The following is a 144179-nucleotide window of genomic DNA, read 5'->3' as shown; positions in this document are numbered from 1 at the left end:
GCGTACTATTATACCTGATATCATTTTAACGATACATTGGATGCTGACTTTCATCAACTGATCCATTCGGGAGCTTGGAAGCGACTGTCGTGTAATAGGTCATCTTTGATTCGTTTTGTAGACGGAAGGTAATCGCCAAGTATATATTTAAATGATGACAATTCAAGAGAGCAATTTGTTAACAAAAAGTTTTTTTTTTGGTTTTTTCTTTTTAACTTTTCAAGTTTTTTTTTTCAAAATTTGCTGGCCCTTTGCGGTAACGCAATTTGTCCAATTAAAATATTTACAGAAAAGTAACATGTACAGAAATTATTAAACTTTTAATTATTTATTACGTCACACTAAAATAAAGAAAGCCTTCTGTGTGTACACTCAGCCAAATAAAAATTCCATTACTGTCATTTAATATTATAATGCATCGTGTAATGAGCGCCCTTATCACACTTACGTCAGTGAGTGATAAGAAAAGCCTTTTCTTAATATTAGATTTAACCAAGTTGGTGCGTGTTTAAATTTAAATAAAAAATTTACTACATTTAACATTAAAATTTTATTAATATTTGTATGTTCACTTTCTGAAAATTTATCATTGTTCCAAATTATAGTTTCATATAATCAATAAAATAATTTTACTACTAAGCATACTTTTGTATAAGAGACTATTGGTATCTTATCTTTAAACATTATTTATGAAAGGATATTTTTTACGTCTCTTAGAGATTCACGCCTGATAATTAAAAAATGACAGCTTTTTAATCATGTGCCCTGAGTGCAATCGCTGTAGATTAATAATTATTTCATAAAAATATTCTATAAAGATTTATGTAAAAAAATACTATTGCACCTGTTACATTTTATTTTACACATCTTCATATAGGTTTATATGGTGTATGTATAGGATATATGGTCCCTGGATGATAGATGGAAATTTTTAAGAAACTTCTGCTACTCAGAGATAATGTAGCATTCTAATGGAGAAGTTTTTAATTTAGTCCATTAGTTGAAGTTATCCCTTACAGTCATACAAACCTTCCTGTTTATAATATAGATTAAATACACAGGTATAAAAAGGTCTACCCATATCAAACTATCAAAAATATTATTAAATCATATTGGTAACTATGTACAATTATGAACATCAATATATATTGATGATTCATTCCTATTTTCCTTGGTCTCGGCATCACGTATGAACGGCTGGACTGATTTCGACAAATCTTTTTTTGTTGTGGTTGCTATTGTCAGGAGAAGGTTCTTAAAAAAACATTAAGAATGCTTAACCACCATATTAAGTAATTCTGGCTTTTGTTAAGAAAGAAAATGTATGCTGTCTTTTATTACTTTATTGCATCACATCTTTATTTATATAATTCTACTATTCGTGTGTCACTGAACTCGTCTTAAACGTCTGGACCGATTTTAATGATTTTTATATGCGATTGGGTACCCTGGATGGTTAAGATTCCTGCGTGGTTTAGTTTATTTATTTATACTGTTCAATACCCTAATTGCTTGAAATATCATCCATGACAACGTATATCGGGTCCGCTAATTATAAAAAAAAAACATCTATATTGACATTTACTACCGGTTACCAAATCAAGGGCGTAGAGCTCTTCGCTTTTTTAACTCTTTAATCACAACAGGTAATTAAGAAACTGCAACTATTATATCATTGTCACATTAACATATTGTCAGTATATAAACTGTAATAAATAAAATTAAGCATTTAATCAAAAAGTTGTTATATTATAATTCATATGTATACTTTATTAATTCGTTCCTAACGTACAACACGTATGTATTTCATACAGATATTATCAGTGCATATGCCCAAAAACGAATTGACTCATTACCAAGGATAAAACTATATTTAAAATAATATTAACAGTACAAACAAATAAATAATACGTGACTTCAAGCATACATTATGTTGGTTTTATTATTATCCTTTTTCCTATATGCGTAAGGAAAGTTTGTGTGTCAGAAATGTATGGAATTTGAGAACAAATTATTTTTTTTTTAAATTTTTTATTTCCATGTTTCTAAATTAGATCTTAATTTTTACAATATCCGTATTTCATTAACAGCATAGTTCACAAATCGTAACAAAATACGTAACGTACTTAATTTAGCTTTTGTTAATAAATTCGGATTTTAGTTCTAAACGAGAGTATTTCTACTATTTTATATGTTTTTTAACTTCTCAGTACTTATAGATAAGATAATAAATCCTCTCTTCTTCTATGTATATTATATAAATAATGATTTAATATATTTAAAATAATCTATAAATTATTCAAAGGTCAAAACGGATAAAATAAATAAATTTACTTAATCTTAATATAAAACACATTAAATATTATCACTACACAGAAACGTGTACCTAAAAATAAAAAAGTCGTAAAAAAATGTGAATAAGCATTCAAAATTATTGTGTTTTTATAGAACAGGGGGCAAACGCACAGGAGGCTCACCTGTTGTTACCGCCGCCCATGGACACTCAATGCCAGAGGGCTCGAGTGCGTTGTCAGCCTTTTCAGAGTAATACTTTGGTTGCTGTTTAGACCAATACCAACCTGGGAATAATCTAGCTGTAGTCTTATTATCAAATATATATTGGATACAAATAGCCCGCTGCCTAACCAACCTGTTAATGTATAAAGAACTTTATTTCTCATAAAAAAATATTTTCATAAGAAACCTAATATACCCGAACGTCGTGTAATAATCTATAATCATTGTGACGTTCTTGGCTGCCTTTCTTATATCAGAGTGCATTTTTAAAGGAACGTGGGCTCGTTGTGACATCCATAACAATAATCTATTGTTGTATGTGAGTCTAGGTATCTTTGACGCTAATAGCTGTTTACAGAGTTCATAGAAAATTCTAGCTAATGTAATTTGTAGTAACGAAATTAGATTTTAATAAAATACACATTTTTGAATCTCAAGGCCATTACAATGTTATTGTTATATGACGATAGTGAAAATAAAGAAACATCCGCCTTACGGCAATTGGAGGGAACTTTAATTTCCAGTTGAAATTTGGGTTTTATCGGTTTTGTGAATCAGGTTCCTATATTTCCGCGTTCCATTTTTAAACCCAAATGATGTGGATATCTCGTCTCTACGAGAACTCGTAGCACTATTTCGTAGCAATTTCTCCTGTCGTCTATCGTTTAACTGTGTTACGTACTTTGACCTTTTGCACCAATTGATGTTTCAATTTATGAATTAACTTAATACGTGTGGAAAAGAATTTTCTACATTTTCAATATGATCGATGGCGATTGTCAGCACACAGACTGCCTATTTATCTATTAAATAATTTTGAAAGTATCTGACCAGTTTTTTTATTATTATCTAATTAAACAAATATGTGTAACGTTATCGTCTTTATGCAATTTTTATTCTATGTTTGAGATAACTTTCTCCATTGAATCCTAATTAAATGAAATGAAAATACGGGTCTGTCTTTCATGTCACAAAAAATACAAACGAAACGAAATAAACAAATGATGGGGTTTTGTGACTTTTGTAAGGAAACCCATGCATCATATGTATGTATGACTCCGTATTTCACATGTTATTAAGATCCAGTAGTGTAAATAGTACACTGATGTAAGTCATGATGATACGAACGAATGATTTGTACGAACAAACAATATACATGTTTACAAATTTTGTACCAAGTTCACGTTTGTCACTTCATAAGCTAACAACAGTCGCGTCTCACCAAATTTCAGTGATATTAAAAATTTAACTTAAAAAAGGGTCAGGTTATGATTTAATTACGGTTGAGATACTTCATCTCCCTCGTAAAGCCGTAGTAAACCGCAAACTTAATGAATGCCTCATTTCGTCTTTTACATGTTCCCAATATCTGGAAAGTTTCGGAAGTTATAATCATTCTCGAAGTACCGTCTTTTAGGACAATCTCGCTGTTAGCTATTATGGCAAAACTATTTCAAAGTAAACAAATAACTCTTTCTCAAACGGGTACTTACGTATATACGCCACCGCGGCAAAAATGTAATGTTTAGCGTGGAGAACCTAATCCTATTGTTGATGAATAAATACAAAATGAGTTACTTTCTATAAAATCAAAACACTTTTGAAGCCAAAAAGGTTTAGGTTAGGTTAGGTGTAGGTTGTCCACAATTGCTAAGCGTTACACACACTTCAAACGTTACACTTTTATCGAAAAAAAGCAGCTGAGACTTCAATGATATAGAAAAATTAAATTTATATAAAAATGGTTGTCGGTTGTCGCTACGGAAGCACCCAGATCATATTTCCAAGAACAACTAAGGAAGGAAGCTCAACTGAATTCAATCAATGTGCTAAAGAGTAGATCGAAAAGGCTGGATTACTATTTTGGATGCAATCTGCCTTATCTAGTAGCCTTATAACGCTTTTCAAGAAGATGCAAGTACTACTTCTTAGTGTAGTAGTATATTCTTCTTCAATATAGTGCTAGATGGTGTAGGTACGACTATGTTATGTTATCAAAAATCTATCAATGACAATTTGGTGTTAATGAATCCGTTTATGCATCTTTAGACGATCTGCTTGTGTGACTAATAATCTAAAGATAAATTAACATATAAGTGTAATATTTTCCATCGTTATTAAATAAAATGATTATGAATGGAAAATTTACAAACCTTTATGGAACAGATATTTTAATTTCATCCTAGCTTAGAATATGTCTAAAGAAAGATACAGTTTAGATTTTTCATGTTATTTTTTGAGTGATATATTAAAATTAGTTATTTTTATTAATACTGTGTTTTTTGTGTATTTGTGCGACGTATACAAGCTTTGAGACAAACAGAATAGACAACAGAGTATTTCTAAGACTTTTAATTATAATATTAAATATAAATTCTATGATATAAATGTTTAGGTTTAAATAATTTATTATAAGAGACAATACAAACTATACGAGGGCACAAAAAATATTAACATTAAAACTCTATTTTAAAAATCATCGAAGCAAAAATAACTACAAATTATCTAGTTACGCCTAGATACAAACGTCTATTGACCGAGTCGCAAATCTATTTTTTATTTCAGTTAACGTCATTCACCGTGAGAAGCGCTTGAAAAAAGGATTGATTTAAACCGTACTTTAATAATTAATAACATACTAACACTTTTGACATGGGTTCAAATGACGAGCAAAAAATTGTGACGTACGCAGGCGACTTGTTGACCTGCGCACGCGTCACAACATCAATATATAACGAGCGGCAACTGTCGCAACCATTCAGATTGAACTCAACCTTCAAGTGAAACAGGCGTATGTTATAGTCGTAACAATGTACACGAATCCCTTTGAAAGAAAACACTCTGCGTTGAGGCAGACCCTTGACCGATTGTTCAGGGGCGAGGCTAGGCTGAGCTTCAAGAAGAAATCTTCCCTTTCCAAAAGCACCAGCAATGCTTCATCAGTGTCATCATCTTCCAATGTGATCCCAAAGTACAACGAGAAACGCTGAAGGAATGTTTAGTGTTGTGACAGTGCAAACATGTGAAATGCTTCCTGATACCGCAGGTTGGTATTTTTATTTTCATAAACACACACACACAAAGTATTTTTGGATAATAACTGGTTTAAAACTGTTAGGTTATAATATAGAGAGTTTGTGAAATATGTGCGCTTTCAAACCTTAAAATTCATTTTTGTATATGATTTAAAATAAAAAGTTAATAATGGATTAATAATCACACTAAATAGATTTATAATCACAAATATCTTATTTACGTAAACGGTCCTCCAAGCAACTAGTTTTAAGATTGTTTAAAAATGCAGTATTAGTATTCAAATCATATAATGAAAACGAAAAAGGAGATTTCCCTAATAATATTAACCAAAAGCAATATATCACAATAATATAGAGAGCCGACTGACGTCAATTGAAATAATAACCTGAATCAAATCATGTAGAAAGTTTCCATCAAATTTTGCAACTTGACAGCCAAACAGATTTGACACTAATAAGCAACTGAAAAATTCTGTTATTAAGTCTAGATGCGTAAAAAGTTTTGTCTATTTCTTTTAAAACATGTAGTAACCAAGATAACTTTATCCGAACTCTTGTCCTAATACATTGACTTCCATACCTTACTTTTTTATTACTTATAATAGCCCAGAAGATCTATTACAATTGTAATATTCTATGACCCGGCCGGCTTTAATCAAAACTTATAGTAAACACATATTTAGGGGGCATTTGCTGAGTTTAACTAATACATTATTAATTTCATTGTAACATCTTAATACAAGTAAATGAAGCACCTGTTTTAACACACGCGTATTCCTGACAATATTAATAATAATAATTGCGTAGGTTATGTCAGCAGAAGATTCAGACTCCCGTATGTTAAAATCCGACAGACCAGTTCGAGATTTTTAATCTCATTTTGAAGAGTTTTAACAGTATAGTCTTATCTTAATAGATCTTAATTCAAAGTAGATCATTTAATATAAAACAATACATGTTAACACAATCATAGGGTCAAGCAACTGATATACGCATCCTTCCTATGATAATTTTATCGGAATATATCCGGCTCTTTAGGAGTTCAATGCTATCATCGTTGTCCTTCTAATTATCAATTTACGATATTATTAAATTAATTTATATCTATCTAACTTATCTAAACAGAACATAGATATTTTTTCTTAAATGTCAATTTATTTCAAAACACAGAGTATTAAAAAGCATAAAAAGGATGACATTATTGCGTGAAGAATCTGCACAGATTTTTTTAGATGGCATAAAAAAACGAGTTGAGCATGACGTACAGAATAAAGACCCGAGCGTCTGAACATAGAGAGCTAACAACGTATATGGCTAGAGAACGTAGTGGTATTTGCTACCGCGAATAAATGGTCTACCCAGTTTGTTATTAGATAGCCTAACGTTAACCAACATAAAAAACAAATTGAAAAACTAAATTTACATGCAAATACGCGTTCTTAAACATAACTTATATTGTTCTGTGAAATAAATAAATTAAAAAAAAGATGTTTAGTTATTAATTAATCGAAATAAGAAACATAAGTGTTGTATAAATGATACGATTTATTATTTAGAAAACATTAAAATAAATTCACCATATATCCAATGAGAAGCAGGGATAACTCATTTATTTCTCTTACGTCGGTTTATCTATATAATTACTAATTACCGTCAAAGATACCAGTCTTATTACATCTAACAGCCTTCTACACATATTTTACTATTATTTACGTTTATTTCTTATCTTTATTTATATATAATTGTGACGTTCACAAAGATTGTTTGAATTAATTTATGTTATATATTGCTAACCATTAATGTTTATACTATTACGGAATTATTTATGTCCTTTGTTTGGCTGAAAGAGTTTGCGATATAAGTTCTGTTCTATTTAAGTGTTGTATTGTGTGATCAAAATAAATAAATAGTTGGACAGATAAACCTTCACAACATCCGCATTCCTACAGTAATTATAACACACCTGTTTTACTGTAATAGCAACGTAATCTATGGTTTTACGTCAAGTATAGAGGTTGTATGGAAACTTTTTTAATTATTACACAAAATTTAGGTTAGATGTGGTTTAGATTTGCTGCACTGCCCTAATTAGATTCACGGATTGTTTTTGATAATTTTCAAGGCCCAATTAGTTTTAAAATAATCTTAATAATATTAAAAATGACATTTTCGAATTTCTAATTGTAAAATCAATATAAATGTAAAATCAAAGAGAACATGTTTTATTAAATGAAAAATCCTGTTAATTGCAAATAAGGTTTCATATGATTAAGTCTATTAGATAACCATAAATAAATCAACGCGAACATAACCTGCATTATTTAGAAAATCCCAAGCAATTAAATGTCAATGAAAACGTCCTTGCTACCTTGAAATAGCTCAGTGAATCGAATGCAATGTAAATACAGTAATGAAAAACCCACTTCCACGAAGTAATGTGTTATGAATGACGTCAATTGTCAAATGTGACAATTAAAAGCTGTATTCAAATTGTGAATACACAGATTTTGTGTAAACAATAATTAAATTTGATCGATAAAAACGTGCTGGTTTAGACGGTAAATAATAAAGCATGTTTTGCTTGTCTGTGATTCGTCTGAATTCGTTGACGACTAACAATATACCTAAAAAGCGACCCATTTCTATTTTCAAAACATGTGGTTAGACTTTAATAGTTATCAGCTTCAATTAAATTGACACAGTTAAACTGCTACTAAATTAATGTTTGTAAACACATTAAGCGATGTTATAACGACGAAAATGATTATAAACTATAGACAATATTATACACTCTAGAACGCCAATCAAAGTACTTATTACTAGTTTTACCAGTTGTCAAATGATGTTTTCTATTTGAAGTTTGACATTTTTCACAGCGCTCAAGATTGTGATTTGGACCTTTAGGTCCATACTCTATTGATTTATGGATTGTTTTTTTATTAATGAAAATTAGGTAATTTCGTGGTGATTTCTTCAAAATTTTGTTTGCGACATGGTCGTTATAATTCTAATTAAATAATGGAACATAAAGTAATGTTAAAAACACATAATGCCTGAAGCTTTTAAAAAGTATAATAAATTGTATTTGAATAATGTTTTCATGTATTTATTCTTTGTTCACAGAACTTCAAACGGTAAACGTCGGACGTCATAACATGAAACCGGGCCATCGTTAGCTGCGGATAGCATTCGTTGTGATTTATGAAGCAATTATAATATATATTTGAGATTTAATATTGTGTTTTAATTTCCCACCACGTCACGTGTTTTAGCACGTTTCTGTATTAATGACTTGTGTATAAAAAACAAGTTTCAAATTCTTTCGATAACGATCATACATATGGAATTTATTTCTTTATAGATTATAAGTCCTTAGTAATAGCAGAATTGTCTATACAAATATAAAAACGCTTACAATTGTTATTGTTTCTTGTTTAGTTTTAACATTTTCATGATTCCAGTTAAATTTGAGTATATTTGAGATCATACTTTTTATGTCAAAGCAGCAGTCGTAGTCGTTGATTCAAATTCTAGAACGTCAAACTCAAATCTAATTTCAAGAGCTGTCAGACGATTTTTTCTGTATGAAGTTTGACAGCGCTCAAGACGAGATTGTTGCTTAAGACGCGAATGTCGTAAATCATCATCACTCTTTTAATAACACCATATCAATATAGCCGTTCCTATTATTATTAATGATATATTCTGGAAATACAAAAAACATTTCAAAACAATACATGGCTAAAAATGCATACCTCGGTAATATATCTGCAACAGTACACGACTCATTAATCTGTCATTACGCGGTCTATACATGGCTTGGCTAGTCCATATAACCAATATAAACAGAAACAAACACAAACGAACATAGCGCTACTCGAACGAATCATGGCAAACTTCACGTAGCATAAAAAAGGGACACACTGAGGCCGTAAAGTGAGACAGCAATAATATAGCTGAGAAATATTGCAGTATTTTCGATTGCAAGCCGTTTCGGCCGTACGGCTGAGCACTAAACATTCATGGGACATATAAAAACTATTTAGCAATATATCCCGGCCATACTAAAACAATTATCGACTAAGTATTACATAGTCTAGCCGTAGATACTGGCTCATACTATCAATCACAGCCTTACATACATTTTCTGGAAAAACTGGCCTTTAGTTTTAGTCGGAATTAATATTATTATTGAGTTTTCACCTTGTTACTCTAATATATCTTCTAAGGCGTATACATAAGTACACACACGCAAGATATTGGCGATTAGATTCACCGTATAGGCGAGTAATAAATGTGCACATACAAAGTTAGTTAACTCTATTGGTGCAAAGCCCGGGTTCAAATACATGTCCTTAGTAATGTTGGTATTATGCTCATGCAACTAGACTAACACTTATCAGATAAACAGATAATAAAAAATCGATATACATACTTTTATTTTCTTGATCAGAAGATTCGTTAACATTTCGGCACAGAATTACTCTACTAATAAAAAATAACTTCTTCAAAAGAAAAGACACTACAGCAAATACTCAAATGTTTAAAATTAATAATATTGTATTAATATTTAGCGAACTACTAAAAAAATGGTACAAAAACTACTTAATAGCTCAGAGCAATAACAATGCTGAAAAAACCGCACTTAGCAAAACTTTAACAGAATCCAACAAAATTATTCATCGACATAGCTAGTTATTTGAATACGAAATTTCATTTGAATCTTTCGTTTTTTTACTTGTTTTTATACGTATATATTTTATTTTCACTCTGTTGCTATGTATAATGTCCATTTAAATCTCGTAAACATAATGGGTCTATCATGACTAAACGTTTTGTATCTACAATAAAAAATTTCCGGCTTCTGCATTCTGAGCTAAGGAGATCGATAGGCTTTTGCTAATGCTCAATTGGTTTCCGGAGCTTAATTCCTGAATAACGTCTTATTGCTTTTATTATAATTTGTACTTCAATGGAGCAATGAGTATTTGTGAATACAATAAAATAAAGACGAAATTCCACAAGTGTCTAATATTGCACGTGAATTGAACAAGGAAAATAGGCTTAAATAGCCAAATCGTGTTGGGAATTAACAAGTGGAATGAAGAGATCATGTAATTGAATTTTTCTCGTTTTATTATATTTGGATTAGGCTTGATTCAGAAAAAATGTTTCAATTATTATCTTGGGATATTTTTATCTTTAAAGTATGGATTATAAAAATGTTTGATTTCCTGGAATAAAATTCAACTAACTTTTGTCTTTTTACGTTTACCACACGTATTTCGTTTTTCTTTTTACGTTTTTCACTTAACATCAGGTAAGCTCCCTACCCGTTTGCTCATTAAAAAAAAGGAATCAAAGTAAGGACTCAAATGCGTTTTATACTTAGTTATTTTATATGTATAAAATGACAATAAAATTAGTATAATTGATAGTCATTATGGTTTATTAATTTGATAAAATTAAATGTCAATAAATTTTATATCTATTATGACTTGAACCTTATACTCTTTAATTGACAGAATTTCGTATACATTAAGCTTTTATTATTATTTATTAATTATGTTTGTTATGTTAATATTGAATTTTCATAAAAAAATATTATTTACATTACACAAAATGGAAATTGTTTTGTCTCAATAAGCGAATATTCTACGGCCCGGATAAAACAATTTTATATAAATATTTTCGTTGTAATTAAAAAGCAATAAAGTGTTTTAATATCGATGTTTGGCTTGTTATGACTTGTTGACGTTCCATTTAATTAATTTAACAATTTGTGTTTGGAAAATTTGTTTAACGTAGTTTATAAATTAAGATCATTGACATAGATTCCTATTATTTCTAGTAGAAAATTTCCAGCATTGTGCTGATTTCATAATAACATTCTTCTACCTAAAAACACCTCTTAACTTTTTAAACAGCGTTTAAATGTTTGATTCACTGATGAACCGAATTTAGCGATAAAATAATTCTCACAATTGAAACAATTGACAGACCAGATGGCCGATCATCAGGCAAATTAACGTGATTTAAATTGTTGTTATTGAGAATGGATATTTAACAAAAATATTGTATGTAATGTGAATGTCATCCTTAAATGCTTTGATAATTGAAAACTTCATTGTAAGAATAATCTTAGACCAATATAGGTGAGTAAGTCTTAGAGCGAGTACTACACATTTAAATACAACAGCGAATGAAGCGAATGAATGTTTTGTTAATGTATCAGGCTTTCGTTCACAATTAAAAAGATATATTTTTATTATATATCTGTAGAACACATAGAATGTCACCTGTGCGCTGAAGCATTCTCGTGGTGAAGTTGGATCCTGCTTCAAGCAATCAGCGATTAACATAACAGTCTGTAGTTACTGTACTTCCATCTTCTAGCACATCATCATCAATGGTTATACAGCCCTTTGTGGGCCTTAGCCTCCTCAATTACACTTCACCATCGCAATCTATCTAGTGCTTCTCTAGTCCAATTGCGAACGCCTATTGTTTCGAGGTCCTTGACAACTCCATCCCATCAACGCAGCCTCGGTCTACCGGGCTTTCTTTTGCCACCGGGTTGTGAGTTTAGTAAGAATCTTGGGATTCTGTCGTTCGCCATTCGGTGCACATGTCCATGCCACTTGAGCCTGTTGCACTTTATGAATTGGACGATGTTGACGTCGTCTAGGATGTTATAAGTCCCTCATTTTAGCTTCATCTTCTAGCACAACTTCTTTACCTAAGACGGCCGATCCTGGAAAGAAAACACCCACTTGTCTTTTTATTTTGCGTTTGTAGCAATATTCCCAGCTTTCATCACCTGTGACTGTGACTATGTCAAATACAACGTTTGAGTCACCGCCGTTGAAATTATCTTAACTAACATTTGGCGACACCATTCCATGAAAAGGTGTTTCTGGTCATCGATTAAAATATGGGGAATCTATCTGGTACAAAGCTCACGTGTCAAGCTCACTTCGTACAATATTTTTTGAACTGGACTTATACCAATGGCTTGCATGTTTCTGCTGATAAGTCTTATCTTTCTCTATCATGCATCGCACAGCACTGATGTCATCTTCAGTAGTCGCTGTTAGGAGTTTTGAATTTGCCGCCCATTCACAAAAACAAATGACAAATGAATGCAATTTCCACTGGATCAATTGGATCTAACTAATCGCATAAAAATACAAACCGAAACAGTAAACGACATGTAGTATGAAATTTAAAAAGTCTAATATATTTGCCACTTGAAAACATCAGGCATTAAAATTTCTGTAGAAAATATTATGATATTCGAATTTATAAGTAAATGTCACCGCATTTTTAGACTTTGAACACAACATTCAAAGAATTATAAACAAATACATCTCCCTTGATCTTAAATATAACTGGCAAATATAACGCAATTTATTTGTTTGAAGACGGGCGCCAGACATAAGTTTAATCAGTTTACCATTAGATTATTGTAAGATACACAATTTAAACCTTTAAATCTTAATGGAAAATAACAAAACATTTATATAAAAAAGCATAATACAATACTAAGTAAATAAGGCAATTTAGGCTTAAATTGTGATTGGAGGGATATAATGTGCACAAATAATGTGTAAAACTTATGCAGAACACTAAGCAGCAGAAAGTTGCGTAGCTGAACCTGTTGCGCCTTGACGGCTACCACCCGCTTCAACTAATTATAATGGATAAAATCCAGGGTAAACGGCGTGTTGGTCGGAGGAATTCATAGCTTCGCAATGTTAGGTATAGCAATTGCGGAAGAGTTGTTACATCTGACGCAGGACGAGACGCGTTTCAGGAAACTGACGGCCAACCTCCAGTAATGGAGAGGCACTTGAAGATTGTTTTTTACTGTCCGAGATATGGTGCAGTAAGCTGACTCTTAACAAGATGTCCCGTTGGTATCTGCTGAAGTTTCCATGCTGCAAGCCGAAATGGTGACAAACGCCTCTGTCTGCTTAAAAAACATCTCTTTGATCTTGACGCAAGAGACTGTTCCATGTGTTTCCAGGTTGTTTTATCGCACAGGAATCAGACACCCACGCATTGCATGGCTGTTTCTCTCCGTGAAGCTTGCGAAATGCCCAGGAAATTTCTGAGCATCTAGAAGAAGGTAGGCTGGCCTAATTAGTCAGTACTTTACTTACAACGGACCAAATGGGCGACTAAGTGCGGAAACTGAGTCTACAATACATACATAATGTACGTACGTTACGTTACGTTACGTAACGTCTCCGACATTTTGAAATCTAGCGGTACTAGGGTACAAATTAAAATCCTCATTTATTACACAACAGGTACGACGGGTTCTATAAAGGAAGAACGGTTCTTAAAGGAGAAAAGAAGAATTTGAATATAACATTGTATGTAATATATAAATATAAATATATATATGTGTGACTCTATTGCAATAGCCAATAGGTCAATGTAAATAATTCTTTTATGGTTAATCAGAACGAGATCATCTTGTTAACGTATTATAAAAAGTGTTTCAATTGAACAATTAGCCTTGTGCTCATGGGTAATTATAGATGTTATCTGCGTATTTCAATGTGTAATGAAATATTAATTATTGACATATGAACAATGAGACATTATTACAAGAAAACTATGTTTCTTGTAATACACCTTTATTTCATTTAGCAAAAATATTGCAAATATTTCTGCTAAATCTTGACACAATAATTGTTTGTTGGGAATCAAAGACCGGCAACGCACTTGCGAGCCCTCTGGTAATCTATAGGCGGTATAACTTAACGTAAAAATATGTCTGTCTTTAAAATATTTTAAAACAAGCCAATTTCATGGTATCAAAAATGTCATACAATCTACAAGTATACAAAAACGATTTAACGGTTGAATTTAATATAAAAGATTACAAGTAGTACGATATTGAACTTGACCCGTGTTTGCTCAATCGAAAGCCTTCGCTTGCAAATCGTACGCATTCTCGCCAAGTCCGCTCAATCGTGCACACCTATGCAAGAATCTTACGATGTTTCCCAATCCGTTCGATAGAAAACATTCGACGATACGACAAGTAATCGATCGACTTTTCGATTCGAGAAACGCGCGCAATGGATTGTCGCGCAAAGCGAGCAAGCGTAGCAACTCATCCACGCTCTCGAATACATCAACCTCCAGTCGAAAAATCTTCGTTTTCTCGACTCGTTCGTGAATCGGACCCGTGTTAAGTGCTGATTGCATCTTGTGTTTCGCTACTCTACTATTTGGTAAGTATTTACGTAAATTTGAATTCCAATAATTTGCGAAATTTACTTCGTTAAAACTTAGCCGTGCTTTGTCAGTCGTAATTTAATATCAGTACAATTTGCTAACAGTAAAACAATAAGCACAAGAGTTTCGACATCTTCTGTTTATTTGACATTGTTTTGTCAAATAGTTGTTTTGTTTAATATTCTTCTTAATCTATTAAGATCTCTTCGTGTATGTGATGTTTGCCTATAAGTGCTTGTCACATTAAAAATAGAATTAATGATTTTTTTAGCGATGTAACAGTGTGCCAAGCGTTGGCAAGCTTTTTATCAATAAATAAATAAATAAAACTCAGATATGTTAAATTCGATGCTAAAATAAAAAAAAACACTGGTGTGACAACGTTTTTAAGTCTGGGCCTCAGATTTCTTTATCCGTTTCGTTATTATTTATCAATCTAATAGGCAAGTAGATAACTTCCCGTGCACACGCCGTCGACGTTTTTGGTCTAAGGTTGTTGGTTAAGTCAGTTTCCTCGCTATGTTTTCTTTCACCGTTCGAGCGAAGTTTAAATGCGTACATAGACAGAAAGTCCATTAGTGCACAGCCGGGGATCGAACCTACGACCTCAGGGATGAGAGTCGCACGCTAAAGCCACGAGGCCAACACTGCTAAATTCGATGCTGCCTCATCGATTAGAAATAATTACACGAAAATCCGCCACTTACATGAATGAGGGCATGACTGTTATAATAATATACAGAATAAGATCATGTATTTCAATAGCAAATGAATGGATTTTACTCCCAAATAAAAGCCAAGAACAACAAAATAGTTTTTCAAGTGTTAGTATGAGAAACGAGTACTTAACAATAAGGAATGTCGCAGTTTATGCTGTAATTTATATCTCTTTAAGTGCTCCTCTCAATTCTCAATATGTACGTAATAGATTTTTATGTGCGTATAGTAAGGAAACCATAAGAATACCAATATGCCTTGGACCAAAAAATCGGCATAGAAACAAGGCTTATACTTGCTTTTAGGTAAAACAATAACGATATATATGTAGAAACTTGAAGCCGGGGATAGAGGTTGATTTTAGATGTTTATAACTTCGGTGTCTCTCTATTTGTCCGGAAATGATTGACCTTTTTTAGCTTGGATTGTTGCATGTTTACTAAACCAAGTATTTTGCAGTGTGGTAGCTGTTTAATTTAATCTACTAATTAGTGTTGACATGTGACACATTTGCTCTTTAATCAAATATTTTTTATCCGTCCTATTTACTTTCACTATTAGAAAACTTTATTACATACTTACTGATGTTTTTAAAGCTAAGTTGAGTTTATTAAAATAAAAGAAAATTGTGATTAGTTGGGATGATTTGAGCATTTTCTGAAGCATGTATAGTGCATCGTTCTCCTTTTTAATATATTAATTTCTAAATTTTAGTACTACACATTTACGACTTTTGTATAATCATAGTATTTTCGGATCCTATTTAAATTTCAAAACGCAAATGTCGTGAAAACGTCGTGTAACAGAACAAACGCCCTAGCTCTGGGCGATATATCTGGCTATCCCAATAATGAGATTTTGTCCACCCGATCCCAATTATTAGTTATTGACAGAACTACATCGAAATGGTATTAAAATATGTCGGGCTCGATATAGCTGTTGGCATTAGAGGTGCGCGTGGCGGAATATCGTATACTAAGGTGCTCCAATTAAATATTATATATTATATTATATAGTATATTCTAGAACATTCTTCATTCTTATGACGCCATCATTATGTGAGATATGTAGTCATTGAATGACATAATTGCATATAAAAGTTAAATCATTATTTAATATATGTTTAGCCCACATATTAGTAATAATTAAAAACAAATTTGATGTTTGAAGTCCTCGCTGTATTGCGATACTTATTTATACATTATTTTTGCGTAATGTGTAACTTGTAAAGTTTAGATATTTTAGTTTCTTTTAATATCCTTAATGGAAGTTATAATAAATTTATACGGTATTTTTAACAAATAGATATAAAAATATTTTTCTCGTCAACGTGGTCAATTCAAGACATATTTTAATAAACAAAAGTCATTACATTATTATTACAGTATACAGTACAGTATTTACATTTGTTTAAAATATCAATATTGTGATATTAAATGTATAATACGTATTAACATACAAATCTATAAAAAAGATAATCGTCACGTATATTTTATCGATATTCGCCTCATAATATCACGACGCGAAATTAAACCTACATTTTTTACAGTTTGTACACTGGCTGAGTTCACAAGAGTTGCTTGCTAGTTTTATATTGTTGTTAGTTGTAAGATTTAGGCATATAAGTTTATTTTTTTAATGTTTTATGTAGGATAATTGGTATTTTGGAGTTCTATCGAATTAGTAGTAACTGTTAAGGTAGAATAATGTAGTGGAAAATAAATAAAAAAAATTATTCGTCCATAGCAAAAAAATATGTTAAAAATATTCATAAATGATGTTCACTGTAAACACCAATAAAAAGTATTCTGAATTGATATCTACAATCGTGAAATAGACGAGTCGAGAAGAATCTTACTTGCCTTAATTAAAAAATAAGACATTCCTATCTGAAGGCATGATAAGTATAAAGGTTTTTTTAAATTTTTAAGGCAACAAACAACGTTGAAGTAATCACATTAGCATAATACTTGTGTAAAAACAAATGCCAAATCGTGACTCGCATTTCGGAAAAATATTCATTTTAATATTGCAAACGCCTAACGAATCATTTTATGTTATTGATAAAAATCAAATAGTTCTCTGATTTTGGTTAAATGCAGTGCAGTATTCAGTATGCAGTATTCACTGAAAACAAAATGTGTGAAGACGTAATAAAAATTTATAGTTTTTTAAACTTTTCTCATCAACGTGTCAACTGCATTGTCCTTATCTCTCTCATGTCACTATAAATGTAGAAACGTGACAAATTACAAACATTAAATTACTGAAGCTTATCATAACATCAAACTTATCGAACATCGATACGGGTTATATGTTCCTTTTTATATAATAATTTTTTCATTCAACCAATCAGAAGCCCAATTTTAATAATGGGCAATATTAATATTGATTTGGCTTAGTTGCTTCAACGTGCGACTCGCTTCCCTGAGGCCGTAGGTTCGATACCCGGCTGTGCATCGGCGTAAGGCTAGTAGATAAGCGTTTACGTTCCGCTGTTAAGGATCAGTTTCAAAGTGATATTGTGAGTAATTTTTTAAATGTACGAACGAATACATATGTGTGCAAATTTCAATAATAATTTAATATAAACTATACAAACATCAACCATTACCTGGAACGACTTCCGGATATAACGACGAAATTAGACTGAGACTTCATCGCCGTTATACGCGAAATCTACTATTATTAACACACATTATCGCAAGAATTATAGATCTACCGTGTACGCACACACAGTTCTCTGCAATGATCCATATTAGGACAAGCCTCATAGCTACCTGAATAGATAATTCCTCCGAGCAACACTGCGTCATAGTCTTTGTTTATAATATGAAATCTTACGTAAGTAATAAATTCCGAAATATCGTTTTCATGTTGTTCAGGTCCAAATGTAAAACGCGTATTCTACAACTGATTAAGTATTTGCAAAAGTATAGCAAAAAAAAATGGCCGTGGTTCATTGACCTACATACTCACCTCTATAACATAATCGAATAAATTTTCAATTAAATCTAAGAAACTATTGTATGAAGGTTGTTGGTACGATATTTGTTATTCATTTTGGGGGTTAATGAATCAAGTAGTTTCAGTAACTTTACGGTGAAGTTTTAAATAGTTTGGTCCCTATGGTAATGCTGCCAGCATTTCCTCGCTCTATGGGTACTTATCCATGAAGCTTTTGTTGTTGTTGCTACTACTACAACAAGACAGCTACTGTCAAGATTGATATTTATTTTGCATTATATGATACATCTGAGATAGACATCTAAATCCAAATATTGATAAATGTTTAACCAATCGACGGATTGCAATAGCCATCTGTCGATACAAGCTATCCATGGTAGGTGTAAACGGTGCATGTGGATAGACCTTTGTATTAAAATGATAGTTCAAATGTGCCAATATCCTATCTTAAGATTTAAGTAACACCAGTTTTTAAAATAATGAAAAAGCTATTTCATATGTTTTAAACATAGACATGTATATTTTAATATTATTAGTTATTTTCTTTTTTGCTTTATATGGATATCGACCACATACCATATACCAAAACTGGTGTTTCCAAATCTCGATCAGTGATTCGCAACTGCGCAATTTGGTACATAATAATACCTTCATCATATATTGTTATTAAACCAGCCCCTAGTGTGGGCTTTCGTCGCATTATTCATTCAAAGAATACAGATTATAATTATATTGTTTAAATCTAGAAACTTGCCATCAGTAGCTATTTCCTAGTAGGAAGCTCATTACTTCATGTAAATGAAGTGTGACAACGGGTGAAATCATTGTTTGCGTTTGGTATCATCAGGTGATTTTACCTGCTTGCCCAATTTGGGGGCTATGGCTGTTCATCCCATATAGAAAACTCGCGAGTCATGTTCTGATGACGATGCAAATACGCACTGTGTTTAGCTAAATAGATGATGAAATAAAAGTTAAAGTAAAATCATCTAGAAATTTTAATTTATTACATTATCTAGGCTACAGGAAAACGGAGACAACAAAACCTGTAATTTACATTTATTTACAAATTATTATAATCGCTCAATTGCAACAGAAATATGTACGAAAAGCGTCAAATTAACATTTTAAAGGAATTGATAGGTTTGTAGGAAACACATTTCGCGCGTTAGGCAAAAATGTTGAGAATTAATTTTAACCCTGCGCTCGCACACCGTTCTAAAAACCGACACCCTGAAATCAGCTATCGTCAACATTTTAGTTTTTTGTAATATTGAAATAAACTTTTAAACTTCTAAAACTTCGACTACAAGACTACTCGTATCTTCGTACAAGGCCAACAGTTATTCAATACTTTTCGGTGCATTTTGAAGTCGATTACATATTTTTTAATTAAATAAAAATAAACCTGTTTAGAACGCATATACTTATTTGAAATTCATATGAAGTGCAACTATGAACCAAAAAACAAAAATTAAATCACATGATACAAATCACGAATGAATAATTTTAGAATCAAGTTCTCTGAAATTTAAATATGTCGACATTAATTAAGATAACATTACCTTGATTAAATTTTGGGAATATTTTTGTAAAAAAAAACAAAATAATTTTGTTTTATATTTTAAACTTAACGCGGTGAAATTAATTTTAATAACGTAAAAAAAGGTAATTATGAAGACAAGATCACAAGACCTTATGTATGACCTTAATAAAGGCCGACAACACATATGTAATATGTTGCAAATATAACGTGTCCTTTCCTCTTTTACTCAATACAATCAAAGTTATAATTATTACACAAATAATAGTTCGATACTACTAACAGTCAATTATATTTCATTTTCAAGTTACTACATTAGTTTGACAAAGAATTAAACGAATTGCTTTACTTCTTTTCTTAAGTCTGCTTCCATCGGTTTCTGTCCAGCGCTTCCCTTATTACACTGTATAGCTTTGAAGACGATAAGTCTTTCACGTGATCGGTACATTTGGTTGGTGAACGGCCATGTGACCTCAAAACTATTTTACGGTGGGTTCCTGCAACCCTAAAATGTAGTCAAGTTTAAATTGGCAACTGTCAGAAAATCAAACAAGTTATTACTACTCACAGTTTGATGGTCAGTTCAATAAAACTATTTCAAAACTTACTTATTAGTGTGGTGTGAAGTGAACATTGTCAAAATAATGAAATATAGCACATAAGGTAAAAGAGACACTGCCACCTCGATCTCTAGGTTTTACTTGACAGCATTTAATGCCGTATAAAGCTATATACTATATCAAACTCATGTACAGGTCATTGACCTCTTACGCCGATCTGGAAAATTCACCGCAATACTGCATGTCGAAAGGTAACTTTCAAGCAAACGTGTGCCGGAAGATACGCCCTTGGCCAGTCAGAAGAACTGGTTATACGCGTTATAACTAAAGGTGGTTTTAATAGCTCTAAAAATAATTTATAATGAATGAGTCGCACCATAATAATATGGAGAACTGTTATTTTTACTTATGCTTAAAAAAAATACGTAAATTTAGGGGGTCCTCTATTCCCTACACTGTACATAAACATACCTAAATAAACAATTTAAATAAAACCAGGCAAAAATGTCAAGCGAGAAACTCTATGAAAAGGACAAAAGGCAGAAATAAGTAGAGATACTATTTGACAGATGTTTCCTGTGGCAGTGTACAATTTCAAAAAGTTACACTGCCACAAAACAAACTTACTTAAATTTGTTTTAGTTATCTATTTATCCGTTTTTAATAATTATTATTATTACTATTAAGAATATTGTAAATACTGTATATTTCTTATGTATATAAAAACGTGGTATTGTTTTATATACCGAAAGATTCTGCTCGCAACTATAAACTTATTTATTTAGAATAAACTTATTCATCTGTTTGTTTTTGATCTTAAAGTTCACGTGTTTGGACACATGGTATTTATGTGTTGAATTTATGCTTATGTAATTAGATGACCCTGCTTTTGCTTACAAGTTGCGAATTAAACGCTTAATTTCCTGTTGACTAAAATAAATTCGGAAATAAATACGTGGGCAAATTTAACCTTGGCATTTGACTTCTTTTAAATAATATTAATATTTCTTTTATGGTTTATTGGCTTTATTGCTTCAATATCTTCCGTAATGCGAAAGTTCTAAACTTCAATAAATGACTCCATAACGCACTAAACGTCTGTTTTTAATATAACTAAATATAAATATTAATTATTATTATAGCAAAATGGTATAATACAAATGGGCATCCAAATCCTTAATAAATACCTAGCGTATTCATGATTTATTTTTGATAAACCTAAGTGATGCCCTAATACATATTTATTATATCATTATATAGGAAGTGACAATTTTTTTAAGTAAAATTTATAATCGCGTCTTAATAAGACTAATAAATTAATAGTTGATAACAAAAATGAAGCTAGTATAGCTTCTTCTAAATACTATTATGTAGATTTAAAACCCAGTTTCCCTTGGCATTTATAGCCTTTATCTATTATTATACATACTCACATACACACACACACCCTAACTTTTACACTCTGACACAATTATACCAGTATACCTAAGTAGCAGCAATACCTAATTATTACTTAGTTAAATGTAATATTTTTTACTGTGTTTCTTCCATCCGTAATTGTTTGAACCTTTTTGTATATGTTATGTATTCGATCTTTGGCTTAATCTTTAATATAATATTTTTTTGTTATGTATAATTCATTTTAGCTGTAGGATTACGAAATAAATATACCAATTATATTTATTAATTATCAAAATGTAGTGTACAATTAGCATACAGTCAAATCTGTAAATTTGTCCGCATATTGCAAGAGCGTGTTGTCAAAAAATATTAATTATTATTAAACATTTTATTTTTTTCCTAATTAATGTCAAATATATGTGATGTTGAGAGACATTTTTTTATATTGTTTATTCAGATCTTGTTGTTGTTAAGATCCCTTTAACAACAAACTTGGAAATGTGTAAAGTTTTAAGTTGAATAAACCAGTCATTTACATCGACACACTTTAACTCAATCAATAAAATTTAAATCGAGCAATTTACCAACACTTTATTTTAAAAAGGAAGTACTAAAAAATAATTTATATTTATTTCCAGGTACGCGGAATATTACTAACTGATCCTTGAAACGGCATCAATTATGAAGAATGACCGAGCACAACTGGCCCTTGATTATAGTGCAATGTGCATAAGAAGCAACGCGAGATATACTTAAACATATGCATAATTGTCGTACTTATACTATATTTAAACGAAAATGGTGTACAAAAATTAAGATCTGCCTTGCCTTTAGAAAGATTCATATTCGGTAGGACCATTTTTGGCTTTATTTAAAAATTAGATTAACAGTATTGATGTTCAATTGTTTGTCTACACAAGAAAAATTAAAGGCTATCATAAAACATGTCTTAGTGGTTGACGATTTATTTTAAAATAATAGGCAAATCCTTGTTTATGCCTTTATAAGTTTATTATAAATAATTGTACGGTTATTAAAAGTCTAATTTCTGTACAGGAAACAAAAGCGTACCTAATAATTATTGTTTAGTTTCTCTATACCTACTGAAGACATTAACATTATTTAAAACTTGTGAAATGATTGTGTACTATAGATTTTATATAAAAGTTAAAAAATTACTTTTAATATTGCCATCCAAAGCTTTAATATTTTTAATTTTAGTTAACGTATGTAATATAGTTAAAACATTTGTACCAATATACGAATATTTTAATTTCAACATTTTTATTAACTTTTTCTTAAATCTTTTATCCATAAAATTCTATCGTATTCGGACTCGATTATAGAATCTTTAAAATAAAACATCGACGCGAAATTTATTGGTTAACGGTCATTAAAATGGTAGTGTAATAGTGAGCAGGTTCTAGCCAGGAGTGGGTTGCGCATTCGTGAAGAAACTGCTAACTCGGTCGCGTGTAATCACGGCCTTCATTAATTATACATACCTACGTTTCTCTAATTCACACTATACATTATTATATTGTTCTTTAGACCAAAGACTAACCGACCATAAATTATTTCACTTTTAAATTTAGTATTCCTTTTCAGGCTCAGATAAGAATAGGATATAAAAACTATTTTTGTTTTGGTTTTTGAATGTGATCTGTGAAAGACATGATACAAAATCACATGTGTCAAATTTCACGTTCATCCGTTCGCGCTATTTCTTAAACTGAAAGCTTACGCCTCGTACAATTTTTTTATATATAGATTACTTTTATTGTAATAGGTATCGTAATATTTAGAGAGAGATTACATTTTTATTGTGGCAAAGAATAAATCACGTTCTACTTAGGAAATGAAGAAAGAAGAGTGTCTAATCTTCGAAGCTAGAACATACTACGCATCTAATGACGAATATTTGATGATAATGTTCTCCATATCAACTCGGCCACGGATGCTTAGTATCTAAATTGAAATTGATTCTACTATTCAATAACTAACACAGCCTTGACGGGTTAGATGTCTGATGCGACCGTACTTCAAGAGCGACAAAACAATCACGTGACTGTTTATAGACCTACTTAAGGGCTACCTTTAAATTTTTTTGTGCAAGTGCTAGAAACTATACAAAACAAAGCCTACATCTAAATAGAGTTTTTAAATACATTCAACAAAATAAACACTTATTATACTCTTGTTATGTTAGTTCATACAAATTTATAGAAAAAACGGATCCTCTAAAGATAACACTAACAATAGGTATTAATGATTTCTTGTCTAAATATAAATTGCGCAGTATTTTTTTCCGCTAAATATGAAACAGTGCCTAGAAGTGTATAAACAAAATGAAATCTTAAAACTATATCTAAATCTTTGATCATTTTTGTTGTAAGATTAACCTTCATTCAGACAGCCTAAAATTCAGATATCCATGTGAGTAGGTATATCCTATGTCAAATCTGTAAAAAAACAGTCTTTAAAATAATATGGTTTTACAATATAATACACAAATACTAAAACTGCCATGAAATGTAATCTAAAAATGAACAACGCCTAGCAATGGATAAAATATATTCATATGTATTTATGCCGGATGGGCATCTGATGTTAAATGATACCGCCGTCCATGACTTACAGTGCCAGAAGGCACGCTGTTTTACTGAAGGACCCAAGTCGAATTGGTTCGGAAATACTTCAGTGGGCAACTGGTTCCACATAGCGGTGAAGCGAGGCCAAAACTGCCATCAAGACGACGGACGTACGGTGGTGGTACGGATGGTAATTCTGTGTATGTATTATGTGTAGCAGAAAATCTTAATAAAATTCAGTAACTTATAGGAAAATAAACGCAATGCCTATCAATTGATAAACTATTTTATATGATTTTATAATGAAATATTGACTATAAAAATATATCAATAATGGCGTCCGGATTTCAATTTAGAAATTCGCCAAATTAATTTTTATATTCTGCTTTAATAAAAAACTCAATTCGATTGAAAAGACGCTGCCTTAATTAAAATGTAGATTAGTACCGTGTTTGTTAATATGCTAACATTACTTTAAAATTAAAATAATGCTAACTATGGTTATGATACGGCCGACGATATTTGTAAATTTTCCACGCAATAATTACAACGTTTATACTTGAGAAGTCAATTTAATAAGGTACGTAATAATAAACCTCCTGTTAGCCTGTCGCATTATAGAGCACTAAAACCAGTGTCGAAAGAGGGTTACGTCAATAATAAGACTCCTTAATGTTTAAAACAGTTAACAGTTTGTTTTTTACATCAATCGTTTATTGTGTTGTTTATGCAAAACTTCGAACTTCCGTCTTAGAATTCCACGTATTATGATTTGCTAGATTAATTATATTATTTATGCATAGCAGAGAGGAAACCCATAAAAATTATAAAACAAATAATGTTGTTTCATATAACACAATTACCATATTTAGAAATATTAAATTTAAACAATTGATTCCATATAACTATATATAAGATCCCAAATTGTGTTATAATTAATATTGAGAAAAAATTAAAACCGCACGAGTATTACATTTTTAAAAATATTGAAGTTTGAACTCACAGGTAGAACATTTGAACAACAACAACTCTTGCTTAGGCTAGGGTAAGTAGAAACAGTGCGAGTACATAATTTACTTGTTAAAATATAGAATATATTATGAATGGAATACGCGGCGCAATTTTTTGCGCTAACTCCACTATTATAACCACACTGTATTTTGCAGCTATCGTTCGAGTTCTGATTTAACGATTTAGCTCAAGTGGCCAATTTCAAACAAAGTCAAATGCTTTCTGGGGGCGATACGCGTTACCAATTTACTATATTTAGAGTACTTATAATTTATAAATGAATATCCCATATTTTGTAACAGAAGATAAATCTGATTTATGAGTTATGACAGCGACGTAAACAATGTCCTTTTTCACTGAACTCTCCACAGCTGTCATTCTAGACAGATAACTGACAGTCAACTATCAGTTGTCACATACATGCTCGCGACGTTCGCGCACGTGTTCTATTTATTAAAATATATTATTTTTAAGATTAATACGTAAAATGTTCTTTATGTGCCTTAAATAGCTGCAAAATGTCACTTCCTAAAGAAGTAGGAGATGAGCTCCCAGGGTTTGAAGTTCCCACACAGGAGATAGAAAAGAAAGATGGTCAAAGTAGTAAAAAGAAAAGTTCAGGAGGCTTTCAGTCTATGGGATTTAGTTTTCCTATCCTTAGAGGTATTGCAAAAAGAGGCTACAAACAACCTACCCCAATTCAAAGGAAGGTAAGTGGACTTAATATACATAAATATTTTACAACATTCATAATATCCTTTCTTTCAGATTTCCTGATTATATCCTATCTGTCTGATATTTGTTCTTTTTAGCTTGCTGTATACATAAATATTTTTTACTGCAGAAACGTTGCAAATTGCTTCTGCCCAGTTAATGATAGTTTTGTGACTGTTATTTTCATGAAAATTCTTATATTTACAGTAATTATTGTGTTGAATCTGTTTTCAGACAATACCATTAGCATTGGAAAATAAAGATGTTGTGGCTATGGCTCGAACAGGTTCAGGCAAGACGGCATGTTTTGTTCTGCCTATACTGGAAAAGCTTATATCACCTAACCATAAAACATTACCTGGTAAAAATTTAAGAGCACTTATTTTCTCTCCTACCAGAGAACTGGCTCTACAGGTAAATATATTTTTTTGTTGGTTGCACAGTGTGAAAGGTTTTATTTATTACCTTCTGTTGTAAAATTCTAACCATTAATTTAAGTTACTTTGTAGTCAAAAGCTCGATTATAGTATGATGATTACTTTTATACAATTTCAGACAATCAAATTTGTACGAGAACTGGGAAAGTTCACAGGGCTAACATCCGTGGCTATACTTGGTGGAGAATCCATAGATCAACAGTTTGGTTTAATGTCAGGAGATATACCAGATATTGTAGTTGCAACCCCAGGTCGATTCTTACACATTTGTATTGAAATGAACTTAAAATTGGACAATATAAGTGAGTATAAAAATATAAGCTTTTTATTTTTAATAATAAGTTTGAGGTTGAAATTATTTTTTATTTATATCATATACTAAAATCTAGTTATAAATTTTGTCAATGGTAAATAACTTGTTTGGTTTGCTTATATGACGAAGGTGTTGTATTATAATATATACAAATGTACTCACTTATAAGGTGAGAGGTTTCCATGCCTTTAGTTCCTAGGGAATGTTAGCATATGCTCCTATTTCACCACACCTACTGATAGAGGAGGTTGCAGCTCCGTCGAAACTGGTGTAGAGTTTATTGCCATATCTTCTCTTCTGTTCTTAGCCCTTGATTTGAGAACTAGAAGTAAATGTAAAATAAGAAGCATTTAATATCTATTTTTTTATTGATGTTCATAAGTGTACATTGTCTTACCTATATGAATGAATGAATTTAATTTAATAACCTAATTGGTACAACATACAATTGCAGAGCATTAAATTGGATAGATGTAAAAGAAAATACCTCCTATCTAAATTTTAATTGTAAAGCATAGCTTTTATAAAGCAAAATAAAAAAATATATAATACTGCACTTACTTTGATAAAAATTATATATAAAAATCTGCCAAAATGAACCTTTTTAAATTTATTTTGGGATTCCCTTAAACATATATCTTCCTATATTTCAGAAACTGTAGTATTTGATGAAGCCGACAGACTATTTGAACTGGGTTTTGGTGAGCAACTAAGAGAACTTGTTGCTCGTTTACCATCAACTCGGCAGACATTGTTGTTCTCTGCAACTTTACCCAAAATGCTGGTAGAGTTTGCTCGAGCAGGTCTAAGTGATCCTGTACTTTTAAGATTGGATGTGGATTGGAAGTTACCATCTACTTTATGGCTGGGTTGGATTGTGGTCAGAGCTGAATTGAAAACGGCAGCATTGTTATTACTTTTGGAGAAAGTGTTGACGTCCAATACACCTCAAGCTGTTGTGTTTGCTGCTACTAAACATCATGTGGAATATTTGCATTTGGTGAGTCAGCAAGTAAATACTGCTGAATGTTAGTTCTAAGTAACTTAATTTTTTAAGTTGGGATGATACTGTCTCAAGCAATGTTTCCCAACATAGGGCTAACTTTGATTGATAAAGGGGTAGGCCCCTTAACTATAAATGTATATATAAAATAAAAATAAATATTTACAAAACTATGTCACCTATTGTGGCTGAGTTTAAAATAATTTTGTGTAGATTGCAATAGATTGTGATTACTCATTTGTTTGTAACAGATATACAATATCTATAAGATATTTATGTAGTTATTTAAGTATTTAATGAACACATAAAAAGCAATGTCCATAAAGCAGTATATTATTTCAGATACTCCAAAAAGTAGGTATATCTTCCACCTATGCATACTCTGGTCTGGACTCATCAGCTCGTAAAATAGCACTTGGCAAATTTACAAATAAGAGATGCTCAGTTCTCATTGTGACCGATGTGGCCGCTAGAGGATTGGACTTGCCATCTTTGGATACGGTCATAAACTACAACTTTCCAGCTAAGCCAAAGTTGTTTGTGCATAGAGTTGGTAAGTCATTTTTGATTTATTTATATTATATTTATTATATACATTGAAAGTGGTACAGTTTTTTTATACTAACTGGGGAAGTTTAAGGTTGCATATTTAGTGTTTGAAACAGACTATTATTAATTTCGTATAATTGTTTATTTATTTTATTAAATATCTAGACAGTTAATTAAAGATCGATATTCAATCAAGTCGCTAAAGTTCCGTCAGACAAGCTACTGAACGAAACGTTTAACGAGTTTCCTAAACGTAATAACTGTCTAGAGATTCACTTAACTCTCTGATTAAATACTTTATTGCGAAATATATAAATCCCTAGGATAAGGATCATTTTAATAATTATCAAATTTATATAAAGCTTTATTAATTGATTTAGGTTTAACGGAGAGTTTTGAATTTATTCAGTGATAATTCTCTAATTTTTGCTTTTTATAAAAACGAGGTTAAATATAGAGTAGTATCATAAGTTACTACTTCTAGGTAGAAGTGCGCGTGCTGGTAGATCAGGTCGCGCCTTCTCTTTAGTCGCCGCTGAAGACGTTGCGCATTTGTTAGACTTGCAACTCTTCCTTGGAGCTGAACTAATTAATCCCTCACAGGTATTTTGACCCGTTTTTAATTATGTTTTTAGGGAAATTTATATTTTATTAAAATTTGATGATTTGAATATTATGTATAATGCGAAACTGGGTTTCTTTATAAATCTCCGACACTATCGACATATTTGTGTATTCGTAGATTGAATTCACAGTAGCGATATTGTGTTATATTAAGTGTTTAAGATTATATATGTACTTTATATTTTTACTAGCTGCCCCCGCGAACTTTGTTTCTCCTTCGTTTCACAAAATAAATTTAATTTATACTTTAGCCGTGGTAATCATGATATTGAATTGTAGCTTATATGACTCGTTTGTCGGTTTATCATTGCAGTGCCATCTATTAATTACTTACTCAATCCAGTGGAAAAGTATCGACATCTGTTAGAATCTTTTGAGTTAACAGATAATTGGGACTGTCAATTAATCATAGACAAATAATTTGCAATCAAATAAAATTAAGTTGGACCAGACTGCTCACGGTGTGCCAATTTAATTTAAAATCGGTTAAGTAGTTTAGGAGTCCATCGCGGACAAACATCGTGACAGCAGATTTATATACAGTAAGATTAAATGCTTCTCGACATTATCATATTGGCAGTCTGTAAGGATGATGTATGTATTTCTGTAATAAATAAATAAAAATAAATATTTTGTTAGGTAAACGAAAATGGATTAGCTTGTCCAAGCGGTGTTTGGGGTTCGATGTCGACCACTGCCTTGGAATTGCGACACCAGGACGTCATGGCCTGGGAGAAGAATCACTCGGAAATAGTATGTTATTAATATCAATATTTACAGATTTTTTTTTTAAATAAAATTATATCTCTTGTAAATAGATCCGTGTTGGTATATGACCCTCTTGAGGTTGTGGGTTCAATTTCCAATTGTGTATATATTTGTGTTTTTAATAAGAAAATTATATGGAGATGAAATTATTATAGGGATGTATCGATACGCCTTTTTGCCGATATGATACCGATACCGATTGTATACAAATATTGCTGATACCGATACCGGTTAATATATCAAGTTTGGTTTAAAATTTTAAATGTTTGTTGGAATTAGAAACACTATAAAATTATGTCTGGTATATAGGAGATGTAACGGATTTTCAAACATAGTGTAATTTTGGCGTCCCAAACCAAATTTATGTATTCTTCTTTTTGTGCCTCTCCATTACTGGAGGTTGGTCATCAGTCTCTTGAAGCGCGTCTTGTCTTGTGCCTGATGCACCAACTCTTTGCATTTGCAATATTCGTCCACTCCCTAACATTGCCATTTATTTCTTCCTTCTACCAACACGCCGTTTACCCGGGATTTTGATTTTACCCATAATTCATTGAAGGAGGTGGTAGAGGTAATTTTAAGTATAGAGTCTCAATGTTACACGAAAAATTGTGATTTTGCTTCTGAAGGTCTTTTGGGTCATGTATTTTAAAAGTATTTAGATACCATTTCATTTTGAATAAATGAGGTTTTTATTAGGGGGGTTTTTAAAGGGGGTTTTATAATTCCCCTTTTTATTATAGGAAGATGCAGCCCGCGTCTGTGGCCGCGGTTGGCAGCAATACATAAAATGGCGTGAACCGGCTTCAGCTGACGCCAACAAACGAGCGAAACTCGTCAACTTACCCTCTTTGGTTCATCCGTTTCTGTTGGATGAGGGACAGGATGCCGTGGTAGAGCTGGTTGATAAGATCAAGAATTTCAGGCCAAAAGGGGTAATTATTAAGGGACAATCTAGTGTTTATATCATTAGTGACCGCGTTGGTCCTGAAATCATCCCTGAGGTCGTAGGTTTGAACTCCGGCTATGATATTCCCTCGTACGATGATAGAAAACTTCGTGAGGAAACCGGATTTTAACCCACGTGTCAGGCACAAAAGACTGCTCGCCTAGGTGCCCATTATGAAAAAATGTTTTTCATATTATCAAGTCACATATGTTTTAAAAAAAGGTTTTAATAAATTATGTTTTTTTTTAGACAATTCTAGAACTGACAGGCAGAAACGACTCTCCAATGTACCTCGCTATGAAGGCCAAGCGGCGAGTGCATGGGAAGACTGTCCAAAAGACGAGGGAAAATAAGGATGGAATGGTAATTATGAATATTGATACTACGTACTTGGTTAGGCCGGCAACGCACTTGCGAGCCCTTTGCAATGTAAGTGTCACTTAACAGGTGAACCTCATGCCTGTTTTGCCCCTGTTATATTAATCAAAGCATCAAAGTATCTACTGCACCATCTGCCGGGTTGATTTGTGAATATAAACCATTCATTGCGCCACTCAAACGCACACAAAAAAGTGCATGAGTGCGAAGTACACATGTCAGAAGTGAAACTTCTTTGTAAATTAATTATAACTAAGGTAAAAGCCCCAATCGATGATCACTTCTATCACTATATATACGAGATAATGATAATATAAATAACTAAATCTACGATCTAACAATCTACGTTTACTGCACAAGACGATATGCGACAGAATTGGCATCTAAAGTTCTAATATATAACTACTAAACGAAGACATTAACCAATAGCGTGTATTTTTCTCGATCTCCCTTTCTCATTCTCTCTCAAGCCCTCATGCGCCTAAAGAATTTTCACTATAAAAATCTTTCAATCTGTCCAGCCATTTAAGAGGACATACACACGTACAATAGAATTATAATATATATAAAAAATAATTATAACTTCGAAGTTCCAAGCAGGTCAAAAAAGGAGCAAACAGGTTTGTTTGACCCCATACAGCCATTGACATTCCAATTGATCCAGGCTTATTTAAATATATAGTACCTGGATGGCCGAGCTTTGCTTGGTATTTTTATTTTTTTATAAATTGTGTCTTTGGAAATTATATATAAGTACGAATTACATACTAATAAAATGATGAAATATGAACAATATATATTATATATGCTGGAATTGCTTTAGTGTTGTCGTGTCGTTAAAGCAATAAAAAAAAATAGTATTATTATTCGCCGATAGATGTCAGGAAGATTCATTTTTCAGTTTAAATTGGGACTACTCAAACACCACCTTTTTGTTATTTTCTATCATTTATTCCTAACTAAATCGATTTATCGCCCCCGAAACCCCCCGTATACTAAATTTCATGAAAACGAAATTTCACGATCCCGAGATTCCAATTATATATATAAAAGAATTGCTCGTTTAAAGATATAAGATACGCTTCCAACTCATATAATACTATAGGCTTTAATTCAGATAATTTTTTTAGGTACACATATAAACATAGATTACATTAAACTAAGTATTAGAAGATTAAGATTTTTTTTTTCTAATATTTGTATCTTGCTGTTTTTTTTGGAGATCCGTTTGCCAGTGGGCATAAGCCTCCTCCAACATTTTCCATTCATTCCTTTCTTGGGCCACTCTGTTCCACATCACTCATGCCAATGTTCTCGTGGTAATGGTTTTTGTTGTCATTTACATTTTTGATATTATTGCCTTCCATTGTTGGAGTGTTGTGGTCTATGTTTTTCTTGGGTTTTTGTTTTCCAACTCACATACAAAAAATAATAATAAATTCCAGCAACCATTTGAAAAGACTACTTTTACCGGATGTAGGTCACATAATTTTGATTTGAAATCCATGGGGTTTATATAACAAGTCAGATCAGTTTTATGTATTTCCTAATCCTACAGCTAACATATAACATATTATATAACAAAAATAACGATACTAAATATAAATCCAAAGATACACATAACATCTACAAAAATGTTCAAATATTAACGAAAATAAAAAAATCAATAAATCTTATTAAATTATTTTAAGTAAGTAATAACTAATTTGGCTGTATGTGTGTTGGCTGGGTTAAGTTTATTTTTAAACACAATAAATATGAAATTACAGGGTGACAATGTTCTCCAAGATAACTCGCTGACAACTGTAAATAAACCAGAGAAAGGAAAAGGCAAGAGGAAGAAAGAAGCTGTTCGAGATGAGAATTATATTCCACACTTTGCAAGCGATCAACACACAGAGACCGGGTAAGATCTAGTTCTTTTTAACTTAATTTCTTTTAATTAAGAGTTATGTCAATTTATTATTTATATATAAATAACAAATATTATCTTTATTTTTTTTTGCACAGACTAAAGTCAAAAGCTTTTGATCGTGAGGAAACTGGTTTTCCTTTAGACCCAAAAAATCCTACTTGCCTATTGATTAAATGATAATGAAACAGGTAACGTAGTCTGAGGCCCAGACCTAAAAAGGTTGTAGCGCCACTGATTTATTTTATTTTTTAATATAAGACAAAACTTAGATTTTCTAGAATAAAATTTGCAAAAAAATCCTTGTTAAAGTTAATGGTTAAAATCAAGCCACAAAACGATTGGAGATTAGTGAACTTAGTGAACTCTCAGAGTATTATTTCAATTTAATTATAGGTTTATTTACCGTCTTCCATAGTTTTGTGCTGAGGACGAGAATCTCTTTTTTGCTTTTGTTAATATATATATAAACTATTAACATATAAAAGACAAATACGTGGAGTGACCATAAACTGGTACATGAATGATCATGTACCAGTATATTCAACAGATGACCTTAAAATAATTAATTTACAAAGAAGTTTCACTTATGACATGTGTACTTTGTACGCACTCACTTTTTTCTATTTCTAATTGACAAACAAACAGAAACAAAACAACAAACAGATCATTGGCGCTTGATTGAGGCTGTATACAAAAATGTCTTATGCCCCACTTGAATATGGGACCTCCATATCCTCAATGAGCCTATTCGAGTAACCCATGAACCTTGCTGAACTCATTTTTTAATCTGTAGAAGATCAATATTATGAAAGTAATATTTGCTTTCAGTATGTCGGTGAACTTCTCTGCCGGTGCTTCGCAAGCTGAACTAGATATGGGCGTGGACTGTGGCGAGGGAGAAAGAGTGAGAAAGTCGCAGATGCGTTGGGACAGAAAGAGAAAGAAGATGGTGCACGTTGATCCCGTACGTATACGTGTTTTTATAGAGAAAAAATATTCTTTGAACAGATCTCTTCTGATAAAGGTTTTTACTGTGCGAAAACTTGGAAAAGTTGCATAGAAAAACCTAAACACCAGATTTCTTTTTTTATAATTACAAACGCAGTTTAGGTGTTCTCGGGTTTCCCGTGCAAAGTCGGGGCAGGTCGCTTGTGTAATTTGAAGTTTAGTTTGTAAATGACTTTGTATTTAAAGGACGGTGGCCGCAAAATGATTCGCACGGAGAGCGGTGGTCGCGTGCCCGCGTCTTATCGAAGCGGGAGATACGACGAGTGGAAAAGACGGAACCACACCAGCGAACACGACGATGATGACACGCGTGCGAAGAGCAAACAACGTGAGTGGACAAATTTGTTATTAGATTTTTGAAGTGAAACTTTAAGCGCATGAGGGTAAAATTTTTACGGAACGTCACGAAGATGTGCAGCGTTTTTGTCGAAGAAAAGGGAAAGCGCGATTGAGACCGATTGAGAGGGAGTGAGAAAGGAAGATTGAGAAAATATACACGCTATTGGTTGATGTATTCGTTTAGAAGTTAAATATAAAATCTTTAGATGGCTGTTCTGTCGCATATCGTCTTGTGCAGTAAACGCAATTTTTTTAGTTATTTATTTATTTATTTATTGGAAAACCAAACAGAGACATCCTTATAATAAAAACAAAGTCAAAAATAAAACACAATACAAACACACTGGATGCATCCACAACAGGTTACACTTATACAATATATTACCATTAGCACGTATACAATGTGTGAACAGTGTGAATATAGATATACAAATACATGGAGTGATCATATACTGATACATGATCATAGATTGAGGCTTTTAACTCAGTAATAATTAAATTACAAAAAACTTTCACTTCTGACATGTGTTTGTACTCACGCACTTTTATATTATTTTTGATTCAAGTAATCGAAAGTCGACTATATATAAAAAAATTCAAATGCATTTCTTCGCTGTTTTTAAGATATTTATTGTTATTTATTTCAGCATCTGAATTCCGTCCCCGCTGGGTGAAGCACAACGAACGCATCGCCAAGAAGAAAGTTGACGCCTCGTCTCGAGAGATGAGGGACAAACAGCAGATCGTCAAGGAACGTCTGCGAAGGGACAAGGTGAAACAGAAGCTCAAGTTCAAAGCGAAAGGCAAAAAGAAAAAGAAGTGATATTGAAATAAATATATAAATATTATATTTCTGTTTTATTTGTCCTAGTAAATATAGTTGTGGGATCTTTTCGATACGATTTCTGTTTCTGTCACCTCGAAAGGTGTGAATATATTTTGTTAGCATTTAATGTCTTTAACTAAATTCTATAACTTTTATTCTATAAAGTATATAACAAATAATTACATTGTAAGAGTAAAGAGTTGGAAAGAAGAAAAATCTGTAATTCTTAAACGAACTTCGCCTTAGGCCCCAAAATAGGCATATTATTTTGGGACTGTCGGTGTAACCATAACAGTGTAACTTCATCAAATTCGTGTTTATGTTTCTTAAATTTTTTGGAAGGTTTTCCATCCATTTGCTTGTAGGTTTTTTCTTTATTGTTCTCATTGTGGATCACGACTAAACCCAAAGCGTCCACCGACATCACATATGTTCTCTCCCACCTCTATTGCGTGTATCAGTAAAACTTTTTCGTCAATACACAGTGATTTCTATTGCCCTGTTTAAAGTTTGAAAGTTCATGAGCAAGTAGGCTTACGATAACGTAAAGATATCAATGATTCCTACTAACAAGAGTACCTATCTACCTACACCTGCAAGCAATTCGCTCATCCAATCCAATTTGTTAACTAAATAACAGATTTCTTAGAAAGTTCGGTACGAATGCTGCCGGCAGTCGAGTTTATTTTATTTAACTAATTTTGGCATCTCGAAAAGTACTCTTTATTATTTAGGGTCACCCACACGGGCCACCGGCCACAACCACAAAACGCCGCCACTGGCATATTTCCTGTAATTTTCATACATATTATATGGACTCGCCACACACGGTTGGCGCCGGTGGCGGCCACACGCTACAAATTGTCGCAGCTTGCTTCTTGTGGCTCGCACCGGCCACTAATCGCCGACACAAAAAGCCGCCACACGCCACTCGCGCGATTTCACGCCCCTCTCTTCGTTCGAAGACGGTTTCGTCTTCTACGACAACGTCTTTTTATCAAAAGTAGCGCATTAATAATAATAAGTAAACCTTCTTCGTCAGAGTTCATTATGATACTGCACGCAAGGGTTAAAAAAGTAGCAGACACCGACCGCAAGTGTCGACCGCCGGCCACAAATGACTGTCGCGCGTATCAGTTACCTTAGTAGCCGCTTCTAGCTTCTCGTGACGGCGTTTTTGGCTGTCGCGTGTGGCCCGTGTGCGGCGACCCTTACGTCGTTACTGAGGGTGGGTAATGCTTTAGTTGTGGTTGGCGGACCCAGTTTCACTTAGATTTATAGTCGATCCGTGCGTAAAGTCCTGGCTAATTAAGCCAGACTAGCCCCTAGAAGCACAGAATCAGAGTCTCCTCGGCACTTCACAGGCTTCACGGATCGACCTTACTCCTCCGAGGATTTCTACACGTTGTTTAGCCACAGCTATCCTATCCTAGGACTAGGTGGGCGACAGATTACTCTGCGCTGAAACTACTTCTGCATATGAGGGGTGTAATGTTATGTAGAGTGTATCATTGCAAGACAAGCTAAGCCAACCAAGGACAATTGATTTCGAGGATTTATGGAGCATCGACGTAAAATCCAGAGACATTAATTACATGGAGTTTATCTGTATATATTTTAAGTCCTTCAAAATATTAACATAGGCGCGCATGAGTGTTCTTAGTATGGTTTACGAATTTTCCATTCGACCGAAGAGGCATGGTCGAGTCTTCATCTACCTCGGGAATGATATCGTTTATGTTAAAGTGGATTTGTATACCAAGTTTTTGAAAGCAACTTATTTGATCTACTGAATTCCTTCAGAGTGAATGAGAGAAGGTGTACTGTGCACTAACTATATGACATTCCAGAAAATATAAACTGATATTGTTAACCAACCAAAGAGACCCTGGGCAAACTGATCAAAAGATCGGCTTCTATCAATCCGAGAATATAAGTGCGTGCTCATATTTCACCAGGCCTCCTGCTCATAGAGGACAAACCTTTGTTTGTGTATTTAATTTATTCTTTATTACTGATGTCATAATATGGAACATGATGTAATGGTTGCAGCTCCTTACCAACTTTGTGAAAAAGAAAAAACTTTGCGATTATAGAGTGGCGGAGAGTTTATTCCCAGTTCTTCTCTTCCGTTCTACGCCCTTGATTTGCGCCACTTTATTCTATAATTCATAATGTTATGTCCACAACTCTTATCACGTGCCATATATATGACTAGCAGCCAGTCCCGGCTTTGCATGGGTGGACGTTTGTTTTTTAAACATTTTTTGCACATATATAAATGTTATATGCACGTTCCTACTGTCGGTAACATTGATTTCCCGACGACTCGGTTTAAAATATAGACTCTCCGTCAGTCTTTACAAGTGACTGCTTTAAGTTAATTCAAATGTTTTATATACCACTGTGAGTTTGTGTCCGCCGCTGTCTAGGGCAACATTATTAATACTGTTTAAATAAATAAGTTAATACTTAAATCGACGAAGCCATATTTTAGTACATTACTTCGCTCCTTCAAACGAAATTCAGGAGGAATTATCCAAGGACCATTATTCTTTCAAATGAATAAGGAAGTCATGTATATAATGTTTTGGTAAAAAAATATTTTGATTAGCTGTGTCATCTAATTATGTATTTAATATTTTTAGTTATCAAGATCCGTTTGAAAAAAAGCATTCGTATAAGTATCTCGAACCTAACCCGCTGTTTTGCTGGTATCTTTATTCTCTTTTCTGCTTTTCAAACATTTCTGGTACCTAATTTTATTGTTTTTTTATAATTTTTTTTTAAATTTTAATTGTGATATATTTTAGATAAAAGAGTTTGTAGTACACCATAGATTGAGTACTTATATATGAAGTGGTAATCTTTAATAAATAAACCCAAGTCCATAGATACAAAACTAAACCAAGTAAAAATAAAAATCCCAATTGGATAATTGACGTTTTAATAAAGGCGAACAATAAAAGATCTCCAAATTCGTAGTATAATCATTATATTAAAAAAAGATAAACATATTTAGTTATTTACCTACAATTATCTGTACACAGAGATAAATAACATGCAATAATCAAATTTCAGGAGAAACATTAAATTTGGACTGAATTCATTATTGAGAAAACCTATTTACAATTTTAAGACAAACATACAAGATTATATAGGGTCGATTTTTCAATCATGCCAATTTGAACATTGTATAGAAGAAATTTTTAAACTACCCACATTATTCATCTACCCGCATAATTGGAAAATCGGCTGTTAAGATAAAATATCGAAGTTACATACTTAAGCTATCTACTTGTCAGTCGACACATACATAACGATACATTTCGAGCACGCACTAAAAAATATTGTTCCAAAATTATTCTCATTTATAAGCGTACATTGACCACGTGACAACAATTTCATATTCTCTCAACAAGATTTCACCTAATCCAGTCGGTCTGTTTAGCCGTCATTATCCAAAATATTTACATTTAGAGGGTATTTCAGACAGAACCGTATAAGTAGAATCGAAAGTAGAAATACCACTGACAGAAACGTTACTAGCCGATTTTATGGGACCAAAGATTCTGTATGAATTTATCTAAACCCCGAACTAATATCTCCACAGAAAAATTGTTAAAGCGGCTAACTATAACCCTTATAAGACCTAAACTCTAACAAACATTAGGAACACGGCATCGGCAATTTTCTAGCGGCTTCAAAATTAAGTTTTCCGTGGCCTAGTATTTATTCCCAGTCAACCATCGTTTAAATGCTGAATATTAGAATAACTATCCAAAATCAGCCGTGTCAATATAATAATGGAATGATTGTATGAACTTACACATGTCGAAATAAATCTAGAATTGGAAAATCGGAAATTTAAATAGCGTTTTTAAAGAATTAAAATCGAAACGTTAATTGGTGTCTTGGACATATCCTATCTATATAAATATTTAAACTAATCCTCGCACATACAATTTACAATAAAAAACTTAAATATGAAACTAATCTAAACCATTCCACGCCTGAAACAATCAGTCTTCTCATTGCGAAATATATTTACACTAACATTTTCAGAGGGCTTTAATACAGAAAAACATTATTTTGTTCTTTCTTTCGAGACTTTGTGGAAAGTCATTTCACTAGAAAACGCCTATAGTCTTAAAATTGGCTAATATTAATATAAAATATTTTCGCAAACAATTCAATCAAAGTAGGAAAATCGACGAACAATGTCTAATGTAAAACTCAGAAACGAATCTTTCTAATACTCTCGTATTAATAATTAATTTTTATTAACTACAAAGAATTAAAAGTAAGCATTCCCAAATTTGTATGACTTTTGGGTAAAACAACAATATTCCGTGATTTTTTACCAAACATAATCTGTCATTACGATCAAACTCTGTCGACGCAATCTCTATCTCTTTCCCTCGTATATCGGTTGATAGAGAGAACAATTACGCTCATCTAACGGAACTACGACAATGGACGGGTCAAACGATTAAAAAATCCAGGTCCCAGGATCCAAAACATTAAAAATTAATATTTACGCGCCACTAAAGCCTTTTAAACAGCCATATGTGAAAACGCGTGATGACGTCATTAAAATACGTTGGAAATATGAAATGCCATTAATTTCTGACCTAAGTTTCTGAAGACTTTAATGACGTCATTGTAATTGATTTAGGAATAAACGCCAATCGAATGGATATTGCAATAGGCCGATATTATGGCACAAAATTAATGCAATCATGAATCTACGATCATATGGTTAAGTATTTTGTGATCAAAATTATTATAACTGTTAACATAATAAAATGTTCGTTTTATTCTACCATTTTTAAAAGATTATGGAATTATCTTGAACAACTACGCATTTTATGATGCATTTGCTCAATACGTTGTGTATTATGTTATTTCACACTAGTATTAACTTTGATTTCTAAACAAATTATGACATCCAAACAATTTAAACATTCAAATTACCTATCATACGTCATTAGCCATGACGTTCACATAACCACCGCGATTCAAAATTGCTATTCATACTAAATACGTACGTATACGTCAACATGACGCACTTATACGTATACGTTGGTATGACGTATACGTTGGTATGACGTATACGTACACCACGATCGCTATTCATATCTGTGAATCGTATTAAATACGTACGTATACGTGGACATAAAGTCCTCGTACGTATACGTCTATAAAACGTATACGCACGTACACAACGTTTGCTTCATTATTTATCGAATCAATACTAAAGTATCCCATTGGTGTAGTATTGGTAATTGTCGTAAAGACGAGTCGATAGCGAGTTGAGTGCGTCATTCACGAGTCGATCGACGAGTTGTCGAAGTTGAGGCTCCGTACGACCCACGTGGAAACGAGAACGAAAGTTCGACACGGAGCTACTGCTGCGCAGACAGGCCAACTGACCACCTGGAATGGACAGAGGCAACTGATATAGTGCTAAATTTAGTTATGAATTTAAAACACTTATAAAAAATATATAAAACTAGCGGATCCGACAGACGTTGTCCTGTCTACACGTCTTTAATTTGAAAATTTAAATTTTTAATAAGCCATTTTGATGAAAATTATTATTCAAATGTTATGACAATATCTAACGATCCAGCACATGGTCACACATGATATTACACAATGATAACAAAACTTTTTTTAAATTTCGGGACAGACTAAAATTAAAATTCGAATATTATTTAAAATTTGACACTGCGATGGTAGCGCCGTCTGTCGGATCCAATGTAAAACATTCCAAAATCAACAACAACTAATAAATTGAAAATTAATTAAAAAAACATTGTCCAGCGGACAAAATTGTGAATCTAAACCATTCCCAGATCCCCTTGAACACACACAAAACATTTCGTCTAAATCGGTCCAGTCGTTTAGGAGGAGTTCAGTCACATACACACGCACACAAGAAATATATATATTAAGATTATATATTTTTATAAACACTTATAACGTTTCTTGGTAGAGATGCCAACCGTTGTATCACCGAGTCGGGACTTACAAACTATGACATTGCAATAACGTTATTGTGAACTGAAAATGTAACTTTTTTCTAAAAACATTTTTTTGTTATTTTTTTATTATTATTATTATTTTGTACTTTTTTGCGTTAATAATAAATATTTTGTCTATGTCTAAGAATAGACTTCCCTCGCGATGTTTGCCTTCATTACCGTATGAGCTTGTGTTATCTATTGCTATAGCTATTTGAACTACCAGGGTTGAGACTAAGCCTAAACTAAGTCTATGGCTAGAACAGTGTTGTGTAAATAAAATACAGATAAAAATAATATTTTAAATTAGAATTTCTACAGGTTAAAGTGAGATTTAAATATAAACTCTTACTCATTCTCATGGTGTCGACAAGATGCAATATCTGATCGCAATGCTTTCTCGCCGCGATTAATCCACGCAGAATAAGAATCTTGAAATACGCGAACATGTCTGAATTCTCGCCGTCCATTACTTCGACGAATTCCGGTGTCAGCTGAAAATTAAAAAAAAAATTAACTAAAATTATAATTGTTTTTATAACCAATGGAAATAGAACCGTCCCCAAAAAATATACCTACATTCGAGCCTCTTATTAATATTAGGAATAATCAATAACTACTATCGCTAGTGTTGAGGGGCCTTAAAGATTACTTGAATTTTTTATGAAGTTTATGACTAAAACGTCATTACAGCGAGGTGCCTAGTTAACTTATGCGTATATATTTTAATACCAATCACAGCGTTCCTTTGAGTCGACGTACGAAGCTCTGATTGGCTGATGATGACGATAGATGTTAAGGGGGAAATATTTTATCTCCGAGTCTATGTATCGTAGCACACCTTATAAGTAATCTATAGTCCTCAACAATATTTTATGGTTTAGAAATTATCTATGGGAATGACAGTATTTTTTTTTCTTTTTACACATTTACCAGCTAAATTCACAAATTATATTGTATTACTAGATTGAAACATTTAACCAACATTTGTTATTTTTTCACTTTCTACAAAAATAAGGATAGAAAACCATCCCATACACGTAGCTTAATCCAGATTTTATAAAAATGATAACATCTCGTAAATACCTTAAATGGCGAACTCTCGAAACCCAAGTTTTTCGGTGAGATGGAGAATATAAAGCCAAAATCAATGTGGATTATGTGTCCGGCGCTGTCCAGTAAAATGTTGCCATTATGTCTGGAATAAAGATATATAATTTATAACTTATAAATTATAACATTAAGCTATTAAATAATATATAGCAATAATATACGACCATTTGAAATTGAACTTAACGATGTGAAATCAAAAAGGCTTTATATCATTATTTAAAAAAAAATCGACTTTTGAATTTCTGGATTTCTCCCAATTCAAAAGTCCGAAGTCACATATGCACAACAAAAAAGTATAATTGTTGCTTTTACCTTTTTTTATACATTGGTCTTCACTATGATCATGGAGCATTATGATCTAGCCTAACTTAAGACTAATAAGTAGTTTAAGTGTAACTTAGTTTACTAAAAAGAATTGTATCACAAGAAGGCACTGGAGGCTGATCATCAACTTGCCTATTAGATTTAAAAATAATCATGAAACAGATTCAGAAATCTGAGGCCCATACCTAAAAAGGTTATAGCACCGATGATTTAACTTTAAATTATTATTTTAATGAATGATTAATTAATTAGAACGAGAACATAATAAAAGTATATATAAATAATGGTTGATAATAAATTATATCGTTAATTTAAAAAAAAACGCGTTTGCTTACGTGACTTGATATATAGATAGTGCAATCCCAATGAAGACGCGCCCCACTACTCCTCCTAACCGTTTATAGTACATATATGTGTCCGTCAATGTTTGAGTATTATCGGTACACACGCACACTACAACAAACCGCTGACCGTTCGTAACTCCCCGCACCCCGCGATCCCCTCAACTAAAAAGTGGTAGGGCGCGTCTTCCTGAATTGCACTATCTATACAAATCAGTGTTTTAATGATTTGATGACCTCACCTGTCCTTAAGTTGCAGAAGGTAGCTGGTGAGGGCGTAGGCAGCAGCCGAGTGCACGAAGTTCCTTTGCGCTCGGAGGAAACCTTCGCTGGTCCCGGGACCGTGCTCCAGTTCTAACCAAGCCCGGAGCGACTTCCCCGATTGCTTTTTTATCTGATGCAGCGACACTGAGTTCAGTACCTGTGGAAAAAAAATGTGGTTTCATTCACCCTCCTCAGAAACATGACGGTATAAGAATATAACTATCCTATATAGGTTTTCTTAGAGCACTTTAAAATCCTATAAATTTATGTGTCTGTCTCATTTTCGTTTCATCGGTGCTAAAGGCTAGACCGCAGGGTTGTAGCGCCACATTCCTAAAAGCAACTCACCGGCTGTATGAGGCCAGACTCCTTGTCGAGGCAAATGATTTCATAGGGCCGTAACGTCAACGGGACTCGCTCGAGGTCCCACACGGCTTGCAGTCGGCGTAGGAGCTGCGCCGCTAACATCTCTTGACGCAAGTCATCGCCCACCTGCGAAAAATAATTTTACATGTAATGGTGGCTGTACACACTCGGCGAGAGCCTCTCGCCGAGAGTCTCGACCGAGAGGACCGAGAAAAGAGCGCAGCCTGTACACACTAGTTACGTTATTTGTATTTAAAACACCGTTAATAATGGACGTGGAAACCGCTGCTGTAACACATAATAACCACAATAACCACAGTCATCGAGCAAGTGATTGAACGAGTGTGTACAGGTCGCTCTCATTTTACTCGCGAGACCCTTTGACTCGTGCGCAAAAAACCGACAGGCGACCGAGAGAGGCGAGACCGACTGCGAGGAAGCGAGGCGAGACGAGAGCTCTACTGTACACTCTCGCCCTCGGCCTGTCTCGGGGTGTCTCGCCGAGTGTGTACAGCTACCATTATGATCGACTACGCAAGTATTGGGAAGAAAATAGTTTAAAGTTTTCTGTGGGTAGTTTAAAAAAACAACTACCCGCAGAAATCAACTTGGCACCTGCGTGGAATGTGCTTCCCCTCCCACCACACCCCATCGCCTACCGCTCTCGCCCTTCACGCGACAGTACGATCAGTAAATTAAATACTACCGTTACGTTTACGTTACGTTTTTATTAACCTATGGATATGGAACTGTTATGAAAAAATATACATACATACAATCCCCTTATTGATAAACGGTTATATTATAATATATAATCAATAACTACTATCGCGAGGGCCGGTCACAGTCAGGTGCCTAGTTAACTTCTGTGAAGAGTACAATAGTAGGGAGTCTTGTTTATGGTTCGCGTACTTTATGTACGTAAATCGCATATCAGAAACGCTGTCAATATATCTCTATGCAATCGAGTAGAATTAATTTTGTTTTTAAAGATTTGTATAGGCCAATTTAAAACTTTGATAATAATACTTTGTTCTACGGGCCACGCTCACTAGATGGTGCTGAATACAAAATTAAAAAAACATTCAGTTAAAAATTATTCACCTTAACAATGCACCCAAGAAGCCTCCATCCAGCCAAGTAGCCGTAAGGAGACGAAGATCGCATCCTAGCTAATTTGCTCTCCCAAGACTCCTGCAAATATAAACACATTATTAACACACGAATATTTTAAAAATTTATCAAAAAATCTAATTAACAGTAGATTTAAATAATTACACGTAGAATTAATAACCTAATTAGTTTTTGAAGTTAGTAAAAAGGAGATATTTATAATGTATGTTTGTAACGAAATAGCTCAAAGCGTACTTGACCGATAGTATTTTCTTTTTTTAACATAACTTTTACACATTTAAAGAAAACACTTTTTTAACAGATTGGAGCTATGTATTATTATAAACTTAAATTATTTTACTTAATTTTAAATTTTAAACGTCGGGAAAAAATTTAAAATTATGTAAAATAATTCATTAGTGTCTATAGAAAGATAGATACATCAAGTCAATTCGTAAGAAGGGAGGAGTTCTCCGTAAGGCACAGATTACAATAATTAATAAGTTCTATTCAGAATTACAGGTAATTTTACTTATACTAAAACGTGACGTATGCAAAGCTGTGGTATGACAGAGTGAGAGAGAGAAAGAAAAGAGGCTTCCTTTATGAGAAGAATTTTCACCAACCTTAAGGGCCACAGCTGATGGATCAGCAGGGTCATGTTTGAAGGTATTCGGCGGTGCAGCGGCAGTCGCGTCAGCCAAACGACGCCTCACCTCACCAGCACCCACGGCCATTGATTCACGGGACCCGCAAGAGGAGGTGGACTGTATGGACGTCACTGATAACACGGACAACTGGAACAATTTAGGGCTTTAGAGTTAGACTTTTGAGCAGGTTTGATGATTTAATGTTTAGTACAAAGGTTACTTTTTAAGTGTAATAGGGTCATATCCGGCGCGAAGGACCAAATATTAAATTTCACTTTCTGACGAAACTCTTCAAACAGTCAATATGGCGTGGACAGGCCACAACTTTGATGGTGTTTTCCAAAGTTGCATAAAAAACAAAAAGTAAAATGGAAAAATGTGATTTGGTCTACTATAACTGTACTAAAATATTTGTATGTCATATGTTTCATCTTTTTTATTTCTGCCAAATAATGACTCTATCGTACGAACGGCCCAAGCATTAACCAGTCAGTTTATTATATGTTGTAACAAACGCTACGGCTGAATACTCTAGTCATTCAAACACTATTTTGTAATAGAGTTTAATTATTGTGACGAAATAAATAGGAATATAATTTTATAGTATATAATAAATCTTTGTTATTAGATGGCGTACGAGTAAATCTTTATGCATTAGGTTTTTCATTAAATATTTTTGTATAATTTGTGTTGAGGGAAGTGTGGTCCAAGATTTTGATATAGTGTGGAACTAATATGGAACAATAAAAACAGAAACACCTACAGAGGGTAAAGTACAAGAAGTGCACAATTAATTAACAAAAAGAAACTCAAAATAACATCCAAAAAAATCTAAAATAATTTATTCATGTAGGTACACGTATGAACGTCAAAAAAGAAATATACATTGAATGCTTCTAATTTTACATTTACTGCCAGTTTTCAAATCAAGGGCGTGTCAATGATCGGAAGAGAAGAACTGTCAATTAACTCTCCGCCACCTTTTTTAATCGCCAAGTTTTTTTTACACAACGTTTGTTAGGAGCTGCAACCATTAACTATAGCTAAAAGTCCAGTATTAAGGAAATTAATTTTTGTTTTAAACTGTTATACCTGGGAAACACAATCAGGCGCCGGTGCTCTTGTATGATACTGCGTGCTTAGTTCGTCATCATCATGGCTCCAACAATCGCTATTATCGACGTCATCCATCGCCGAGTACATGGAAAGCGCTGGCCACTCTGGCACTAAATTCTCTTCGCTTTTCGTGTGACGTATGGGCGGCGAGTGGGGGGCAGGTGGCGCGGGTGGTAAAAGGCGAGGGGGCAATGGCTCGTGCCCCTCCGTCTCGAGGACTTCTACGTACATTATGTAGGGTGCCTGAAAATTAAAGTGAACAAACTTTAATTCACTGCTTCTATGGAACTAGTTTCGTCTAGATAATAGATACGTGCCCATAACCGTCGAGCATGCATGGTGAATGTCATGAAAGTGAATGAAACGAGAGAGGTATGTAGGGACCATATCAAGTTGTCTCTGCCTAGCCCTTCGCGAAAAAGGCGGGAATATAAAAATAAAACAAGTAGTTTTCTAGTAGTTCTCTAGACATCGTTAAAGGCAGAATTTGAAGAAAACATCAACACATAATATCCATAGAAGTGCAAAAGTACATTGTAAAATTGACTGTAATTTAGAAATCCTATTAATATTGGGAAATTAATATTGTATTTGCCACCCCAGAATTATCAGTTACAGTATTACTCGATGGTTTTAGCTCGTCCCTTGAGAACTAAAACTATTATAATTATCTACATTGTATAACAATGTAGAACAAATCAGTACCTTGTCCTTTTAAAGAAAAACACTTTTTAACGGATTATAGTTATGTATTGTTGTATTTAAACTTATAATTATTTGTACATAATTTTAAATTTAAACCGACGTTTCGCGTGCTTTACAGCGTGCGTGGTCACGGTGACTGAAGACAAAGGTGTTAAATGTCAAAAAGTATTACAGCTGCAGAAAATGTTGTGTTATCTGTATTTATTTCCCCGGAGTTGGTATCGACTAAAAGATGTAGGGTTTTTGCAGAAATTGCTCACGGTGTCCTCCATTTTACAACAATACATAACTATAATCCGTTAAAAAGTGTTTTTCTTTAAATGTGTAAAAGTTATGTTAATAAAAGACAATACCTTGTCCTTGCTGTTAAGCACTGCTGCGGCATGAGGCGGTATCCTAAGCACGCAGTGTGGCTTCTTATGCAGTGGCAGCCAAACCCGAGCCGGTAGGTTCAGATCAAGAGTGGCCAGTTCAGCGCGAAGTCGGCCATTTCTTCTCTCTTTGTCTGCTACGCTTGCGAGACGACGACCGATGTTTGTAAGGGCCGTGAGGAACTGAAAAATAAATTATAACTAATGTCAGGATTATTTTATATTTTCAATCTGTGACAGCGTTAGACTTATAAACCTGTATTTTTCCTTGGATTATTAGCAATTTTTCTTTAGATTTATGCCTTACTTAGGTAGATGTGAAGAAACGGCATAAATAATAACTTGTTGTTATAATTAAATTATTTCATCATTTCCCAGTACAATATATTGTGTGCAATTTCAGCGTATTTCGCGCCATTTGTTTGCCAAATCTTTTGTCACATTAAAACGAATTGACGCACACGGAGAAAACTTATCAATGCTATATTCGAATTTGAATCATCAGAGAACGTTGAAAGATTACAAAAACCAAATCTATTTTTAATTAACCCTGAACATAAACTTTACGCGAATTGAGAGGGAATCATTGAGGCTTACAAATAATTCGTGACGTTTCACTGTACCGTCTCCATGGTCGGGGTTGGTTGAATTGTTATGTATTTAATACCTAATATATATGTGGGACTCATAACTACAAATAACATTCAATGAATATTCGCAGAGACCAAAATCTTAGATGACGCAATGTTTAAATTAGCTGACCTCAACAATCAACAACTGTTTCGTGGGAAAAGTGGAAAGCGTGGGTTTGCTACTGAGAACATCTTCAAATATATTTTATATAACTCGTTTGGTTTTTAAGTAAAATTGAATACTCCAAAAAATTGCAGTAGCCCTTATTTCTAGCCTCTAAATCTCATTCAATTTCGTCCGAACTCTCCATTATTATTTATGTATATAAAAACCGCTTTTATTATTTATAAAATGTATATTACTCTGTATATATGTATATTTAATTCTCATAAAGTTTTCGGTGGCCTGAGTTTCCGCACTAAGACTCTCATTAGGTCCGATGTGCGTAAAGTCCTGGCCAACTAAGGCTTCCTTTTTCGTGGGGAAATGCGTTACGCATACCCTCCGGCGTCACGGTTGCCTGGTGGTGAAGGGTTATGTGGGACTCGCTACTTTGCATACCCACTAAAACCCCACGGCCACCTACAATCGCCCGAGGCAGGACACGGTATCCAGCCACGCGATCAGCCGTTAAAATCTCACGGTCCTCTGCGGCCATGAATGATGTCGAATGGACCTTGGCTCAGCAAGGGCCATTCACATCGGCCAAATCGCCCTGTTTTATAAAGTTGGGGGAGGCCGGGTTCAATGCTTGATGTGTCAGCATCCCTTCTTTTAGGCGCTTGAACCCTGGCAACTAAGCCAGCCAACTCCTTCCAAAACCACAGAACCCTTCTGGACACTGCTGCTCCGAATATTTGTACAATTAAATTTCTTATAATTGTATATATGTATATTAACTAGTTGTTTGAAATGATTTAGTTTTGCAAGGTTGTATTACTTCAATATAAAAATCTATTACATTTTTAACGTACGAGAGTTCCATGTTTTTGAAGCCACCTTTAAGCTGTTAAGGTTAAAGGCACCTTAATTAATGTCACAACGATATTTTCAAGATTAAATAACTGTTCTTCCGCATCCGATTTCGATAACGTATGTATATTTTTTAAAAAGATAGTTACGGGATCTAAAATATTCAAGCCATACTACGAATCGTAATCGAATTTTAAATCTTTGACTCGTTACAATAACCATTGGTATTTAATAGCGCGCGGGCGTTAGTCGTGTAATACTTGTTATTAAAAGCTCAGTACGTATAACTAAGGTTAAACCTTCATTGCTAAGTTGCATTATTTGATAACACCAAGGTGAACACGGTAATAGACTAAATTTGTTTGTGATCTCATAGTGTGAGATTAACCGGAACAATCGTTTCGTAAAATTGTTTGGGCATTGTTCTATATTTTAAACATAATATAAGTTGATATAATCAATATAAACCTATATTACTTAATAATATAATATTTAGTATTATTAAATAACTCGGCCGTTCCCTCGGTACTATATGAGCAGTGGCTTCAACTTGCGACTGTCATCTCTGAGGTCGTAAGTTCGATCCCCGTCTGTACCCCAAGCTGTATTCGCTTGAATGGTGATGGAAAACATCGTGAATCGGTTTGCCTTAGATCCATAAAGTCGACACCATGTGTGCTTACAGTAGGCGATGAAACAGATACAGAAATCTGAGGCCTACACTTAAAAAAAGGACCCGCGCCACTGATTATTTTTATTCAATATTCCCAATAGTTTAACTGTGTGCCAACCTGAAAGGCTGTTAAATATTCTAATTATCTATGATTCCCTTTGATAACATTATTTTCAGAAGTTGAATTACTAGGTATAGAATTATTACTATCAAAGTAATTAATAAACAATGTGTTCATATGCCACGGTTTTTTAGTCTATTGACGTCAATAATCAATAATTACAGTATTTCCTCATACAGAACAACAAGAACAAGTGAAGGATTTACATTTATTTCTATTCTAACTTTAATATCCTTTTTATTGCATCTAGTATTTCTCAGCAATGTTCATTTATTTCTACATACCCATTACCTACTGCTATTTTTGTACTCTTCCGATTAAATAATCCTCAACAATTTGAGCAAAAACTCTGTATGAAAATGAAAAACGTTGTGCCCATATAAACCATACAAACGTTATCCGCCATACATGTTCGAGTAATGCCGAGTGTCCTAATTAAGACTATAAACGGTATGATGTATCATTTCAACGGAAGTGGATTAATAACAATGATTAGAGGAATGTGCTGTGATTAACACTCTGCATAATGCTGGTATCATTTAAAGCGAGAGATAGAGTAAGCATCTATACATAATATTGTAACAACTATTTTAAAAGTCGCAACTAAAAGATATTTTTAAATATTTTCAACGTGTAATTTTGACTTTCAAAAGTGCCTAATTGAAATAAACGATTTGACTTTGACTTTAATATGTCAAGATTTATATAAAAGATTTTACATCATGGACATTTAATAAAAAACATGGTAGCGCGCTACAACGGACAAAATTATGCATTTGTTTCGTGATAATTAGTTTTTTCCTAATATTCGACACCCGCAGCCTTCTGTGCTCCACTTTTAAGGTCTAAGGTATTCCGCACGATGTTTTCCATAACAGTACTAGCGAGCAACTAAAAGTGATCCCGATACCAAGTTATATGAAGGTTACAGCCTTGCGTATTTTTCTGCGCGTATACGAACGTTTAACCATACACGCTTAAACGCGCACCTTCCAGATTTTAATTGTTTTTTTTGTGTACTTTTTTGAATAGATATATGATAGTCATAGTCCGGCGAAATCTGTTCTTACATTTTCGTGCACCCTACCTGGCGAATCACACATTGGAGAGCACCGAATTGTTAGCGAATATAACCTAAATCATTGTGATAAATTTGATATTAAATTATGAATAATAATGTTATTAAAAGAAGTTAATGAAACACCCAAAATAATGTACCATTTTAAAGTCCATGTTTAAATTTCGTATTCTATTAAATCACCACAATACTTAAATGCATCTATTGATTTGCTTAGTAAGGGTAAAATCCCGGGGAATCCCCACAAGCGAGGCTTTGTTATTGAACGATAGCCCTTACCACAAAAGCTCGAATATATATAATCCAGCGAGTGCTGGTTCAGCGTTCGGTGGCGGTTTAAAGAAAGAGAAACGGACGTTTTGTATATACGGATATGATTATGACCTCGATAAATGGGTATGTATATGTAATCGAATAAAAACCGCCATAGAAATAGTATTATTTTACTAACGCCAAGAAGGCTTTATTGAAACCAGCTAGAATTTCATGAATATTAATACGTATTGTGGTGTAGTATATAAAGTTAGCAATTTCTATTCTAAAGTGAAGCCATAATTTTGCAACAGATAAAGATTTCCGAGTAAAGCACGTCTAACGAATAAGAATTAGATAAGGTATTACGTAAAGAGTGTAAAAGTACATATATATTTCATGTACAAAAAATTGTTTGTTATTTTATCATATTGTTTTTATTGATCAGCCAGTTTCTGATATTTTACTGATTCTGACATGCCGGTCTCCTAACCATGATTTTCTTACAAAACTAGAATAACTACGCAGTTAAAAAAGTGGCTATAACTCAAACGAGTAAGAATGTTTCTTGAATTGAGTAGGTATGACCATAAAAATATCTATCTATCTATAGTCGATACGTTTGAAAGTAAATTAGCATGACATTGCTTCACATTAATTTATTAGTACTACTACAGTCTAATCTATACAGGAAATATTTTATTTCCTTCCAACTATATTAGATAGAAAAGTTTTTTTTCAAAACGCAAGCTATTAAACCAAATATCGTTTCATTTGCCATCATTTCGGTTTGCATCTTTTGAGATCCTAGTAAGAAACTCCAGGGATTGTCTGCTAAAAGTGAGCTGAAATATCAGTTATACTGTTGTTTACTTTCAGTTTCAGATCTGTCTACTGCCCACGTATCTCGGACCCTGAATTACCAAGTGGAGTGTAGATTCCGCTCATCCATATCACTCGCAATTTGATTTGGTCAAATATTCATAAAATGCCTCTGTTTGTCTTGTATTAATGCCAAATAATATCAGAAAATATACTTTTTTACCAAAAACTTTTTACAGTGTAGGCGATGGCCCCAAAGGTCAACGACTATGATAACTATGTCTAGTGAAATCGAATGCCTCACCCAGTTTTGGTGTGACTGAGTTTATGACCTAATTTTTGGTAGGGTATTATATTTCGTAATTGTGTCATTTTTATAAACGCCTTCATTCGCTATGAATTGTTATGTCCTTATTACTATTGACTTACAAACGAAACTGCAAGTATTTATTATATTTTAATAAATACTTTGCATTAAAATAACGATTACTTTATCAATCAAAAGATATCTTTATCACTCACGTCTATTAAGGGATGTCGATGAGATAATGATAATTAACTAATCCATATATTTAAATGAATTTGTAAACAAATATTTGAAAATGTTCCGGTTCTAAATATAGGGAAGGAATGTACAATGTAAATTTAAATAAATAGTTTACTTCTCTGAACAGGGAAATAACAATTAATTATTTGTACAGCAGTTATTTGCCGTTATAATAAATGATTTGTATTCATGAAAATAATATCTTCAACGTAAAAAGACAAATAGTTTTCGTTAGGGCATTATTATATTTTCAAACTGTCTAGACTAAACTCACCTGTGTTTGCGGCGCGAGTCGTGGTGCTCCACACGAACATTGTTCCCCACAAAGGCATCCGTTATCGAACGCCCGGCCAGACGCCAAATCCCCTAAATGTCTCCCAGATGGCGTTGCTAGCCTCAACGCTGAGGCGTCCGATTGAGATCTATGGTGGCCTCTCCTTGCGGCTGGCCGTATCTCCTCAGCTAGTATCGAATCCCTTAGCTTCGTCGCTCTAGACCTCTTGACGTCACCTCCAAAAGCGGTCAACAGCCACGCGAGCCGAAGTGAAAAATCAGCACTTTGTTTACACCGATGCACTAAATACGGCCGCAGTAGTTCAGCGACCTCCCCTAGCTCTATGTACATTGTCGCTAGTTGCGGTAGGTAGAAGTCGACGTCTTCGTGAGGGAAAGAGAACAGTTTGTTGGCTAGGTAGGTTTGCACACCTGGCTCTTTCGAGTTAAAGAGATATGATATCGCCATACTCATGTCGAAGAGTTTACTTTCGAATAGCCGCAGGAGAAAGTCTTTGTGGTTGGCCGTGTCGATTGCGGCCGCGGTTGCCGGAGTCTCGACGGCTGTATCAGGTGGATCGGGTGGTTTATCCGTGTCTTCCGGATTGCCAGAATCGAGGCTTTCTCGCGATCTAGCCGCGGCGGGGGTCGGTCTTTCTTCGTCGTTTCCATCGGGGGGTGTGTGAATGCCTGAGTCATCGGATCCGGCGGGAATTTCAGGCGGGAGGGCGAGACGGGGTGCAATACGGCCCATGTCCCCCTGGAAGCGGGCGGGCCCGCCCTCCGGCGACGTCGGTGTCATATCCTCTGGTATCCGTTGGAGAACGGAATCCAGAGACCTGTTTCTCTGATGGCCGCATCCTGCCGGCGGCCCACTCGCGCCCGTCACATGCCTACGGACAAAATAAAATGATTTTAATCACATTATCACCACAAAAACTTCACACTTCGTTCACGTAACTCAATGAACACTCATGATTGATAAGTACCTATATTTACTATCAAGACTCTTATAGAAAGGGTCTTCATAATGACGTATACCGACAACTATAATCTTTTTCACCATTTGTTTTTTTTTTTTAATTTTTATCACACGTCCGAAACAGTCACTAATTGTGGATTAATCATGTTAAAACACGCGCATGATAACAGATGTCTGCAAACTCTAAGCACTTAGAACACGCGAAGTACGTAACCGAATAAACAATATCGCAAGAGAACGTCCGACTCGAACGCGAGCGTACACTAAACTAATTTACGCAACAAAACAGGCACGCGGCGTCGCATACCACAGAATAAGGATCACCTCGATTACAAACTGCAACTAAACAAAACCAAAGTACAAATAAACAAATATTAAGGCATTATGAATTGTAGGCCATCTTTGCACTTGCATAAGCACATAGACAAGTTCCACAGTCCAAGAATACATTCATATAATTTAATGTATATTTGAGTAAATTGTACATAGCCTTGGACAGTCTTGCTCAATTTGGACGAATGTTAATTCGTTAAACATATCACGTAGCAATGAATTTTTTCTCAGCTGAGCAACGGCTATGCAGTCATGTATGGGCCTGGATTTCATACCACGATATCGTAAAAGGACTAATAAATTGACATTCATTGATTGAACTTGCAAATCGTTCTAAAACGGTTGAATGGTATTTAGGTGATGAATATTAAAATATACAATATATACTGTTAACTGAGTGTATCAAATCCCTCACGTACGACAAAATCGAAATATAATTAAAATAAACGGGTTATAATACGAAAAAAATTTAATGGACACTATTCCATATCCGTTTATATTATATTTGGCACTCTATAAGATATATGTATGCTGCAACAATTATTACACAAAGCTCAATATAACCTTAGAAATATAGTAAAAGTATGGAAAGTATCCTTACCAATTTCTATCGGACGAGATCAGACTTTAAATTTAAATAAAAATCTACTTCTTCTGCCTCGTTAGCTACTACTTATAAATTAATTTTAAGTCAATAAACCTTTGGCAGCTACATATCAGTTTATACATATTATTATTTATATTTTTCTTTAGATTTTCTTTTATTTAATTTTAGTTATAGTTGAATGTCCCTTTTAGTTTCTTTTTGTTAATTAATTATGCACTTCTTGTACTTTAACCCTCTGTAAGTGTTTCTAATCTTTTTAATGTATATTCTATAGTAACGAAGTATAAATAAATAAAAGACCGGCAGTGTTTTGATCTATTCTCAGCTTGTTTACGGCAGGCATGACATAAGATTGAAGAAAGCACGGAGAAAGCGGCCAACGACCTCAAATAATTTCAACAAGTACACTATCAAAGTATGTATATTGACCCCACCGAACTTAATGACCTAGGGGAAGTATTTAGGATGAGTTAACCGTCTACGAAACGAAGTGCTGTTTATATTTAGAACTTTATCGAGCGGGCATATGTTCTTCCTATACACAGATGTGCTGATGACGAACTAACGGCAATCATTTAAATAATACAAACTGGTTAGTCATCAATCAAACGTAAATAATTTGTCCTCTAAGATTTCAGAGGAAAAACATTTAGAGCTCATGCCTTATTAATTATAATTAGGCCAATCCGTAACCAATTAGATCAGAAAAGTACTTCTGGACGAACCTCGACAAATCACTTTGCTATATCAATCGTAATGGCTTAAAATTTTTGGACAAAAATGTAATTAACACAAAAACACACATGTTTTTTATATATCAGTGTTGAAACTAGTGAAGGGTACTATGAGTTGTGCAAGAAACGTCGGTTGTCATATCCTGTTAAATCAAATATTTGTCGTAAACGTAAGAAATGCACATACAACTCTCTAGAACATTCAAAGAACCTACTTTGCATTTATAATTTAGATCGAATTGCGATGAATTTTATTAATTATTAAACATATATTTCACTACTCGGTATTCCGATAAAACGACACCACTTTTACTTTAAACTTATATAATTTAACATAGGTTTTTTTTATTTTTGAATAGCATGATGATCACATCAAATAAAAAGTATTCAACCTATACAAAAGTTAACTGGATTACTTTTTGCAGTTTTTGTTGGCGGGCAGGTCTCATATGGGTGTGTCATTTACATTAGATCCCTAAACACCTATACATTAGATCAGTAAATTAGTTTTTCTCAAAGACTCAAACGATTACAAGTACCACAAATCTATAAAATAAGCTACACAATGGCGTATCAAAAAAAACCTAATAAATAATCGTGACTAAGAAAAAATGTTTCATGAGCTTATATAGGCATATACAACCTTCATGTTGCGTGCCAAATAATAATATTCGCCAATTTCATATACATAATGCGAACGAAAATTATGACTCTATCAAATTAATAGAAATAATTAAATTGGAATTCCAGACTATACAACAAAGGGCAGCGGTCTAGACAAAATCGTATTAGTTTTTTCCATACATTTGTTACTAAAATTATATTTTGACGACATCTGTGATTATATCAGCCTTAATATCAAATCACAATATCTTAGAATTTTACTATTACATTGAAAATATAATTTTTTGATGTAACTTAGAGAAATAGCAACTGCTAAGAAATTACAAGCTAGGTACGAATTGATTTTTACATCTGAAGGAGTTTTCAACTACTAGCTTATAACGATTTTAAATTATTAAAGCAAAGGGGACGTCCAAGTAATACGTAAGCACTATAGAAGGGAGGAGGGAGGGGTCTTTAATTTTCTTATTTAGTGATTACGTCAACAATAACTACTTAGTTTTTTACACACATTACCCACACATTTTGTTTATGCTTGAAATGCATTTTCGAGGATTCCTACAAAAAATTAATACGTTTATGTACTTTTATTTTTGCGAGCTTTGATTACTTGAGCTGACAAGAAGAAGGGGGGGGGGAATAATAGCAGTAAATCTTCTTACGTAATACTGGAACGCCCCCAAACACACATATACTAAATATACGAAAAATTACTTTTAACACACACAAAGCCGCAATCACCAATTTCGTATATAAAATATAACATTATATAATATTTTAATATTCAATAACTTTAGGAGAGCGCGACGTAATGACGTCATCGTAAAAGTATTAACACTTTTTCATTTTAAATATTGTGATTTGTGAAATAGAAATTCGAAACAATAGTGTGCTATGAAAAATCTGACCCTTACAAAAACATTGTCATGAACCTTTACGAAAATGAATTGACTACAATGGACCACATTCATTGGCTCAGTAAACGATAACAGATGGCATATAGATTTCAATTAGATTGGTTGCGTAGGGGCAAGCAATGGGGATACTAAAGTTTTATAATAAATTAATTATAATTTATATTAAAATACCTGGTACACATCCTTACACAAATCGTGCTGCATATACATCTATGCAACAAACGTGGCTTGTAAACATGATTTTATCTAATCCATATTGTTTACGAACGACAAATCGATTCTATAGAATGTGCATCATAGAGAACCGTTAAAAAATGCATTATGACATCAATGTTTACAAAACAATGCTATTTAATATTTTGTTCATTATATAGCTTTATAGGAATATTAATTTTAATATTGGTTAGTACAAAAGATATGCAATATACTTAATAAGCAACCACGATGCAAGCGCGTGATCCTATGAAAGGACAAATCGCCGTTAAAGAATTAACGATCGATAATTTTCTTATTGAAAATTTAACGATTACATATAAATCAAAGTCAATCAATAATAAATAATAATTTAATATTAATTTGTCGCCTAAGATGAATTTTTGTGTGGCGCTAATTGTCTTTATAAATTCTTATTTAGCATTTCAAATATAAGTTATCAAAAACAAATGAAGAAACCTCTAAATTTAAAATACGTATTCTTTGATTTTACATAAATAATAATTAAATATATAAACACGAATTTATTACATTGTATCTATAATTGGATGTTTCGTGTGTGTAGGGCATTGTGCTCAGCCAGAAATAGGTACATCATGTTGAGAGATAATAATTCGATATTATTAAAGTTGTTTTTTGAATTAATTCGCTGTTATTCAGACAAATAAATAAGCGTATTTTAGTGCTTTACAGCAGCCAAGTGGTCAGCTAGACTGCTAGAAACTGCGGGAGTCCCACAAAATTGTACCAAATCTTATTGGTATTCGGCGGTAACGGAAGAATGACGTCAGAGTCAGGCCATTCAGAAAATGCTCTTTGAACAGAAAAATTCCATTATTTCCAAGCAAAAGCGAAGACCTTATGGATCGATATTTGTATTTTACCTATAATAGCTGCCCCCGCAAACTTCGCTTCGCCTTAATGAGTTTCTTTTAATTAGCCTACCTTTTTAGTAGCTAAACCAACATATGAAACATTTTACTATGCTACCCCATAGACTGTTCGCTTTTCAGGAAAAAAACCGAAGTACTCAATAAAACTAAGTTTTTTCAATCGTCTCTAATTTTTCCTTGGAGAGATTCTCATAAAACCTTCCTTACAGTTCAAGGTATAAATGCGATTCATTTCTATTTAAATATATATATTATTTCTTGTCTACGCGTGACGCTAAACTTAGTATTATTTAGGTGAATAGCCCTGTCAGTATGTACTGGTTCGCGTCTCAGTCTAGACTCATTCAATCCCTAGACACATTTCGTGGAACATTTGAACAAACACACGTACATGACGTCAATAATGAAACAATGGTTGTTTGATTGAATTGAGGTGGCTTTCCACGTGTACAAGAAAAACAATATGTTGAAAACTTCTCATGCATTAGAAATATTTTTTTAGTGAAAGTAGAGCAGAATATCGCTTTATGAGCGTTCGGAAGTAAAATCTTATATCTTCTGTATATGTATATACAGTTAAATCCATATAATATCAATCCAATCCATCCAATCAATGAGATAAGTTTAGAGATTGTTTATAATTTTGGGAGATGAAAATCCTTAATATGAAAAACCTTTGTAATCAACATGCATACAATACGGTTCAATACTTATAATTCGGTTTCAAAAGATAAAATATACGTTATATTCGAGATATATGTGTGAAACTGTCCTACGGCATACAAATGCATGTACGTCGTTAATCCATCATACAACATACTCAACAAAAACTGTATCCTCTGTGTACTTCAGCATAAAAAATAGTTTCCCACATAGCGTTCCGGTTCATGAGCCCGGCTTTGTCCTGCATTGAGAGCCGGCCCTAACCATATAATAGGAAGTCATTACTACATAAAACAAAAAACCTCGACGAGACGCCTTCCGCAATGCACTTGCGCGTGAGTTGATTTACAAATTCCCTTTGCTATTTACCAATTTATGTGGAAAGCATTTAATTTTCAAAAATTGTTATTGTATAGTTTACACAACAAAACAACGTGTTCATCGTTAGTTATGTAAACAAGTTGTATAACGACAATCTTCTTTAACATAATGCCATTTAATTAATATTAGTAACACAGTATTTACAATATTATAAACCTACATCTTAATATGAATTACAATAACTTCAAATTGATACATAGAAAATTAAAACAACTGTAGCAGTGTAACTTTAATGCTGGCATTAAATCTTTGCAGTATTGAGATAATTATTCGTGCGAAGGCCAGCCTAAGGTCACTGATACTATCTCCCAGGTGCCAACTTAGTTCTTTAATTAGCCCCTGTGTACCCCTCTGCCCAAGATCATCTACGCCGGACGGAACAAATTTGAGAATTTCAAAATGGGAGGATAGACGATAGAGAGGATAGAGGAGATATTTGACCCTTTTCTCAATGCATAATCGAGCTCTAATTATAAGTAAAAATGTAATGGCAAAAATTTCATTACTACTAGGCGTGTAAGGTAATGCTAATTAATACTCATAAAAATTGTATTAAAATGTAACATAGCAACAGTTATAATTACATGAATGAGAAAAAAAATCAGATATCAAAGATAAAAATATCTTGCCCACCGAGCTCCAAAATGAATGAAATTGCCAAATCTACTTTCTAAGGCCAAGAAACAACGGAATACGTAAATTCAGCGATCGCAACGGAAACACCCCATTGACGATGACCTTGCGTTACGTAGTTTGAATAATGAATGATTAAAATATTGTTTTAAAATAATTATTTATAGAATTGCACGAACGGGCAGAAGGCTCATCTGATATAATACCTCGAGTGGTTTTAGTTTGGCTGCCCTAGCAAGTGCCTAACGCCCAAACCCAATAACATATATCTCATTCCATTTTTGACCATCTGAGATAGACATCTTAATTCAAATATTGGTAAGTGTGCCAATAAAAATGACAATTCGACTGCGCCAATATCTTGAGATTTTAACTTACACCAGTTTTTAAAATAATCAAAAATTTAATTTAACTATTTGATATGTTTTAAACATAGACCATGTACATTTCAATATTATTTGTACGGTTTTATTTACTTTATTTGGTTTATATTGATTATTAGAAGTAATGCACACACGCAAAGTAAGCGAGGCGCCGCCTAAGCGATACATGTAATTAATACGCTTTATATGGTGGACGACCTAATTGTTTATAATCGGGCTGCCTTCACAAGCAAGTTTTATTTTATTATTCGTTTATTTATTATTAAATTTACGACATCATACATAGTACTAAATCTACTAATTATTTTACAAAATCTTCCATCTAAAATGTATGACAATTAGACTAAACATAATTTTTACAAAATGTAGAAATTAAAAACATATAAGTATGTAAGATAAGAAGATTAGTTATAAGATATTATTTTCATATTTATTATTTTATGTAGGTTTTATTCATAACATAATAGTTTTTTTTTAAACGAAATTGATCTGACGGGGACCCAAAGCGTTCTGTGGCTAGACTACAGCTCTCACGAGGATAATGATGCATGTTTGAAGTAAAAGGAATATAAGTAAAATATATAGTAAGTACTTTTATGTTAAATCTAATTTTCTAAACATTTATTTTCCATTTGTTGTAAACAATATTCACATACGCGCGTGTGTGCGTGACAGGATTTGAGAGTGTGGTTGTGTGTGTTATTAGCGCGCGCGCTGTCTGTGTTGGTAAAGAAATAATAATTAATAAACCTTCTAAATCCATAAGGCCTCAAACAACTATTCAATGTTTTGTCCTTATTACTCTCATATCACTTTACAATGAACAATCAAAACATTTCAGCCAGCCGTAGTGCATTCGTTTATAAACAAAACTCTTCCACAACTCTTCAGCAACGATTAGTAATAGTTTCGCAAAATCTACTAAAGATTGTAAAATTATTTGAAAAGTGTTACGAGTATCGCGTTCAAATAAATTAATATGCGGTGCGCTATGCCAATTTACAGAAGATTGGCTAAGAAAATTCTTGAAGGCTTCTGGACCGTGACGTCTTTATTATGTAAGTGGCTGTTACAATACATATTCCATCTATATTAAGCAAGCCATACGCGATTGTTTGCTTAAGTCGTCAACAGTTACATAAAAATTCAAACAAGGAAAATCGTTTTAAGACCATTCCAAAGAGTAAAAAGGGTACTTTTCCGATGTCAGTAAAAGGTCAATGACCTGGATTAACTTTTCTCAAAAAATATCCTATCCGGACTCAGTGGTTTTGAATTTCTACCCTTTGTATAGATATTATAGTTTATTATCTTATTTATTTAGGAAACAAAACACATACATATATTTTAAATAAAACATAAAATTAACACAATGGATATATCCACAAAAAGTTTCTCTGATAAAAATAAGATACAAAGCACATATAATAGCAGAACGTTAGCTAAGTAGATAAAATAAAATACATTTATTTTGGAACATAAAATCATCATGGTATCAGTTATTCCACGTCATTAAATTCGAACCTGTTGGCATCCCTACTCATCGGCAAAGAAGACAGGGTGTTGGCCGAGAGAAAAAGCCGGCGTAAACAACTCTCGGTACCCTTTTTAAAAAAAAGCAAATCATCAAACAATTCTAATAATAAAAATACAATACAAAATATATAAATCGACGAAGACAAACATACTAGTACTTCTAACTAACAATATAATGTTAGTAAGCTAATAAATTATTTTATCACCCGGTTCTGATCAAACAAAGCTATAGAATATAAGATATAAAATTAATCATACATACATTTGCCACATTACAGACAATAATGCCAATGTAAGGTAGATTATAATCACATTTATTAAACTTCAATTCTACTGTATGCCCATTAAAGCTAGCAATTATAGTCATACATAAAATACTGATGTTTTAACTAAACTCCATTACTTAAGTGCCTATACTATACCAGAGAGTATATTTATTGATTTGTACAGTATTTGTACAGCCTTATTGAATGCTTGAGTTGCGGTGCAAGTGTACTCAAAGACCTCGATGTCTGCCTACTGTATGAATTTCAAATGATTTTTTCGTTTCAAACTAATTTGAATATAGTAAGCCAACTTTAATAATCAAATATATTATATTCTACCATTTCCTCTGGGCATAAGAGTATTTATAAATAGAATACAATATCGTACTGCTAATTAATAAATAATAAAATCTTTTTCACAATACAGTTAGTGAAATAATTGAACGTTAGTTAAAATATTCATATTTTCCATTTAATTCCAGACGTTGGCAATGTCATTATGGTAATCCAATAAAACCATGAGCGTGCTAATCTTGTTTGGCTTCATTGGTGCTACGTTTACAATATCATCTAGCCTTAGACAGCCTAGTGCAGGTCACGATTTAGAACGTAGTCTCAACGTGTATGTTGATCTACTTACAACGACTTTTCCCTTGAGAATTTTGACGAATTAAAACAGTTGCATGAAGAGATTTAGTACAAAATTCGTAAATTTTTGTAAATTTTCTTTATAGCGATTAAATTTTTATTCAATTGTATTACAATCAATATGTATATCTTTATTCGTATAAGTAGACTTATGAACGCAAAAAAAAATTATTGTAAGTTTACATTTACTACCAGCTCGCAAGTCAAGGGCGTAGAGCGGGCAAGAAGAACTGGCAAGAAACTTTCCGCCACTGTTTTTAATCCCTAAGTTTTGCATGATACAAATTGTTTGAACTGGAGCAAATCAATTTCAAGGATTGGATGGATCATTTAAGTATTCGTCACATTTATAATTTTTTTTTTGTGATAATCTTTCTTTATTAAAACGTAGCAGTAACATAATACAATTGAAATAAATAAATGAAAAGGAGGATAACTAGCGGCCTCATCGCATTCGAGCGATCTCTTCCAATTTTGTCAGTTATTTTGATAGTAAACTGCAAGACAGTTTTATTTTATTAGTGAATGATTTGTAATTTTGAAAGACAGCGTACCGATAATTTGTAGATCGATTTGCATGAGATTGATTTGTATCACTACGTAACTTGACGAAATCAGGCATGGCGAAAGTTAGCGCAGTACTTTCATAGCGAAAGAAATAAAATTGCATGTCATCATATACATAACGATTCTTCTCACCGTACGAACGGTCCGGTACACTGAAATATGTTCTTTTAAAAAAATAATTAAACTAATTTACTAAGTAATATGTAATTTTTATGGGTTAGCCAAACGATTTTAAGGCATCCAATTCACGTTCACTCCGTTGTTGAATTAAAACCGAACTGTCAATTATAATTTATTATTGTAATATTAAAATAGCCGACTATCAATAATTTGACAAGCAGTCACTGCAAATACCAATATCACAATTTATATTTCTATTTATATCTGTACGCCTTTTTCTTGAAGGGGTAGGCAGAGACTACAGATCTCCACACGCTACGGTCCTGATATATATAATATACCCTCATCCACTTTTATGACTTTCACCTTGCATGCTCGTCGGTTATGGGTGCTTTTAACTTGTCCCTTCACTAGCAAGGCCTGGATTTCACACATTCACAATTTGTATACCTCGTACTACATCTTGAAAATATGTAATATGTATTTCGTAAAATATATTTTACACAGATATATAATATACCTGTTGCGCAATTCGTTCAGTATCGTGCTTTAGTAGAAATCTGAAGCTCTGAACCACATAAATAGCAGCTGCGAGTTTCTTTCAAAATCAATGGTACTTGAAAACGGCGTACGGTAAAGTTCGATAGGTATCGTGAAAGGCTGCTAATAAACCACGACTTTACAGGTAAAAATTCCATATTTATATGTTTAAATTACAATGATTTTTCTAGTTTACATGAGCCACCGGCGTCGTTTATAATAGCTTAATACATATACGAGACAACATAGCCTCCTCCAAGGCATTCCACAATTGTCTATTTAGTGCTATCTCTATTATTTTTAACGTCTCCGGGAAGTCATTAACACATAGGATATACTGTAAATAAATGTTCTGACCCATCTCTTACTCTGTTGTGATAGCGTCAACTAATATTACCGAGATTAACAACCTTATTAATAAAATAATTAACTGCATCATTTAAAGTCATGTCATTTTTAACACAAGACAAACACGCGTTTTATCTGATGTCAAATAACGGGATATAAATTTTGTAAATTGTAAATTTGTGTGTCAGGGCAGCCCCGATGTATTTTGTAGTACTTATCAAACTGATAAGACATCGACATCCGGGACTAGCATATAAAATCTATATTTACAAACAGTTCAAAGTCAAGTGTGTAAATCTTTTTTCTTAAGTTTATTAATTGTTGTACTATTACGAACTGCGGCCATCAATTTGACTATAACAAATAAACATTATTAAGGAATTAATATAAAACACTTGTAGAGTTGTAGCCTAGTTTAAACTCTCTTAATTTCTCTACGGTTTCATCATCAAATCCATGATGATGAGGGCCAGGTAGTCCTACCAGGTATTCTTTTATGTGTTGTTTATAATTTTTTATTTCTTTTATTTATCGGTTTAATATTCTAGGTATTCTAGTATACTTATACTTATAAAAATTACACTACAACGAGTTTATAACCTCATAAAAGCGGATTCCACTCTTTAATCAGAAGACAGGTGAATTATATCGAATATATCTTTGACACTTATAACTAGAAAATTTAAATTTTTAAAGCTACATATATGATCACGTAGCATTCACGTGATATTACGTCTACATTACACGATTGGATATACGTCGATCATGTAAATGGTCGATTCAAGATGTATCTATTTACTTTCAACGTTGTGTAACAAAACCCGTTCTAAGATTACGTTTAGATGGTGAAAATCATGCATTCTATTACATGAAAACTACTCTGGTTTACTCAAACTGGAAACCTTTTGAATGGAAATATGATGGTCAAGATAGCCTGATAACAAAACACGACTGATATAATATACTGATAGTAGATATAATATATAAACAACCATCAGTACTACAAGATTAATACAATATTTAATTTACGTTTCACAATTGATTTCCCAATTTGAAAATAAAATTCCGATAGCATTTGTTCGCATTACGAATAATAGACTATTATATATATTTTAAATGTTTTCAAGCAACGTGTCAAAGCCACTGGATTAAGCATATACCTATTAACAACCTTATTAAAAAATAATTACTTAATTACATCATGTAGTCATGTAATTTTTGAACACAAAACAAACACGCATTTTATCTGATGTCAAATAACGGGATATAAATTTTGTCATCACATCGTGGCACACTCTGTCGCCCGTTGGTAATGATAACTAATAAACGTTTTATTCTGAATCATATAAATATATTTAAAGAGAGACACTTACTGCTTGATAACCGAACCGACTACTTAGTTAAATATTTCATAAATAAAAGAATTTCCTATGTTAAATCTCAGCACAATGGTTTCCTTATCATTTATCAGGTGAGTAAACGAACCTTGTTCCGATTAGTGCGTGGAACACATTCACTTTGAAATAGTAATTAACCATACACATTACTTTGGGCTATAACATTGAAATAATACTTCAAAAGTTACTCGAGAAATATTAAAAATTACGTATGTAAGGTAAGTTAAAGTACAATTTTAAGAAATTCATAGTCATACTATAAATTATATTTGATGTTTTTTGAAGGTCTCGTCTATTTTTGCATTAATTATAGTTAAGCGGTCCACATGTTGATTTTATTTAATCAATTTATTTATTTCGTAAACCTACAACTAACAACAATTTAAAGATTACAATAATATATAGCCAGAGATAAAATATAATACATAAAATTTAATTACTAACGGATCAAATATTACAAAGAATAAAAATTATTCAATAATGTTGTGTAAGGTAAGTAAGTACGTGAAGGTGTGTATGCTCACGATGCAGGTGATTTTGCGCTATGGATTCTTAATACTCTTTTTAACCACATTCCGCGATAGCTTAAACAAGTCAAGGGTTAAATATTGGTCGTTGTATGTCCGGGCTGCGCGATACAAAACTGAGTTTTTCGCGTAGTTAGTGTTGATGTGAGGAACATAAAACAAAGCACGATCACGAGTCTGTTAGACAGGAACACGGAAGAGCAATTTAGAAATTCTAATTTGAGATAATGGTCTGTTGATTCAAAGTCTAAAAAGTATGCAAAGATTAATTAAATCATAGGTGTAGAACTCCGAAGGATCACGAACTGGGATGATGTAATGACCAGAGCCAAAAGGCTTAAATGGAGATGGACAGGACACCTGTTCATACGCTCAGAGATCAGAAAGCAAAATGGTCGAAAAAAGTAACTCAATGGACACCTCGCTACAATACGAAGCGAAGGAGAGGAAGACCATGTGCGCGGTGGGCTGATGACTTCATAAAATCTAACGGTCCTCTGTGGCAAAGACTTAGCAGGGTTAGAAAGTACTGGAAACAGCTGGAGGAGGCCTTTGTGCCACAAAGGCAAGCGTACAAGAGGATACCTGTGCAACAAACCCTTAAAGAACTTTCTTATATACATATTTTATAAACTTCTCTTGTATTAGTTGTAATAAAGGCTTTGAATTTGAATTGAATTAAGTCCAGTCTCATATACCACAATCACAAGATCAGTAAAAAAATTCAAGTAAGTAGTTATAAATGTTATACCATGATCACATAACCATGAAATTGTTTTACAACCAACCTTTCATTATCTCGTAGCTACGAAACGAAATAACACTTATTCCTCTAGTTTTAAATGTTAACATTTAAGGAAATGTCAAAAACTAGTTCCCAGCTATAACTGCCGCCTCGGTCCAATTTAAAAACAAGTTATATTTTATGAGTCACTCATGACAACGATTGTTTGCACTTTGTTATGTCTTATATAAATATTTTTAGCAACACTAAAACATTTCTTATCTAATACGTAATACGATAAAACAATTGGCTTCGATATATGATTCACTTTACAAATGTAGAAAGAAAGCCATGGACCGAGTTATTTGGAAAAGGCTGGTGAATGCCTTTACACGGGAACTTCGTTCAGATGGTACTGAAGGCAGCTAGGATATAGGATAAAAATAAAATCAAATATTTATATTGTAATGATTGCAAATTAAACCAGCTTTTTCAAATGTTATGTGATATAATTATTGAAGGTTTATTTATTTACAATTTTTTTCAACTTTGGGGGGCAAAAATTCTTGCTTTAACATGTACTTTGTTTAGTTTAAGTTAGAAGTTTGAATATACATAGATATATATATAAGAGTTCATCAATTCCTCTATCAATTACTTAAAACATTTTCTTATGCGAAATACAGTGTTTTCTATTTTGTACTATAGGCCTGTAGCATCACAGCTCCTAGTTTGGTTTTTTATTAATTTTTTTAAATGGTATATATTCTTATAAAAACAAGAAAAGTCTATTTTAAATAATCAAGAAGCCTTATCTCTATATACTATCGTTATTTAATCCTTATCGTCATTTATCATGGGCATATCGCCACGCAACGATTCAAACACATTACATTGTACCAAATAACGTTGGGTATAGGGATGAACGACCGGGCTTTATTAGAAATTAATATAACCCCCTTTCACTGGGGGCACAACTATGGTTAATGACTCATAGCTTCCATCAAAGGTTAACTGATAAGAGCTGATTGAAATATTATCGATGAGTAATGTATGAGAAAAAAATTGTACTTTCATACAATTAGTCAACACTGTGTATTACAGTATTATGAAAATAATTGACAATCAAATTATATTTTTAAACCTATACCGTACGTGTTTTAAAATTATTGTTTACCATTAAAAACATAATTTAAGATATTACGTAATTAGTTAACAAAATCTACTCGTGACCATATAAAACTTACAAATCTTTTATGTTTTAAATAAATACATTGCACTATTTACGTTGTTGGTATATATATATAGAAAACTGTGGCCAAATTGCAAAATATTTCAGTATATCTATGATTTATACACGGTACAGTAATTGTATTCTTCATGCATACATAGAATATGGATATCACCTACAGACGTGCCGCTTTTTTGCTCGACTTGGCGGGAGCACTGCCGTGCCCCCAGATATTGTATTCAGCCAGTCCACCTATGAATGAGGTTCAACATGATTTGTTAAAGTATGAGCATCATTATTAGCATAAACTTATTTACAAAAAGTAAAATTGAATAAATACATAGGGCAATGGTCAGCATTAACGCTAATAAGCGATCTCTTCCAAGTAAACATAGTTTTAATTAATATATATAATAATAATAATAATAAGTCTTTATTCATTTAAGTTGGTACATTTTTCTTTTCATAGTGTAAGATTTGGGAACCCTTTTAAGTAAATATACCTGTGTTAGGGTTCCCAGCTCTTCCATAACAAAGTTAATTACATAAAATAATTTATCCAGTTCATTTCCTTTTTATTTTTTACTTGTTAAACCGTTATCATCACACCTGATTGTGTGCATGAGTAAGTGTGTGAGAGAGTGAATGAGTGAGTGAGTAGGTGAGTGAATGAATGAGTGAGTAGGTGAGTGAATGAGTAACGTGTAGCTATTTAAATCATGGGTCTCAAAAGCAGTTCTAATATATGTATTACCACTATCACTATCAAGAATTCGGTCAAATGTTAAAGAGCTTTATACAGATGTTTAGAGCAGTTCAGAACTAGGTTTACTGCTTCCACTCATTTAGGAGCCTGGTAACATACCAAGTATCTCCAGTCTCAACATTTAATAAACTCTATGATACAGACAACAACGTTTTAACCAAGATCTCTTAATTATTTCTCACCGTCCTTATGTTCAAATCGCTAATTCATAAGTAATAAACTAATACGGGTCAGGTGCTCAAAAGATAACTTACCACGACTCAAATATCCGTAATTTCATGTCATTATGCTATCGTCTAAAGTAGAACGGGGAATGGCAGACTGACACAGTTATGGATAATTAACAAATAGGATTTAGTAACACGTGTAGCACGCAAAAGGGATTGTCATTCGAATAATATAAATTCTAAATTCTTTACGCTTACGTGTTGGCCTAGTGGCTTCAGGGTGCGACTCTAATCCCTGATGTCGTCGGTTCGATCCCCGGCACCTATGGAGTTTTCTACGTGCGCATTTAACATTGAAAACAGTGTGAGGAAACCGGCTCGCCAAAGTCCTAAAAATTCGACGGCGTGTGTCAGGCACACGGGTTGTTTATTTACTTTTGTATTATAACTGTATGTAGAAGTCTGTTAAGACATAAGTATTGTTGTGTAAGTAGCCGATAGGTATGATAATAATACAAATAAGTGCTTACTGCTGCGGTTGTTAATATCCACATTCAAAATCACCATCAAATAATATAAAAAAGAGTTCTTAGCTCAAGGAAATGTTGAATAGAAAAGCAATGCAATGCAATTACTCAATTATATTTATTTAAATCTATGTTGTATTTCAGTATTACTTGACTGCCGGCAGATATGTAGGCAGTAGGGCAGTGCCAATAGGTACTTTAGTTTTAATGATGGGTAACATTAAAGAATAAATAGCTATAAATCTAGCTGGACATTAATACATCACCTGTTCGATGTCCCCACTTGATAGGAAGCTGATCGAAAAAAATAAAGGGTATTAACCTACTAAAGCACCAGGTGATAATAATGAACATTCTAAAAAAATATTTCTGTTAGTATTAAGTACTCACATTATAATTACAGCTTTCTAGAAAGTGGAACAAATCTTAAATACTAATATCTGGTAGCGAAACAAAAGACGATCCATAAGTGTTATAAAAAGTAATTTGAATAAAGAATAAAAAAATTTCGCCTTATTCTACGTTTGTAGAAAAATACGACGCGAGCAACAGAAAAATACTATTCTTCTTATTTTTCCCTAACGCGCAAAAAGAAGTATATATGCAACTTCAAAAAAACTTAAATTTTGACTACAGCTAATTTAAGGGTGTTTTTGTGACGTTGTGTGCGCTCATCGTAAAATTTTATCTCATCATTTTCCTTAACGCGCCAAAAGAAATATAACTTTAAAAATGGGGAATCAAAATCTCAATTTTATAGTACCTATTCACGGGAAGACCTCTTCATTTGTTGCCAACAAACAATGTAGTATATGACAACAAATCAATAGGAATCATTTCCATCAACGTTCGAAACGTATCGACGAAATAAATTCGCGTTTATATAAAAGATGTGCTCAAGTCGGACAATATAGGCACAGGGTCATTGGTGATTCGAAGTATTCTCGTGAGGGGTGATATGTGATATGTAATTTAAACTCCACATGTAATTATTAAAGGAAACCATTTTTAATATATTAGAAAACGTATTTATCAAAATGTATCAATTTAATCGTAATTTTGTCGCCTGAATTATAATTTTCATAATTCAAAAACACATTATTTTTTAATGTTAAACAAAAAATTAATTTCAAATTTATTTTATCACTGTCTATATTAATCTATATATAATTCGTTGATTTTTTTAAATTTTATAATGTTATAGGAGGCAAACGTGCAGGAGGTTCACTTGATGTTACGTGATACCGCTGCCCATGGACATTCGCATTGCCGGAAGGCACGCTAGTGCGTTGCCGGCCTTTTAAAATGTGTACGCTCTTATCTTGAAGGACCCTAAATCTAATTGGTTCGGAAATACTTCAGTGGGCAACTGTTTTTATATTGTGGTGCTGCGCGGCAAAAACGGAACGTCGGACGACAAGGTGACATTGATGATATATTGTTTTCTGCCTTGTCGTTCGATGATAAAACTCAGCTGCAGGTATAGAACAATATAATATACAATACTAGTAATGGTAAATGCGGTATATAATTTACAAATAACCGTGCATATATATGAAAGCAAAAGAAAGTTGATCTCTCAACTCGACCTTGAATTTTCTAGCATACTTTCAATAAGAATTATTTGATAAAACAAGTTACTCATTACTACCGTCACGCATGTTTGTTATTGCAATGGTTTCGACATTTTATAATGGCATTGTTTCTGCCACGCGCTCGCGTTACAAGTGTGTTACCAGTATCCATTGTCATATTTCAAGGAAATACTTGGACTCATTCAAGCGTGGGTCTATCTTGCTTTATTGTTTTTGCGATAACTTTAATACCTCAATGTCGTATCAATGTTATAATCATCGCAATGCGCAAAGGCATTTTTTACTCATCGCTTTTTCCGGGTCTACCTTCTTTTTAAAGTTTATGATTTATTCCTAACTCCTTAATTTTGACTAAAACTGTTGATGATAATGTAACGAAAAGCTTGCAAAGAGTTTTACTTACTCTAAATCTGGGTGTCTTATATGGAAAACTTCTCTGAAGGATACAACCCTTCTTGTGCGCTTTTCCATATATGTTTGTTTATGTAGTTGCATGTTTGTATACATTTAACTGCTCGGGGTATAAAACCAAGTATTATTTCTTAAGTAATCCCACTGGGGGAACCCAAGCAACGGGACAACAAGCTGTTCAATGAGATTTCACCCAAAACCAGCCTTGTCAGTCTTACTACACGTAGAAGTTTACTAGGCACCGCGCCAAGTGTCTTTATCGTCAAATCAGGTGCCAAGTTGATTTGTGAGTAAAGTATACTTAAAGGTAGTACAATAAATAAAAATCTTAATATGTCCACCAGAGTGCTGAACTCTGCGGCACATTATTGCATAGCGTACGACGAACAATAACAAATAGTGCGCGAATATTTTAGCAAAGTTCGCGTACAACTGTGCACTTGTGTGCGTGCTCACGGTTCAAGTAGTGGACTCGTGACGACGCACACACACTCGAGTCTTACTTACGCTACCAAAGGACAAAATTTTCCTCCCCATCAATAGCAACCGTCGGCAGAAACTCTTCTTAGTGAACAATTTCGTGAACAAGTGTGCAACCCTGTGCGCGCACAGAATTTACACAGCATTGCCGGTGGAGACAGAAGCCAAATGTCATACGCATTTAGCACGTGTTTCTGCTTTTGTGCACAAACTGTTTGTAAACAAATGTGCCGCACGCTATTTTGGTGGAATCGTACTTAATATTGAAGTTTTATTAACACGACAGTAGATAAGATCAAAGGCCAAATAGAATTGAAATGTCCTCGAATTGTCAGTGCCAATTTATTCAGCACTCACGGTATGCCCGCATACCATTCTTATTAAAATGCTTCAAGTTATTATTTCAGACCATAAATCAATTTATTTTAATTGCAATTGTGTCGATTGTAGTGTCTTGATTAAATGTAATTTGCGTGATTGTCATATTATGAAAAATAGATTCCTTACCAACAGAATATAAATAAAAACTATCAAACTTAGTTAACCTAATAAGATTTTTTATTAAATACTTGCAATACTAAATGAGGGTAGCTGGCAAATATGTAAAAAATGATTGCATCATTATTCACACAACAGTTGAAACAAAATAAATTGCAGACCTCTTTCTAGACGAAACGTGACATAAAATATGACTTTAAAATAGAATAAAAAATATAACAAAGTAAGTAGCAATTAGGTACATAATAATATGCTGATGAGATTACAAAGCAATGCTTTCAATTCGAACAATGTGATTTCTTAAGCGTTCAAAAAATGTTTTCCTTTTGTTGGCTTAGATGGCAATTAGACGACTTCCTCTGCTAACAATAGAATGTAAAAAGCAGCTGACGCGCATGACTTAATTGTGAATGAGGAGGGCACGACTCAATGACATTATTGACCAATTGACAGCCTATGGATGGTTTAAATTAAACTATCTTCCGCCCTTCATACGGGTGGATGTTGTGAATGGAAAAATAGTTTTTTTGGCGATAGCAAAAAAAACAGAAATAACACATTATTTATTAGCAAAATGAAGGTAGAAACAAGATGTAAATTGAAGGTCGTTTATATTTTAAAACAGAACTTTAAAAGACAATATAAATACACACGATAACAGACATCAGGTAAAAATAACAAAGGTTCATTGGTACAATTTTGTTAGTTCTTAAATGTATATTTACTCTGCCAGGTTGGCACGATTTTATTTCAGTATTTATACAAACAATTAATTATACACTTAAACTGTCCTAAACCATACTATCCATTGGCAAACTGTATAAAAATCCGTTCGAGACGTGGCCAGTCTATATCGGTATAATTTGGTTAAAATCTGCAATCGCAATATTATATTAATCAAACATTTCGAAAAAGATTACATATGCAATTCATCCGATTTTTACAAGAAATATAGAATAAATTCCAATTACTTACGTTAACATATTTAAATATTCCAAAAATTCATTAGTATATATAGTAAGCGTTTCATTTAATACTATTGTAAAATTATGTAATGTACCTAAAGCCAATAAGGTTTAGACTTAATTTCTCAAGAATTCTGGTAATTGAATATTACTAATGTGACATGAGACGTAATTCTTATCACCGAGAAGCCATAAATTCGTTTATTCGATTCCCGGCTGTGCACCAATGGACTTTCTGTCTATGTATGCATCTAGAAATCGCTCGAACTGTGAAGGAAAACATCGTGAGGCATTAGACCCAAAAAGGTCGACGGCGTGTGTCAGGATCATGAAACAGATACAGTAATCAGAGGCCCAGACTTAAAAAGGTTATAGCGCCACTGGTTTATTAATATTTTATTGTAGGGTTTTAATTAAGAGTACAAACTAACAGCCTTGAGTTAAGAATCCAATTATCCAATAAAGCGTCAGCACCAATAAGATATAAGGCCAATTAAAAGTTATCCAAGCGAGAACCAATCTAACATAATTTACACCTTAACAGTGGAATAATTAATCCGTGCTGTAAATTAGAATCGCTAGACGCTCTCAACTTGAATATCGCGTGCAAATTTTAATATTGACTTATGACTGTTCCAAATTTGATTTAGTTTTGGATTCTTAGCACAAACTATAGTCAAAACCGTTATATTAACCAAATATACTATACGTTATATAACCGAATATACCGGTTATATTAACCAAAATCAAAGGTCCCGGCCGAATTCTATTGTATTAGAATTTAGATACTTAATAACTACGTCATCGGCTGTCACGAGTATCGGTTTTTCGAACCAAATGTGAGTAGTCTCTACGATGTCGTTATAACATCGATTGTGGCTGTATTTACAAATTTTCTGGCCCGATTTGTTATCATATTTAAATATTGAAATGGATTCGATTTACAATAAGTTGGTTTTTTGAAAGTTAGATTTCTAACTTTATACATAAAACATATATGTTTTTAAAACACTCACGTGTACAGGACGTATGTTGGGTCCACTAGACTCTAACTAAAGGCTTAGTTACTTTTCCATTAATGCTAATAGGTAAGTTTTAAGTAGGAGTTTATTAATTTAAAAATTATCAAACTTTTTAAAAATTGACAGTTACTTCGAACTAAAAATTAGTGAAATTAACACTGAACTGAAGAGCGCTGAAAATTCCCCAAATATATGTATGGTTATATGTTATATTTGCTTATATGTACAAATATATAGAATTATAAAAACAACTTACATATTATTAACGAAAATAAACGAAACTAAAGCACGACAAGATTTAGCATTTTACCATAGTTTTTTACCTATAAAACAACATTTCGTCTTGCAAGATCAAAATGATAGTTTACCAAAAACGCTTTCAGTCGTGTTAAACAAAGAACCTTTCATATACAACTCATCATTAATGCTCGCCATTGTATGAAAATAGACTACAGTTGAAGGGAGTCAGACCGACTCAATGCCGAATTACTAAAAGCAATCACGTAACAGTCGTAATACACTGAGATTTTATTAACAGTTCTTTATTTTAATACACTTTCGATTTCAACCGAGAATTGGTTATAAATTGGACTATTGTTTTGTTTAGGCTTTAGATAAGATTCACATAATTAAAATAGTACGAAAGTAATTACCATGATCGGGTTAGTTATTTAACAATATATTATATATTTAGAATTTAATTTGCGGAATTCAACCAATTCCAGGCGTTATGCTAATCAAATAGCTATGTGGCAACCTCTTAAGCCGCCAAGGGCTAAATCCTACCTTTTGGAGCCCCGAATATCGCTCAGCATTCTACGGGAGAAAACAATAATTTCTTCCATACTATGTACTGTATTTGTAGAGTACATAGTATGGAAGTGTAGAGTAGTATTACTCATTCCTTGATAATCACGATTTCTTAGCAAGTAAATCATTTACGCACTCCAACCTACATAAAGTTCAATATACATAATGTAATAAAAATAATAAACCTATAAAACCGTTGCAAATGTTTATAACTGAATAGTTTTCATATGATGTTTTTAAAATTTTATTTACAATATATCGACCGTTCCTTAAGAATTAAAACCGACCTTATAGCAATTATATTTTTTATGTTAAACAATTTGTATGTAGGCAATACGACCTTGCTACGCACAAGGCGATGTGTGTAAAAAGGTACCTACTTCCGAAAGTTACTGAGGCCACATATCCAGATTACATAATGATGCATATCATTATACACATTTATTTATTTATTTATTTACAGCCCAAGCATGGCCAAATTCGAACTAAAAATAACATAAAACTAAATATTATACAATTATGTTAATTTTGTAAATTCGCAGAAAACCACCTGTTATCCACAAATTTTTTCCAAGTATATTTTTATATCAGTACATTACCGTCATGTACGTAACGTGCCTATATGTCGATACATATAATATAAGTTTTTACCTTATAACGTTTTATTACTTTCCGTTGAACATTGACAATAATTTTCATCCGTCTTAATTCTATGAGTTTAATTTTCATAATACGCAATAAAGGATAAGGAGACGAGAAACCTTCGTCATATCAGATAGTTTGTTATTAAGTCGCAATATTATTTATACATTAAAAGGCGTGGTTTTCTCATGGAATATAGTCCCAAACAAAGGTTGAGACGGGTAAAGCGACATTCCAGTTAGACTATGATAAAGCCTCTATCGTGTTTAGGGAAGGTATAAGTAAACAGGAAAAAATTTAGTGTTTTATTTGTATAGGGTACTTAAATATACTTAAACATAATTTGGAAACTTCTTCTTCAAATAAATAATATTTGTGTAGATTCAATGCGTGTCGCAGTCTACCTATTAAATGTCGTCTTTATAATTTAATTTTAATAAAAGGGGCGAATGCTTTTTCAAAGTTAAAAGAACTCACAAATAAATCCGCACTCAAAGAAAAATTAAGTAATTAAACCGCCTATGCAGTATGCATCTCAAACTCTCGGCAGATGTTTTTGTCACGTGTTCCTGTTTTGGTTTTCGAACCTCGGCAGGTGCAAATCTGTGCAAAAAATATGAAGCATCTGCGATGCAACAGCTTGCTTCGACATGTGCATTTTGATACTTGATTTAACATTGACTTAAGAGAATGTCACTAGATTAATATCATGTCATACGATAGTATTAATTTAAAAACAATTTAATGTAACATATAGTACTCAAACGTATTCTAGCCAACTACAGTAAGACCCTGTAAAAGAGAGTTATGAGTAACAAGACCAGATGTTCCGTTTTGAACGGGACTGTTTCTTTTTACAATTACGAGTCAAAATTTTCCCTTTTTCATAAACCTAGCGGCAATTTGAGCAGCAGAATTGAAAAAAAATCGTGCCAAGAGTTGATTCATATTTGAAATCGTCACCAGCTACATTAAAACAAATTTTGTTCATCTGATAAATATAACTCACATTTCGGGTACCTATATTTAGTGATTCGTAACTTTTTTTTCATTAACTACTTATTATTTGACCTAATTTAAATCAATTTCCCGTTTTGAGTCGAAGAATAAATGGTCACTATAATTATGACTTAAGTTTCTACATTGTAATATTAAAGGTGCCTTTAAAATTTTCCCGACAAAGCACTACTTACTAGTAACTAGAAAAATCCAACCATTTTTGCGATTCGAGCCTCCTGCACGTTTGTCCCCTGTTCTATAAAATAAAGCCCTACATCAAAACTCACTTAAAATTAAATAAGAATATTTCTTAATTGTATTCATTGGCCTTATGTAACAAAGAAGGTTAGTTTAGTTGAGCAATGAAGATCCTATTAAGCAATTTTATGAACGATGCCAAAAATGTAAGTACACATATACACGCACACATACAGAAATACAGTATTAACATATCTATACGATTTAATTAGACAGTTATGATTTCTTTTTTGAGTGTAATAATTTACGATTCGAAGTCGAAGAACTCTGCTATAAATAGATTGGTAAGACTTATCAAAGAGCGTAAGTTAGGGGTCTGTCACTGGCTATTCGAGATACTTGGTCCCCCAGCGTGGGACATGCTGATTGATCGTTTCCGTCTATTGTACGATCCCTTTCAATGCTAAAGTTAGTGACCCACGTTTGCTTAGAAATAATAAATATTTATTTAATAAATATAGGTTCATGCAACCAAAACGCTTCCAAGTTCCGAACTTTAGGTAATAAATCTATAGTAATATGACAAAACGGTTTTCTGTAACTTTTCATAAATACTACACTAATATTGTTTGTTTGTTAGTACTCCCTAGGTTTGAAGTATACTGTATCAATTAGAAAAGAATCTTTACCATTTAAATCCTATTCATTATTCCTGATGAACAGATTATAGAATAATCTCAAAAAAGTCATGATGATGTATGAAAACTTCGATGGAAGGTGTGAAAAAGAAGAAATTATATGTAAATATCTCCAAAAACACCGCGACACTTTACTATTTAATTGGACACATTTAAAATAATTATCCAGCAGTGCAGAACCAGGACTGATAAATAAAATATAAATAAACTCAAAAACTACCTTGTTTTCAAAAATAATTAAGACACATGGAGTAAGATGGTAATTAGGTCGATTCTCGACGAAACACTATACATTCTACTACAAGGATTAAATGGGTACCAAACGCTTGTACAATTTCAAAAATACTGAAAAATATTTTAACTAGATCTCTATATTCAGTTCACCACACCACTTAGCCTCATAAGTTTGTACTAACTGCAAACAGCCGAGCGCAATTTTAAACGCCTCATTTCCTCTATTATTCAGAGTACAACTATGAAAAAGAGGTGAAGTGATCTTCAGTATGATTGTATGAATTATTAAAAATTTTGCCAACTATAAGTTTGACCTTATTTCATCCTTAGACTTTTTTTATTTGATCTCGAAGAATGCAGCGTATATGAATATAGTGTAAGATACTACCGGGTACATTTGGTTAACATTAATTACTTGTATGACAAATAAGTGCCACTACTGATTAACTTATATACGCCCAAACCCAATAACCAATCTCAATCCATTTTTGTCCATCTGAGATAGAGATCTTAGTCCAAATATCGATAAAAGTGTGCAAATCGACGGATTGATACTATATAGGAGATTGATCGACTGTCACGGTCTGTACTCAGATTGTTTTCAATCTGAGATTGTGGATTAATTATTGAGTTCGGGCGATAATAATCAAAGATGTATCATGAGCCAAAGCAGTAGCAATTCTTCAGTGTAACTGTGGAGTCTTGGTTTTACGTATAACGCAGTTTTACATACATATATTAAAGGCAGATTAGTACGATAGCGTTTAATACTATGCCGATATGTAATACACATATCACTTTTTCTAAGATAACAGTAATTCGGCGAGAAGTTCGCCTAAATTTAAGATTGTGACGCAATAATAGGATTGATATATTTTCTGCACCAAACAAAGGACAAATAAACTAAATTACGCTGTTCAAGTTCATCATGATATTTTTATGACAGCGTTATAATTTGATAGAGTCGAATATTTAATTAAGTTCAATTTACTTTGTAAGACGTGGTAAGTTTGTAGTTTGATAGAAATGAACAAATTGTTGGCATCCATCTATCCATGATATCTTGGTTTATACTAATAATATAAAATACATTATGTGCGATATAGGCCATATTATAATCAGTTTTCTTAAGTAGGCTTGGCGAATGGCGATAACCCAGTTCGTATGGGAAAATGAAATGGCTAGGATTTAATGTGTTCCCATTTTCTAGGGTAATGGTACATTACATTGGTATAAACGCTTTATGGGTTTAGTACTTTCTTGTGTAATTTCTAAAATTGTACGTAAATATATAAATAATACAAAAACGAAGTAATAAATAACGTGCCAACTTTATGACCTATATATATGTAAATATGTAGTTGAAAATATTTCTACTGGCTTTGTTATCCCATTTAAGAAAGTAGATTTTCTACTGTAGCCCGTAATAGCATTAGTTCGTATTAGCAGCCTGAGCGTAGGTATAATGTTATTTACGTGGCACAACTTACATCAGACATAAAACCATAGAGGCCCTGAAGCTGAGATAAATGTAGGTATAGTAAAAGTATTTTAAATAATAAAATTTTTTAGAACTAAATTTCACACATTCACTTCTTAATAATTGCTAAGCCAATTTCTTCTTTATGGCGTATAACAAGGGAGAAAGCCAGGACAGATTAAACTTCCGAACTATGGTTGTTTTTAATTGTACATGTGTTATATGTACAAGACTACCTACTTGTCTTTGAAAAGATTTATGTATTGAATGCTTATTTTATGACTGATTTGTTTAAGGTAATCATAGTATCCTCAGTGTTTCGACTTTAAAAGGAGCTGACATTTTAAATTATTCTCATTATTAGAATCAGAAGATGTTATAAGCATACTGAGACATAAGACACGTCATAATATTTATCAACCACACAGCACGAAGGCGCCATAGTAACCCGGTTGACGCTTACGCATTTCCGAACCAGAAATATCTGTCTAATTCACGGTTTATTAATATCGTCTGACCAAGGGTTATTAACACATATTATATATAATTGATAATCATTATTGGTGCCTGAGCCTTAAGAGTGGTATAAATTATATACTTTACGAAAAAGTTCAAGAATAATTAGTTAAAGATTTACTAACTATACTAAGAAAAGTATTTTCCCTTGAGTGCCTTGGTGCCTGAGCCTTAAGAGTGGTATAAATTATATACTTTACGAAAAAGTTCAAGAATAATTAGTTAAAGATTTACTAACTATACTAAGAAAAGTATTTTCCCTTGAGTAAACCAAAAGACTCTAAATTTGTAGACTATGAGAGAAATTTATATTTGTAGTACAGTGAGTAGAGTATATATAGTTATCATTAATCAGAACTGTATGTATATTCTACTCGTCTGATTATATGGCCCAATGTACAATGTAATAGCCAAAAGAAAGCAAAAAATCTATTTCAGATAGCATGAGGCATCCCAAAGATATTGACAAAGGGTAATAAGACTTTAATTGACATTACATGCCTGAGCAGAAATTCTTCACCTAATTTAGTTACTAATTGCTGTGGTAGTATGAATCATTTGAGAAAGAAGTGACTATTTGTTAGTATTTTTTTAAAGTACTAGCATTATATAATAAAAAAGGAAGCTCATATACATTTACCGTTTATCATTTATTTCATTTATTAATGATTTAAAAAAATCAGTCATAGAAGTACAAGGATTATGTAAATTATATTAAAATCTATTGTTACTAAGTATCATATTTATTCTATTTGATAAGATACATTTTATCATTTAATTGTAACTGATAACTAGTATAGCACAGATATCCAGTATAGTTAAACAAATATAATACTAACAACTTTGTGAAGCAATCAGAAAAAAATTACATATTTGGGCACAAAAAACTAAAAAAATAGTCAATATAATATGAATACATTACATAATTCCATTTTCAATCCAAACTTAATAATATTAAAAAAGAATTACTATTTGGATTTATTAACAATCTAAAAGCAATTTATTTACAGCTTTACTGAAACAAAACCTTGTTAAAATGTATACTGGTATATTGAAGGCCAAGCCATTCTATTCTAAAAGTCAATTGTTTTGATTGATTGCTCAGAAATAGTTTGCACATTACTTCAATTCAGGCAATTGTACATTAACTATTGTTTACACTCTTCAGAATCAAAGAACTAGCTATTAGTTTACATTTACAAAAAGAATTTAAGTAGTTTTTAAAGTAGGCAGATCTAAATCCTCATGGTTACTTAACTTTAAACAATTACTACCATACTTTTTGTGTAGAAAGAGTTTAGTTTTAAATAGAAAGTAATGTTGTATTCTAGATTCTGCTGCTTTTTCACCAAGCCATTTTAGAAAAATTACTAACACATACAACTAAAAATGATATAAGATATAAATGTACTTTTACGGTAAATATATAACACATATAATTACACCTTGTATTTGACTACTAAAGAAACAAGTTATGGTAAGTACAAGTTCAATTTTCCTTGTTTATATCACCAGGAAACTTTAATTACTGCTTATACTTTCCCTACCTGTACAAGCTATGTTATTTAGATCATGTACATTGCCAACAGTACAGTAATAAGTCATTATAAAGGAAACATGTGCAAGTGCATATGGTCTAAGTATATATATATTAATTAAATTGTTATTAACTATGTAAGTAAATGAATACTACAGTTAATATGGTTGATATTTTTGAGGAATCTTAATTTATACAAATTATAGGGTTTTTATATAATACACTTATTTTGAAGAATGTCAAGATTGATATGTATAATATTTTATACATTATAATATGTAAACCAAATTTTATTGTTTAGTGTTAAATATTGGCTAAAATCAAGCTCAATAAATCATTTATATTCTCTATATGTGTTGTGATCTTTAGTTGTTAGTGATATGTTCATACTTAATTATAAGCCTATTGAAGTACTAGATCTTGCCAGATTAGGAAAATACACCATGGAGATAAAAATGTTCCCTTTATATTTAAATAATACTTAATATAGGCACTTATCTTTGGAATGAAAAACCTTGGTCAGATAAAGAAAGGTATGAAATTATGCTTAAAATACAAACATCAGATTACTTACCGAAAGTCCAAACTGAGGTTTCTTTGATGCGTTGGGGGTTTATTACTTGCATCCAGGCGACTACCGTGTATTGGGACATCTTCCAACATGCTCACGCACTGATGTTTTCACAACACAACAAAACCCATAACAAAACCAGCGTAAAATCAAAGAGTAAATAACAACATGGCGCCGTCGACACAGATTCCAAAGTTGGGAGTTTACGGAAATTTGGGAGTAAACGTTACTATTAGTAATATATATTGCAATGAAGGTATTCTTGCACCGAACAAATTTAATTAGTGGACTATGAAACGTAGGTCATCTAAGGTTTTACGATAACTCGTTCTCTGTATTTACTTTCCCTACTATCTTGATTAGACCACAATCATAGATTTAATTTTTAGAACCGTAAAAAACGACACGACACAACATTTTTATTAAAAAATAATAATACTAAATAAGAAAAATGGTAAAATAAACCAAATGAAGCAAATTTAAATTATTAGAAATCGATGAGTCTCCCAGTGAGACGACATTTAAAATCCATTCGAGTTTGTTTTTTTTTCTATCCTTACTCTTGTTGCTGTCAATACCAGTCAAAGCTGTCTCTGTTATTTGTCAGTTTTTCAGTTGTATTATTTTTTGCGGGATTATTTAAAATATGAAATAAAATTACTTATGTAATCAATTAAAATCCTAAATATTTAATAAAGGAAAGGTTAGCATATCTTGCAATGTCACAACTCACATTTTTCATAGTAATGTTTGCATAATTTTTGTTTAACCTATTTTTGTCTGTTGGGCTTGACACACTTCTAATTTTATAACAATTATTATTTTTTAAGATATGTAAACCATTAAATAGTGTAAATCAGAGTTGCTATAATTGATTATTACTATAACTTAGAAGTTATAGCAAAATAAAACAGACAGTTGACACCTGATGTAAATCATATTGTGGCATTTGGATTTTAGATTTCCAACAATTGACATATACTATACAAGTACAATATACATTGTTTGACATCCACGTTTGAATATTGAAAATTTTGCTTTAAAAACTGAAAACAAAACTAGAAACCAAATATTTTATACTTCTAAAGTTACTGAATAGAATATTACTCACAATGGAAGACAGTGTAGCGTTAGATTCAAGTAAACAGAAAGAATTTGTAAAGTCTGTTAAGGGAATAAAAAAATTATTAAAAGTAAGCGCCCAGGATTGTGAATTTGTTTTTGATAGGAACTGTTTTAAATTAATATTTTTTTTAGAAAAAAGATAAAAAAGATGATACAGAAGTCAAAGAAGTAATCAAAACTCCTCTCAAGCGCGTGAAACATGGAAGAATCAAGAAACGTATTCCAAGAGGTCTCGTCTATTTGTCTCACATCCCACATGGTTTTTATGAGGTTAGTTTCAAAATTCTATTGATACTAAAAAATAATTGAACATAATAAAACCAAAATTAAATTTATGTAATTTACAGAATGAGATGAGTCAATACTTTCGTCAATTTGGAATGGTTACAAATGTACGAGTTATCCGTTCTAAAAGAACAGGTAACTCCAAGGGATATGCATTTGTGGAATTTATGGATCCAACAGTAGCACAAGTTGTTGCGGAGACAATGAATAATTATCTTATGGGAAAGAGACTAATCAAAGGTAAAAAAACTTGCTCATGGAAAATAAAATATACCTGTGGAAATGTATATATATATATATATACTTAGTATATATTAAAAGGTTTTCTTACTAGTAGTTGTATCATGACATGTATCAAAGACCTAGATATTATAATTGTATTTACTATGCATAGAATTTTTACATTTGTAGTAAGCAGTCAAGCAGATATATATAAGTAAATAAATATTACTTCCAGCTGTTTACATACCTCCAGAAAAGCAAAAAATTAGCGCTAAAAGAATGCACTGGACTCCTCAAAATAACCCAACAGCTAATAGGAGAAGGGCAGAGAAAAAGGTATTTTTTTTAATGTTTATTTTGGAATGTAAGATACAGTTATCACTTATTTCCCGTCATTAAATACTTGTGTAGTTATATTATTAAAGGTACATATTTATCTAGTATAGGTAAGTATAGGTTATCTATGTAAACTTATCAAATGAAATGTTGGAAAGGAAATAAAAAATATTTATTTAAAGCAATATGAAATGTACTTAGCTGCTTAATGCAATGGGGTATAAGACTACACTCGTTTTTAAAGTAATCAGTCATTTTAGTCTGTTTGTCTCAGCCCAGTCTCAATTTTTTTTGAATTTTCCCTTTCTTACTCCTCAAGATAAGAGTATCATCAGTATTAAAAGTCATTGAAGGCAACAATTTTTTGCAAAACTCTTGTAGCGTTAAGAGCCTCAGAAATTGTTGTTGGCTGAAACTGTTCTTCAGGGTCTTGCTGGTCTTAATTTTTGTTAGTGTTATGGATATTAATTTCAGCTTCCGAAAGAATTTCTGAAATGGCCGGGAAAAGGTTCGGATGAGGTGGGAGAAAATGCGTAGGTAATAATATGCGTCTAAATATTTATTCAATGCTTATCAATAAGATTTAAAATCGTCCGTATTGTTTTGTTTTGCTGGGACAAAAAGCCGCTGAATATTGATAAAGTTTCGTCATTGTAAGTGATATGCCGCTGTTTCCGATGTTTTTATAGGCGGTATGTTTGCTGAATGGTTTACTAGAGATTCGGGCAGTACCTTACAATCTGGCTGTAATAACCGATCGGTCGTCGACGATTCGATGTCTTTATAATCGGTTTCAACTGTATTAATATTATGCGTAAGTTCTATAGTAAACTTATCAATATTTTTCTATACATAGATAACATTTCATAAATATATAGCGAGGGAAAGTTGACTATATTTAGATATTAATTTCTTTGAATTTAATCTCTCGGAGATTCCCTATATTTAAAATTATAGATTGCACGAATAGCCCTCTTCTACAGGATTTAAATAGTTTCTAAATCAGCTGCATGAATTGTTAGAATTTTTTAATGGCGTAAGTTGCAGAACTAAGTCTCTTCGCCAACCTGTTGCTATGAGAAGACCACTGAAGTTTTCCATGGTGATTCCAAGAAATACAGTATTATCCAGATACAATTCCTCATCATTTATAATTGGTCTAGTATCCATAACCCTTGCATTTTGCACAAAATTATGCATCTAAAAACGAATGTTTTGCATAAAGTAGAAGTATATTCATACTGAACCAATGGACAATTAAAGAGAGATAATATACATTGTTCACATCGTCAAAATTTGTTATTTCTCGTTTGATTTTAAAAATTAAGGACGGATCATCAGGAAACAAAACTATTTGATGTTTTTTTTTCTACCATGAAAGTTATATCTTTTATATAAACAAGAAATATGAAAGGACCAAGACTTGAACCCTGTGGTACCCCCATATCTGCTGCCGATCCTGAGGACTATAGGTACGGAGTTTTCCGATTAATGTCTGAGGCCGATAATGGATGTCGCAGAAAACATCTAAAGTGTTATGATACTCCTCTCTAGTCTTAACTATATATATATATATATATAAAACTAATCATAGGCATCGGCTGTCAAACGACCCTTCGTAAAACCGAACTGATTATTATATATATAGTAGTAGTTAGTATAGTAATTTGTTTGCGTTAAAATGGATTACCAGTTGATTTAATATATGTGTAGGTAGTACAGAAATTGGTCTAAAGTTACTGGAGTCGCACATAGTACCTGCTTTAAATAATGGAACTACTATGTTTTATTAGATAGTGAAACTCGCCACTTTCAATACAATTCTTGCGTAGGAATTAATAGCAATAACATCAATATTGCTACTAATTACTTTTACAGAAATACCCCAAAGATAGTGGTACCCCGGTCGTGTTCTTAATGTCTATGCTTTCAAATATCCTAATTATATCCGCACCGTATGCGGTCGAAATGTAAATCTGACCTTACACTTGTTAACATTATCTTTGAACAGTGATTCAGCGAGAGATATTTCATTTAAGGAGAAGTAATTTAACCTTTAATGCTCATAGAAATTTCCCGTTTTGTCAAAAATGAAATATATGATTTAAATTAAATTCCATTATGTGCAGCATTTAATTGAGACTTTCAGACTGATAGTGGCCAGAAACAGAAAATGTTATTTCAGTTTTATGGCTGCACATACATTACATCTGAATGGGGAATTTGCTTGATAAGTAAAATTGTAATTTGAAAGATGCTAACCAACTTAACCAAGTGTTTCTTTTTTTTTTTAGAAAATCAATGCTCCAAAATCTGAAGATGCTGATACTAAGGCAGCACAGAGTATGTTGAAAACGTAAGTATAGAATCATCAATTGAAGCATGTATATAATAGTAATAATTAAAAATCATAATTAATTTTATTTGGATAACACTTTAATGGGTAACAAAACTAGTACAAACATAAAAAAAATTGATGCATGAAAAATTATGACTAATTTATATTATTTATTAAGTAATTATAGCTTCTCGTGTTATTGTTTAAGATTAAAATCAGATTGTTTGTATCAGCTTTAGTTTTTATGATACATATAATTAAAACGCTTTTTTACAAAAATCTATTGTTTATTAAGAAAACTGTTAGAAACAACTAATATTTCTTAAGCTAATTCTTTTGATTGCCGTAATTCTTAATGTCTGATTCAAAGCTCCAGTAATAGACTGCCTTCATTTGAGCATTCTAGTGACCCGTCACATTCCTCCGTATTTTGACCAAGGGAAATAGAATCCCTATTTCCCTTAGTAACGGCCATTTTCATATACATATTTAGATTTTATAATAACTAATACAGTATCGCAAATACTTTGCATTCATAAATAAATCTGAATTTATTAATGTTCAGTTTAGGACAAACAAAAAAGAAACTGAAGGAAATAGGAATAGCTTATGACTTTTTTAAGCCAGTTGATGTACCGGAAGGTATAAATTATGTACATGACAAAGTTGAAACTGATGAGAAAACTGGTGACATAAAGAAGGAGAAAAGCAAAGATGACAAGAAAGAAGTAAAAGTGGCATCTGAAGATAAGTTAGATGTTAAGAATACTGGTAAAAAATCAAAAGGTAAAAATATTAAGTTGAATGAGACAACTGATAAGAAAAAGTCTAAAGTAAATGAGCAAGGTGTTAAGAAAAACAAAAAAGGTAAACAAAGTGCTGCAGTTCCAGAAGTAAAGCAAGATGAGGTTGAAAAAGAAAAAAATGAGAAAAAAATTGCCAAAAGTCAAAAAATAAAGAAACAAAAATTAGAAGAGTTAAAAGTAGAATTGTTAGAAGACTTTATTAATATACAAGAATCTGATGGTGATAGTGATGGTTCATTAGAGTTTGATTCTGATGAATTTGTTAAAGCAATGGGTGAAGAGTCCTTTGACTCAGAAGATAATTCATCTGATGATGAAAGTAGTGCAAATGAAGAACCAGCCAAGATTGTAGGCAGGTTAGTAAACATAGCAGCTTCCTAATGTAATGAAATCTTTCTATTGAATTTGTGACTAAACAAAATTTACCATTTATTTATTGAAAATTAAGGATTTACAGGTTGTAATTTCTTGTGTTAATTTCACTTCCAATCTAGTTAAGTTAAAATAAGTTACTAGTCGTAAGGACCCCTTCATTTTATAATTATTAATTATGAAGTTTTTGTGCTTGATATAGAAACAGTATAAGAAAACATTGAATAGTTTTACGGGATAAATATTTTTCTTTGTTATTAAAGCTGACTGAAGTGATAACAGTGACTGCCAAAGTATCAACTTTTATCCCCACAGATTAGAATATAAATGTGAAAGTTTTAAGTGATAGTAATGTATTTTGGTATGATTTCAGAAAACGTCAAGGTAAGAAAAGTGCACAACCGACTGATAAAAAAGGTGTTAAGAATATTAAAAAGCAAGAAAAGCCAGTTGTAGCGCCTAAAAGGAAAGCTGAACAGAGTAAGTAAACAATGTGTGTTTAATAAAATGGTTTGTAATTGTGATCTTAATTAAGGTAGGCCTTAATATAGGCAGACTAAGCGATAGGCGTGCAAGTCACCATGACTTAGTCATGATGTCAACTTTACATATAAATACTTAAACAGTTTAATATAAATACTTATAATCGGGATCTAATCCAAACACATTTTTTAAGTTAACATTTTTTCTATCTGAACTATAATACCGTTTACGAGTAATGATTGAAATCATTTTATTCCTTTACTACACATTTATCCTTTCGTTGAAATCGTTCGCACTGTTAATTCCGGTAGGCCAAATTTCAATGATAAATTAAAAAAAAACATTGTTTGATTATGAATTTTTATAACTTAATAAAGTGTTATTTAAAAATTAAATTTTAATAATCAAATTTTTGGACAGAAACTGATATTACTTTTGCACGCATTGTTTCAGAACCTGTACAGACTAAGAAAGTAAAGTTTGAGAAGCAAAATAATAAGAAGACTTTAAACAAAGTTATTAAAAAGAAGAAATAAAGTATTTAATTATTTTACTGTCTCTGAATGTTGCTCAAATCCTCATCTTCATCATAAAATATAGAGTTGAAACCATTAATTTTTATACACAGAAAATTATCCCTACTTATGGGCCCTCGTTTGTAATTAAGTATTATCTATGTTATCATCATAATTAAATTCGAAAGAATTGCGTTGAATTTTAAAATGGCGCGAATGTGAGAATTCGGCGACTACGAGTTACGGGAATGTTAGCTCCGTTTTATTTTAGGTTAGTTCTTATGTAAACAATAATATTGAGACTTATTTTATCAGATTACCGATGAGTCAGGCGGATATGATTCAGAATGACGTCATCTAGGGAAAAATATTTTGTTGTTTAGACTTACTCTACAAGGACTCGTTAGCTCAGTAGGTTAGAGCGCCGACACGGCTTGGACCAATACATCGGAGGACGGAGGTTCAAATCCTTCACGAGTCAGAATTTTATTTTTCTATATAATCAATAGTGTTCCACAGTCAAAAACCAATTTAATATTTGCTTTTATATACAGGTTTTGTAAAAAATAGGATTACTTATTTATTAACAATTATATGTGTATACAATTTAAAACGATTATTACATAACAGTGCCTCAGCGCTGCCAGGAAAACCTATTGAATTGATTTCCACTACCTTAACAGGACAGGAGAACCTGAGTATGGCGTCAGATCTTAAATTATTTTTTATACATATTTCACGAGCTACAAAACAGTAGCAATTTTTTTCGTCATAGAACTGATATTTGTATGGTATTCTGGCAATCCAATTTTTCATTGAGTGAAAGGAAACGAACAGTAAACCTACCGAATATTAAACCAGGCACTTTAGTTCGCTAGCCACCTAGCCTTTTCTTCAGAACAAAGTAATTCTATTAACTTACTATAGGTAAAACAAAAGCATGTAGGTAACGCCCAGCTTTATAAACTAAAATCACTTTAGAAAAGTTAAATGTGGTGTAGGTAGTTATGTATTTTACTAGCAAGCATATTTATTTATTTATGATTTTATTTATTAACGCTTTGTTGCATTACAGCATTCCAAATAATTAACAAAATTTCTGTTGAGGTAGACCTATTTCATTGTACACTGGCTGAGTTCACAAGAGTTGCTATATTTAGGCATATAAGTATAATAATTTTAATGTTTTTATGTAGAATAATTGGTGTGGGTATTATTTTTGTGTTCTATCGAATTAGAAGTAACTGTTTAGGTAGAATAATGTAGTGGAATAAATAAATTTTATCATTATTGAATTTATATGTTTGTGTATTGCAGTCAAAACGTGTGTCGACTATTAAAAATTATTGTATATATCTGATTGTTTAACGTGTTTTTTACTATGGAAGGTTTAATAGTTGTGGAATTAAATTTTCACAAAATGATGTCATGGTAACAAATACTACAAAATTATTTCAAGTAGAGTTTATTTACTAAAGATATGCAATAGAAAAATCTTTTTCTTTACAAATATAAAGGATTCATATTTCATACCTTTAGGTACATATGATAAAATCACAAATGACGTCCTTTACATAAATTAAAGAGAGGAACTATATACAGATAAAACATATAAAATGTACACAGTACATAATATAAACATCACTTACGAATGCCTGAAAATTCGTAAAACATTAAAGATATGTTCTGGTAATCATTGCAACAAATATTAAGTGTTTTCCAATTGGAATACGTTAAAATATTTCCGCGTGGAAATTAATATTAAAAAAGCGGAATGTGTTAGTATTCCGTTTCTCCCTTCCCATTTTATTGGCCTAAGTTTTATTTTCTAGAATTATGTTAGAGTGTAACTTGTCGTGTCTTTAACATGAAGCTTAATACGGTATTTTTTTATATTTTCAGATAGGAAAAATTATTTTTATTAATTTAACATAATAATAATTTAGCATATCGATCGTACCTCTCCTGTTATCGGTATGCATATCTACAATTCTTACGCAGATCACTACACACATGGAGACAGACATAAATATGATTTATGACCGGAAGCTTCAGTTCATAAAGCTTCGACTATATATTCTTAAATGTTCATAGATTTCATACAACACTCGACTTAAATGAGCTTTCTTGGACATCTAATCATCCTCTGGTTCATCAATTTTGACTATCACCGGCCTCTCATCTTCCTCATCTTTGTCCAATCCTGTAAAATCCCATTGTAATTTGTCCGTTAAGTTGTCTTTAAACCGCTCAATCATTGTCAAGAGGCGGCCATCGACTTTGCTTGTGTAGGCCGTTTTAAAAAACTCCCGAAGTTTCTTGTAAACAAGATTTTTGTTCATAACAATATCAGCTAGAAACTCTTCTGGCATTTCTTCTATTTGCACTTCAACTGTGCGAATGAAATGGAAGTACACTGAACGGTATTTGTGTATTGCCTCATCGCAGGAGCAAAATAGTATCACTAAATTCTTCCAATGTTCAAATGCTTCCAAGGAGTGACCGATAAGGAAGCATAAATATGCGAATTGGAGCTCACCTATTATGTGAAGGGGTCTGAAAAAGTTGGCAAGTTTATATAAATTGTATATAGAATGTAATGTTTGTTTTGAGTCAAATAAAGTAAAGTTTTAATTTTTTTATTTTTTAGGTTTAACAGTTCGGGCAAGCCAAACTGTTAATGTAGATTGGTAATTAAAAATATTTTTTTACTCAAGGCAGTCTTAATACAATTGAATTAGTTTAAAGTTTACCACATTCTATGTTATTCATGAATTGAAATTAATATAATTTTACACTTTATTCATAAACATAGTATGACTCTAAATGCTTTTGTGTGTCAAATTATAACTACATACTATTTCTTACTATGTTTATGAATAATGGTTTGAAGTTTAGAATTTACTAATATAACATATTGATTATGGAAATCAGATTAAAAACAAGCTTGCTTTAGCGAATGATTCACAAGACTAGTGATTAATCAGAACCCCAAATATAGACATTCTAAAAATATGGATTAACAATCACTGTGTGAAAATGGCATACCTTAGACCCTATAACTCGATGCCATGTCCGTCAAGGACAGGTGGCTGACCCACTTGCCAATTTAAAAAAAAATGTTCACGAAACAGAAGTATAAAGTTTTTCCTTCTTCAAACAAAATACAGAGCACTGTCCCTTACTATAGCAGTGTTTTATTATTAAGCTGCCTTACCAGTTTTGAAATTATAAACACACACACAAGCTAATATGTCCGAACATTATTCTTCGGATGTTGATGATAAAATATTTATACTTACTCAACATGTTGTGCAATCATTAGTTCAAGTGTGTATGACTGGTCAAGGTAATGTTTGGTGATTTCTTCTGGAGTCGAACCCGGTGGAAACTTATCATGTGGTATCTCTGTGAATCTTAACGATGCTCCTGCAATCGTTTTAAACTATAACTTATAATGTACCTATCAGACCAACTAAACCACTAGACTGGATTAAATAAAGCCGATAGAACATCTGGTGCAGTGAGAAATGGAAAATACAAGCAATCCTTATTAAATATAATAATTGCTTAATATTATTATGTAGTAACTATTCCTTAATAAAAAGAACTTAATAATAAACTTTTTCTCTGCTCGGTTACAACTGAAAAGAGTATTCCAATTCCTTAAATTGTCAGTCCTAGCACCTGATGATTAATTTACAATGATAGTTTGAAAGGAAAACAAAATTTGCTTAGACACATATAATACATTGTTTAAACCAGTGAGATTTTAATAGTCCCTTAGAACATTATTTTTGGCCCATTTGTGTGTTTAAATGACATTAGATAACTGTCCTGATATTGAGTCTCTTGTAGAAGTGCTAGTTATGCATAGAGTAATATACTTTCTACATAGTTTAGTAAGTTAATCATACTTAAATTTATTGCAATGAGTGTTTGAAATATTTTGTAAGTTTCAGATATTACTTAGATAAAAATGATTTAGTTTTAAATTGATAGAATAAAAAGTTGCTGCATCACAGTGATAAAATTGCCATCAATGACCTACATTACCTGGCACTGGTTGTAAATTTGGCAACATTGAGTCTTCCTTCTCAGCAGCAGTGATGCGTTTGGCACGCTTTGCATCTGATTGTCCTGGGGTTTCCTTATTCTTATCTTCAGTATCTATTGATGTTTTTACTCCTCTTGGTCTGTCTTTATCGGAAGTTGATAATAATTCCACAGATGCTCTAATTAGGCCACTCTCTGGTGAAAATCTATTTACCAAGTCCTCTGTAATATTATAGATTATCATTTATAACTTTTATATTATGAAGTGAAGTAAAATTTATATTCTAGTTGTTTAATTAGCTGCTTAGAGAAGACATATTTCTGCACTATTCATCACTTTTCTCTATAGACATGTAGGTATGGTTTATGGTTTGTGGACTCTATTTCCGCACTTAGACTCAATATGTCTAGCAACCAATTATTGACCTCAGGTTGAAGTTATCAATAAGTAACAACAATCAAAGTTTGATAACACAATCAATTACTCAATAGTCATTATCTGAAATTGTTTTTGTAGATTATGTTTGTGTTCTTTAAAAATTTTACTTACAGAAACTTAAAATGAACTTAAAATTCTATAAAAATCAGAGGTATGCAAACTCTTATTTTTTATAGTTTTCTTAATTCTTAGTTATCAGAGTGGAGATTTAATCCCAAGTGTAACTTCTGTATGTCAAAAACATCTTGGGTTTGACATAGGGGTCTTAATCTTAGTGCTATGATATAACTCTGTACTACTTCGTATATTACCTGTAATCTGTGACGATAGTAGTTTCCACTTTTGCCAAATATCATATGGATAAGGACCTAAATGCCTATCCAATGTTAGCAAGTTATCTTTTAAGCGCTGAATACTCTCATCTGTGACCTCATCTTTACTCATGTCTTCAACATTTTTATCCCACAGCTTTACAAGAAATTCTTTCTTTTGAAAGTAATGCATAAATCCAGACCTGAAAGATGTAAATAACACAACAGTAAAAAGAAAGATATAATATTGTGAATTTTACACCTGATTTATTTGTCTCTGTTGACTAACTGCTTAAAATATTCACTATTGAACAATAATATACTAGGTCATTATTAGTAAACCCTTTACAATGTGTTAATAATAGAGCCTGTATATATTTTAAGCTGAAATTTAGCGGATACAAGTTAGAAATTTTTATTTGAAAGGTACAATATTCTTAAGATGCTAAATACAACATATAGATTATGGTAGTTATATACCCTAATTTGATTAGTGTATCTTACAAACTGTACATCTGTGTAATGTATATGTAACTCCACTTAAAGGTCAAAGTATGCTATCAAATCTCCTTTGATATTTCTAAACTAGAGCGGTAAAAAAATAACCTTAAAACATAGGAATAGTACGAGTTTTCTATTTTATTTACCTCGGGGACACATCTCCGGTGCCTTTGCTAACACCAGAATAGTGTATGTAATGCAAGCCAGGTGGTATCATTTTGATACCACGAAAGTCTTCATCAGTATTCCAACATTGCATATCGATCCCAAATTGGGTCTCCTGTGGAACACCAAGAAATACAAACGTGCCAGCTTCTATAAGAAGTTTCTTTGCAGTCTCCTGGTCCATTTTGTAGTATAAGTCAACCTTGACTCGTGATAAAAATATAACAACTAAACAATAAACAATATGTTTACATTTAGCATAACATCGCTATTCCCATAAGGTTTACCAAATTACCAAACAGACATCTGACATTGACAATGACAAACTATTCCTTTTTGAGAGTACAGAGTACATAATACATATGAATATTAACTGTCTGGTTGATACTTGATGCCCTCGTAGGCACAGTCTATGAAATCAATTCATAGTCGTTACTCTTACTCGTTACAATTTAATTTATTTCAATAAATATGAAATCGGAACGATTCTTGGCGTATGAAAAAGCGCAGTTCAAATGTTTTTTTTTTTTAATTATATTTTAATTAAAATAAATATTATCTCTTATTATATAACAATATAAATAGACAATTTAATGACAAATAGTGTAAATATAATAAACAAGGAAGGAAACGAGGGGGGCGGGCTTGCCCCGCCCACCCCAAAAAAGAGACCACGACGGCGGCTCGAAGATCTTGAAGATATTTCTGATGCTGGCGGCGGAGGTGGTGAGAAAAACTCGTATATCCCATATTGCAAGCCTAATTATAAAAGACTACATGCTGAAAATTCAATGTTGTTCAGTGAGATGTGGCCTATCGGAGGGCACGCCTGTCCAAGAGATTCCTATATAACCACCGCTTAAATGTGGGTTCATTAAACTGTCCAGGGAAGATGGAAGGGGGCAAGCAGTTTCATCCCTTTCGAAAGACTGCGTGAAACTCCAAGAGCGTTAATTAAAAAGAGATGATGGATTCAGGTTGTGTGTCTCTGGAGTGCAATCTAAAGAATTCTGATGCCACTTATCTAATCACATTTTCATGAAAGTATCTACACATAGCGTTTCATAATATTGTAAGCTGTTCTATGGCTGTTGAGTATATTGAAGTTATACTTCTTTTGGCGCGCTAGGGAAAATTTTTACGATGCGCACGCACGCCGTCACAAAAAGCCGACACCCTACTGTCAACATTTTTCGTTTTTCCGTAATACATATTTAAATAAACTTATTTAACTAGATAATGCGTTTTATTATAAAATTTTAAGGTCTTAAATACTTTCTTTTTATTGTTGTTGTCGCTTCAAAATTTTTTTAAATGATATTTATCTAATTACACCAAAGAAGTGTAACCTTCTAACGCGACTTCATAAGTACACACACGTTTTTTTTTCAACTTAGTATGAGTACGAAAAATGATTATCAAGCAATTTTTGAAATTCAAATTCTCTTACGGCTCACTGGGAAAATTTCGTTGAAACCGCATATTTTCAGTAACCGTCAAGTGCATATAACACAGCAAGCGGCTTAACAGCGATGTTAACAGCACCTGATTTTTTGTTTTCGGTACCGATTTTTTTGCCTAATTATTTTTCAACAGGTGACGAATTCCTGTCTCGAGCACCACTAACGTTGACGTGGCGAGACGTAGTTATGTTGCGGTAATCATGAATGATGAAATGCGCTTTAGTTTTGCCGTATGCAATTAGTGGATCTACTGAGTGCATGTCGTGAATACGAATTGTCAAAAATTGAGACCAAATTAAAATGTAGTGGCGTTATGTAAGCACTTTAAATTAATGAACTTATCCATACATATAATTATCCATAAATATAAATAACATCTCGACGGCATTAGGGATTTGATAGTCTAGAAGTTTATAGGAGCCGATTTTCTGTGATGTGACATGGTCTGTGGTCCATAGATGATTACTAGATGAAAAATAATTTAATACTAGGTAAATAGAAACAACTGTACCAAATCTGAGAAACGTCGGCAACGCATTCGCGAGCCCTGGCATTGAGAGTATCCATGGTATCACATCAGATGAGCCTTATGTTTGCCTCCTGTTCTATAAAAAAAATGGTTTATAATGTCTATATAGTGAAAATAGCTATTAAACCAGTATATAATATATTATATAATCAATGATGGTAAGCATACGAGAATGCGTATGTTTTTGTTAAATCGTATTTAATTATTCCAGTCATTTACCATTTATATTTTGCTTTTCGAGAGTATTATATTTCAATGCAGCTAAAATATTAAAGCGTAGGTGAATGAGAAATGAAAAATTAAAATAATTCTGTTTTTTTGTTAAAAGTACTTAATAAAATTGAAGTCAAATAAATGTTTGTTTGTATAAAAACAAACTATTTTTACGCGTAAAATTCTTAATGACGCATAATAAATCAAAGACAATAGGTTGTCTAACAATGTGTAGTCATCACCAAAAATAGAACTTATTTCATCGCAATATTAGTATTAGTTACTAACGTAGCATATAAAACATTAATTAAGATATTGGAAATGCGCTTTAGTATTGAAATTTAAGGATTGTTTGGTTGAAAATAGCTTCCATCTCTATAGAAATTGAGACAGCATATCGATATTCCCGATTTTTGTTAACACTGACGAATAGAGCCTTACTATAGAATACACTTGGGAAATTAGGATGTAAATTTCCATTTCCCTCTCGCAAACCTATATTCAGAGATTCTTTGTTTTCGTCAGAAATTTAAGGATACGAGATCTCATGGGATGCTCGAGTTTGCGAACGAAAAATATTATATTCTATGAAAATCGCTCAGTCATGAATCGAGTATATTGGTAAGTGAAAAGAATTTCAGTTTTCAAATCTGTACACGAAAAATACACGTAAAATGCAAATCGTTATAACGAATTCACAACGATGTTTTTAGTAACATAATGTATGTTTACCATAAAATGTTTCCTTGAAAACGTATTTTAACCCTCAGGAATAATTCGAAAGAGAATTACTTTGGGAAATTGCTTTAAAAGATTTTGAATTGTCCCGTTCCGGCTTATTTAAAAAACCAATGATTTTTATTAAATTAATGATAATAAAATTGTTCTTTGATAATGTCACTATAGGAAGCTTATAAAATGAATTCAAGTTTTAATAAATTTTATAGATTGCGATTGTTTTAAAACAAATATGATGAGTATAGTCATGTAAGATAAAGAATCAGTTAGTAGTAACATGGTAACAGACGCCAACCAACTCTGGTCAAGATAGCGCGCGTTCAGTCTGACTGCCGTACGTCAAAAATGTATTGAATTTTGACATACGGAATACGGATAGTTCGCTTAGTCTCATTTCTGATTCTCACCCATAAAATTTCTTTTATAATACCGTTGCAGTTGTATAAAACGAAAATTATAATGTTAAAAGATAATCTACAAGATAAAATTAAAATTATAAATCAACACTAACACACAGTTGACACTTGTTATAACAGCCGTATACAACAGACGTGCGAAATCAGGAACTATTTGTAACATTTTTCTTATGACAGACTTTTACAATATGCATAAATCTTTATTAGCAAGACTGCAATTGTTTACGAACTTCTGCAATAAATGTTATTGCAGAATAAAATTAGCGCATTTTACTTTAGGTTCAACCCATTAAAAGTAAACAATTTATTACAAAAACAAGTATTTATAGAGCAAACACAAACTCAAAGTTGAGTTGGCAAACTTTTAATAGTGTTCTTGTCTCTAGTGAGCTCCAAGACTTGTCACGTATATATCGGTTTTCTTAGAACTTAAGGCTATTATTTTGTGCGATAATACTTCTTAACTCTATATATATAGGTTTATTTATTTTTATTCAAACCCTAACCTCTTAATTATGTTTAAATTGCTATCTCTACTACACAACTCTTTCTGTCAGTTTTGTATATGGTGTGAGAATTAGACAATTAACTTATATTTCTTTAAGTAATTCAAATACGGTTTGAATAGTGTTCGTACTTGATACAAACGTGTTCTCAAACAACATTTTATGTTCTCGAAATAAATCGACGTTCATAAAATGTTGGGAACGGTAGATTATATATTAATTATAATTTTAAATAAAAAATATCTTGGAGGCTTTGTATTCCATATACAAAATATATATTTCTGATTAGTTAACTATTCTAGCTACTTGGATATTAAGGATATAATGGAAGTTCAGGTACTAACTCAAATAAAGCCTCGGAAAAACCTTAAAGAATCAATACTATGGAGTAACAAATAAGCAGTTGAATTGAAACCGTCATATAGTACAGATTGGCATATCAAGAAAATTCAGAATAAGCCATGCATGAAGAAAACCTCTCAGAAGACAACCCTTTGGTTGTCTTCGTGTCACGGCATTTTGAACTTTAAGCCGTGTCTGAGCACTCTCCAACGAAGGATTAGGTTTTTTGCCGCCGCAGAGACAAGCCAAGAGTCAAGAGGTCTACAAAACAAAAACTAAAATGCAGCCAGGACAAAAATGAATATTAATTGCAAGCAGAATTACGATAAATTAACATAGAACATATAAGAACAATATTCAGTTAAGATGGCTTGTTTTGTTCACAAAGTTTGTTCAAAAGTCACTAGTTTCATCGTATTTGTGTTTTGTTTATTTCTGATGATCCTCAAATAAATACAATTTGATATGTTGTTCTTTTAACAATCCTTACAGACCACATAATCTGAGGGATGAATATTTAAAAGTGTGGGTTAACACGAGCGCAATGAACTACGTCGAAGCGATTTCTATGTCTACGTTGCTAGCGGAGCTTGATAGTGTAGCGACATACAAGCATTAAACTCTGAATCGAGTAAACAAAGTTCCCCGCCACAGATATACACATCTTCTCGACCATAGCCATTTAGTCAGTGGTTAGTTGAAGGAAGCGCACCATGGCCTGGCCCCCTAACTACCATATAAATTATGTTGCTTCGTATTTGATTCCCGCTTTATATGAACTACAACGAAATTAGGTTTTGTCGTCATCGGGATTTTTTGTTAGTGAGTGTAAATGCCAAATATTATTATGATGTATGAGTATATATCAATAATCAAAATGCTGTACCCGATACCATATATATTTAGACATTTTCCACCTTACAATAGGAGTGAGGAAATATTCAAGGAATCGGGAAGACTGTTTTTTTTGCAGTTTTAACAATATTTTTTTCTTTAAAATATAAAGTTGTAGATTTTTTGTATGTTTAATTTCAGTTATCCTTCCTTTATCTGTTCCTTAATTGACTTATGTTTTCTGTTTTGGCTTTAGGTATTGTCAAAGTATTTTCTTTTAGAATATGTAGATTACCAGTAAATAAATGAAATCGGTATTATTTTAGAAGAGCAGTCTTGGCACCATTTCAGCTTACGGCTGTGCTCCAGTGGATGTTTATGTTTGCATTTAATCATTCTCCTTCTGAGGTGAATCATCGTAAGGAAACTGGCATGTTTTAAAACAGATCTGGATTTAAGACAGATGTTTAAAAAATAAATCAAAGAATTGGATTAAATTTGAGTTCAAGGTCCATAAAAGGTGGCAGCGCCACTGGAGTATAATTATTTAGAAAAGGATTGTATCGAAAACACAATTGAGTTAAACATTAATCTGATTTTGTTTTGGCAATAACAACTATAAAACATGGTATAACTTTAATAACCAAATCCAATTAAGACATTCGTGTTCAACTTCATTTTATAAGATATAAACACAGTCTGTGGAACAATCGCGGGAAATTTACGTTCATTACATTGCAATGTTTAGCGAAATCCGAGTTCTTAGTTCCTACATCGCCTGCGTTATTGTTTTCGTTATTGGCGAGAAGAAAATTGAATTTGTCCACAATCCGCAGGATTGCAATGCAGCGTGTGTATCTGGATCAAACAAACATTCAATTTTCCAATCTAGTTTTAGATTTTCACTGTTGCCAGCGTTTCCACAACAAACTAAGGTGGTTCTGATTGCCTGTTTTATATGGATGTTGCAATAAAAACTTTTTATATAAAACATTCGTGGGCACCGTACGAATGTGGATTAAATAGTACATTCCGGCTTTAGAGTAGCTACGGCAAACTGCCTCCATTGTGTGTCACGTGTGCACCGATCTTGGATGTTAAATCCCTAGATAATATATTATTTAATAAAGATAAAAAATGTAGTAGCGGTAGGTACGTTTTATTTTATTATATGAAATTAAAGCCAGCCACTGACTTTCCCGACGAAGAATCTATATGGGTGCCTTTTGTAAAACACACGGCCAGTCCCTTTTTAACTTGAAATATCGAAGATCTTAGTGGTATAGTAATTAGCACCGGATTTTAGTGATTTTATATTTTCAAGTATTCAAAAGTGGGGCACAAACATTCTACGTAAATGTTCATTCATAAAACTTTCAACCAACATTAAACATTGTTATTCCTACCCTGTTTAATTGAGCCACTATACATTTTTCTAAATGTTTTAGCGAGGAAATTTACATTTAAAACGAATGGGAACTAACACCTAATGCTAAATTCTTTTCAGTGGGACGTGGTTTGAATGTAAAAAGGTTACGAAATAAAACTCGATCAAGTTAATTAGGGACAACGGTCGGAGTACTAATTGTGACTTTTTGTCCGAGCTCTTTATTGGACAGTCAAAGAGGTCTCGTTACAGTCTTGAGGTTATGTAGCTTTCATTGAAATTACCTTTGTCTTAGATGCTATTGTATCAAAATAGAATTTTTCCTTTGAGTTTATTTTGCCTAAAGGAGTTGCGATTTCGTTGTTAATTCTATATTTTATACTAGTCAAAATTATTTTACTATTTTTAATAAAATATCATATTTGGGCTCATACTGGTGTATCAAGTATTTCCTCTTAATCTTCCTTCTCGGAGTGCTTTAAATAATAGAAGATTTCAGTTTTACTCTATATTAACCACTCTCGTACAACAATAAAATATTAGCGAAATAATGAAATGTTAATTGCTATGTAACAAGAAGGAATGCAATATAATATTCTAAGAGAGTGCCTACCTCTGGCTATACTCTCGGGGCCTAACTCCCATGATACAGTTTATTGATATGAAATGAGTGACTACAAAAAAACAGTTGAAGTGAGTGCTTGCGTCTAGCTAAACTCTCGGGGCATAACTCCGAGAGTTAGCTAGACGCAAGCACTAGAGAGAGATTTAGGAAATCGCGACGCTTATAAAAAACACTATGACAGTCTAAACTAGTACGGCTTTTACTAGTACAGTATATTTTTCATTGTGCTATTTTAGTTTCGGGTTACGTATAATATAAAATTCGTGGCAGAACCCTTGCTCTTGACCTAAGATTTTTGTATCTATTTCGTTATCGATCACATAGAAAGATTAGAAAATTCGTGGACAGCCGGGGTTTGAACCTACGACCTCAAGGTTACTAAGGTTACTCACTTTAGGCCAACACTGTGATAAGGGTTCTACATTTTATTAATTATAGTTGTTTTAAAATGTAAGTATTTAAATTTCGCGGGCTCTTCAGCAATATAAAGTAGATACTTTTTTATTCAACCATTTTAGCCGATTAAAAGATATTTAATAATAATCATTGTTTTTAAATTCACGCCTACACAAAATTCTTATTGTTATAGTGACTTTTGTTTAGCATAATATTATGTGTATGAAACTTTATAAAAATCGAACGTAATTCGAACAAACCAGTGCAATTGACATGTCATCCACTCAGCTTCAGCGCTTAACTTGAGAGCCTTCTCACTGATAAAGCACAGACCGTACTTAACCCTCCTTTGTTCCCAATCCCAGGTTCAAATGTTAGAAATTAAAATTGTATTTAGGCATATTTTCCATTCATAAGGGCCTGTTGACTCGGCTATTAGTTTCGAATGCGGAATGGAGTATACTTGAAGATCGCGAATAATGTAATTAAACTAGTTAAGTTTGTCATTAATAGAAGGTAGAGTATTTTTTGTATACAATTACTCAGTCCTTGTACCTTTAGAGACTTTTGTTGCACAAAAAAAATTACCTGTGTCTTAACCACAGATTGCATCCGTACAGAATTTTATAAAAAAAATATGAAGGAGTATTTCTTCTACTAAAAGAAATTTCAATCTCAGCAGAGTGATAACTTCATACACATAACATATAGAATAGTAAGTAGGATTAAAAACTACGCCTAAAACAGTCAGGATTTTCAATTTGTAATGGGTTTTATAATTTTTATTTTTTATTTTTCGAGTTTGTTGTTTTACCTACCTACCTACCCATTAAATCTTGTATTTCACTTTTCTCGAGTATTTTGTTAGCTTTTATAAATACAAAAATAACCAAATAGATGGTAGATATTGTAAATTATGTTTTAAATTACCTTTTTATTACCCGAGTAGCGACTGATTTAAAAAAAATTAGATGACAGTGAGATCTTCAAATATTTACCTAATAGTCTTGTAGTATTTACTGTGTTTAACCCAATTTTATAATTTTATAATTGGGGGCAAAGGAGCCTGCGATATAAAATACTCAATGCAACCTTAATTACATTACATTGGTCATCTCAGAAGGGTTTTCAAGTATGAGGGTAATCTCGTTAAGGCGAGATGTAGCGGTCTCTTAGTATCAAAGGGCTTTAGAGGCATCTGCATATTATATTATGTAGTGGTAAAATTTGTTTCACATTTGAACCTTGACTGTGTGTTGTTTTTCTATATGTAAAACTTTTTTGACAGCGATGCAAGTAGAGTCGAAAAGCCAAGCCCGACTTGTGTCAGAATTTATTTTATACTTGAATTTGAAAATTATAAATAAAAATACAGAAAAGTGATATGCCTGTAGCGTATTCTTGTTTTGACGTGACACCGTCTTAAAATTTTAAAGAAACGGCTGCACGCACGAAAAAACATGACTCCTGAGGCGTTACCTCGCTCTGAGTCGTTCAATTTAAGGCTTGAAGTGCAAGCGAGAGCGCGGAACGAGCGACAAAGAGGCACATCGGCCTCCGCGATCGGTAGCGTTCGACAACTGACTCTTATAAATTATTATTATATTTATGCGTACAAATAAATGTAACTTGATCGATTCAATTGTGATTACCATATATCTATCAAACAAATAAAATTAAAATTTTGTTTTCTATAATGCAAAATGCATCATTATTTTCTAGTCAGTACTATTATGGAAGGGTTATCACCTACTTGGCTTTAAAAACAAATGATAACGAACTGATGCACAAAAGACCCAGACCATAAAAGGTTGCAGCGTTATTGGTTATTTGTCTATGGAGCGCTGGTGGCTTCAAGCTGTGTTGCCAAGCTGTAAGTGTATGGTTTACTGACAAATCATTCGTACCAATAGTCATATTAATACATAGTTTAACTCAGGATAGCGTAGCTCACATCGGTACTTTATAATCGTGAAAATTAAAAGCGTTTCTACCCAAATAAGCTCACAGTTACATACACAAAAGGAAATACTAACTAAATATTTCCTTGCTTGTAAACTTGATATTTTAACCGCCATTCACTATCTTTTCAGATTCGGTTTTTATTTCACCTCGTTATTTCCACTGACCCAATTTTCTTGTTTACAATTTCGAGACTGTACTCATTAAATTAAGTATTTTTAATAATGTTTTTTCATTTGCTAATTTGTCTTTCAATGGCGCTTGAATTATCGGATACAATTTTCTTCATTTCAAAAGGACTTGTTTTGTAAAAGGGAATGTAAAATACTATGTTCTTTAATTTAAATTTGGGAGCTCTTTAGCCTAGTGGCATAACAGTTCTAATTAAAGTATATATTTATTTATTATTTATTACAAAAATACATACATTATCCTTACAAGCTATGCCAATGCGATTATACACAATATAGCTACTGTAAATTCACTCTGCGAACATATAAATATGTCGATAATAAAATAAATCTATGTATAGTTGCGTGTAGTAAGTTATGCAGTTTATTATTGTACTTAGATATTTTAATTAATATGTGAGGGAAATAAGCTACATTAATTATTTACCTTTTCTCACCTGGCTGCAGGTAAGTATAGCAATCATAGAGATGGGTGCTTACGGTGATGGTTTTAACTTATTACATGTAACTAAACTAACATGAGAAAGTAAAAATTAGAAATAAATTAGTTGTTAATTAATTAATTACTATTAATTGCAGCAGGCTTATGATGGCAGAGGTTGTTTTTATAAGTTCCTGTTGAAATCAGCTTATAAAAAATTGTTTTATCTAAATAACAAATGAGGGTATATTTTTCTAATCCCGGATCTTAGACTATTATTCGTTGAGAGCGTTGTTTAAAGGTTTCAGCGCCTGTATCTTACTTTTATTTCTATCGAAACAGACAAATTGATTAGTCCTTTGAAAGATACCATGTTAGATGAGGCGATAATTGAGAAGGGACGGACTGACGACCGAACTTTGTACTTATTCCCGAAGTATTTCATAAATAACACGCAGTTGTAAGCCTGCATAGTTTGTAATAGGAGCTAAAATTGACTGAAATACAGGAGATTTGCTGGTAATGATCGATTTCCGTGTTTCGGAAGTCGAATTCGTGTTTAATAAACGAGAATGCCGACTTACTTCAATTATAGAGGGCGCCGTGTAACAAATTATTACATTCGATTTCGTCTGTTGACACTTGGTAGTGCAGCGATTAATTGCTTCATTGCGATTTAGGAATCCTTTAAAATTTCATGTTTTACTGACAAATTCCGGAAAAGGGAAACAAAAAAATTATAATAGAATATATTTATTATGGATTATAAGATACAGGTATCACTTATTCCACGTCATTAAATTTGAATCGGTAGATATCACTCATCGGAAGAAGACAGAGAGTGTAGGCCAAGCGGCGTAAAAACTCTCGATAGGTACTCTTTTAACATAGAAAATTATCATGCAAAATGACTATGGGAAACAACACTTATTTTAAATATCGCAAATTATTTAGAAGCAGTCTGTCTGGCACTAGTCTTAGGCCCTTTTATCAAATATATAATCGTTGACTTTATAGTAAGCATTCATACACTAACTGTTATTATAAAAATTAAAGTATTTTTTTAAGATTTATGTATCTAATTTAAAATATATCTTTCTGTTAAAGACAAGAAGTGTCGGTGTGTTCTAGGACTGTTTTTATGTTTTTTATAGAACATGGGGCAAACGAACAGAAGGCTCACATGATGGTATGTATCACCGTCGCCCATGGATCTATCTATGTATATGTAAAAGCATATGTTCTTTAATTTTAATTTGGGAGCTCTTTAGCACTTTATTACTAATGAATGTATTGGTATTAAATGTATTAGTATCATTTATTACAGAAATACATACAGACTTATTGACAATGCCAATACGATTATGTCGAGAAAAATAAAATAAAATAGAGTTTAATAAATAATTTTATAGTTATAAACAAATAAAGTATAATACTAAACACATAATTTACACAATATCGCTACTGTGAATTAACTCTAAGATTCGCTAACACTGCTATTACAGATCAAACATAAACACGAATATAACCTAACTTATTATTTTCTTATACTATTTACAACACAAAACAATGTTATGCGATAATGTACTGTTATCTGAAGAATTTCAAAGAATTTAAGTTTTTAATTTCAAAGAAAAGCAGAATTGAAATTGCAGCTAGGTAAATTGCCTTCCTACCTTTGACAATACGCTAGCATCTGTCCAGGGCGGTAACTACTTGTAATTACATCCGTTCGAGACGATTCGCTTCACGCCACCTTTAGCGATGTAGTATTACAGTGGGATTAGACTAGTGATAAATTATGTACCCATTTTTTCATAGGATAGATAAATCGGCACGGACTTACCTACAACAGGCCAGTATAACACAGAAATGTACCGTAAACAAGTTAATATCTTGGTTCTTGGTTCTGTGGGCTACAACGAGCACAGTAGTCTTGCGTTGTGCGTAATATAATTGTAATACCGTAGTACATACTGATGGGTACGTCAGTAGGCCGATATCGTATCGAACTATTTTAAAAGGGAACATATATATTTATTTAAATAATTGCCTGGTAAATTTAGGCATTCGAAGGTACATAAAGTCCCAGCAAGTTGAAAATCAGTAAAAATTGTTCAAAACATAATTATAAATGATATTTAAAAGTTCCCCATAATTCCCGTGTATGGATTTTTTTTACTATCAAAGGTAAAAAATGAGTTTTTTGCGTTTTCCAGCAAAACGGTAAGTTTTATCATAAAAGTACCCAATTAGCCTAGACAAAACTGTAGATCATAAAATTATCTATAAAAAATTTATCAATTCTTTATTTCTGTTATTACCGTTTCTGAGATATTTTAAAAACGATAACAACTTCTATAACTTTTTAAATCATTATATCTAATCTTGTTTAATGAATAGATAATTTTATGATAATTTTTGTCTAAGGTGTTTAGCTATTATTAAAAAAAACATCGCCATTAAGCATAGAATTCGTAAGAATCATATGAAAGAGAATTGTCAAGTAGGAAAGGCTTTGAAACGTGGGCGGGAATAGTGCTTTTGACGAAGACCGGCGGTTGACCGTTGTGGGCTACGACACGACAATAATGCTTCGCTGCTCGCTACGCGTGACATACTGGTCAAAAGAATACATAGTAAAACACACTAATAAATATTTATTTTGTTGCCGTATATTGCTATAGAAACGAAATATAATCTTCATGTGACTTGCAGGGGTTGGACTCCACGTGATTTTTCTTAGTTATAATAATGTCCATTTACACGCCTTATGTCTCAAATACGATCCTATTTACAGATACAGAAAGGCTACATAAAACATAAAGTCAATAAATACGTTAGTTTACTAACATATTCTGTGACAGATATTTTTTTATTATTATATTAGATATAGGCCGTCAATGTACTCGCCTTCTGGCATTGGGAGTGTCTAGGTATGTTAATTACAAACTCACACGACACGAGAGTTGTATACAGTCGACATTATGGAATTACAGTGGCTTTAATATTTTTTATTATATGACCCGATGTTTAAGTATTATATTAGCTAAATGTTACTCATGTCAATATTTATTTATTTAATTACATAACTCCTATTTTAACAGTAAATTTATACTAATACAATAGAAAACTAAACTAAAAACATAATATAAACATAACAAGTAAAAACTTAAAACCTAAACCTATTCATAGCTAATTATAAATAATGCAATTTTTGTGTATTCAGCCAGTGTACAACTAAATATATCCCTCACACAAGAAATAATATTTAGGGTGCACAAGACACGCGTATACGGTGCTTTTATGCGTAAATTCGTACGCGCCCCAAGGCACTGCGAAGATTATATTCTTACGGACATATTAGTCTTAGGGTCTGTTTATGGTCTGTGTCTTATGTATGGATAGAGTACCAAATAGCTGTGCAACACATACATTATTCGGAAGATAAAAGTTTCAAATAAGAAACTTCGCGTTTCATGACGAATAGCGCTATCTGACAGTGGTTAAACGCAACAATACTGTTTATCCTACCAATAAGTAATAAATAGCTTATTTGGAACTTATCCGGACATTGTGAAATAGACCCTTAGCCTAATTATAATCTGCCCTTACAGAGTTTTCGCGTAAGAACTTAAACAATACTAATAAAGCTACAAAATCTGTATGTATCGGTTAAGGTGGGGTTACATAAATTCAATTTAGGCGAGAGAGGCCTACAAATTGGCCCGTTGGTATTGGACGGTAAGCACAGGCAACTCTTTGAAGCCTGAATATCCTGAATCACTATTTAGACACGTCAAAGCGACATCTACAGTTTTCGATTAAGCTTTTTGATTTTAAATTCCTCTAGAGCTTTTGAAGTGTCTTAATGGAAGTCAAACGGCACTGAATTTAGATCAGGATTAAATATAAGAACATTATTAATATTTTAAATATCTTAGACTTGTGTTGTTCTCTCCTCTAGCTTATCTTCATAAGCTTAGTGAGAATATAATTTAACACATGTATTTCTTTACATATAGATTTAATGAATCGTGATGAATTTTGGACCATTTTGTATTGTACATCCTTAATTAACATCTTTTTTCTAGGCGCGAAAGACAGCCCTATGTGCAGAGGCTGCTTCAGCGCAGAGGAATCAGTCACCCACGTAGTCCTGGAATGCTTTGTCTGCTGAACAATGTGCAGAAATCCTCGGAACAGCGGGGTCGATCCGTGATGCCTGTCATAGTCATAATATCTTAATTCATTTAGGTAAACATGTACACTTATGAACGCCAAGAAAAACAAATTAAATTAATCGTAAATTTACATTTATCACCAGTTCGCAACTCAAGGGCGTAGAGCGGGTAAGAAGAACTGGCAAGAAACTTTCCGCCACTCTTTTCAATCGCTAAGTTTTTAATACAAATTAAGCAAATCAATCCCAAGGATTAGGATCATTTAGGTATTCGTTCTGTGAAGTGCCTAGAAGGCTTCCGTAGTTTTGAAAGGAGTAAGGCTGGCTTAGTTAGCCATAACTATACGTACAACGGACCTACTGACTGTCTGAGTGCGGAAACACAAACAATAGTTTTTGTAAGATTATTAGGAGAATAACGACAAAAGATTGTTTATAATATAATATAGGCTTATAGTACGTAAAGACTGGATTATTCTGGAGGCATTAAGAAAAAGCTTATGAAATAAGTTAAACAATGTATCACAAATAAATATTTATTAGCAATTAATTTTACATTGTTACATCTGCTTCAGCGTACATTATCCTCATGGAATTGGTATACCCAGAACCTTGTCTCCAACCGGAGATAATGATGATAGGATCTCCAACTCGGACGAAGCCTCTCTCCATTGCCCAAGTGGTACAAAATGTTACACGTTTGTTGAGATCTACTTGCCAATCTATATCTGGTGTTCCTGTTAAAATAAGTTTTATCATGATTGGACTACTTGTACTATTAATACAAAATGGTTTATTTTGTCTCATTGGACAGTTCTTACAAAAAATTTTCATCACAGGACGATCACATGTCTGTATGAGACATGAAGAGACAAAAACTTATATTAAAACAGCTCAGCGCAATGATTGTGTTGTTTTGATTTACGAATAAGTCGTTATTTTTATAGAACACAACAGACGACTTGCGCCCGAACCCATAACCCAGAAGCATGGGCTCTCTCAATGATAGAGGGCTCGCGAGTGCATTGCCTGCCATTGGTACACTCGATTTTTTAAAGGACCTTATGCCGAATTTATTCAGAAATACTTCAGTGGGTAGCTAGTTCCAAGTAGAGGTGTTAACTGCCTTAAATTACCTTTTATGAAACATGCGTGAACCCGCACCCCAAGCTATCTTGTTAGCAACAAAACAAACAATTTAGCTCTTACGTCGTAAAGATAAAATATTTGGTTAAAAGATTTAAGACTAATATTAGTATTTAACAAAGCAAATTGCTTGTTACTCTGTTAGACCGATTCCCTCAAAATAAGAATACACTACAAAATACAGAAAATTTATCTTATGATCTCAATGTATCAACAGCTGATATGAACGTTAGTATGTGATCACAAAATTGAAATTAACTCCTACGTATTTTAATGTTATGGGTAGAACTTCTAGAAAGCTCGTAAAGCTTTTTATAAGACGTTATATCGTTTTGGTGTGGCCTTTCTCCTGCTACTGTCTCAATCATCATTTATAACTATTACCTTCATATATCAAGGGTATTATTCCCCTCCACAAATGCATCTGTCTCGCTATCGGGCCATATCTTGTGACAGCAATAATAGGGCACCTGGGTCTGAATTTCGAGACGATTTGGGCTGACTTTCCTGATGACGTCACAACAATAATGGCTGCGGCAATCGAGCGCTGTGCTGCTAACACCGCCGCTATAGCAGTACCGGTTGCTTGGTCGCAAGGTATTGGTGTCTGGTAACAAACTAGGTTTCATATAAATGAGATAACATATTTGACTATGTTGTTTAATTATTTGAGAAAAAAGCTGCCAGTCAAGGTATTTCTAAACCGAAAAAGCTTTCAAGAAATTAGCGAACCATGCCATCAAAATGAAAATATTAGCAAATTAGTGGTAATAAAAAGAATCCATGTCAGGGACATCCCAGTCTTTAGATTCTTTGCAGTTGTATTTTCTGGACCAAATACATTTTATAGGTAATTATTTCTTAAAAAATAATTGATCCGACGAATGTAAGAAAGATAATTATTATTTATATCGATTGATCGTGTATTACTAAAAAGAATATTAAACAATATTCATATATCTAAATCAATATCGATATAAATTAATAAACGATCCACTAATCTAGACGCGGTATTTTTATTTTTCATGAGACATTTACGATCTAATCCTGAAAACTACCTTATTATAAAATCAATTATAAAGTCAACAGACGGCTATGGTAGAACATACAGAAAAAATTAAAAGCTAATATTATTATTAGTACCAGATAGATATCGCTAGAGGCAAATTATTCGCGACGGTTCAACTCTACAGCTGACTACGATCTGAGTAACCGACCCAGACAGAGATACAAAAAACTAATGATTTTATTCATAACCTGTCCATCCATAAAATCAATAAAATAAATACATACTAAATTAAAAAAAAATTCAAGACAAAATTACCAACAAACATTTCAGAAATTAAAACCATTTAATAATGAATCATTGCATCCCATTACGTACGTTAGTGTATAATTGCAAATTTACAACAGAATCTCAATACACACATGGAACAATATAAATAACGTTATTTCGTACGCTTAATGCTTATTTATGTGTTCACAAGTAATTTATTTTTGATGCTCTTTGTGTTCGGCCGCTGATAAAAGAGAATCCGGAAATAATGACATCAAAGATGGAGTGTTATTGGATTAAAATCGATACTAAAATAATATTTGTGTTGACTTAATGGTATTATTTGTGGGTCCTTTTAGTTATCAAGTATTAGCGAACAATCGAGCGTAGACCAACATTTAAACTACAATTAAATTATTATTGCAATGATATTATTGAAGTTATGCTTTTGGAGCGATGGAGAAAAATGATGAGAGTGAATTTTTACGCGCACACCAACACCTAAATTCGACATCGTAAAGTTAGATCCAGTTGGCATAGATATCGATAACTATGTTCAAGTTGTATATTCTAGTATTTTTTATTACAAGTACAGTACAGTACACTGTTTAAGTGTGAATAAATAAATATTATTTCGGTGTTTTTAAATCAATACGACGCTTATAATAATTACTAATAATTTATTTATTTTAATAAAATCTATTTGATTAATTTTGATATTTATCAATAATCGCTACTGCATTTTAGTCATTTTTTTTCATACGCCAAAGAATACTTCTAACGCGTGTACATAAGTACACACACTCTTTTCTTAACTGGTTTTGTTTATTATATAGAATTACATTATTTAAATTCACAAGATTTCAATTGTTTTGTGGTGTGCAATTATTTTATACAGTAATTAAACAAATTATTCAATACCTTATCAACGAAATCATGAAACAATTGTTTCGACCATATGCAGGCCTCGGCCTCCTTACAGGCAGCAGCCAGACACAAAACTGTGTCTATGGGATAGTCACCAACAGCTGTCTCAGCTGAAAGTACCAGGGCATCAGCACCGTCGAGGATACAGTTTGCGATATCTAACAGTTCCGATCGAAGGGGCACTCTCTTGTTTCGCATACTGCTTAGTAGGTGAGCGCTTATGCAGACTGGTATGTTTGCCTGGAAATGTAATAATCCTAAAGTACTTATCTTATTAAGAAAAAAAATTTACTCATACTATCAAGATTAAAGAAATAAGATTATTAGAGAAGCTTTTCAATTTTCAATAACGACAAAATTTTCGTGAAATTTTGTATGCCTGTCAGCGAATTGGACATCTATTTTTCAGCTCCCTAAATGTTAAGCGTAACCACTAATTTTTTTTTATGATACACCTACAAATATATCCCTATTTTTTACTACATTAGATAGTTATTTTTATTAAACAAAAAAATGTTTACTACAAATAATATACATGCAATACAACGTTTGCTGTGTCAGCTAGTAACATATTATATAAATAATGGAAATATGTAGTACAGTAAATATACCTTATTAGCACGCGCTATCATATTTTTTTGAGCAATCACCAATTTTTTCGGCGTAATGTCCGATCCCAATTCTTGTCTCGTTATCATGATACCGTTAACTTCCTAAAATGAAAGTAACTTTCATGAGACACGAAATAAACAATATCTTTAAAATAAAATAATTATTAAATGTATTTACACTTAATTTCATTCAACAAAGACACAAGAAAGAGATTACATTTAATAGGCAATGGACGGCTTCCGGGTAATTCTAATATGTAAAATAATAAACTTAGGGCTATAAAAATATGTGCAGACATAACCAAAAAGTTAAGGGCCTCATAGCCTAGTGGTCTTATTAAGTGAGGGGTATCGCGTTCGATTCTCGGTCGTATCGCATGTTTATTTCTATAAATTAAAAAAAATACTTACCTAATATAATTCACTGGGAACTGAGACAATATCATTTACATCATGCATGTCTTATCATATATTATCAGTGTTTTAATTTTTTTATTAAAAATATACAATATAATTCATTTACTTCAATTATTTTCAATTAATTAAATTAATAAAGAGTATTATTTAATTTATAATAATACTCTGTGACAAAAATATCTTAAAATCACAATACACAAATAAATTACGGCATTAATACACCTTTACAAGAATACCCATGTTATTGGTAAAACTACGAAAGTTCATTAGTTGTCACTTACCGCAAGTATGTCATCCAAGTTCCGGAAACCCTCAATAGTTTGGATGTTCGCGACAATAGCTATTTTCTTTCCTTTCTCGCCCATTATGCTTCTAAGTTCCTTAATTGCGTTAAGCGAGTAAGGCGCGACTATTACGTCTAACTGAAAGGAACACATACTTAGTTAGCACAAGTTCCCGGAGTGCTCTGAATACTGCTGAATACTATTCGATTTTTAAATACCAATTTGTGAATACATCGTTCTAATTACATACGTTCTGCATTCATCTACTTGTGGTAAAATGTTTTTAGTGAAGCCCGAAACCTGAGTAGGTTGTATCAGAATTCTGTATAGGTTTCATGATACGAAGAATTTCGGGTCCATGGGCGGCGGTGTCAGGTGAGCCTCCTGCTCATCTGCCTCCTGTAGCATAAATAAAATGATAATTTGCCTATCTAATAGGCAAGTAGGTGATCCTGTGCCTGACACACGTCGTCGGCTTTTTGGGATTAAGGCGTACCGATTTCCTCACGATGTTCTCCTTCACCGTTCAAGCGAATGTTGCGCGCACATAGACAGATATGTTGTGCACAGATCGGGATCAAATCTACGACATCAGAGTCACACGCTAGTCACTAGGCAAACTGCAATATTAGTTTAGAAACATTAAATTTAAATTATTAATTATTTGTTGTTATGCTTCATTGCTGAAGGTTAGCTGTCAGTCTCATAAAACCTGGATTATTAACCAAAACTTTTTAGGCAAACGATTTTTTAAATTCCTAATTGAAGACCTGAGCTTTTAATTATTCAACTTAGTATCTAATAACACCATATTAAACTTACTTGATTACTAATAGCGATGGTAATATACTCTTTATCTCTATCCGAATAATTTGGCATGTCAAAGCTAACATTAGGTACAAACACGTCTTTACAGGACCCAAGAAAACCACCCCTCTCAATGTTGCACGTGAGTGTTGTCGCTGATATGACTTCCACTTTAAGCATAATAGTTTCATTATCCAATAGCACATAGTCGCCTTTGTGTACTTGATCCGCGAAATACATGAAATCAACGTAAATTGTGTATGTCGAACACCTATCTTTATAAGTTTCGTCTGTCGTCAGCCTCACTGTGTCACCAGTTTTTAATTCCACAGCCTCTCCGTAACTCTGGAAACGATCCAACAGTGAGAATTTAGACTGACTCACTTAGCTCGCAATCTATTAATCTTGTTAAGCCACTTAATATTCGGGGACTGAGTTTACTTGCTTTCGCCGCTCAGAATTCTTGAGTAATTTGTTATTGATTAAGCAACTTATTGTTAAGTGAAAATTGATATTAATGTCCTTGATACAGAGTTTTTGAAATTAAAAACTATATTTTATTGTACGTATCTGTATATATGATAGTACAAGACAAAAACGATACGTTTATACTTAAGAGTAGGTACTTTGTAAAATAGGAATCGAAGAGAAGAAAGTAGAAGTTCCGGATTTTTCGATTTATAACGAAGATATTCCATGAGTACACAAAACCATATAAGAACGATTATTGTTGAATGTTGTCTTTTTAATAATTCATTTTCGTAATTATCACTCATCGTAAAACCAACCAACCAATTTGAATATGGAGCACCGCACTTAATAAAATGGATACATTTACTAAGAAATAAAATATAGGTAAAGATTTAGATGTTCAGAATCCTATGAAAAATGTGCCCGGCCAATGGTTTGTGATGACAGCTGTTAGAATTCTACGGAATTAAAAATTTAGAGTATAGATTAAAGTTTTGATTATGAAAACCGCCTATAGTTTTGATAATTTTGTGAGATTTGGCAAATAAATGGATGAAAATAAACTTTTTAAAGTGCCTAACATTATAGACCGGTAAAAAAAATAACAAAAATCTTTAGTTACATCAGCAATAATTCCAGTCCTAATTTTTTGTCCGCTCAACTTTATTCCAATCGCCAATGGATAGTTTCTTCCCACCTCAGAGCTGTAGTTCTTGGCCGCGAGCCGCAGAAGCTTTATAGCTTCTAAGTGGTCGTCTTTGCTTCCAAAGTTCAAGTTAAGAAGCGCCATGTTCATGCCACTAGCAATCATTTTTTCTAAAATTTCTAAATCGTATGTGGCTCGACCTAAAAGTTATAATCTAAGTAAAAACATATGCTCATTACTGATAGTAATGCGTAATACTATGTATGCTTGAATCTAAGTTAAAAATATGTACTATCAGTAGGATAGTAATCAGTAATACTATAAATCTTTTTTAAGAATAGAGTCACACAGTCATTGTGTGTAAAAGTTAAAATAAGGGAGAAAAAAATTACCCAATTTATTTTTCGGGCGGCCTTATCGCTCACAAGCAATCTTTTCCAGGCAACCCTAGGAAGGGAAAAACTAAAAAAAAGTGCAACAATTGCATACCACATTGCAATTTACAATATAACATACTACATTTGATATGAGGCTACACTGTGTATAATTGTTTTATTACATCTGAATGCCATAAAACTATCAAATAAGGCATACTGCAGTACCTAAAACTCTTATTAAATAATTCGTTTAGGTAAAGATTAAAGCTAATATAAACTAATGTTTAAAGAATTTTATTTCTCATTACAAAAAAAAAATTACATGAGAAACTTAATATTAATATGTACATATACGAGGGAGATACACGACGATAAACTAAATTACGTAAACCTATTTAATTGGTTATTGAAACAAACTGGAAGAACTATCGTACTCCAGTATTTATAAATACATTGCATTGAAACCTATTTGGTGCTGTATTTACCCATAGTAGCGATGATTCCTGTGAGTCGTTGGCAAGCCGGTGATGCGTTGATATCGAGATTGAGTACGTGATCCAACGGCGTGTATGCATGAGACGCCGGAAGTTGCTGGCCAGGAAGTTCCATTGCATTAAACTGTATACAAAAATGTCTTTATTTATAGTACTTGTATTAACTATTATTTATATAAAATTTACTTTCACTTCCTCTTGTCTCTATGGTGTCAGCGCACTATGGAAAATCGAAGTCTGTTTCCTATAAAAAAATCGATAACTTTTTTGTTTGTCAAGAACGACGATAGATTTTTTGTACAATCATAAGGTATTAAATAGGACTTCAAATATACTTATTTTTATGTATTTATAAATAAACGATAAAAACAACAGTTTAAAGAGATTTCCTATTGGCATGACAAATTTTTGAAAGAAATTATAAAAATTTGAAGCGAACATATCTGTAATAAATATTCTTTGCGGGATTAAAATACGTGTTCCAAATGAAAATCATGCAAAATTACTTCATTACATTAAAGTTCCGCTCTTATACTATTCAATAAACGTTTAAAAGAGCATCAATAACAACAATTTTTGATATGCCGTTGTTCCACTGTTTCCCATAGTCCAATTGGTTGAAGACGCTGAATGGTTCAAAGTTCTCTAAAGAGTCAAAAATTATATTTTACATTAATAATCTCTACCTCTCCAAGTTTAACATCGCCTTCAGTCGGCCACACCATGATAAATATATTATAAATAACTTATCCTCCAAAATCTCTATAAATATAATAGCAAAACGCATGTATTGAAAAGATAGACCATAATTGTCATATTTTTTTCCTTGACAGAAGAAGACAGAAGCTATTACAGATTATACCCACTGGCGTCAACATTATTAGTCATTGTAGTACTGTTAGTATTACTTTATAAGATTTTAGACCGAATATTGTTCTTTTGTATTTATTCAGATATTTGTAGTATCAAAATATTTTCGCATATCCATTGCAACAAAAACCTTGCATATCGGGTCAGTAGTTTTTAATTTTAAAACACCCAGTGTTTGTTGGTTAAAAACAGTTCTCACTATGCAAGTTACATACACAACATTTGAAGGCAAGCAAACATTTTTATTCGTGAACAATACAAAATGACATTTATAAAAAAAATATTAATAGCTTTTGAAGAACAAACGAGGATCGGGTTGTATTTATTCCGTGATAGGTTTTTACTACTGATTTGTGACCACAATAGAATTAATATGCACATAAACAATTTCAGTTACATCATAATATATTAATCTTGTAGAATGTCTTCGTTTTGTGGCGGTTTTCGAACAGCATAGGGTCTTTTATTTTTTATTCAAATCCTACCATAGGTAATTAAGATAACCTAATTTTAATTACAGTTTTTAATTACAATTACAATTTAATTATAGTTTTTAATTACAGTTAATAATTACAGTTTTTCAAGTCCCATTACTTCGAACTCTATGATATTCTAATACTTTCAATAAACTATACATATATCATTGTCGATGATCAAAAAGTAAATATAATTATATAGAATAAATATTGTTTTATGTTAAACACCTTAAGTTTAAATAATTAAAGGACGACTTATCTTTTCATCTTGGATGTCACAAATTCAGCTTAACCGTGGCGCAAACAAAAGGCAACGTAAATAAACAAGTCTTGCAAAAATAAACAAAGGCTTGTTTTATTTGTGGGAAAACCATTAGGGGATCAAAACGGGGATTGAGATAAATAAAAAAATAGGAAAACTCGGCCGCTCCAGAGGGTTACCCTTGACAGGGATAGCTACAAATCTTTATGCTGTGAATTCGAGAACAAATCAAATCTTCCATGTAAAAGACAATAGATTCGGAACCTTTACAATTGAGGATATATTCTTCTTTTTCTGTAGACTTCCTGCACGTAGCTAGTTTTATGTTCCAATTAAAATAACTACTAGTAGTAGTAGTTACAAATTATATTTTCTCACAAAATACCATATATTGGTGCAGATCATTTTTAACTAATAAATGCAGTGCAGTCATATATTTATATATTAACTACAAAATATTTTCGTGATTTCGTGATTTACTATTTCGCACGATTGTTATACATTGTTTAATAAAAAAAAAACTTCAAAAAATGTTCTTTATTAAAACTTTAACATATATCAAATTTAAAAACATTTATAAACTTACTTTGACTTCAAAATTAGATAATTTTTACTCAGGACACCTGTAAAAACAAGATTTTAGTGAAAAAGATGAAATCTCTCTATTTTGATTGTTGATGCGGACAGACATAGCGCGAATTATTATTATTTTGATTTATCAATCAATCAATCAAAGTATCTTTATTCATATAGGCAAATAAGTAGACTAATAAACGTCAAAAAAAAAATTATTTACTTTGACTACCAGTTCGCAAATCAAGGGCGTAAAGCGGGCAAGAAGAACTAGCAAGAAACTTTCCGTCACTTACTAATTTATCGCCGATATAATTCTCTAATTTCGCTTGGGAGTTTGTTGTAAAAACGATTTTTTTATGAATTTTTCATAAATGTAACTAATTGGGCTTTGAGTTTTGTAGCTTTGTAGTTGCTGTGATTATTAGACAACTAATTAACACCTATGATGGTTGTAATACTATTTCGTATAATGATGGTATAACTTTACTTACTCAACCAAGAGTTTCTTTGTAATGCTGACTTTCCATATTCTGACCATATCGCAAAAAGAGCTGTCTTCGGTGCCCCTTTGTAGAGTAACATACAAATCACCATATATTACGTAACCTCGCTGCACCATGTATTCTATAGCAAAGTGTATGCGATCCTCAAGTGCATCTTCCCAGGTTTTTCCTGCAGTTGTCCGGTTTTCTGCCAATAAATAGCCTCTTTAGATTCAGGTTTTCGTGCGCTGAAATGATGCCTAAATGTTCCAACTAACATTGCCCAACGTTTTTTAGATTTATAATACAGTCGTAACATATTTTTAATTACGAAATGCATACTTAACTAACGTGAATTGGAAAAATTACAGTTAATTAGTTTGTTATACATGTGAAAAGGTCATTTAGTTGGTACAAAGGACAGATAATTATGGTGGCAATTGGAAAAGGCCTTGGCCAATTAAAGGCGAACAGATAAGGTTGTCGAGTTAGTGTTAATATTCAATTAAATTTAACTTAATTTTTCAATATCAAACATGTTTATTCTAGCTTAAATGAAAAGGAGGGCAACTGGCGGCCTAGGTAGGCAAGAAGTGCAAAAATACATATTACATATATTATAAGAAGAAAAACAACTAAACAGGAACAAAAAAAAAATCAATAAACTGATACAGGATACATAAAAAACAAAAAGTGAAAATTAATTTAATTCAAGATCAGTCTCACGTCAGTTACTAACTTAGTACGCAAGTTAGGAATATGACATGAACAGGTAATGTTTATACAGCAGAAATTTAAAGGAAGACAGAAGTGCTAAGCGGATAGGGACGGGAAGTGAATTCCATAGCCTAACTGCAGAAACCTTAAAGGAATCGCCAAGAAAGGAGGAGTTATATGATGGTATTTCAAGCATATAGTTTTCGGAAGAGCGTAAGCTATAGTTATGGGGTCCCAAAAAATTGAAATCATTTTTGAGATAGGAAGGAATTTTAGAGTTGAACAGAATGGAATATAGGGTATTATTATTAGTACGAATTGAAACACAAATAAAAAATAAAATGAAATATAGTCCCGTACCGTTAAACCTCATTACCCTCCAATAAAACTGTATTTAAATATATTAATCACTGATCCAACTACCGCTGATATAATTATTACAAAATTTAAACAACTATTGTTGGACAGACAAATATCACGATGTTTATAATGAGGTGTGTTGATTTAACTAGACTTTGTTTGTATGAAAATTTACTCGATTTGAAATTATGGTGCTAAATTATTATAGTGGAAAATATGGCAAATTGAAAAACTAAAGCATGCAATTTTTACCGATAATAGATCAGAAATGCCAATGGACTTTGTATCCGGCTAATAAAAAAAAAAAAAAAAATGGATTCGATATTTTGATTATAAACCTTTATACATCAGGGGTAAGACACTCCTGTAGGTATGTAACAGCCTGAATACATGTATCTTGGTGCTCACTGCGATAACAATACATGACGGTCTCATACAGTGCAAGGCTTTTACGGTCTTCCCGGAGACAGTGGGCATCACAATTAGACGCGCGTTGGTTTGATTCGCAACTAGGGCACATGACATCATTGCAGCTTCTGCGGCGTTAACTGGGACTTTAATCTGTGTAAATACACAAAATTATACATTTACATTTTGTGTATAATATGGGTTTTGCCTGTGATTTAATATTTTAAGGTTAAGAACATGTTTTTAAGGGACTGGGAGGCATAATTTTACTAAAATATTTTTAATTGTAATTTATTTTTTTGCGATGATTATTTGCCTCATCGAAGAAGAGTATTCGTTTGTTATATTGTACCCTTTCTTGATGTGCATAACAAATATGACATATTATTAAAACTTATTCCTAAATTCAAAATATTTACAAGCACAAAACAGATATTTTAATCTTCATAAAATTAAAAATTATGTTTTATTTTGGCTAATAATAAGTATAAAAAAATTACATTATCCAGCCACCTCCAGAATCCTCTTCGACTTGTAACTAGTGGTTCAACAAAGTAGCATATTTCATTAATCGCATACAATACCTCCAAAGCGTTGGTGACGTTAAAGCAATCCCTGTGTTTAAATTTTATCAGTATTTTAACATGTGGTCATCACTTTCTGAGATTGACATTACATCTGTACAGATCTATTTAAATATCTAGTTAGCGGTTATAATAATAATTGTATAGCAGAGTGGTAGGGAATTTAATGACTTATTTCTCAACCAAAAAATTTAGAACGCACAGGGAAAAGGGTATCGTTGGATAAATTGTGAACTTATTTAAATTTTTAATATATTTTGCTTCTAAAGCTGTAGAATTAAAAATGTGTATTTTTTACTAAAGGCGAATTAATTTAGTTTTCAAATTCAAATTTCAAAGAAAATGCGTGTTTAATATAAAGTTTCAAATTACATAAAAAAATCATAGTATATACTGATTAAAATAACTCATTCTTAAAATAACTTTATATAGGTAAACAAGTAGACTTATGCACGTCAACAGAAAAGATGTTAAATTGATTCTAAATTTACAGTTACAATAAACTCTCCGCCAATATTTTTATTCTCCAAGTCTTTAGTCAAACAAATTGTTTGAACTGCAGCAAATCAATCCCAAGGATAAGAATCATTTAAATATTCTTCAAATTCATAAAAAGCTAATGAAAAGAACAGCAAACCAGTAATGTTTACTACAACCATCAGTTATATGCATTTTTACTCAACTATGTATAAGATTTTTTACGTTTTTATACAGATAAAATACCTGAGTATAAAACCGCTGACGCCATCCATAATAGCATTGACAACATCAGATATTTCACTGTCATGAAATTGTCCACTATAAAGAGCCTCCCTGAACAATCCGCCAGATAAATAAAATGGTTTCCCTGCCTTGAAAAAAATTAGTTTTAATTTAACCATACTTTAATTAAGAGTATGATCTGAATTATTATATAGCGTTATCCTCCAATGAGGAACAAGGCACATTTGTTCGCAATCGAGGCGACTATAAAAACAATTATTGCTTATAGAATATTATGAACCTATTTATGCTAAGAAACGTTATGTCTTAAAGATGATAATTTTTAACTCAAATATAATAAAACTTTATTGATTTGATCCAAAAGGGGCGAATGAGCATAAAAATAAATGAGAATATAACACAAACCTTCAAACATTTTCCACCTATCCATTTCTGTATGTGGGGCAGTCGATATTTTTCTGAAGCCTCAATTTCGAACGGTAAAAACTCTCTTGAAAGTATTATACCGTCTGATTCCTGCAAAGTGGAATAATTTTAGTTTTTATGATTAGTTTACTATTTTTATTAAATAATTAATGTTATCAAATCTATGCGTGGTTCACGCTTGGCTGAAGCTAGTTAAATAAATTAGAACCATTAAAGAAAATTGGATACGGTTTTCTTCTCTTGATTCTTAAAAAGAAAGTTGGGATAGACTCATTATATAGGCCTATTCCGAAAAACCTTTTTATACTATGTTTAGTTTAGCGTTCTTTTAATATTTATTTTGAAACACTTTATAACTATCATATATAAGGAACATTCATGTCAAGTTCTATCATCCCCGAGTGAGGTAACAACTCATGTACACCGAACATCGTTCTAACTTTGTGACCTCAAACTTGTTACTTGATAGCAATCACTGTCTTGCAAGAGCGTCGAAGTTCAAAATTTTGGCTAGAATTAATATATTTTGTATGTAATCCAAACAAAATATAGGGTCGATTTCCCAATCAATATTCTTTCTAAGACGGAATAAAAATATTATACAAGTAATGTCTTCCTTAAGAAATCTCAAACTTAGGAGCTATGAAATCAATTTTTGTAACATTGCTTAGTCGAAACGCGTACCAATCCTAAGCCTGAGTTTCTGCACTAATGTGTCACACACAAAATTGTAGACAGTGTTTATTCATATTTAAAAAATCGTTAGTTAATAATTAAAGCATTTACTAAAAATAAGTTCACAATAGATTTAACTAAACGCCTTTCTCTGTGTGTCCTAAAAATTGTGGTTGAGAAATCGGGCTTTCAATTTCCTACCACCGTTCTTCAGATTATACTTATAACCTCTAAGTATAAATTTGAATAAATGGGTAAATAAGAATAGCCGTGAGTGCCTATATCTCACTCAAATAATTGTTAGCTACGATCAGTGTGCCTGAGTTTGTGCTTTCAAACTCCACCTCCTGCTATGATCATTTCTGCGTGCAACTAGCTGCAGCAGTATAGCTCCTAAAAATATAATATGTGAATAATTTATTTTTGACCATCTCCAATCAGCCTCTTGGCTTTTATCAGATTTTATGAAATGATGGCAATTAGGGAAGGCGAATCCAATATTTTTTATTACTCTCCGTATGTAAACTATCAGACTGCAGCAAGTTTCCTTTTCAGCCGATACAAACAGTCAGTCGTTTCCAAGAGGCCCGTTAATAAATAGCGATGACTACTAATAGTTAATTAATTTCATTCACCTTTATAATATCATCAATATTTTTTAACCCATCTTCAGTACAGATGCCACAGAATATTAACGGCCTCGTAACGTTGCCAATAAACTTTTTTATTTCCCTCAAAGTCTCCACTTGTCTAACGTAGTTCACAATAATCATATCAATCTAAAATCAGAAATTACTGAACGGTTTTCAAAGCAGATTTTACAGCTATGCGTATTTCTTATAAAGACGTCAACTTGCTGTGCACTATTGAAATAATTAAATATGTTTACAAAAATAATTTATGATAAAATATTTTTGGCTTATAGAAAAATGTATAGAGCTAATAAAGATCAGTGTTAGCCTAGCGGCTTTTGCGTGCAACCCTCATCCCTGAGGTCGTAGATTTAATCCTCGGCACTGCACCAATTGACACAGGAGGCTGATCACCTACATGCCTATTATATTGACAAATCATCGTGATACAGATACAGAAATCTGAGGCCCAGACTTAAAAATGAAGCGTCCCTTATTTACTTTAGTTTTATTAAGCTCATAAAAAACCTTTAAGTAGAATTCTTAAATTTCTATTTTCATATCACGAACGTAGTAATCGCATATCAGTTTCATTGATAACATTTAAAACTATTGAACTTTGTTTAGACAGAAATATGAATAAATACGTACTTGATACCTCAAAGCAAACTTGACAATATCCAAGTCTTTCTTCGTTATATATGGTTGGGTGTGTCTCACTCCTCTCGCACATACATTACATACATTTCTCAAGTTACCTCCTTTGACAACTACGCATTTAATACGATCGCGATCAATCACAGTTTCGCATTTTAGTATTATCTCATTAGATCCAATAGATATTTCTGTTCCCGGTGCAATATCTTTGGATAAAGTTGGATTATCAACGAATATCTTTCTCTCGTTGCATCTGTTCATTTCAGATTGATTGCTCGTCAAAATAAGACGTGTACCTTCTTTGATGGGAATAAAATCGGCATTCTAAAATTATAGGTATATTAGCTGATGGTTGAAAATTCTTATGATTAGGTTTAAATGTTATTAAAACAGTTTCTATGTCGTAAGGAACGCGATGAATATCTAGCTCGCAAGTGTAATTTGTATGAACGATTCACTGTAAATACACAATTTTATCTTAAAATGATAAGCGTGTGTATATAATGGAGTATATACCACCTCTCGTTACTTTCTTAACATGAAAGTCACACAATTGTGAGTCGGAAGGATAAGGATAAAGTTAGTAAGGGGATAATCAGAGATTATACTAAAAGTAAACACCAAAACTTATTAAGATATTAAAAAAATGATTGCTTAACTAATAAATAAAAAATATAATCAAATTCAAAATGCGTCTATAATGACACAAGTGAAACAAAAAAGTAAGTAAATCAAATCTGACGATCGGCTGGGTAAAAATATTATGGATTACCCTCATCAAAATTAATAAAATAAACAAACATGTGTTTAAATCGTAATTTAAAAGCTTAATATCCTACTATAAATCCTAAAAAAAATACGGGTTTGGTAATGGCGTGAGTTAATTGTTATTATTGAATGTTCTTAGTAAAAATATGTATTGTAAAACGTTTTCTTACACTTTCAAGCAAGCCAGTCTTAACAATACAAGTCTTTAGTTCAACACAGGACGCAACAGGCCAATCATGAATGCCATTTTTGCGGCAACACGCCATCGCTGCTTTATCTACTCTACCAAGGAGTCGAATCCTGTCCCCTCTTGTTGTGAACGACATTTTGAATTTTACAATATTCATACCCGCCTCTAGCAACTTTTGTATTTCTACAGTTGCTATGTCGGTGTTAGCTAAAATAATAATTTGTTAAATTATTATTAAAAATTTGGTACTTACGCATAAATTTTATGGTTAGCAAGTGTGACCAACTTAAACCTTTTTGGCTTCTAAAGTGTTTTTTTTGTATTAAAAGTGATTCATTTTATATTTAATCATCAATAATTTAGGTTTAGGTTGTCCACGCTAACCATTAAATTTTTGTTGCGTTGCCGTTAATACGTAAGTAACAAAAATTTTACTCTATACTAGTGTAATGTTTCCAATGTTGAATGTGTAAAATGTTATCTGATTTTTTTTTCAGCGACACAAATTAGACAAAGGGGGTATTACCACAAACGAAACACTGTTCAAGCAATCTGTTCCATGCCCCAATATGTAACAGTAGAAGTTTACAAAATTTAAATAAGTGATTGATTTTTCTAAAATAATAAGAATGAAGGTAATGCTGCGAAAATATAAATGGTTACTAACACAACGTAACAATAACTGGACATCTTCTAAAACGATTACTTGGTCGGTCCAATATACCCGGATCGCTAATGTCAACATCAGCAAATTCAATCTTTTCTGGATATTTTTCAACCATTTCAATACATAACTTTGTAAATTATTTTATTTAGCAATAAAACGATTACAAAATTCTGAAAGACATAGTGTCAAAAGTCCATAGTACAAAAGGAGGTAAAGACACAGTTACAGGAAATATATATAATCTGTGCATAAAACAATTTAGTATACCATAGACAAGTGAACCAACAATTGTATGGTCTTCTCATTTGTTTACGTATACACACAGTCACAGTCAATTGTTATCAATGATAAAAACCACAGATTTTGCAATTGTTACGACAGATAACTTTAAAAGATTAATTATTTTCAAGAGATGTAATAAAATAAAAAATAATGTTTCCTAACAGGCCAGTTTATTTTATTTTTTCTTTTTCGTTCTATTATTATTATTTTCTTTATAACTGTAATACTGAATAACATTGTATAGCTTATTGTTAATTAATTTTTATTTATTAATGCCAGAAATACAGTTATCACTGTCTTATAAGTGTTAGGTAGTAGGTAAAGGTAGAGGATAGTTTTAGTTTAGTCAAAGTCAAAAATGATTTATTCATATAGGTACATAATGTACACTTATGAACGTCAATCTATATGTTCCTTGCGTGGCCACTTTTTCTTTTTCCCGCAGGTCCTTGCGTGTCGCTAGGTGTTGTTATAAGTCGTCCTTAACCAAAAACATTAAAAATGATAGCAGTGTTGTATTAATAATTTATGTAACATACGTAATAAGACAGAATAATGAATAAACCCAGTGATATTTTAATATTTAAAATTATATAAATTTGTGAGTCTACAAGCATTCACTTAGTTTAAGTTAACTGTAAATGAGTATAATAACTTATTTAACTTTTCAAAACAGTAAACCGGATGCCGGGATTTGACAAATCTATAGATATGGCGAACAGCCAAATTCACAGTGTTATACTTTGCGCACTTTTAGCGCCAAAAGTTACGTTTGTCTTGTCACATTAAACATTTAAAAATATTTGGAATTATATTGTGAATACAAAATGTTTTTATTTATATTTTAAGCAAAATTGTATATATATTTAAGGTAGCAAGTTATCGTATGAAATTCAGTAAATGGGTCAGATATAAATATATCTTATGAGCGCCTACTTATTGTTTTCAAGTACTATGATCATCTCAAATAAACCATTGTTGTTTCGATAGAAATCGAATATAATATACATACGTTGATAGCTTAAAGACGTTTTATTAAAAGTTTTATCCACTTAAGAATCTTATTAGTTCATATTGATTTAAATTTGCCGCCAATAAAGCGTATAAGATATAAAATCACTAACAAAAGAATCTCTGGCAAGGAATGGCAGTGTTTGCTCAGTCGCAGCAGGCTAATGGACAAACAAGGGGCCGTCGTGACAATGTTGATTTTTAGTTACGGGACCGCGTTGTATCTTTTCAGAGAGAATACTATTAATATGAATGGATTCTCGAAATAGATATTTTAAATATTGTTTATTTAGTATTAATCTTTATTCAGGCTGTTGTCGATGCCGTGTATTAGGATCGCTAAGTCAAGTCAAGTCAAAAAATAATTTATTTATATAGGTAACATAATGTACACTTATGAACGAAAAAAAAAGAGAAATTTACATTGAATGCTTCTAATTTTACATTTACTGGCAGTTCTCAAGGGCGTAGAACGGAAGAGAAGAACTGGCAATAAACTCTCCGCCACTCTTTTTAATCGCCAAGTTTTTTTTACACAATGTTTGTAAGGAGCTGCAACTATTTCACCATTTTCCATGTGACATCTTGAGTAATACAGAATAATAAAAAACCTAAACTTAACGCACTATGTAATTTGAAAATAAATTCGTCCACAATTTATTTTCCGAATGCCAATGAAAACTAAGGAGCATCGCATAGATTATCTTAACATTGTAAGGGTTTTATTATTATAAAATAAAGTGCAGGTTAGCCTTTAACAAGCCAGCGGGATATTTGTTTATATTAAACATAAGAAAAGTTTTTCTATAAAAGGCTTCCGTTGTGAAATAAAATAACAGCAAACTCATAGTATTCAATTTTGAGTGTGATTTATATACGTTTCTGCAAGTGAGATAAATTTAATATTATTAATTATTTTCTGACGTAATACATATATTTGTATCAGTCTAAAAACAATATATAAACTAAAAGGGAGCTCATAAAAATAGACACAGTAGAACAATGATTTTTCCAAACTTTTTCCATAATTCATCGAGATCTCCCGTAGGAGCGGTAGTTTGATGTCACTGAGAACGCTGGCAAAACTTCCCACAGCTCTGGGGAATAGGTATTTCAAAATGTTCTTAAAATACTTTGCAAATCGAGTTACTCTTTGAGCCGTATACATATTGCTAATAATTCAAATTAACACAAAAATTTACTTTCACCTAGCCATGAAAGCATTTCTTCGAAATAGATGAATGTAGGTAACGTTTAACATCTTGTAGAAAAAATATACAAGAATATTTATATAAGAACTATTTTAGTATGGAACCAGAAGGAAGGTCGCTAGATTCTCACTTAAGGCTTAAGAATTGCTCGTTTCCTATACCCTTAGTTATGTAATTTAGTATAAAACAAAAACGTGACGATTAAAAATAGTGGCGGAGAGTTTGATTCCCAGTCCTTGTTCTGAGAACTGTAAATGTAAAATTATAAGCATTTAATGTATGTTTATTTTTTTAAGTGTACTTACATTGTGTTGCCTATATGAATAAATGGTTTTGAATTTTTCAAATGAAATATGGCTTCGTATAGTTAGGTGATCATTAAAATTGAATTGCGACGTTCTTTATATATTTACCAATCAATCTACCTCTTCCTGTTCCTATCTCCAATTAATGGAGAAATTAGAGTACCTAAGTTTTTCTTTTTATAAACAGGGGGCAAACGGACAGGAGATTCAGCTGAAGTTAATTATACCGTCGCCAAATGGACCTTTTTAATGCCAGAGCCGGCCTGTTAAAAATTGGTACGCTGTTTTCTTGAAGGAACCTTTGATGTATTGGTGTATATTCAGTTGGTAGTTGGTTCCACATAGTGATGGTGCGCATGAAAAACTTGAACAACGATTTTTTTCTATTTCGAAATTTTTTATGTAATATGTTATGCATTATTTTTTTCTTGTTTGTCCTTAAGTAACTTTATAACTATAAATAAAGAGAAACCTTATTAACTTTTTACGTGACATAGATTACATGACGAGACCAACTTTCGTGGTAAAACAGAATATAACTTACATATCTTGGAAACTTGTTTCCTCAACTAGTGTCAAGTTGATGTATTTCACACATTCCTTATATAAATCTGTGGTTTATCTTCAGACGTCAGAAATAATTCAGTACATTCATTTCATTTTTCAGAAAAAGCTTGTCTATCTTGTCTAATTATTATGTTGAAGTTAATTATCATATTGTAAATATATACTGTTCATATTTGTAAAACAAAAGAGAAATTTTCAGAGACAAGACTACTAGGCCAACACAACTCAACGCTACAGTATACCTAACAATTATATGGAAGTAGATTCTAATATTAGATTTCTAATAATCTTACGCTTTGCCAGCTGTGATTGTATCAACATTAGTGTATTGGTAATTAAAATTAAATTAGTCTTGTTATTGATATTGCATAAGCAATGCAAACAATGTCGTGCACCGATGGCGCGTTGGTGAAGTTCGTAGCAACATGCCACATTGTTTGACCAACTTGCACCGTTCACACGACCTCATTGTAAATTACAATCATATTTTCTTTCTATTAAATTTGCCCTAAGCATCCAAACAATATATGTAAAATGCTGTCGTAAAACGATCTTTTGTTGGTGCCTGCAGGATTAAAATCTAAATGTAAATAAAAAAAAATGTATTTAAAATTTCGAAACCCTTTTAAGTAAAAAACTGTTTTATCAGCTCTTTCTGTAATAAACTTATTATAATATTATTAAATAAAAAATATACTCCAGTAAAAGATAATTACAATTTTTTATTTGTCCAATAACGTTTTTTTTTAAGTGAGTGTGATGGTGATTATCTGTGAATGAGTTTGTGATTTTACAGCGTAATACCTATATAAGCTAGCTATAGCTAAATACTAGCTGCCCCCGCGAACTTCGTTTCTCCTTAATATGATTTTACTTAGCCCATCTTTTTAGTACATACTAACTTGGAACATTTTGCTGTGCTACCCCAGAGACTGTTCGGTTTTCTGGAATGAAAACTTTTAAGGTTGTTCTGTGAATATTTCTCTATAAGAACCTCAGAGTTAACGTCATAAGATTTATACATATTTATATTTATATACATTATTTCAGCTTTCATAGAAATTAGTGAAAGCTCTAAAATGTAAATTATACCGAGCAACATTTCTCATGTAAATTATTTAAAATGTAAATTCATGAATTTTAATCGTACTTTGACGTGATTTAATTTAATAAATGTATAAACGTCAGAACTAAATGAAGTAATATAAATTGATATTCAAACAGAGGCTCTATTTGGCGCCTTTTTTATTAAAAAAATTTCTTTACTTCATAATTGAAATATTATGCAATTTTAATATAATATACATTATATTAAAATTAGTGCCGGTGACCCCAGAGCTGGCACTTTCCTGGCCCAACGTATAAGTAACGCAATACAACGAAGAAATGCTGTCAGCTTTAAAGGTACACTGCCACAGGGACCAAACTTAATAATTTTTTTGTTTTTTTTTTAATTTTAATTATTTCTATTATTACTTTGTAGGTTAAGAAAATTGTAAATACAATAAATATGTATAACAGGAGAAAGTTGTGTAGAATCAGATATAATGATTTAATAACGTATATGTACATTAAAGATGTAATTCATGTTTAATAATATTTTTTAATAATTAAATTTTAAGGTTAGTAGATATATATTTTTATGTATTATGTTATTTGTTTTGAATATAATATTCATGTTTATATCTGTTATATTTTTCTAAAATGAAACCTAATTTTATAATTCGTGCACAAATGAAATATTACTGCTGTGTGTGTATCTGTGTTTTGGTGTCACTTATTTTCTACGAAGTACTGCGCCGCTGGCGACATACTTCAGTGGGCAGCTGGTTCCACCTCACGCAACAAAACCTCCTTTAAAAACGCTTAGTTCTGGAACGATGGACTCACTTTAACTTAATAAGTCCTGTCCAACTGTCGTCAGAGACACCGATTTTTACTGGGACCATAGTATTTTGGAATATTCACTTCACCCAGGTCCATGATTTAGGTAAATTAAGGACTTACTTTGTCCATTCCAGCGTTATGCTATGAGCCTTTGACGTGTTTTTTTTTAAATTAAAGGTACACTTTGTTAACGAGAATATTACAAATTAGAGGATTACATGCAAGATAAGAATGCTTGGAAACATGCTTGGTCTTGCTTCATATGACAATCAAACTAGGCTAATATAATTTTACATATTTTTTTTTATTTTATAACTGTAATTATTGTTATCTCACACACTGTTGTTTTTTTATTACTCTTAAATGGATAATATTCTATGGTTTCTGTATATGTAAATATGTGAGGAACATGTATACTAACAATATTAATTCATTTGTAATACTTTGTGCCTATTTTAGCATCGTACTTTTATTCTAGAAGTGCATTGTTTTCACATATATTTATTATGCTAATGTATATAAAATATTGTAAAAGCTATATTAAAAGAGTAAGTGTGAGTTTCTTTCCCCATTCTTCTCCATATAAAACCACCTTTAGGAAAGTGCAACTAGAATAATTTTTATGTTTTATTTATTTTTCAAAATTGCCATTTTAGGTGGTCTAATTGGAATAAATAATTTGACTTTGTGGTTTATCAACTGCTGGCTTTCCTTGTATCTTTCTAAAAGTTATAGTATACTGTATAAATATTATGCGTGTGTAAGTTTAGTTATCTTATTACGTTAAGGTGAATATGAAATAACAACCACGCTTTAAAATTCGTACAAGCTCGGAATGCAATTTTTAGTTCCACAGAGTCCATCCAAACTTAAACCGGGTCTTACTGATGTTAGCGGTCACCATAGCAATTTATACTTTGGAAAGTTACGAAGTAGTAACTTTAAAGTCAACACACACTATGTACGTGGTTGGAAAGTTTCTGGGAACATTTTGCTCGAGGAATGGTGGAGGTCGTTACTTATTTCATTATAGGAATTCCGAGTAAGGCTCCGAGCGACGCGGCCTCTTTACGGTGAAATAGCTATTAAGAGAGATTCGCGATGAAACAACAGGGGAAGCATGTTGTTGATCGAACGCTACTTTTAAATTGCATATACCAGAAATGGTTTTTTGTACAAAAACTTTAGTTTTTTTTTTTAATATAAAACAAGCAAACGAGCCTGCGGGACACCCAAAAAGGTCATCGCAGACCATTAAAAATGGGTGTCTATGGGCTGCGAGTACACTCAAATTTTGTATAGTTGGAGGTCGTATCTGTCAGGGAAGACCCCTGATCCTTAATGAAGATCCTTAAAACTGTTTATACACTGTGAGAGAAAAGCAATGGCTCCCGGGGCAAAGGACACATGCGTTATATTCCAAAAATATGCACATGTTAATTCATTTTGATGTTCATTAAGTAAGATAGACATTATTTTTTTTATACAAAAAAAATTGATGTTTCGATCATTTATTTCGTAATCCTACAGCTAAATATAACTATATGTAACATAAATAAATTATACTTAAGATAAAGTCAAACTTGGAAAACATACCATATATTTGGAGAGATTAAAATTTTCTAAAATATAATTAAACAACTTCTCTTATTTTAGGATCTCAGTTTATAATTTTAATAGAAAAATACTTGAAATCTGCCAAAACATCAAACCGAATTTATAAGAGTATGTTTTAACTCTAATGGACGCGTAATTGGCCGCTAGCTGACTAATGGACGATTATAGCAACCTATGTAGATTTTACGGGAATTCTGATAGGCTTTTACTATCAAGTACGTTATTGTTACAGCTAATCTCATGTGTGCCATTACATACAATGATAAAGATAATTAAGTGCTAAAATTTAATGCTGGCAGCAGCTGTTTTTTTTACCTCAAAATGGTGTTATTAAAGTGAAACATTTATTACAACGTCTCAAACTTTTTGGTCTGTGTGGCGCAGGCGCGCGTGACGGTCGGCCGCGGAGTAGGGATAAAGTGAAAGGCGCTCGTCATAGCAGCCAAGGCCAATATGGCAGTTTGTATTCGTAAAAAGCTGGCAATACAATGGCAAGCCCCGTGGCAATGTGAGTATCCATGAATCGCGGTGTATATCAACATTAGGCAACAACATTATTAAAAAAAATGTGTTTTGTTTTTTTGTTATTTTTGTATGAATTGGCTGTGAGCAGTGTTGGGTAGTGCAGCCGACTGTTTTCCAGTTGAGGTTGGGACACCAGCTGTCCATCAACGTACTTTCCGTCTATTTGCCCATTTTGCATTTGCTCGCACGGTGAAGGATACATCGTTAGGAATCGAACTTAGACCCAAAAAGTCAAAGGCTATAATGCTATTGTATATTTTTTAAACAACTAATTAGAATATAAGTTAATATAAATAACGTGATTAAGGGTCTGTTTCACAATGTATGGATAAAGTGCTAAATAGCTATGCAACACATAAATTATTCGAAAGATAAAAGTTCCAAATAAGATACTTCGAATTTCATGACGTATAGCGCTATCTGACAGTCGTGAAACGCAAAAATACTATTTATCCTACCAATAAGTAACAAATAGCTTATTTGGAACTTATCCGGACATTGTGAAACAGGCCCTAAAACTCTCAAATAATATATGAAACATTATTTAAAAACTGACAATAGGTAACATAAGCAATAAGTCAATATGTAAAGTGTCCACACGACGCACGGTTTGCGGATTTCAATGGAAAAACTCGAGTGCTGTATCCACACGGGCTGACCCGGGACAATATTTGCTAATCCGCCGTTCATTCCGATATTCCTGCTAATCTCCGCTCTAATACGAGATCTGTGAAATCATAAAGATTTTTATTTACCGAGTCATTGTAGTATCAGCTTTATTGTTGGTTTTGTATTATTATGGATCTCAAATGAGTGTTCATAAGCCAACCGGTTTCTCTTTCAACTTAAAATTTGCAGATATGGGAGAAATATGGTGACTTATCTCCATAGAAGAATCATCATTAAAGACGCAAAAATTAATGCCAAAGAGCCATAAAATCAACAATTATCAAATACAACATTATTTGGAAAATTAATTGAATTTTTTTCTACCGGGTCTTATATCTGAAATATCGCCTCGTAAATACAGAGTAGCATTTAAAACCACGAGAAAAGATATGATTGGCATTTTGATAACGTATCCAGGACTTAAGCAATCACCTGTATATGGATTCAGTATCTCGATTTTATGTTATCCTGGTATTAAAAAAAATTAATGCATTTTGAAATCTGATTGATGATCCATTTTGATCCCTTGATGGGACGGGCGGGTATGGAATGCTACTTTATGGATACGTTTGCCACAGCCAAGGCCACCCAAGGTTTGCCCCGTGTTTTATAAAAAAAAAAGGTAGAATTTAACCTTCAGATTCACTACCATGTTATTTTGTATACATTATATGTGGAACATTTAAATGTTTAAAGCTGTAATTGTTTTATAAAGAAAATAAAGCTGTACAAATAAGACTATATACATTATCATGATATAATTATTTATTTAAGATAGTATTAAACAAGCATCGGTGGTTCAGTGGTAGAATGCTCGCCTGCCACGCGGGCGGCCCGGGTTCGATTCCCGGCCGATGCATAACCTTTTTTTGTATATTATATTTATTTGTGTGGCAGCAATAGTTAAATTTTTTTTAATATTTTACCATACTGAGATCTCCACATCTGTTCTAAATTCGGTTTCTGTTTAGAATTTTCAAATTCTTCAAAAGCCCAAAACCTGGCGCGGCCGCAGAGCTGACAGAAAGCAATAAACGGAACGAATAGGAAAGAGTCTTTCATTTAACTTATATTTTTTGTTACCTTTGCTCTTGGGCCGGGGGGTTTAAGTACACAGGGGACAACCACAGCTGCAATCCTCGCTCAACGAATAAGTAACACAATACAGAGTGGAAATGCTACCAGCATTAAAGGTAACTTGCCATAGACACCAAACTTTTAAAATTTGTTTATATTTTCCATTCATCAATTTTAAAATTATTATCACTGATTTGTTTAAGACTATTGTAATTACTGTAATAATTATTCAATTAAATAATAAACAAACACTAGATGTTAATGTTTTTAGGATATTCAAATTTGACAAATTCAATAGTAGTTTTACTAATTAAATAAACAGATTGTCTTCACGGCCTCGTTAATAACTTGGCCTAGAAGCGAAGTGAAGAAATGTCCCGGTGGCTCGATACGATGCTTAGAGAGTGAATTATCCTTTAGGGAGAGAAGGTAAATAAATACACCTTGATAAATGGAACTAACAACGTAGGTACATGTTTGCAATCATTTTGTTAAGACTTATTTCTCTTGGGTGCGCTCCGAGAAGTTGGGAACTTCAACAAATCAGTATAATAAGGAGTTGTATATAGTATGTTCACAATTTATGAACAACCATTCAGGTATATTCGGTAGGTTGAATTAAATATACTTTTTAGGTAAAATAGAATCATAACTAATTAAGTACATTCGTTAAATATGTATTTTAATAAGTTATGTTTTAAAAGTCTACAAAAAAGCAATTTACAAGCTCATACAATATTTATGACAAATGAGTAATAAATTATTTACAGTACCAGTAATTAGTCAAATTTAATTTAATTAATAAAATCATTATATTAAGTTAAGTCTGAGTGCTTTTTTGTGCTACGATTGTGTTTTAAATTGCGGCACCTGATCTTTGAAGGTCACTCGTTTTATTAATAAATAAAGCGACTACAATTACGTTTAATTAAATATTTCAACTAAACAAGACGTTGCAAATATTTAAGTCGCCAAAATTTTGTCATCACCTTTCGTGATTTCAAAATATCACAAACTACCAAATTCTCTAATGATTTCTTTAAGATTAGTTTTAGTACATAACAAGTTTGCTGAAAATTACCCGAATGTAATGTAAACCTTGCAGCCAAACTGTACGTTTATAAGAAAATCTTATCAAAAATGGTCTCACCCGTGCGGAAACACGGACATAATTCGTTTAATGTCAAAAATAAGTGACACGAAGTGGCCTCCGAGCGTGCAATATAAAACGTGCTCACTTGCTTTGCTCGATAGTGCATCTAAACATCATACTGTATATTACTGAAGAATAAACAATTCTAGTTCTATTTCGACGTATTTCACAATCTGTATTCACTAAGTGTACGAGTGCTTCTCTTTTAGGGATCGAATCAATCACTCTACAACCTTTTAGGTCTGGGACTCAGATGTCTGGACCTACTCAATGGTAATTTCTATTTTTCTACGCAGGGTGGATTTTCTTGAGTCCAAGGTCTAGGTATCACGATGTTTCCTTCACTGCACGAGGGAGTGTTAAATGGGCACATAGATAGTAAGTCTATAGGGGCATAGGCAGAAACCGAACATAGGGAGAGACACACGCCGAAACTTATGCTAATACAGTTTATGGGATAAGTTATATATATTAGGTGCCAGAAATTGTAAAAACAAAACAAGAGTTCAAGTGCGATTGATGAATTTTGGAAGGGAAGTAAAATTGTCTTAGAACAGATTAAAAAAATATTGTCTAAAGTCGGCTTACTGACGATAGTTGAACGTGACAAGGTAATAAGAAAATACTGATGGAATGGTTGCATTTTGCAAAATTTTAATTTTATTTGTTTGACAGATATTATGTATGGATAAAGAGACGGAGGTGGAAATCACAATTGAATTGATCAAGTAACATTTATTTGTACGCAAATACAATTATATCAATTTTTTAACGAACGAACACTGCCGAAACGGAGGCCGATTGTGCCACTTTTTCGCTCGTTCAGCGCTCTCGCTTGCACTTCAAGACTTAAATGGAACGCCTCAGAGCGTAAAGATGCGTCAAGATTGTTCGTGCGTGCAGCCGGATCCATCGAATTATACGACGTTGTCACGTCAAAAGTATCAACAAAATCTATATAATATGTACACTCAATGTTTTCTTCTACTTTGAGAAGTGCGTTCGAGGGAGCATAGAAAGAGAAAATTTAGTTGGAGCTACAAAACAAGCTAAAACTGGAAAGTACCATTCGTCAGAAAAATATGTTTAAAAATATATAAATTTATAGTGAAGTGTTGTATATTTAATTAGTCAAAAGTTGTGCGTTCGTTAATGAATTAGTAAGCCGTGTGGGGAAGCCTTTGATTGAAGATCAAAAGGATTTTCCGGATGCTCGCGCAGTTTGCACAGTTTATCAGAAAGGACATCAAATTTGTTTATATGTAAAAGTTTATATTATTTTACATATAAACAATAATATAATATTTTATTTTGAGCAAGAGATATTATGTATATCTCTTGCTCAAAATAAAATATTTCATACATTAGTATGAACTTTACGGTAGCTTCGTCAAGTTACCCTCAACTGGCAGTTTCGTGACTGAATGCAATTAACGCATACAAGTTGTATTATTTTTATTATTATTATTAGAAAAGCTTTAAAAGTGAAACTTTTATTACATCGTCTCAAACTTTTTGGTCTGTGTAGCGCATGTCGCGTGACGGTCGGCGCGGAGTAGGGATAAAGTGAAAGGCGCTCGTCATAGCAGCCAAGGCCAATATGGCGGTGCATATAGTTCGCAGCAGCTGACCGTGTAGTGTACAGAGTCTATACAGTACATGGTCAGCTGCTGACCTATCTGTCAGGCTGTCTATACTATAGACTATTATTCATTTGTGCCAGTGCTCCACGCTATTTTAATATGTGTATATAATTTAAATAATTGTTAAGTATGTCTAATCTAATGTTTGTCGTACTCTCTAAGACACAGAATTCAATGAAAATATTAGTTGGAGACTTAGTCTACTTTGATTAGTCCCATTATCATTCCAATTTTCCAAGTATAAAGTTAAGATTAAACTAAATGGAATTATAAACTTAATGGAATATTATTCCAAAAATTTTTAGTTAAATGTCTATAATGTGAAAAAAAGTTTCACTTTTACCGTGGTTTCATAAAACCACACAACATTTTTTAAAAATCAATCGTTTAGTTTATATTTCTTAATTATTATTATTAGCTAGTATAAGTTCTTAAGGTTAGATTTTGTTTTGGTATGGAGTATTCAAATTTTCCATTTATTTTCGTCTTGTAGTATTCATCAAATTTTCGCTAGTTATCGTCATCTTTTCTTGATGACCTGCCGATTTTTATTTAAGCCTTAGTAACGAATTATATAGCGAACAAAAATATAATATACGGATTACGCAGGTTAGCTTTCGAAAGGTTCTCAATATGAAGGAATGCCCGAATTCTTATCGATAGTAATTATTCGTTTATGTAGTCATATAGTTTAGTAAAAGAAGATTGTATGCTTTTGTATAAAACTCATTTTGATACTAGCAAATAGTAATGTTAAGACTTTTTAGATAAATGTCTTTTGATATGAATGTGTCGGACCAAAATTCAGTATTTTTTAAATATTTTGTCACTTTCCATACAATCACGCGAATGTACAGATGTGTTTAATTTAACTACGATGGTAATCAAAGAGAAGTAAATATGACAAAGTTGATATGCGGGCTTTGTTAAATGTGAGGATTTCGGGGCATTTATTTACGTACGCAATTAAAAGAAAATAGACTTACCAATTATTTAGTAATTGGTTGATTAATCAAGTACACGACAGGTGATTTGTTTTATAACCAATCTAATTAATTAATTTGTTTTATAAATATTATCTATTCTTCATTTCGTAACTATATTTTTTTTATTTGTTAATAAGATCTAAACCGTGAAATAGAATGAACACATTTCTAGCTCGCGTGGGCGTTGCTGGCCCTTTAAAGTTTCAACTTTAATATATATAAATGAACTGAACTTCGGTTCTTTTTTAAATTAAATACAAATAAAGCGCGTAGAATTTAGAACCTTTACAATTAATTATCGGATTAATTAATTATAAATGCAAGAACAGGTGCAGCATGGCAAATAGCCAATCAAACTCTTTAATTAGCGGGTTCATCTTAAGCTTAATCCTAAACTTGAGCTGTGATCCTGGCCACGACATCAATTTCAACTGTAATTTTCTATGCAAGACGAACGTCTTAACATTGATATACAAATATGGAAGCGTTTCAAAAAATATATTTTAAATTGATTAAAATAAATAATTGCCGGTACACCTTTTTTAGGTCTGACCTCAGATTTCTGAAACTGCTCCAGCATCATTTGACAATTTGATAGGCAAGTAGGTGATCAGCCTCCTGTGGTTGACACGCCATCGAATTTTAGTTCGAAGGCAAGCCGGTTTCCTAAACATGTTTTCAACGTTCGAGCGAATGTTAAATGCGCACATAGACAGAAAGTCCATTGGTGCACAGCCGGGGATCGAACTTACGACTTCAGGAATGAGAGTCACAAGGTAAAGCCTCTAGGCCAACACCGCTCTGCCTTATATTGTTGCTGTACACCAAGATAGTCTCGGCCTACTTAAAAGTCTAGCTGATGAGAACTTAAAGCTATCTTTGGCTCATTTTTGGTTAAAATGGGGGTGTTTTTGTATTTATTTTTAGAGTATGATATATTTAAACATTAATATGTTTAAAAATAACTGCAAAAGATTTATTCGTAATAATTTATTGACACTGTTTTTTATTTCAACACGGTGTTATTGTGTATGTGAAATTCAGAAAAAATGTTCTACATCAGATTGATCTTCTAAAGTGTATATTTTAAACTATATCTGTAGTGCCAAATTATATTCTGAGCAAGTAAATATTTTAAGTGAATACTACACATTCATGGCTATACTGAATATTGCGGCAATAGATGGCCATTATAATACTAAATTGTTATTTGTCGAGCTGTGGCAGTTTCTCTTTGACCACGATTGAAATGCAAATAGACTGTCTAGTTATGTAATATTTTCACGTTATTAAATAACTCAACGTTTGAAGTTAAAAATATTGGACACTTCTATAGACATAAGGCTATGTAAACCAAGATTTTCTGGTTTAACATGCAACCAGGGTGTCCAGGGGTACGTTTTAAATTGGCTCACAGTGTTGAATACTAAATTAACTTTAATTACCTTATCCTGTACACGGAGACGTGGTTTAACTAAGGTTTTTAGTTTATTAATAGAATATCACGACAATGCTTGTTTCTGTTCAGAATCTCCTGTTTCACCTGCCAGACAAATCTTTGTTTTTAAATTATATTATTATTTATTACTTAAGATGTCATGTCTAATGGATACAGCTACTTGCAAACGTTGTGTAAAAAAATGTCGACTAAAAAGAGTGGCGGAGAGTTTATTGCCAGTTCTTCTCTTCCGTTCTACGCTTTTGAGAACTAGCAGTAAATGTAAAATTATATTTATTATATATAAGCATTCAATATGTATTTATTTTGCTTGACTTTTATAAGTGTACATTATGTTACCGATATGAATAAACGATTTTGACTTTGACTTTCCAAACAAAAGATAATATTGTGAGTAATCAATAATACAACTGTAGAACTAGCGTCCTCTCTAATCCGTATTTATTTTCCCAAAGTAGTGAAACATCTGGCTCGAGTTTGCGTTCGGGAATTTATGTCCACGCCCCGCGCTTCCTTCGCTCACGTACAACCTCTATTCTAAGTCATGCGACTTATACATTCGTCATACGAATAATAAATTACAGAGGTTATTTTAAAAATCTGATTTGATATTCAGTGACAGTTGTGCAATCTTAAATCTTCAGATCATACATGTATTTAGCTAGTCAAAAAGAGTAGACAAGATTATCATAGTCGTGGTTTGTTAGAAATATAATTCAGCCTACACAACGACAACTAGAAGCACTATTGTAATAGCGTCCTTGATGCATTGTATTAAGGTATATTGTATGATGCGCAGAATTGTATTGTATCTTACTAAGCCGATTAGACAATGTAATTTTAGATATTTAAACGGTTAAAATTTTAACATAATTATGTATTAATTAAGAAATTATTGTGATTTATATTCCCTTTACATGGTCTATTTCTTTATATTATTGAATATTATTTGTATTTTAAACTTCTCTTTCAATATAACTATATAATATTTTAGGAAGAGATTGTTTGGAAGTAAAATGATTGCCTGTTGCCTTCCTAATTATTTAAGTGTTATTTTCCATTATACATCAACGACATAAGAAAGAAAACATGTAATAACTAATTATGTTTTAATATTATTATGATTAGAAAGACGTTTTCTTTGGCTTGTGAATCTATTGGTGATAAATCTTATCGAAATTAATATCTATTGTTACAAGAATAATCCCTTCGTTTGTGAGATGGCTCCTTGAGTGCGGTTCGTTGTTTTGCTTATATTGTGTTATGGCTGAGTCATCTCTTGCTAGACACCGATAATGTGACCGTAAAACTATATCATATATATATATGAAATAGTATGGTAAGAAATGATGATGTATGATGAAATAGTACAAATGTAATTAACATTGAAATATGTAACAAGGCAATAATTAAATACTCTGAGTATACCGTAAAAGATCTTTGCAAGTGGAATTCTTAAATTTATTAGCGTGTAGTGAAGTTTTAATTATTGATATTATAATCTACTATTATGGGTTGGGTTCAAATGCGCTCATTATACATAGATTTAGTTTTACGCCTGATAGTACATGTGACCCCAGAGCTGGTGTTTGCCTCGTTCAACGAATAAACATCGCAATAAAGCGAGGAAATGCTGCTAACGTTGAAGGTACACCAAGGTGCCATGGGGACCAAACTTTATAAAATGGTTTTAATTTTCCACATGTAGGTTATGAAAATTGTTAATAGAAAATTTCAAAAAAATATTAAATTTGATTGTTATAATTACTTAAAAAGCTATTAAAAATAGAAATTAATTAACGATTATTTCAGCCTCGTTTGTATGCCTTCTTGGATACTACATTGGTTTTATTTGGATTTGATTTGGATCTAATATACGAATTTATAATGTTCTTTTTTGTTTCATTACCGTTGTAGTTTAGCCAAACACTGGACCTAAAATAAACCTGAAATCTAAAAAAAACATATGTGCAATTCACACATGGTAGAAGTGAAACCTTCAAAAACATTTTTTTTATTATTAATCATATATAAATTAATCATTTTCCATTATCTAAATGTGTGTGTTCTTTTAAAACAGTATATTTTAATGATAAATTTTAATTTATAAGTTTAATATAAATTTTTAATTTGGGAAAAACTAAAACATCGAAAGTTTGAAATTCGATCAAATGAAAAAGCGGCAGTAAAGAGAGGCTGTATAATGCCTGCTATCTCATTTTCTCCCACGTTAAATCATATGATGAATTGATGTTTCTGTCTCTCTTTACCGCTGCATCCGGTTTGAAATCAGGACGATTCGAAAGAAGTTTATCTATCTCATTTTCTCCCACGTTAAATCATATGAATTAATGTTTCTGTCTCTTTTTACTGTCGCTTTTTCGTTGCATCCGGTTTGAAATCACAACGATTCTAAAGAAGTTTCACTTCAAAAAGTATTTCGGATTATTTGATAGTATTATACTATTTAGGACTAGCGGACTCGACAGCCGTTGTCCTAAATGATATTTCGATCAATTAGGATATTAAACAACCAGATATTGCAATATAAATAAATAATGTAGAGGGCACCACCCAAAAAGCATCCAAAATATTCCTTTAAATCGATCCAGCCGTTAAAAGGAGTTCCGTGACATACACACGTACAGTAAAATATAGAGTAAAAGATACCATAAATTTACTATCGTAACAAAGTCAGGTCAGACACTAGCTAATACGATGGTTTAGTATTCTTAAATTTACTTACTTTCCGTGAAAATGTCTTATTTTTTTCTTTCATAATAACCTTCACCTAACAATAACAAAACAAAATCGGTCCAGCCTTTCTCGCGTGATGCCATGACGAAGCGAAATAGAGATTCATTTTCATATATACAGATAGGAACTTTAACGCCATACAATTATTTCTTATGTCAAAGGTTTGTGGACTGAAACTTCTAATACAAAATCTGTATATGACATAAAATATATCTTAATATATATATTTCTTGTGTGCGTGTGTATGTGACTGAACTCCTCCTAAACGACTGGACCGATTTAGACGAAATTTTTTGTGTGTGTTCAAGGGGATCTGGGAATGGTTTAGATTCACAATTTTGTCCGCTGGACAATGTTTTTTTAATTAATTTTCAATTTATTAGTTGTTGTTGATTTTGGAATGTTTTACATTGGATCCGACAGACGGCGCTACCATCGCAGTGTCAAATTTTAAATAATATTCGAATTTTAATTTTAGTCTGTCCCGAAATTTAAAAAAAGTTTTGTTATCATTGTGTTATATCATGTGTGACCATGTGCTGGATCGTTAATTATGATTTCTTAATAATTATATTTTCATAACATTTGAATAATAATTTTCATCAAAATGGCTTATTAATAATTGAAATTTTGAAATTAAAGACGTGTAGTCGGATGTCGGATCCGCTAGTATCTCTATAATCTGTAGACGTGTTAAATTCTATACATTAAAAAAAGAGAATATTCGGAATTAAATATTATAAGGATTCCCGAGTGTCACTCATTGAATCCTTATAAGTGTGAGCTTCGGTATTCTTTTGTTTTCGTTGATTTCAGCGAAATGTTTCTTTTGAGGATCAATTTAAATACTCCAAGGCATTTATTGGAATTCTTTGTAGATTCTCAGTAATAACAAAAGTATTTTTATAATTTAATATATTTTTACCTAGATTTGAACAGTAATAGAATAAAGGCAAACGGGCGGGTATACCACCTAATGTGCTGCCCATCCATGACTAATACTGCCAAGGCTTACGCGTGCGTTGGTGGCCTATTACGTATTTGTAACTCTTTATAGGGTTTTTGTCTTTTAACAGTATTTTATTAAATTGTTAAACCAAATCAATATAAAATATGAAACACAAGAAATAAAATAAAAAAATCTTACAATAAAGATATTAATACGTAATTAATTGTTTTGTTTGCTATGTCGTTCTTGATGTAAGAGATGGGATGTAAATGGAATTGATGGACGGGACGCAATAAAATGTATTAATGACACTACGCAATATATTCAAATACAGAATATTTCATCATCTTATTACAAAAAAGAGGATATGTTAAGGGTAGCCTAGTTACTGAAGGTTGATAATTCTGTGAATATGTATGTATGTAG

The 144179-nt window shown here is 32.4% G+C and overlaps 6 protein-coding genes, 1 long non-coding RNA gene and 1 other non-coding gene across 9 annotated transcripts; 4 read left to right on the top strand and 4 right to left on the bottom strand.

The window, feature by feature from the left end:
* Positions 1-5092: 5092 nt before the first annotated feature.
* Positions 5093-8786, top strand: LOC123689338. Its single transcript, XR_006750334.1, has 2 exons — positions 5093-5563; positions 8676-8786. It is a non-coding gene; the product is annotated as an uncharacterized LOC123689338 (long non-coding RNA).
* A 17215-nt stretch (positions 8787-26001) lies between these two features.
* Positions 26002-35442, top strand: LOC111004155 (ATP-dependent RNA helicase DDX54). Its single transcript, XM_022275032.2, has 13 exons — positions 26002-26307; positions 26546-26725; positions 26867-27050; positions 27715-28061; positions 28407-28617; positions 29098-29216; positions 29877-29990; positions 30749-30940; positions 31204-31317; positions 33102-33238; positions 34076-34211; positions 34442-34583; positions 35242-35442. The coding sequence occupies exons 1-13, from the start codon at positions 26116-26118 to the stop codon at positions 35415-35417; spliced, it is 2244 nt and encodes a 747-aa protein (XP_022130724.2). The 5' UTR covers positions 26002-26115; the 3' UTR covers positions 35418-35442.
* A 2956-nt stretch (positions 35443-38398) lies between these two features.
* LOC111004184 (phosphatidylinositol 4-kinase beta) lies at positions 38399-83115 on the bottom strand. Of its 2 annotated transcripts, none has more exons than XM_045629026.1 (11): positions 82570-83115; positions 53185-54076; positions 47795-47995; positions 46713-46979; positions 45597-45767; positions 44962-45051; positions 43840-43983; positions 43470-43648; positions 42536-42647; positions 41802-41943; positions 38399-40859 (listed from the first exon to the last, which is right to left on the bottom strand). In XM_045629026.1, exons 1-11 carry the CDS (start codon positions 82656-82658, stop codon positions 40678-40680), a joined length of 2469 nt encoding a protein of 822 aa, XP_045484982.1. In that variant the 5' UTR covers positions 82659-83115; the 3' UTR covers positions 38399-40677. The 2 variants fall into 2 exon arrangements, with proteins under 2 accessions (XP_045484982.1, XP_045484983.1); XM_045629027.1 differs by lacking the exon at positions 82570-83115 and adding an exon at positions 54173-54436.
* Positions 83116-83546: 431 nt separating this feature from the next.
* On the top strand, positions 83547-89083 carry LOC111004168 (MKI67 FHA domain-interacting nucleolar phosphoprotein-like). Its single transcript, XM_045629028.1, has 8 exons — positions 83547-83759; positions 83824-83961; positions 84039-84216; positions 84434-84534; positions 86829-86890; positions 87438-88034; positions 88424-88530; positions 88987-89083. The coding sequence occupies exons 1-8, from the start codon at positions 83679-83681 to the stop codon at positions 89067-89069; spliced, it is 1347 nt and encodes a 448-aa protein (XP_045484984.1). The 5' UTR covers positions 83547-83678; the 3' UTR covers positions 89070-89083.
* Positions 89084-90497: 1414 nt separating this feature from the next.
* Positions 90498-94800, bottom strand: LOC111004169 (protein AAR2 homolog). Its single transcript, XM_022275056.2, has 5 exons — positions 94502-94800; positions 93855-94057; positions 93105-93326; positions 92351-92477; positions 90498-91604 (listed from the first exon to the last, which is right to left on the bottom strand). The coding sequence occupies exons 1-5, from the start codon at positions 94702-94704 to the stop codon at positions 91184-91186; spliced, it is 1176 nt and encodes a 391-aa protein (XP_022130748.1). The 5' UTR covers positions 94705-94800; the 3' UTR covers positions 90498-91183.
* A 14478-nt stretch (positions 94801-109278) lies between these two features.
* On the bottom strand, positions 109279-116980 carry LOC111004164 (pyruvate kinase-like). The gene is made up of 9 exons (XM_022275048.2): positions 116869-116980; positions 116174-116306; positions 115288-115511; positions 114210-114539; positions 113385-113525; positions 112687-112788; positions 112070-112315; positions 110257-110479; positions 109279-109463 (listed from the first exon to the last, which is right to left on the bottom strand). Exons 1-9 carry the CDS (start codon positions 116905-116907, stop codon positions 109279-109281), a joined length of 1623 nt encoding a protein of 540 aa, XP_022130740.2. The 5' UTR covers positions 116908-116980.
* Positions 116981-118375: 1395 nt separating this feature from the next.
* LOC111004174 (pyruvate kinase-like) lies at positions 118376-125807 on the bottom strand. Its single transcript, XM_022275063.2, has 10 exons — positions 125656-125807; positions 124969-125195; positions 124025-124354; positions 123377-123520; positions 122046-122156; positions 121641-121768; positions 120834-120948; positions 120264-120486; positions 118858-119056; positions 118376-118413 (listed from the first exon to the last, which is right to left on the bottom strand). The coding sequence occupies exons 1-10, from the start codon at positions 125768-125770 to the stop codon at positions 118401-118403; spliced, it is 1605 nt and encodes a 534-aa protein (XP_022130755.2). The 5' UTR covers positions 125771-125807; the 3' UTR covers positions 118376-118400.
* Positions 125808-134517: 8710 nt separating this feature from the next.
* On the top strand, positions 134518-134588 carry Trnag-gcc. The gene has a single exon. It is a non-coding gene; the product is annotated as a tRNA-Gly (tRNA).
* The last annotated feature ends 9591 nt before the right edge of the window (positions 134589-144179 follow it).

Source organism: Pieris rapae, chromosome 7, assembly GCF_905147795.1.
Source record: "Pieris rapae chromosome 7, ilPieRapa1.1, whole genome shotgun sequence".
NCBI lineage: Eukaryota > Metazoa > Arthropoda > Insecta > Lepidoptera > Pieridae > Pieris > Pieris rapae.
The sequence above is the reverse complement of the archived record's forward strand: the minus strand, read 5'-3'. Positions and strand labels throughout refer to the sequence as shown.

What these genes read in the sequence shown, in the direction of transcription:
- LOC111004155 (XM_022275032.2), top strand. Translation starts at nt 26,116, where the DNA reads ATGTCACTTCCTAAAGAAGTAGGAGATGAGCTCCCAGGGTTTGAAGTT. An exon ending in CCAGAGAACTGGCTCTACAG is followed by an intron (nt 26,726 to 26,866) that starts GTAAATATATTT and finishes ATACAATTTCAG; the next exon opens with ACAATCAAATTTGTACGAGA. An exon ending in AGAAGAATCACTCGGAAATA is followed by an intron (nt 29,991 to 30,748) that starts GTATGTTATTAA and finishes TTTTTATTATAG; the next exon opens with GAAGATGCAGCCCGCGTCTG.
- LOC111004184 (XM_045629026.1), bottom strand. Translation starts at nt 82,658, where the DNA reads ATGTTGGAAGATGTCCCAATACACGGTAGTCGCCTGGATGCAAGTAAT. An exon ending in CATCAGCTGTGGCCCTTAAG is followed by an intron (nt 45,052 to 45,596) that starts GTTGGTGAAAAT and finishes TTATATTTGCAG; the next exon opens with GAGTCTTGGGAGAGCAAATT. An exon ending in CTTCTGCAACTTAAGGACAG is followed by an intron (nt 42,648 to 43,469) that starts GTGAGGTCATCA and finishes TCTTTATTCCAG; the next exon opens with ACATAATGGCAACATTTTAC.
- LOC111004168 (XM_045629028.1), top strand. Translation starts at nt 83,679, where the DNA reads ATGGAAGACAGTGTAGCGTTAGATTCAAGTAAACAGAAAGAATTTGTA. An exon ending in GCACAGAGTATGTTGAAAAC is followed by an intron (nt 86,891 to 87,437) that starts GTAAGTATAGAA and finishes ATTAATGTTCAG; the next exon opens with TTTAGGACAAACAAAAAAGA. An exon ending in TAAAAGGAAAGCTGAACAGA is followed by an intron (nt 88,531 to 88,986) that starts GTAAGTAAACAA and finishes GCATTGTTTCAG; the next exon opens with AACCTGTACAGACTAAGAAA.
- LOC111004169 (XM_022275056.2), bottom strand. Translation starts at nt 94,704, where the DNA reads ATGGACCAGGAGACTGCAAAGAAACTTCTTATAGAAGCTGGCACGTTT. An exon ending in ACTATCGTCACAGATTACAG is followed by an intron (nt 93,327 to 93,854) that starts GTAATATACGAA and finishes ATAATATTACAG; the next exon opens with AGGACTTGGTAAATAGATTT. An exon ending in ATGATTGCACAACATGTTGA is followed by an intron (nt 91,605 to 92,350) that starts GTAAGTATAAAT and finishes CAACTTTTTCAG; the next exon opens with ACCCCTTCACATAATAGGTG.
- LOC111004164 (XM_022275048.2), bottom strand. Translation starts at nt 116,907, where the DNA reads ATGGTGTGGCCGACTGAAGGCGATGTTAAACTTGGAGAG. An exon ending in GCGATGTTAAACTTGGAGAG is followed by an intron (nt 116,307 to 116,868) that starts GTAGAGATTATT and finishes TTTTGTATACAG; the next exon opens with TTTAATGCAATGGAACTTCC. An exon ending in AATACCCTTGATATATGAAG is followed by an intron (nt 109,464 to 110,256) that starts GTAATAGTTATA and finishes TTATTTTAACAG; the next exon opens with GAACACCAGATATAGATTGG.
- LOC111004174 (XM_022275063.2), bottom strand. Translation starts at nt 125,770, where the DNA reads ATGGTTGAAAAATATCCAGAAAAGATTGAATTTGCTGATGTTGACATT. An exon ending in AGTTTGCTTTGAGGTATCAA is followed by an intron (nt 123,521 to 124,024) that starts GTACGTATTTAT and finishes TTCTGATTTTAG; the next exon opens with ATTGATATGATTATTGTGAA. An exon ending in GTCAGCGGTTTTATACTCAG is followed by an intron (nt 120,949 to 121,640) that starts GTATTTTATCTG and finishes ATTTAAACACAG; the next exon opens with GGATTGCTTTAACGTCACCA.